At 47.7% G+C, this 120,926-nt stretch overlaps 2 protein-coding genes and 1 pseudogene across 4 annotated transcripts; all 3 read left to right on the forward strand.

Annotated features, from left to right (window-relative positions):
* The first annotated feature begins 14,682 nt into the window (after positions 1-14,682).
* Positions 14,683-85,200, forward strand: GRB2 (growth factor receptor bound protein 2). The gene is made up of 6 exons (XM_047757631.1): positions 14,683-14,885; positions 22,039-22,254; positions 72,639-72,736; positions 78,935-79,057; positions 82,214-82,382; positions 83,119-85,200. The coding sequence occupies exons 2-6, from the start codon at positions 22,177-22,179 to the stop codon at positions 83,302-83,304; spliced, it is 654 nt and encodes a 217-aa protein (XP_047613587.1). The 5' UTR covers positions 14,683-14,885; positions 22,039-22,176; the 3' UTR covers positions 83,305-85,200.
* A 9,883-nt stretch (positions 85,201-95,083) lies between these two features.
* LOC125115000 (40S ribosomal protein S3a-like) lies at positions 95,084-95,998 on the forward strand (annotated as a pseudogene).
* Positions 95,999-107,646: 11,648 nt separating this feature from the next.
* SLC25A19 (solute carrier family 25 member 19) lies at positions 107,647-119,759 on the forward strand. Of its 3 annotated transcripts, XM_047757623.1 has the most exons (8): positions 107,648-107,727; positions 108,199-108,251; positions 110,150-110,319; positions 110,700-110,855; positions 113,147-113,317; positions 114,874-115,057; positions 116,570-116,700; positions 118,958-119,759. In XM_047757623.1, exons 3-8 carry the CDS (start codon positions 110,188-110,190, stop codon positions 119,138-119,140), a joined length of 957 nt encoding a protein of 318 aa, XP_047613579.1. In that variant the 5' UTR covers positions 107,648-107,727; positions 108,199-108,251; positions 110,150-110,187; the 3' UTR covers positions 119,141-119,759. The 3 variants fall into 3 exon arrangements, with proteins under 3 accessions (XP_047613578.1, XP_047613580.1, XP_047613579.1); XM_047757622.1 differs by lacking the exon at positions 118,958-119,759 and having other exon boundaries at positions 107,647-107,727; positions 116,570-117,134; XM_047757624.1 differs by lacking the exons at positions 110,700-110,855; positions 118,958-119,759 and having other exon boundaries at positions 107,647-107,727; positions 116,570-117,134.
* Positions 119,760-120,926: the final 1,167 nt, after the last annotated feature.

The raw sequence follows: 120,926 nt of genomic DNA on the forward strand, positions 1-120,926 counted from the left end.
GGTTCAATCCCCAGCCTGGCACAGTCAGTTAAAGATCTGGCATTGCTGCAGCTGCAGCTTAAATTGCAAAAGTGGTTCAGCTCTGATCCCTGGCCTGGGAATTCTATAGGCTGCGGAGGCGGCCAAAAAAGAAAAAAAAAATCATCATATTTGTTTTGAAATAGGTTATCCATGCACATAAATCATTCAAAAGCAACAAAGAGGGATGGAAAATAGGCCTCTCTCCCATCTCTGTCCCTTACTTCCCAAGCCTCCCTCCCTGAGGCAACTAATGTACCACTTTCCTTAGGATGCTCCCAGAAATCTTTTGTTTCATTTTGTTTTTAGGGCCACATTTGCAACATACGGAAGTTCCCAGGCCAGGGGTCAAATTGGAGCTGCAGCTGCCAGCCTACACCACAGCCACAGCAACGCCAGATCCAAGCCACGTCTGTGACCTACCCCACAGCTCACAGCAACGCCAGATCCTTAACCCACTGATCAGGGCCAGGGATCGAATCTACATCCTCGTGGATACTAGTCAGGCTCTTAACCTACTGAGCCACAGCGGGAACTCTCACCCGGAAATTTTCAGTATCGCAAAAATTACTTCGGAGGGACATGAGTTTTGAAGGGCCAAAGAGTCTGAGAGTGAAGACAGCTGCCTGTGTGGTCGTGTTGGACCCCGAGTATAGGGAATATTTTGAAAGCATATTTAGTTCTCTGCAGCCTGAGCCAGACTGAGTGAAGCCTTTCTAGCTATAATAAGACACACGGGCTCAGAAAAGCAATGTGATTCAGAAGCAGGAGTCACAGCCCCCGAAGCAGAGCCCCTTATGTTTGGCGGCCGATGTCAGGGCAGGGCCCAGCCACACTGTGAGATCTGGACCCTGGACGGTGGCTTCATTCCCGACATTCCCCATGTGCCAAGCCCTCATTGCCGACATTCCCCTGGGGCTTAGGTCCTCTGCTCTCCTCCTGGACAGGGACACTCGGGGTCACATAGTTTTGCCTTCAGCTGCTGGAGGGGCCGGAGGACACATTCGATGAGGCAATGATCAGAAGCCAAGCAAGATAAGCAAGGATCCATCCTGCATTCTCCTCCTGGCCTGCTGGAGTCCAGTTTCTATTCCGTGAAATGCACAGATCTTATATTTATCCAGGATCCACTGGGTAAATTTAAACCCGCTCAAGTCCCAAAATGCACCTGTTTATTAGATAAACAGGGCTATTTGTTGCCATACTGTTAATAGAATAACTGTGGTATAGATGGAGCCAAGAGAGCTCACCCACTAGCCTCCAATCTTCTGTCGAACAAACGGGTATTGAATCACTCAACCGAATGAGATTCTGTGACCTTGATTACATGTTCCAGAGCTTAAGTCTATGTCAAAAAGTTCCCACTTGGGGAGTTCCCGTCGTGGCACCGCAGAAATGAATCCAACTAGGAACCGTGAGGTTGCGGGTTCAATCCCTGGCCCTGCTCAGTGGATTAAGGATCTGGCGTGGCCATGAGCTGTGGTGTCGGTCGAAGATGCAGCTTGGATCCTGCATTGCTGTGGCTGTGGCCCAGGCCAGCAGCTGCAGCTCCCATGAGACCCCTAGCCTGGGAACCTCCATATGCCGCGGGTGCGGCCCTAAAAAGACAAAAAAGATTCCCACTTGAATGTGACCTGAATTCACTATGCTGGAATTTGGTGTCCAGTCATTAAAGAAAACAGCAGTGATCATTCGCCATGTGTTTGAAGACCATGTGCTTGAGACATTTATTAGCCTTTGTCCCTTTCACGCTAAAGGAAAGTTCTTTCCTCTTCCAGGTACGCTCACTTTTCCACCTCAGTCAGGCCTGTGACTGTGTGCTCTCCTTTCAAGGCTTCCAAACCAGGCCACGGCTTTCCCTGTGCAGAATGCCAGGAAGGACTCCCGACATAGTATCTTTTACCCCATTTCTCACTTGCCTTGCGTCCTCCAAGCCTGTGGGGCTGCTTGCCCGGTTCCTCTTCCATCTGCGTGTAAATAAGCTCAGCTATACAAAGCAGAAGATTTTCCCCATCTGACATTCCTAACTCTCTGAGTGAGTGAATAATGACTCTCCCTTCTGGTCTGTAGGCAGTAATGGCATTTATATTGATCTGAGCTCCTGGTGATGCTTGTAGCGATTTAATTTTCCTAAAGCCAAACGCTCACGTTAATTGGGGAGAAGATGGAGATTTGATTTCTTGGGCGGAGCCAAAGAGTCAGGAATGGAGCTGATTCCTAGACCCAGAAAGGCTGCCAGCAAGACGGTGAAGCAAGTTGCTTTATTATTTTGGAGCTCGGAGCAGGGCAGAGATGGCGTTAGTAAACTTCTCGGGTTTTAGTGGCTCGGTGAAGTCTCATAAAACAGTCAGCTGGACAAAAAAGAAAAAGGGGGAGAAGGGGGAGGGGAGGAGGGAGGGGGGAGAAGGGGAGGGGAGGGGAGGGGAGGGGAGGGGAGGGAGGGGAGAAGGGGGAGGAAGAGGAAAAGCAAAAAGCATTAGAATTGATTTACAAGCAATCCTATCCTATTTTCAAACAAAATGAGCCTCAAGACAGCAGGCAAACTACTTTACCGACTATTTTTCACCACCTCCTACTGTTCTTATGGCTAAGGACCCTGAAGCTTAGTTAAATGATATAAACTGTGCCAAGCGCCTCCTAAAACCTAGTTGGAACTCAAGACAAGTTCATTCTCTTCCTAATTGTCTTTACATCAACAAGAAGTGTTAAGAGTCTTGGAGCTGACGTTTCTGCTAGCTGCCAATTAAACCCTCAGCTATACTGTCATATAAAACACAGGCAGTAAATGGCATCTGGAGCTACTGCCCAGGGAGGATTGTCCCCGGTGACAGTCTGGGTTAGGCTGTCTGGCCACCTTGGGAGGGGCCTGGGGATGCCATTGAATCCCCGCAACCTGTCTAGTTTCTCTGGGTCCTGACAATTATCTCAGCGTCATGGTCCAGACGCCATAATAACAGTAATAATACTAACATTTTGAGGACCTTATTTAAACACACTCCATGCATTATTTCACGGAGGCTCTTAAGACAAAATGTTCAGACACTGCGGATGCTTGCCAGAAGGGAGGACACCAAAAATCTGGGCACTGAGCTATCTAAATCTGAAAAACCGGAGAACGAGAGAATAAATTCCATAACGCTCTGCCCTTGGGTCATAAAACCAAAGGAAGAGACGAAAAAAGTCTCACCCAAGAAGGCAGGGAAAAGGCGGCTTTGGGATTTATTCGAGAAATGAGCAAATATTACTTCTGTTCTCCAGTAACCATGAAGGACTGGAACTTGTGGTTAAGGATTTAGGGGTTAGGGAGAGTCTGAGGGAAGGGTAGTCTTATTCCTTCCTGATCTCTGTTTTGGTTCCAGGGAATTAAGGTTTCCATTGCATAGGGTGCAACTAGATATTTCCTCCACGCTTTTGCTGGGACCTGGCAAAGAGTGTTTCCTGGCACTCAGGAGCCGCGAGTCGGGACAGCAGTGAGGTCGAATCCATTTTTGGAGCCAGACACCAGCATTCCTTTACAGTGAGGGCTGCAACCTCAAGGTAGCGCTTCGCTAGAGTGACCTCTAGTGGTAACCACGGGGAGTTGCCCAGTCTTCCAGCCAACGGAAGCATCGCCCTTGAGATGCTGGCCTCCTTGTGACAACAGAAGCCTCCTGGTTCTTCCCCTCACTAATTGCCCTGCGGTGAGTGATGACAAGTAGGGCTGACAACACGAGCAAGTGGAATAACTTGCTAATTAAAACCGTGAAATACGGAGTTGCTGTCGTGGCTCAGTGGAAACGAATTGGACTAGTTAGTATTCCCCGAGGATACGGCTTCCCTCCCTGGCCTCGCTCAGTGGGTTAAGTGATGTGGCGTTGCCATGAGCTGTGGTGTAGGTTGCAGATGGGGCTCGGATCTGGCGTTGTTGCTGTGGCTGTGGTGTAGGCTGGCAGCTGTAGCTCTGATTGGACCCCTAGCCTGGGAACCTCCGTATGCCGCAGGTACAGCCCTAAAAAGACAAAAAACAAAAACCAAAACTGAGATGTTATGACTAAGAAACATTTTCGCAGCAGTTTTAGAATGCATTATCTTACTTTGTTTCATTTGCACGACCCTGTTTGGAGATGTATTATTTTCGCAGATGAGGAAATCAAGTCACAAAGAGGTGCTACCACACATCAGAGATTACGGTCCCTGAGCAGAAAGGCCAGGTAGGACCGGAACCACCTCTCTAAGCCTTAAATCCTGTTTATTTCACTGTGTCTCCTGGGCCAGTCCTCCGATCCGATCCGGCGGTCGAGTTTCATTTCTGGCTCTCTCTCACCTCTCACTCTCAATCCATCAGCAAGAGGCCACCACGAGTCTCCAGGATCCATTGCTGCAACCTGAGGTTTCTCCCTGCAGGGAAGAGCGAAGCTCTGTCCATCCCCGCAGCCCTCTGTCCGCCTCCAACACATCATCCAAGCCCAAGCTCACTTGGATGGTCGAAACGGGCTTCTGAAATGGTTATTAAATATTTATTTGTTGACTGATTGCCTGTCCACCTCTCCCCGCAGGATTGTAAGCTCCGTCCGTGGGAGCAAGAAACGTGTCCGTTTATTTTGTTGTTTTATTTTATTTTTTGGTCTTTTCTAGGGCTGCACCCACCCATATGGAGGTTCCCAGGTAGGGGTCGAATCGGAGCTGTAGCTGGCAGCCTACACCACAGCCATAGCAACGCGGGGTCCGAGCCGCATCTGTGACCTACACCACAGCTCACGGCAACACCGGATCCTTAACCCACTGAGGGAGGCCAGGGATCAAACCCGAAACCTCATGGTTCCTAGTCGGGTTCCTTCCCCCCGCGCCACGACAGGAACTCCCAGAACACGTTTCATCTTCCCAAGTGAAACTCCGTCCCCAGTGTATAATTGTGGGGAGATAATCCCATCTCCCCACAATTGCCAGTAACCACTATTCAATATTTTAAAATATTTGTATTTGTGTATTCACTATATTTTTTTCCTCCCCTAGCAGACTCTAATGATGGTCAGAATGGAGAACGGTGGACAAGAGGTCCAGTCCCCCATCCAGCCTTTCAGCTCCTTGGCCCCCCCTCCTGATTTCCAATGGTCTCTTCCTCCCCCCCCCCCCACCCCCACCCCTCCAGTGACGCCTTTCCAAGGTCAGACCCTGTCTGTCATCACTGCCAGGCGGGGGCTTGCCACCTCCATTTCCAGCATCCCACTGTCTAAGTCTCATCCTCCATATCCCCAACCCCTTCTTCCCTCCCCAGCAAGCCTTGAGCTCCCAGGAAGCTTTAATTCATTAACCCTACAGCTTTTACACACACACACACACACAAACACACACACACACACACACATTTCTCCTTTGCTTTTTTTTTAATGATTAAATAAACATGACATAAACTTTACTGTCTTAACAATTTATTTATTTATTTATTACAGTTGGCTTTAACTCTTTTTTTTTTTTTTTTTGGCTACCCCACAGCATATGGCCAGGGATCCAATCCCAGCAGGCAGCTGCTGCAACGCCCAACCCTGGATCCTTAACCCACTGTACCGGGCTGGGGATTGAACCTGCGACCCAGAGCTGCAGAGATACCGCCGATCCCATTGTATCACAGCAGGAATTCCAGTTTTAACCATTTTTAAGTGAGCCATTCAGTGCACAACCATCACCACCATCTCTTTCCAGAACTCTTTCATCTTCCCCAACTCAAACTTGGTGTCCAACACTCACTGGCCCCACCTTTTGTTCAGCCCCGCCTGCAGTGGCCTGTGGAAGGTCCCAGGCCAGGGATCAAACCCCCAGCACAGCTGCAGCCCAAGTCACAGCAGCAAATATGCCAGATTCTTAACCCCCTGTGCTTCCATGTAAGTCCTTCCCCCTTTCCTCCAGTGCCTGGCCCTGTCACTTCCTCCAGTGCCTGGCATATACCCTTACCCTCAACACCCTGACCCCTCCCTGCTATGGGCGGTGTGCTCCTGGCCAAACTGGACTTTTCACCTGCCCTGCATCTGCAACCAGGCAGCTGCATGTAACTGGTTCTTTTTAATGGCTGAGTAATATTCCATTGAATATATGGACCATTTCTCCTCCTCCTCCTTCTTCTCCCTCTTCCTTTTGCTGCTCCCGAGGCATACAGAGGTTCCAGGGCCAGAGACTGAACACTTGCCACAGCGGCAGCCTGAACTGCAGGAGTGGCACTGGTTCCTTAACCTGCTGCATCACCAGGGGCTTCCTGTACCACATCTTCTTTATCCATTCTTCTGCCGATGGGGCGCACCCTTAGTTTGTTTCCACATCTTGGCTATTGAGAATAGTGCTGCTATAAACATAGAGGTGCATGTACCTTTATGTGTCTGTCTGTCTGTCTGTCTGCAGTGTGCAGCAGCTCAATGTGGGATCTCAGTTCCCAGACCAGGGATGGAACCCAGGCTGCAGTGGTGAAACATGGAATCCTAACAAAGCCCACCAGGGAACTCCCATGTTTTTCGTTTGTTTGTTTGTTTTGCCTTTTTTTATGGCCACATATGGAGGTTCCGAGGCTAGGGGTCGAATCGGAGCTGTAGCTGCCGGCCTACGCCAAAGCCACAGCAACACCAGATCCGAGCCACATCTGCGACCTACACCACAGCTCACGGCAACGCCAGATCCTGAACTCACTGAGCGAGGCCAAGGATCGAACCTGCAACCTCATGGTTCCTAGTCGGGTTCGTTAACCACTGAGCCATGACGGGAACTCCAAATAAATGTTTTAAAAGGAGAAATGTTAAGGGAGAAGAAGAGAGTCTCAAAAATAGAGTCTTCTATTTATTTATTTATTTATTTATTTATTTATTTATTTATTTATTTATTTATTTATTGTCTTTTTAGGGCTGCACCTGTGGCATATGGAAGTTCCCAGGCTAGGGATCAAATCAGAGCTACAGCTGCCAGCCTACACCACGGCCACAGCAACGCGGGATCCAAGCCGCATCTGCAACCTACACCACAGCTCCAGGCAACACTGGATCCCTCGCCTGATTAGCAACGGAACCTGCATCCTCATGGATACTAGTCAGGTTTGTTTGCACTGCGCCACAATGGGAACTTCTCATATTTAATTAATTAACATTTATTTATTTCTGCACCTGCAACATGCGGAAGTTTCCTGGCCAGGGATTAAAACTGCGTCCCCACATCAGCATCCTGAGCCACTGCAGTGACAACACCAGATCCTTAACCCTTTGAGCCAGCAGGGAACTCCCTTATTTTAAAAAATGTATAATAAAAGCAATATTGGAGAAACTTCCTAGTATTAAAATTGCTAATGCTTCTTTTTTGTAGGCGTAGGAACAGTAGGGAAATTGCCACTCTTTGGCTATGTCACTTACAATTTAGCTCAGGCCCAAATGGACTTGACTTCATCTCCCTAATGAACAGAATGTATTCTAATGAAAGAGCCACATGGAAACTGAAACAGAAGGCACAGAGAAGGGCCAGCCTCCTCTGAACTTGACTCTGGCATTGCTACAGAAAGCTGTCTGGATCAGAGTCCATTTGCTTATCTGAGCCTTTATGTTTTATTTACAATGTGGTGCTGAGACATGCCACCTGTCCGGACCCTGACCACACCAACGGGCCTTACTGGCATTTCTCAGCCGCAGGAAGCTTAAGAGGCAGGGGAATGCACCGGGGAATGAGACCCAAGTTTTCTCCTGCCCACAGCAACTCACATTCTGCTTCCTGTCATCTAGGACACATTAGGAAGATTCCAGAATCCCTGAGACTCAATCGTTCAGTGAGCCTCGCCTCTCAAAATCTGTCCAAAGATAATCAGCCTAAAATTGCAGCTGCTTGTTTAAAATGCACATTTCCGGGCTCTTCCCCGACCGCATGAGCTGAATATCTCTGAGTCGCTTGAGCTTGCATTTGAAACAGGTCCTCAGGCCATCCTCTGGTATATTAAAATGTGAGAACTGCTACATGAGAGAATTGTTGGCCCTTTTCTCCATTTTATTTATTTTTTCTCCATTTTAAAAACTTGCTATTTGGTCTACAGGAGCCTCCCTTTGGTTCTACTTATTAGAATGCTAGCTCCTCTTCAACGCAACTCAGATACCACCTCCTCCACGAAGCCTTCCTGGACTCCCCATCCCTGAGTTCTCTCCTTCTCTCCTGCACTTCCTTCCTTCACTCTGAGTCCCATTGCTCCTAAAGCATCTCTCATGCTGCACCACATTATTTGGAGTCAGGCTTTTTCACGACTGTCGTTTATAACGTTCTTGGGGGAGTTCCCGTCATGGCGCAGTGGTTAACGAATCCGACTAGAAACCATGAGGTTGAGGGTTCGGTCCCTGCCCTTGCTCAGTGGGTTAAGGATCCGGTGTTGCCGTGAGCTGTGGTGTAGGTTGCAGACGCGGCTTGGATCCCGAGTTGCTGTGGCTCTGGCGTAGGCCAGTGGCTACAGCTCCGATTCGACCCCTAGCCTGGGAACCTCCATATGCCGCGGGAGCGGCCCAAGAAATAGCAACAACAACAACAACAACAACAAAAGACAAAAAAAAGACAAAAAAAAATAAATAAATATTACGTTCTTAGGGACACTGACTTATAAAAATTCATTTTTCTACCTATCCACCGAGGTCCTTTGTTTCCAATCTTGCACTCAGTGTTCAATAAAACTTAGTGGAATAAATGACTATTGTTTGATGAAATGGATTTGAGAAATGACCTAAGGGAAAGGAAGAGTGAGGGATGAGCGTGTGGAAAGGAGTTGGATATGAAATAAACTACCAAATTATATCTGGTTATTTTCCTATGACTGTCAGTGCATAAGAAACATGGAGGAGTTCCCGCTGTGGCTCAGCGGAAGCAAATCCGACTAGGAATCATGAGGTTGCAGGTTCGATCCCTGGCCTCAATCAGTGGGTTAAGGATCCAGTGTTGCCGTGAGCTGTGGTGTAGGTCGCAGATGCGGCTCGGACCCTGCATTGCTGTGGCTGTGGTGTAGACCAGCAGCTACAGCTCTGATTAGACCCCTAGCCTGGGAAACTTCATATGCCATGGGTGTGGCCCTAAAAAGCAAAAAAAAAGGGGGGGGATGCTGCATTGCTGTGAGCTGTGGTGTCAGCCGGCACCCACAGCTCTGATTCACCCTGTAGCCTGGGAACTTCCATATGCCGCAGGTGTGGTCCCCCAAAAAAAGAAAAGAAAAAAGAAAAGTGGAAGGTGGGAGTTCCCACGGGGGTGTAGGGGGTTAGGAGTCTAATGTTGTCTCTGAGGCTGTGTAGGTTCAATCCTCCAGCCATCACAGTGGGTGAAGGATCTGGCGTTGCTGCATCTGTGGTGTAGGTCAAAGCTGCAGCTCAGATTCAACCCCTGGCCTGGGCACTCCATGCACCGTGGGTGTAGCCAAAAAGAAAGAAAGAAAAGTGGAGGGTGATCAGTATTTTCGGAAAAGATAGGACATTTTGGCATCAATGGCTCTTGGTGACAGCTGAGGAAGGAACAGGAACTAGAGCTCCCCATTCAACATACGTCTTGGTTCCTCTTTTCTCTTTCCTTCCTCTTCCCTTCTTTCCCTCCTCCCGTTCCTCTTTGCAGGCCTTCTCATCTACTCTTTCTCTCTCTTATTTTCACCTATCTTCTTGCCAGCTCTCACTCTCCTCCTACAATGCCTTAAGCCAGCCTGTCATTTGGGTGCGAGAAACATTAATTACCAGGCATCCAGCTGGGCGTGATGAGCCAAGAAAGCATGGTCCCTCTCCAGGAGGAATGCGTGGTCCAAAGGGGAGAAGGACAAGTGGGGGAGATGACTCACATATGGCCTTAGGTTGTCAACGGGCTGTCTGGTTCTTTCCCACTAAAGAGAAGCTCGGAAAAGTGGGCTGGGGAAAGGTGCCCTGAAAGATGGTCTTTCAAGGGTCAGTCAACGCCAGAGCAATACCCGGTTCTTACCAGCAGGCGGCAGCACCACAGCTCACAGAAAGCAAAGAGAGACTCTTTTTCCGACGACTAAAAACAACTGCAAACCCCAACCGAACAGAGATGTTTTGGTGATTAATATCTGCATTCCAAAGTGACTGATGTGGCCAATTTGTAATTAGCACGTTTTGCTACAGTTACAGCAGCTTTTCATGCCAGGGTGTGGCTGTGACTTCACAATTTGCCTCTTGCTCCGATTTCTTTTTGCTTTTTAACACATTCTAAATATTACTGTCTCTAGAGTGGATTGTTTTCTCTGCCTGGAATGATCTTGGGCAGCATTCTTTCAAGTTTCGGAGTCTGTGTCTGCATAAAGGAGTTCTGTTTTGTTTTCTTTTTACGGAAGAGACCGTGTAACAAATGTTGAAGTTGGGGTTTTTTTTCTTCTTTTTTTTAGGGCCGCACTCTCAGCATACGGAAGTTCCCAGGCTAGGGGTCATCCTGGAGCTGGAGCTGCTGGGCTATACCACGGCCACAGCAACGCGGGATTCGAGCCGCATCTGTGACCTACACCACAGCTCACAGCTGGATCCCTGACCCACTGAGCAAGGCCAGGGCTCGAACCCAAATCCTCTTGCATACTAGTCGGGTTTGTTAACTGCTGAGCCAGGATGGGAACTCCAGAAGTTGGGCTTTTTAAAAGTTATCCACAATTGCTTTATTTCAACATAATTATGAGTACTCTAAAATGCTCCCTTCCAGGAGCTCTGGGGATGGCTCAGCGGTAACGAACCTGACTAGTATCCATGAGGACATGCGTTCCATCCCTGGCCCTGCTCAGTGGGTTAAGGGTCCGGCATCGGCATGAGTTGTGGTGTAGATCGCAGACGTGTCAGATCTCACATTGCTGTGGCTGTGGTGTAGGTCAGCAGCTGCAGCTCCGATTCCCCCTAGCCTGGGAACTTCCATATGCGGTGGGTTCAGCCCTAAAAAGGAAAAAAACAAAACAAAACAAAACCTGTTCCCTTCCAAATCTGGTCCATAGGCATATATTTTTCGATAGATGTTTTACCATTTTCAAAAGGAAGCACATAATTTTGTTTTCTCGTCTCTTAGGTATCCAGTCTCCTAGATCTCATCCACTTCCGTAGCTTCAAATATCATATTGCACAGAAAGGCAGCCGCATCTTTATCTCTAATCAGCCTCAGGGATTCATCCATCCACCCATCCATGAATTCACTTCATGCACTGTGCTGGGGGCTGGGAATACAGATGTGGGAAGGTGTGGTGCTGTTTGTCTGGGAGTTTGCCGAGGATTTGGGGGGCGGGGGGTGTAGGAGAGAAGGGAAGGAACCATTACGCTGCAGTGAGAATGGAGACGCAGTGGGAATTTTGGGGAAGAAACCCTGAAACTGACTGGGGGCTCCTAAAGAAAGGGAAGAAGAAACTGAGCAGAGGAAACTGCATGTGCCAAGATATGGACACTCAACAGATCATGGGACCTTCCGGAAACCACAGTGGTTTGGTATTGGTGGAGTGTGTCTTGGCTGGAGACTGAGAGAATGGGGTTGGCAGGCAGGGGCCAGATCCATAAGGGTCTTGCACAGGTCTTAGAATATCACCTTTTTTTTTTTTCCCTTTTGGCCTCGCCTGTGGCACCCAGAAATTCCTGAGCCAGGGATCGAACCAGTGCCACAGCAATAATCAGAGCCACGGCAGGGATAAAGCTGGACCCTTACCCCACGGAGCCACCAGGGAACTCCTAGGACATTATCTTGCAGATGGTAAACAGCTTGGCTCCGGTTGATTCTCCACTCTGCAGCTAGAGTGAGAAAGTATTTTGAAGATGAAAAGCTGACCACCATCCACCCCTGCTTCAATATCCCACAGAATCAAGTCCCTAGGTTGTTTTTTTTTGGGGGGGGGAGTTGTTTTTGCCTTGTTTTTTTTTTGTTTTTTTTTTTTCTCTGCACAGCATATGGAAATACCTGGGCCAGGGATTCAAATCTGAGTTGCAGCTGCAACTTATGTTTTCTTCCAGCTGTGGCAATGCTGGATCCTTAACCCACTGTACCAAAGGGGGACCCCTGATGTCTCTAGTTTTTTAGCAATGCTGAAAATACCCTGCGTGCCCCTCTCTGAAGGCTTCACCCACATATCACATTCTTCTTCATCCCAGATGAAAATGGCTTCCTGGAGTTCCTCTCATGGCCTGGCCTTTGCATATGCTGTACCCTCTCCCCTTTTCCTCTCAGATTAACCAAGTTCTCAGGTTAAACCTCCCCCAGTCTTCCCTGGTGCTGGACCAGGTCAGGTCCCCTGCTGTATGCTCCCAAAGCTGCCAGTCCCAAGAGCGTTATAGTCTCAGAGGTATGTCTTCTCCTATAGGCTGCAAGCTCTGTGACAAAACAGATGTTCAGCTAATGTTAGGGAGCAAAAGAATGGATGCATTGAGCTTTCAGACAGTCCGGGATTTTTCTACCTTCATGTCTCCTGGAATGATAAACTCTCTATATTTCCCAAACTGGGGCACCATCATCTTATGTGCCCCTTCCCTGTACATGCCCCCTAACCCCCTTCCCAGTCACCTCCTCCTCTTACTAGCAAATTTCTTTGTTGTTCTCCCCACTCAAAACAGAGAACTGCAACTTTCCCTTCACTTCCTCCTCCTCTCTGCCCAGCAGCTCAGTCCTTCCCTTTCATTTCTTTCTTTTTTTTTTTTTTTCTGGCCACCATTCTAGAACAAAGAATCCGAGTGGGGAAAAAATATATAGGTTATAGAGCAAGGCAGGTCTAGGTTCAAATCTCAGATCTAGGGGTTCCCTGGTGGCTCAGCAGGTTGAGGATCCAGCATGGCCACCACTGTATCTTGGAGTCATTGCTGTGACATGGGTTGGATTCCTGGCCCTGAAAAATCTATATGCTGTAGACGCGGCTAAAAAAAAAAAAAAAAAAAATCTCAGATCGAATGTACTGGGGTTTCCTTGGGTAGCTTCCTAACCGCTTTAAGCCTCAGTTTCCCAGTCTGTAAAATGGAGAGTATCCAGTGTAAAAACACCATGATATCAGCATACATCACGTGGTAGATAGATGGTCCTCTTGTTCTTTTCACCTCATGTCAGACAGCTCCTGCTCAAAACCCTCCAGAGGCTGTCATTTGTCAGCAAAGCCTCAGCCGCACATCTTGGCCTTGCCTCTCATTACTCCGCTCCCTGGATCCTAAACTCTGGCTGATCTGGAAGACCAGCGATTCCAACACTCCTCCTCCCTGTTTCCAGGTTATAGTTCAAATGCCAAGTCCTCCCTGATTGCCTGAGCTCCAGGTAACTGGCCCCCTCCTTTGCAGGCCCTACATGTCATTCAGTGACCCTTAGGGCCAACTCTTCTGTCTTGCAGACCAGACAACTCTCCTCTAGAAGACAAAATGCTGAAAACAGAGGCTCTGTCCAGTTCATTTATCACCCTGCGTGCCACGCACGCAGCTGATGCTCGACAAATACTTGGTGAAAGAATAATTCATACTCTTTATTTCAATGGGCTTGTTTTCTTCAGGGAATCATGTTTTGTTTTGTTTTGTTTGTCTTTTTGGTTTTTCTAGGGCTGCTTCCGGCGCATATGGAGGTTCCCAGGCTAGGGGTCCAATCAGAGCTGTAGCTGCCGGCCTACGCCAGAGCCACAACAATGCGGGATCCGAGCCGCGTCTGCGACCTACACCACAGCTCACGGCAACGCCAGATCCCCAACCCACTGAGCAAGGCCAGGGATCGAACCCGCAGCCTCATGGTTCCTAGTCAGATTCGTTAACCACTGTGCCAGGACGGGAACTCCCATGTTTCTTAATTTTTATGTCTAGCTCTTTTGGTGGCTTCCGGAATTCACATCACCGTCAGATGCTCTGTTCTCTCCTTTGATTGGGACTGAAAAATAAGAGTTACTCCTCCAAGCCTCATCTTCTGCCACTACCAGGTAACTCACCCCGCCTCATACAGGAATCAAACTACTTCGCGTTGCAGGGAACACGATGCCCACGCCTCCGTTCCCTCGTACGTGCGTGCTGTTCCCTTTGCCTGGAATGTCCTTGCAATGGCTTCTCTGGCAAACTCCTACTCATCCTCCAAGACAGCTCAGATACCGCCACAGCGTTCTCTGAGAACGCTTTTCTGAGATGGGAGGAGCGGCGACCCCTCGCCTCTCCTCAGCCTTCTCCGTACTTATGGTATTATTTGTTTACTGTTCTTCCCCTCCTATAGGTCTTGAATTCGTTTCTGTTCAGAAAGGGCCCGGATTTCTGTTCTTAGTTGGACCCTCTATACTTGACGCAGTGCTTAGAATGTACTAGGCACTTGGTTCAATCGATGAGCGAACGAATATGTTCATTCACCTAACGCAGCAGAGTTTGTTTGGACCAGATTCTCAAATATTTCCAGACCTGATCCTCTATTTGGCTTGCTTCACGTGGGAGGGAGATTCCCTCCGACCCCCGCCAAACTGGGTTGGTGGAAGGGGAAAACGAAGTGATTAGGGTGTGCATAAAAGTCCTTTCTTTCGGAGGTGTGTTGTAATTGACCCGCTCTGGCACCGAAAGGGTTACGGCGACCCAGGGGTGGAGCCCTATCGGTGCCACCTGCTGCGGGGCGGCCTGGCGCCTGCGCTCTGGCCCGCAGCTGATCTACCTGCGGGGGGCCTGGCGGAGGAGGAGCGCTTGCGCTCTGGGCCTTTTCCGCCGGGGGAAGTCTCGCGGGGGCGGGGCGGGGCGGGGCCGCACAGGGAAGTTCTCGCGGGACCCCGACCAGGAGCGGAAGCGAGGCGGCTGTGCTGCTTCAGCTACCGGACCGCGGCGGCGGCGACGAAGACTGTGGCGGTGACGGCGGCGAGAATAGGCGCTGCCCTCAGGGAGCAGCAGAGGAGTCTGCGGCCGCTCGCACCGCTGCAGAGGGGCCGGCCGGGCGTGGAGCGGAGCAGCTGCGCCACGGTGAGTGTGGCTGGCGGCGACGGCGCTGCTCGCGTGCTGCTTCCTCCCCGCTTCGTCGCGGGAGTCGGCCCCGGGGGACCGGGCCCAGGGTACCGTGGGCTGCCGGGCCTGGGGGTCGGGAGTGCGAGGCTCCGGGCGGGGAGCGGAGCGCCCGGGCTCCGGGCTCCATGTTTCCCCTTTTGGGGCGCTTCCTTCCCGGGGACCGTCCTCTCAGTACCCTTGGCTTGGAACAGAGCCCTGGACGAGAGGCTGGGGGCTCCTGATTAAATTTCATGCTTTCTTCGTGAAGGTTTGCACAGGGGGGACCCGGAGAAGCCCGAGAACACAGGGTCTGTGAGTCAGTGTGACTTGGCCCGGGAGGCGGGGGATTCGAGGCGGGTTGCAAATATGGTGATTGATGCTCCTTCGACCTATACGGCCACCACGTCACCATCTCCTGGTGTTTGGGGGCCGAATTTTGGGAGGAAACCCACCAACCCTATTAATACTGTGAGCGAGGACATTTGTTACCGGAGCTAGTAGAAATACCTTTACTTTTATTGTGCCTTTTTTTTTTTTGACTGCTCTCCTAAAAACATTTGTTAAGAAAAGTAAGCAGCAGTTAATTGGAGTGCTCCGAAGAAAGATTTCCGTGATCGAGGGCAGAGAATCGCTGACTTCATTTGCAGCTCTCTCCGTATATAGGATTGTAAAGCCATGCGAGTTAACAGCTCATTTAGGGAGTTCACCTAGGCTGGCTTCAGATGCAGCAAAAGTATACTTTGCAGAAGAGCCGAAGTGCCCTCGCGGGTTCTGTCTTTTGCTACTCTTGAGTCTCAGAAGAGAGTGGAAAAGAAAGGCGCACTAGAGAAATTCGCTTTAGTCTTCTGGGTTTTCTAGTCCCTCTGTTCACTTTGCACTGTTTGCACAGTTGCTGCCTTTCTACTTCTCCCTTGTCCTCTGCGGCCACGAAATGCTTACTCCGTATAATGCAAGTCACTTGCCCCCTCCCCCCCTTTTAGTCTAATCTACTTCCCCTTCCTCCTTATTGTCCCTTTTGGCATAATTTTTTGAGGTTTCTGCTCTTTCGCCCGTTCGTTTTTCTCCCTCATTTAAAGATTCCGTTTCTCTCCCGGAAAGATGATGCCCTCTTCCCTGCTTTATCCTTTGCTATGAAGCGTCCACTGTGTTTCTTCAGTCAGCCAGAAGGGTTGCTAGAGAGCTGTGAGACTTAAGGTCTCCCCCTGGGAGCTGGGAGGCTCAAAGGATTGAGATCAGCCGTAACCAATACTGCACTAATACTGCACTAGATCACAAGTGTAGCTTGCTGGTGTTTTTGTGTTTTAGTTGTTTTTTTTTTTTCACTTTTAGATCGCATTTTTGTGCCCGCTCAGGCTTTTCTATGTCTCTTTTATGTTAGTAAGGAAGATTGGGTCAATTTGGGGCTCATATGCCTTCTTTTTGGCTTTTAGCGGGGGTGGAGACTGTTAAAAAATGAAAACCAACCATAGACACCTATATTACAATCAAGAGAGCTTGAACCATTTAAGGGAATAGAATTTATTTAGACTACTGATGAATTAATTAAAGCTTGCCTGTTGGAGTAGTACTAACTTATTCTTTCCCAGGCTTTTAAAGATCAGGTGTCTCTTCCTGCATCTCTTATAAGCAGCCTTCTTTGTTATTGTTGCTGGGCTTGAGGGGGGAAGGCGGTTGACAGAAAGAAATAACTATGTTCTGTTGGCCTTTCCTTTGTTTAAAATGTTCTGAATCCCCCACATTTAAAAAGGTTAATTCTTGTAATCAGCTTTGTTTGTTACTAAAAGCAAGCACTCAAATGCTTAAGGCAGTTTACTTCCTCAGCAAGTGTGTTCAGATTTGAGGGATTACTAGGTTTTTCAAAACAACTAATTGATGGTACTTAGAGATTTTTCTCCGAAATTCTTGTTATCATGTTGCACATTGTGTAGCAACAGTTCTAATGGTTACTTAGAACAAAAAAGTAATAGATTTTGGAGAAATGAAGTAATAACAGAATAGAGACCCACTATGGTCTCCTGAGAGAAATTAATAGTTACTCGCTTAATTCAGAAGACATTTCTGGCACTCCTGAATGGCTATTGAGAGCCTTTGGTTTTTTTGTGTGTGTGTGTGTCAAAGTTGGCTTTTTCATAGTTGTGCCAAGTGGACAGGCGTTATTTTCAATTTATGCAAAGACATTATGCATCATCTGAGATGTAAACTTTAAAATCTGGTAAAGACACCTTTACAGTACAGCATGACTTTTTAAATTTAGCATGCATAAGAATTACCTATGAATCTTAACTTAAAATTAGGTTCTGGAGTTCCCGTCGTGGCTCAGTGGTTAACAAACCCACCTAGGATCCACGAGGACGAGGGTTCCATCCCTGGCCTCGCTCAGTGGGTTAAGGATCCAGTGTTGCCGTGAGCTGTGGTGTAGGTTGCAGATGCGGCCCCATCCTACATGGCTGTGGCTGTGGTATAGGCCAGCGGCTTCAGCTTCAATTCTACCCCTAGCCTGGGAACTGCCATATGCCACAGGTGCAGCCCTAAAAAGACAAAAGACCAAAAAAAGAAAAAAAAAATTAGGTTCTGGGCCTAAGGCCACTGTGCTGCAGAACTTCAGAAGGCGCCTCATAGTGAATCAGTCCCTGAAAGAGGTGATTTTGATATAGCTGGTCCAAGGACCAAAACTGTTGTTACAGAATGCATCCATAAATTGAGATGGTGGTGTGGCTTTAAATTCCTCAGCGTAAAATTACACTTTCAGTGTACACAGAGTAAATTTTTAAAAGCCTAATAGAATAAGTGGCTGTAGATATGATTAGTTGTTATATGTGTGAATATTTGAGCATTGTTAGGACTTGGTGTGGAGCTATTTAATTTGAAAGTTTTTACTTAATAGGGCTGTTAACTTGCCTGCCAGAGAGTTCTTCGGAGTATGTATGTAGATGGAAGTTCTGGATTATTGTGAGAACACGGGGGCCGATATTTGAGAAGGGGCTGGTGGTGCCGGTAAACTCCTCTTAGCACTCTGTGCCGGGGACTCGGCTAAGGCCTTTTACAGGTGCTGACTCTCTTAATTAGTAAAATGACCTAATAAGGTGCAGATGCCCTTATTTTCCCCATTTCCCAGCTGAAGGATACTAAGCATTAGGAAATATAAGTTATTTCTCTACTGTTGCCCACTCAGTAAATGGTAAAGGGACAGTTGAGTCCAGGTCTAATTCCAGAGCATCAGTAAGATTTTGGTTTTTGTTTTTTCTAACTACAAAAGCAGTTCATGCTTATAGTAAGGACAATGAAAATACAATCGAGATGTATGGTAGGAAAGTAAAAATATTCTATGATCTCATTTCCAGAGATAATTATTGTTAACCTTTTGAATTTTTTTTTTGTAGCACGCAATATATATTATTTTGCTTTATATACTTATATAGAAAGATATTTCTTACGCTCATGGAAATAGGTTAGAGATGTAGTATTTTGCACATGGTATTTGTGTCACTGTTTCAAGTGAGGTGAATCTTGGAAGTGGAATGGCTTGCCCAAGGGTATGTACTTTAAATATTTCAGCAGATACTACAAAATTACTCGCCAAAAGCTTGGCCTAATTAACTCCCTGCTAGAGTATGGGTTCTGTGATGGTTTTATTATTGTAATCCAGTATCAAGCATATTGTTAGACATATAGTAGCTGCTTATAATGTTAAATTGAGAAACATTGGATCGAGTAAAGAATCTGTTAGTTCAGTGTATTACAGAAACTGGATGTTATAAATCTTTTTTAAACATTGACCTTTGGTAGATGAAAGAAGTCTCGTTGTTTTAATTTGTTCTTTGTAATATTAATATTTAATAATGAGAACATCTGATAAGTTTTAAGTAGGGTCACATTTTAACTAATTTTGAGTGACTTAATGTCAGGCTCTGTCCAAAGCACTTCACATGTATCTATTCTATAGACTACCAATTTTAATGCTCAGTGAATCTTATAAAGTAGGTGATACTATCCCCATTTTACAGATGAGAAAACTGGGGCTTTTTAAAAAGGCTAGCCCAAACTTATAGGTGGTAAGCAGCAAGGTCATTACTTGAACCCAGGATCAAACCATGCAGACTTAACATTCAGCAAAGTCTGAGTGTTATACTATACTGCCCCAGTAAAGTGTCATGTATTTTATTTTTTGTGAATTTTGGGGAGAGTTGAATGGAAGAAAATTAAATTCTACAAACACGTTTAGGAGACTGTAGTTTAGGATACTGTGTGTATTACTTCAAATGAACCATTCAAGCTGCACTTACCATTAAAATTCACTGCTTGTGATGGGCTGCAGGATATGTGCTGGTAATAGTTCAGACATGCTCTCATCACACTTCAGTGTAAGGTGTACTTCCAGCCCATTTTCTTGGGAAGCCCACAGCAACATCTACTCTGTTAAAATCATTATACATTGTATCCACTTTCAGGTTTCTTTCTGTTTTAAGTAAGTAGTCTGGTGTTATGTGCTAGAATTTTTTTCTGTCTTTAATGAAACACACCCATCTGAATTTATTTAGCCCGTTTGCTTTTCTGTGGATAGCCTAATAAGCTGACTTCTGGTTTTCTCTGTGAGATGCTAATTTTCGTTTGGCACAGCCACAGAAGTATTGACTGGTTCGTTTTCAAGTCTATCAAGCTACGTCTTAAAAAGCAATAGTACTTAAAACATGATTTTCGTCAGTTTAAGTTTTCTGAAATGTTGAAAACGGTCTTGGCTTTTATGCCTTGGCTTTTCAGTCATACCGCAGTTGTCTGGAATCCTGCATGACAGGAGTTTATACCCCGTTATTGCATGGTACCTTGGCAGTGACAGTGGTCTGGGTTTCTGTCTGATTTGCGTTTCTAAAAATGAAACTCCTTAATTTGGGGGGATCTGCTCAGTTATCCACCTTCCCATCATTGATACATAGTCCCAACAATCAGACCAGTGAAAATAGATGGTCAGGTCAAGGTATGAAGAATATCGATAGGCCTGTGACAGAGATTTTGGAGCAGCTGTAAGAAATTTAAAATAGGTACACATTGGAAAGTAGGCAAAAAAAAAGGAGAAACAGTTATTACCGCTGGGGAAAATTGAAGGATTATACTGGAAAGAGGGTTGGGTGTCATACGTTATTTACATCAGGAGTGAACAATATTTCGGAATGTAATACTACGGCTTAAACCGGAATGTGTGATGTTACTGGGAGGAGGCAAGGGGATTGGCAGGAGCGGAACAGTTAGGTCCTCGTCTTTCACGTGATGGATGATGGCTGAAATAAATTAAGAAACAGCAGTGAAAGCATATTATTTAGGAATATTGTGAGTAAGTGTGAAGAGAAAGCTGAAAACAAAATTGAGGGTGATTGCTTGTGGGCTTTGGGGTAGAGAACTGCTCTTTTTCATAAGCCTTTTAATCCTCTGACTTTTAAAGTTATGTCTATGGATTCATTTGATTAAAAAAAAAAGTAGCTGTGGTGAGTATTAAGTAAAAGGTGTTTAAGGACACACAAAAATAAATACTATGAGGCAAATCTTTGTATTTTTTTGTTTGCTGGGACTCCTTTTCCTTAGAGCCAGCACAATATATAGGATATCCTAGGTATGGCCTGATGGAATAAACATTGGTTTAGTTTATTAGTTTCCCTGCAATAGAATGTTTGGTTTTCAGAATTTGACTGAAGGACCTTTTATTAACGGGTGATCTCTTTCCTTCTTAGTGATACTCATTTCCCTCTAATCTTAATATTCCCAGCTGGTTTACTCCTTAGTCCATTTGCAGCTATGCTTCCTTAATGCCCCAGTTGTTAACTTTAGAACAAAAGCGTAATAATCACTCCTGCCCCTCAAGTGAGTTCTCTGCTAGGTGGTAATTATCCGAGAAAGGTGTCACTATAAATAATCCGTCCCCATTCTGCCAGTGTCAGTGGTGTTTTCTGCTCTTATTTAGCCTGTATGAAAACAGTGACTTGACCAAACCAGGATGGGGCTTCGCTTTCCTTTAGTTATGCAAAGGTCTGTGTTGTGTTCCGTGGTCCCGGCTCTAGACTCCTTGCTTCCACAGTGGCTGTACTGCCCAGGTTCACGCTCACCCGGTGCACTACCTAAGGGGTATTCTAGAATCTTTGCCTGCAGAATGCATTTGGGATCAGTTTAGTACTTCCCTGGCTCTGGGAAAAGCAGCTGTTCTCAGGCTAACTGTGAGAGGCTTCTGTTTGGCCTTCTGGCACCATCCCCCAGGCCTGATATCTGGCCTCTCCGATTGTGAAAAAAAAGAGATTCCTTTCAAGTGTAGATTAGGACTTCAGCTTTGCTCCTTCGTCTAGTTAGGACTAGTGCAGAGGCTACTTCTGAAATACTGAGCCTTGGACACCTATTTCAAGGACTCTTGGGAACCCCAAAGCCTCAGGGGTCTTCAAGGGAGGGGGAGCCTTATGCAGAAGCAGGTCCCCACCTTCAGAAGGCTCTGAGCTGGATCTCCTTTCTCCGGTCCCCCGAGCCTGCCGATCACAGCTGGGAAGTGGCGGGGGAGAGCTGCCTGTGCTGAGAGCAGCAAACTGAATGAGAAAGTAGTTCCTTGGACCACTTTCTCCCGATTTCCTGGGAACAGACCAAGGTTGCGTTTCTGAGAGACCCGTTAAAGCCGCTCAGGACCGCAGCCCACATCGCTGGCCCTGGACTGGGGATGGGGGGCCCAGCGTTTGCAAACACCCAGGAAAGCTGGCCGGGGGAGAGGCCCAATTCCCTGCGAAGAGCAGGGCCGCTCCCGGGGCGAGCCCCTTCCCGCAGAGCCAGGGCGGTGCAGAGCCTCCGGGACCGCGCTTGGTGCCGGAGGGGCGTGCGGGCCAGGGAGCCGAGGCGGCGGCTCCGGCCCTCCCAGCGGCGGCGGTGGCGGCGGCGGCGAGAGGAAGTGCGCGCCGGCGGAGCTGGAGCCGGCGGCCGCCATTGGCCGGCGGGCCTGTCAGTCGCCCGGGGGCTGCGGCTGCCGAGAGGAAGAAGGAGCCCCGGCTCCTGCCTGGAAGGGAGGGAGGAGGGCCCGCCGGGGGGCGTGGGGGCTGGGACGGCAGGCCGCTGGCAGGGCGGGGCTGCCTTCGATCGGCCACTTCTCTCAGGCATTGCTCTTCTGATTCAGGGTGGCATTGTGTGTCCCGGAGAGCAGGAGCGAGTCCCCGAAGAGCGGCGAGGCTGCCCAGAGCCCTGGGTATCTCCTTCGGCAGGGAAGACTGCCTTCCCCCTGCTTCAGGCTGCTGAGCCCTGAGCCCCGCTCAGAATGGAAGCCATCGCCAAGTATGACTTCAAAGCCACCGCAGACGACGAGCTGAGCTTCAAAAGGGGGGACATCCTCAAGGTAAGGGGTGATGCCCGGCAAACGCCCAGACAGCCTCTCCTCTGCTGACCTGCCTGCTTTTGCCCTGATAACACACAAAGAAGCTGTGCTCCTTCTTTTTTCATTGCCCCTCTTCACACTTAGCGTCCTGTGTGATTCGGATAAGCTAGATGGCTGAATAGAATAGCAAATATGACTTCAGAGGGTTGGTGTGCTGTCTGGTCTCTAACTGCCTTTGTGTGAAAGCCTCAAGTATTTCCAGTTGCTTTGTTGATACTGGTAATTCACGTCAAGTCAAGGCAGTGTGATTATAGTGAGGAAGCGTATGAGAAGATTGGTTTACCTTGTGGAGTTTTATTAAAAAATGAGAGGAGTTCTTCAAAGGAGCTAAACTTGAAATATTTATGTAAGAACACTCAATTAGTCTGATTTTACGTCGTCAGATTTTTCCATTCTGGAATGTGATCCTGGTAAGTTAGAAATTAATTTCCCCTGGTTTAGTGAGGTGGTTAGAAGTGTATGCCAAAACTCATTAGAGAATCTCTGTGTATTTTTATTCTTTGCGAAACAGCTAATGGAGTTCTGAATAACAAGGTTCAACTTGCTGTTGTACAAGTCAGATTTTGATTTTCTTAAACTTGAGGAGCAGTTACCCTGTATTAAACTCTAATTGCACAAAAGAAACCTGCTGACGGTTTAAAAATAAGCTTCCCTACAGTTTGCAGCTCATGTTGAGCCCCCCTATTTACATGAGATTCGCTTTCCACCTGGCACATGTTAATGATGTTGCTTACCCAATTGACTGGAGCAGCTTGCCCTTTTGGGTATGTAATTTCTTTTTACAAGGGTGTGTGTTATCGAATAGCATATCAACTTTGAGAAAAACCCCAGTTTAGTGTTTGAAGTTTAATATTTGAGTCTTCACTGTGTCTCAAGTTTTGACTTTTTTCCTCTGAACCTCAGTCTGATGGTTGGAATTTGCCATCCATTTGTTACCAGCCTTGAATGAAATTAAGATTTTATAGAGGAAGAAAGTGGAAATAGAGAAATACAACTCTTTATAAAAGGACTAGTGATTTTTGTTTTTAAGGTTTGCACACCTGTGGATAGTTGCTATTTTGCTGTTTGCCTGAAGTGTAGAGTGCCGCTCTGAAGTTAGCTGCACAGTGGTTTTCTTAGTGTTAGAAATGTATAGACGGTGATAAAGAGCCCTTTAGGGAGCAGGAAACTGTTGTCTTCAAAGCTGTTTTTGTGATGCCAAGCTTTTTGATGGTATTCTCAAAGTCAGCACTAAATTAATTGTCAGAAGGCAGACGGAACCAGCTATAGGTTTTATAGTGAAATACATCTTTTTTTTTTTTTTTTGTCTTTTTAGGGCCACACCCACGGCTTATGGAATTCCCAGACTAGGGGTTGAATCGGAGCTGCAGGTACCGGCCACAGCCAAGCCAGATCCGAGTCACGTCTGCGACCTACACCTCAGCTCATGGCAACATGCGATCCTTAACCCACTGAGTGAGGCCAGGGATCGAACCCATCTCCTCATGGATACTAGTCTGGTTCATTACCACTGAGCCACAGACGGGACCTTTGAAATACGTCTTCTATTTCTCTAGCCAGAGAACAGCAAGCATAACTTTGACTCCTAAATTACTCTTTATCATTGGTGTACAGAGGAGGTAATTTGATGTTTTCTTAGGTGATTATTATTTTCAGCAAATAACCTACTCCTAATATCATAGTAAAATCGGCTACTCAAAAAAAGAAGAAAAAAATTGGCTACTCAAGTAGCTGCATTTGTCACCTGTACAAAATTGCTTTGAGGCCAAGCTTGGGGTTTGGTTGGTTCATTGGTTGGTTTGGTTTGTTTACTTAAACACAAATTAGATATCCCCATTAAGCTTACCCTAGAAACTTGACACTTTAGCCTGGAAGTTCATATTTTTTGTCTAAGTCTATCCACTTGCGCTTTTATTTTTTATAGCCACTCCCTGGGACGTATGGAAGTTCCTGGGCCAGGGATTGACTCTGAGTCACAACTCCTTTAACCCACTTTGCCGGGCCAGGGATCGAACCCTAGCCGATGCAGATTCATAATCCAGTGCACACACCACAGCCACAGCAGGACCTCCTCAGTTGTGCATTTAGCGCTAAAGCAATAAATCAAAAGAAAATTGTGAATTTGGGGTCTATTTTTAAGAATTTTTCGACAAGTGCATTCCCTATTTACTACATTATAGTCTTGGATCCTGGACATGTCATCAGTTCTCCAGCTTAAAGTGATAAAGTTCTCGGACAAGCCTGACGTCCTCCTTTCCATCCTACGACTAGGGAAGATGACAGTGTTTAACATTCCCCCGGAGATTTTTATGATGGGAGAGAAAGTGAGTCAGGGCGCTCACATTTGCTTTCAGATTTTCTCTGGGGAGAGAGAAAAATACATATGTTTTGTTCTTCCCAGTTGGGTAGATAACTGGCATATGAAGTCATAATGCCCTTATTGCTTTTGAATGGTGGCCGGTTAGCTGTCTGTTAGTAATCTTGTGGCTTTACTCCAAAAAGAGAGTGACGATACAGTAGCTTGTCTCATAATTCTGTGAAACAGCTAAATGAAGAGACGGGACATTGCTTGTCCTAAGAGCTACTAGTTTTTTCTTTTTTAAAAAAGAAAGGGAAAAGAAAAACAGCGTTTTCTTCTTGAATTTGATCTGATAACTCTTTTAGGACGTTGGTTATGAGCCAAAACACATTTAGAAGAGGCTGGAAGGCCTTGACCAGTTTCCCTTGATTGAAGTTGGGGTTGTATTTGCCCCATTGATAAAGGGGACGTGTGCACACAGGTATGGAATACATTTTATTTGGAGACAATGAAATCGGAAGGGGCCTAGCCCTCTGCCTAGAGTTCAGAAGGGTTACAGCCCCTCATGGTCTTGGAGTTTCCTGGGTAGCTTTTGGTGAATGTTGACGCCTGACTCCAGCCAATCACTGCCTTACTCTTTATCCACATGTTGAGTTGTGCTGCTCTCAGAGGAGAGAGCAAGTTAAAAACATCCTACTGGATGCCTCAAATAGAACTCAGTGCTTCAATATATCTGCCTTTGTTAATTTCCCTCTAATACAAATAAAAGCTTGTATTTTTCGTGGGGAGGGGTGGGGCACTGGGGCATAGAAATGGAGGAAATTGCTCTTCTGTTGCAGTTTCAGGCCTTACCTGGCTGAAAGGAACCTAAATTTCCTGACATAGGGCAGCCTTGAGGTAGCCCCAGGGGCCCTCCACTGAACCAGACCCCTGAATACTCTGCCCTAGAGCACACACAACGCCAGAGCTTACCTAAGGCTTGCACCTGCCACGGGCTGCATAGGAATTAAGAGACTTTTGAGCTGTCAAACCTGTGCTTACTGCATTCTAGAGCTTCTCTGCAGGCACACCTTCAACTCCAGAAGAGAACCAACTCATCTCAGTATCTTCATCTCTGCCTGGCACTCACTTCCTTTTCAAGTTTCCTAAACGGCTCTTGAACTAGGTCTTGGGTTCAGTGCTGTTGACCCTGTCTCACCGTCACATTTACAGAGCGTCTCCTTGAGCCACATCCTGGAATAAGCTGCTCTGTGAGTTGGGGAAGAAATGGAAGATGTCTCCCTTCAGGAATCTGAAATCAAATAAGAGAAATGACATCAATATGTGAAGCAGTATGTGGCAGTATGCAAAATTAGAGGGATTTTAGAACAGGAAAAGACCTTTAAAATCTCTCAACTTAGACTTGATTATTTACAGGTGAGGAAATGGTGGCCCGTCGAGACGAATGACCTAAGATCACAGCTATGCGTGCTTAGTGCTGAACTGGTGTTTCACAGAATGCTAAAGTTGTGGGGCACAGTGGAACTGCCAGAGTAATTTAGCAGGGAAGAGACTGGTACGTGCTGAAGTCGGAGAAAGCAGTGGGGAAGAAGTGAGGCTGGGACTGAGCTTGTGATGCCTGGGACGGGGCTGGGTGAAGAGAAGCGGGGTCGGGGTCGTGCTTGTGTTTGAGAGAGGAGCGCCAGAATAAGGTTAGGGACTGGGACTGGGGCGGGAATAAGGTGGAGCCGGATAAGGAAAACCCAGGAGGAGTTTGGTCTTGTCTTTAAGGAGCCTCTGAAGGTTATGAGCTGATGAGGAAAGTGTCCTGCTGGTATGATGGATCACAGGGAGGAAGCCTGGAGGCTCCGCCGGCGGGTCTGTCGCAGTGTTCAGGTTGTGAGATAAGTGCCCGCATAGGAGCTGAAGAGAGGCTTGAAGGACAGGGGAGCTTTGAGGGACGCTGAAAGGAAAAATAATGGGATTTCTGCCTGTCAGCAGGGGGCTTTTGAGTGAGTCTCCTGTGTAACTGAGAAGAGAAGCCTATTGAGTATGCGCGCCTGAGAGCCAGGAATCTGAGCTAGGATGGGGTTGGTTTGAGTTTTCACAGCAGCTCTAAGTCCTGCAGTTCAGCACTTCAGTCTCATTTCGGGTGTTTGAACTATCAAACCTCAAAAATAAGAGGTGGTGTGGGTTTTTTTTTCCTTCACTATGGTAAAGTACTAGTGTCAGTATGCTTTTTGAAGTATTTCTTTGCCTGTTGGTAAGACTTTTTACCAATCTTGACTAAACTCAGACTGTTTAATCTTGGAGAAGGAGGGCAGTTGGAGTTCTCTTACAACAAATAATTTATTTGCCTTTCATTGTATTCACCACCTCCCCCCGCCCCCCCATCTGAATACATTATTTCCAAACAGGTGCTAAGAACCAACTTACATCTCTATACAAGACCCCTTTTGGGGTGGGGGGTGCGGCAGTGGCTAGGTGAAGACCAGCCATCCCTGTTTGGAGAAAGAAATGAGTAAGGAAATGCAGTGTTCCTTGGGGGTCTTCAGTTTTCACCTCTCTGAGCCACTAAGTCATCATTAAATAGCCGCTGTTTATGGAGCATTTTATATATGCCACAAAGTTAGATGATTTCTAACTGGGGCACTGAAAGGTTGGCATTATTAGCCCCGTCTTATGGGTGCAGAAGTTAAGTCACGGGCTCAGGTTCACACATCTAGTGACTGGCAAAGCTGGGCTCTGATCTTCCGTCTGGCTGCAGTGCCCCCTACGAAACGGTAACGCCTCTGTTAACTATCCGGTGGCAGCAAACCAGAGATGATAGGTCATCAGCAGTCCTGATTTGCTCACGTGTGGCCCTGCTTCTGTATCGTGACTTACTGGACATCCTCTCTAAAGTAAGCGGAGGTTCATAACGAGAGAAAAGGTCACTTTGCCCATCAGATGGGCAAAGGTGATGAAGATTGACCCCACTTTCTGTTGGCCGGGATGTGGGGAAGTGGATCCTGTCACGTCCTGCCAGTGGAGGTTTGTACCAATGCCTTGGTCTTCCTGAACAGTGGCTTGGTAACGTGTATTTAAAGGAACCGGCAAGTCCACTTTAAGGGCTTCGGTTTAAGAAAATTCAGAAGTTTGTAAAAATGTAGACATGGGTGTTTATTTCAGTGAATTTCTGCATTTAAGAAATATCATTTTTAATATACATTTCAGAGATATTAAAAGGTCTTAAAAAGAGGGCTCTTTGAATCCATGGAATTACCATATTAGGAAAAAATTCCCTGGTAGCCCAGCAGGTTAGGGATTCAGTGTTGTCACGGCTGTGGCCCTGGTTACTGTTGTGGCAAGTGTGTTCTCAATTCCTGTAACTTCTGCATGCCGTGGGCATGGCCAGAAAAAGAAAAAACCCAGCCAAACAAACAGAACCCTAAGTAGCCCATCATTAGGAGCCGCATAAACAGATTCTGGTGCCTGTGGCTGGAGCAGTGTGAGGATGTTCAGGCTGGGGGTTCCCGTGGTGACTCCGCGGTAAGGAACCCAACTAGTGTCCATGAGGAGAGGACTTGAGTTCAGTCCCTGGCCCTGCTCACTGGGTTGGGGATGTGGTGTTGCCTTGAGCTGTGGGGTAGGTCACAGACGTGGCTTGCATCTGGGGTTGCGGTGGCTGTGGTGTAGGCCGGCAGCTATAGCTCTGACTTGACCCCTAGCCTGGGAACCTCCATGTGTCGTGGGTTTGACCCTAAAAAGACCTGAAAAAAAAGAGAAAGATGTTAAGGTTGATGTAAAGCTGCATCGACTCAGAATAACACCTGCACTTGCTCGGGCGTGTGCTTATAGATCCTTTTTTTTTTTTTTTTTTGTCTTTTTGCCTTTTCTAGGCCGCACCCAAGGCATATGGAGGTTCCCAGGCTAGGGGTCTAATCAGAGCCACAGCAATGAGCTGAGTCTGCAACCTCCACCACAGTTTATGGCAACGCTGGATCCTTAACCCACTGAGCAAGGCCAGGGATCAAACCTGCAACCTCAGCGTTCCTAGTCGGATTGGTTAGCCACTGAGCCACGACGGGAGCTCTATAGATCCTCTTTTAAAAAGTAAAAATGTATCTAATAGATTGAGTTTTTAGTTATGTCCTTGCACAAAGCTAAATATTTTACTGGGATTTTCTTTTAATCCTCACAATAATCCTATTAAGACAGATTCTCTTATCCCCAATTTAATGATCTGGAACCTGAGGCTTATGTTAAGTAACTTGCTCAAGTTCGCATTCAAATCCAGGCTGGTTAAGTCGAGATTCCACATTCTTAACCACTACTCTGTGGGGCTTTTTGTACCCAAATGAAGTCAAACTCTAAAGAGAGCGCGAGCCCATTCAGGGAATATGCTGTTTCTATTTGCTTATTAAAAACATGGAGTTCTTTCTGAAAGTTCCTCTCCAAGGACTGGATTTCATATGATTCCTCTTTTTGTGCCTTTTTAAAAATTTATCAGTTTTATTAAATTGATAGTGTTATTCAAATAGTAAGTAGTTAACATTTTGTGTCTTTTTACCTTAATGGATATTCTGGGAGGTTAAAGTGCTCTGGTCATGGGTTGGTTGGTGTTTTGTTTTTTAATGACTGAGGTTTAACCTGCTTTTAAATCTTTAGGCTAAAAGTTCACTGTCCCTATGCTCAATATCATAAAACTTTGTTTTTTAAAAGGGACTCCAAGTGCCTTTTGGAGGAAAACTTTGGTCCCTTTGGCAGATACATCCTGTTTCACCTGGTGGATGTGGAATGAGAGACTCCTGGGATGTCGTGGGAAAGAACGCCTGCCCCAAGGCTAGACCCACGTCCTGCCACCGGCAGATGGGCCTTGTGGTCTTGGGACGCTTACCCCGAGCTTTGGTTCTCCTAGGGCCCAAGTGGGAACAGCGACACCTCCCTTCTTAGCGTCACAGCGAGGCTTGTGAGGAGCGGTGTATTCCTGTGCTTGAAGCAGTGCTGGGCGTGGAGTAAATTCCCTGCCGCTGCCAGGGGTTTTGTTAATGTTACTCAGATGCACGGCCTTGATGAGAAGATGTCCGGCCAGCTGCTGGCTCAGGTAACCGTTAAGTCACAGGACTCCACAGAAACCTGGCTGGGTCTTGTCCTGAGATTACCTCAAACTCAGAGCTGTTCAGACTTTGCCTTAGAGTTTAGCCGAAAGCACGCTGTTGATGGACAAGTAGTTTCTCCTTTCTTAAAGGTCTTTGATCTCTCTCGGATTAAACCTGAAAGCAGAGCGTTGGGCACCTGCACAGCCTTCTCTTGGGGACCTCCCTCTTGTGTATTTCTTGGGCCGAACAGACTTTGGGATTGTGCTGTTGGCTGACTCTTAAGAGATGAGAGAAGAAACGGCCTTGGGAAAAAGTCATTATTGTATTCACTATCAGGGTATTAAGGAGTCTTGCATGATTATGAGTGACCTCTCTCTGGTCTCAGTACCCAGAGTTGGTGTATTTTCTCCTTAAGGAATGTTTTTAAATCTCAAGGATACTGTAATGCTGCGATGTGTTTCCTTCTGTATCTCGTGCGAAAGCTTAGAGCCTACTTTGGTCCCATTTCTAGCAGTAGCTCTTACACTTTCTGTCCTAATATTATTTATCAAAACAGGTACTAATTAGGAGTGGTAAATAGTGAAAGTTTTTTTTTTCTCACCTTAACAATGGCTTTAATTTTTAACTAATTAATTTATTCTTTAGTTTAACAGCAGACTTAAAATCTAGGTTTAGCAAAATGGCAAAGCCTTTTGCAATGCTTTGCTTTTGAAAAATACAAAAACCCTCGGTTCAGTTTTAAAGTGAGAGGAAATGCATTTTGGAGCAATGTAGACTTGAAACAGTCGACTTTACAGAGGATTAGAAAGGAGTGTATGTTTTCCTTAGAATATTGATCATTGTATGTCTTCTTTGTGTCATTATCATAGATTTGTTATTTTCCTAGATAAATATGTATGGTTTGAGATGGTTTGCTAGAGGAAAAAGAATATATTTACAACATTTTATTGTCACTATTTCCTCTTTTTTCTTTTCCTTTCTTTTTTTTTTGGCCACACTCATGACATGTGGAAGTTACAGGGCCAGGGATTGAACCCACACCACAGCAACAGCCCGCATCACAGCAGTGACAATCCAGATCCTTAATCCACTGAGCCACCAGGGAACTCCAGTATTTCTGTTTTTCCTTAACATTTAAGATTAACATATATTAATGGGGGGAAAAAAAGATAGGAAATTCAAAATCCTGCCTTAACCCTCCTCCAGTATTTTTGCTAAGCCTAGATCTCTTCTAGGCTTTTTCATTATACAAACATTTTATAGTGCTGTAATTATGATGGGACTTAAAATACAACATGTGTTATCATTTCCCCATATTTGTTTTACCTATTATTTTTAGTGGTTTAAGGTTTGGGGTTTTTTGTTTTTGTTTTGTTTTGTCTTTTTAGGGCTGCACCTGAGGCATATGGAAGTTCCCAGGCTAGAGGTCACATCGGAGCTCTAGCTGCCAGCCTACGCCACAGCCACGCCAGATCCCAGCTGTGTCTGCAACCTCCACCACAGCTCACGGCAATGCTAGATCCTTAACCCACTGAGCGAGGCTAGGGATCGAACATGCACCCTCACGGATACTAGTCAGATTCATTTCCACTGAGCCACAATGGGAATTCCTACTTCAGTGTTTTTTAAAGTTTAGTATTTTTAAAGCTAATTGTTCTATAGTTGACTTAGTTATTTCCCTTTTGCTGGCTATTTAGCTTGGTTTTATTAATTTAGTTCATAATCTCACAGGAGGCTTTTGATATATATGATGCTCTGTTGTCCAGAGGATTGAACAGATCACCTACTTGAGGTCAGTTGAATGAGAATAGCCCATAATCTTGGCCAGAAGAGTAAGAATAGTGCATCTGCCCTTGGCTTCATTCTCTGTCCTTTAACCACAGGACGGTATTTCACACTTTGATGGTGTTTTTTAGGACCGTGGAACCAGATTTGAGAAATGATCAAATCTTTTCATTCGGCATCTAAGATGCTTGGCACATAGTTTTTCTGAAGCATTTTTTTTTTGTGCTGTTCCTTCAAGGTGATTAATTTGCTTTTTTATAGTTGTGTCAGGTAAACAGGTAATTTTGATAGCCGAGAAATTCGATGTGTATTCATAGATATAGTTTTAATTCAGTTTTACTTCTCTGGCTAAATGAATCCCTTCTAGAGGGAGATCGTCCATCCTCACTCATGTTTGGAAAAACATGGGAAGCCAGACAAACCAGGCTTTGTTTAGTTGATGCTGCAAATGTTTAGCTTTAGAGCCAGGAGGCTCTGCTGAGAGCTTTTGAGAAAAAAGTAGACTGACTTATTGAAACATCTTCATGCACTTAAATGTACTGTGATATAAAGAAAAAAGAAAACTGTCACGTTGGTTTTTTCTGGATGCTGGTTTTATGGAGAACTGTCACTTTCTACAGCATGCGTAGCTGTAAGGGAAAATTGTACAGGCATGTACTAGTTTCATAATCAGAAGAGCAATAAAATACAAGAACACTATAATGTCAGTTGACAGGTCAACAAACCTTCTAGGGTCTGTTTTGCTTTCTTAAAAGGACAAAAAAAAATATCGCAGTGTACAGCTTCATGGAGTAAATCGGGTTTCATATGAAGGCTTTTCTTGGTGCAGATAACACCAGCATCTCCACATTATGTAGGGCGTTATCTAGGGCTATTATGTAGGCTTTACGTAGTGTATACAGTGATAAACTAGAAGCATGTTCGGCCCTTTTCCTTATGAACAGACAAGATCAGCCCTAAAACTGGTCATGCTGCCCAAATTTCTAGTTATATCTAGCTTATCTTTTCCCTGCACCTGATAGGACAGTGATGTCGCGTGCAGTCTCACTTAGTAATTCTGACTTATTAGGTCAGTCTCCAAACTGGATTAAAATTAGTAGTGCAGCCAGATTGCAGGTTTTCAGAGGTTTAATTATCCATTTCTCCTTCCTTGTCCTCTGTCCATTTTTAGCTCTAGCTAAGTTTACATTGTATTTATCAACTTCTATACAAAAAAATGTTTGGTTTTGAAAACTAAAACTAAGAGACAAAGCTTTGAAGTTGTTAGTGGGTTTTAGTAACCTATCGTGCATTGGAAAAATCTGGTGTCTTCATTTTACTCTTTTAAGAGTTATTCAGTGGAAAAGCGTAAAAGGAAATTAGGCCAGAATCACTCCTGTCACTCGGAAAGTAAGTAAACAAATAAATGTTGAACTCATTAGAAAATGTAAAAGGCAAACACTTTTCCTAGAGGAAATTACTATTCTGTTTTTCTCTAACCTTTCAGGAAAAAAAAAAAAAAAAACCATTTAAAAGAATACAGCCATAGTTACTTTTACTATTCTTTCTGGGTATGATGAGAAACACAGTGAAACCGTATTCAGAATTACAGTATGAAAGTAAGCAGGTATTTCATCTTTGGAAGGAAGGACGGGGTTTCTGTTTAAATGAACTGTACCTCTTTAGAAAGAAGCAGTAGCTTGAAGGGTTTCTTTGCCAGGCTATTGAGAGAAGACGATAATGATGAAGACTTTCTCAAAGTCACATGTGAAAGCTGAGTTGGAGCAGGTCTCGAACCGTGAAAGCTGAGTTGGAGCAGGTCTCGAACCGTGAAAGCTGAGTTCGAGCAGGTCTCGAACCGTGAAAGCTGAGTTGGAGCAGGTCTCGAACCTGAAATCGGTAGCATTTTCTCAAACGTTGTACTGGTGTTGTCCACATCAGGTGTCCAGTTGAATTTGTGACTAATGGCCTCACTTAGTGCTGGAAGTAGAAACTTGTAGCCCTACTGGGAGACAAATAACTTTATTGGTCTCCTAAATTTACGTTACTGGTGAGAAAGAACCAGTGCTTTAAGTTTTCGTTGACTTGGAAAGTCATGCCCTTTGTGTTCAGATGCCCTTTATCTGCCTTCTTGGAGTACCTAATATAACTACACCCTTCTGAAGAGCTGTTGCCCTTAAAGACTGTAGAAGTTAACTTTCCCTTTTAGCTGTTTGTTGGTATTGTGTATCAGAATGTTAGCTTTCTGCATGTTCTTACCCTCACTCCTCTCCTTTCCTGTTAGATAGTGAAGGTTTTACAAAAGACGTCTGCTTCTCATTTGCATATTCTCAGACTTCCTGGTGAAAAATAACCAATGACCTGCTTTTTGGAGGTTTGGGTTTTCTTAAGACTACTTATGCAGTATCTTGATAAATCACAGCAATAGAGTATCTTCCAGGTTAAGGGTACTATGCTTAGAGCAGAGTGTTCACGATGTAGATAATATTTAGTAATACATAGTTTTAAGAGCTGTGCTAGGTGTGCACTGGGTGTTCTGAATGAAAACAGACTTAGTAAGACAGGAGTATTGAAAAGTGTTCTGAGCTAATTTAGAAGCACTCATGACTGCTTTGTCCATCCAGATATGCTTGACTTACTAAGGACTGCTGTTTCTAACATTAGCAGAGCTTGCTCTCAAACACTAAGGGGCTGTTGGAGTTGTCCTAGAACACTTAAACTTGGAAGGTTAATTGCCTTTCAGTGTATGTGGCAGTTTCAGAAGTAGATGCGAGCCATAGTGATAACAACATGGCACATGCAAGCGCTTCAGTGATGCTGACTTCTTTCACGTTTTATAAAAAACTTTAGATAAGTACCATCAATCTCAGATTTTATGCCCATGACACCACCACCCCACCTTTTAAGGAAATATTTTATGGAAATGGATTTCTATGACACATTTGTATATAGAGCATACTGAATAGGGTTTTTAAGTGGGGCTACTTTATTTTTTTTTAAGATTTTTTATTGTTTTCCATGATAGCTGGTTTACCATGTTCCATCAGTTTTCTGCAGTGTAGCAAGGTCACCCAGTCACACATACATATATACATTCTTTTTTTCTCAAATTATCATGCTCCATCATAAGTGACTAGATATAGTTCCCAGTGCTACACAGCAGGATAAGTGGAGCTACTTTAAGCTATAACATCCCAAGTATTGAAAATAACATGGGAGTTCCCGTTGTGGCACAGCAGAAACGAACCCGACTAGGAACCATGAGGTTTTGGGTTCAATTCCTGGCCTCCCTCAGTGGGTTAAGGATCCGGCATTGCCGTGAGCTGTGGCGTAGGTCACAGATGTAGCTCAGATCTGGCGTTGCTGTGTCAGTGGTGTAGGCTGGTGGCGACAGCACCAATTAGACCCCTAGCCTGGGAACCTCCATATGCCGCAGGGTGCAGCCCTAAAACAACAACAACAAAGAAAATAGCATGAAGTTTATACAGTGTTTTAGTAACTTCAGGAATGGAAAGGATTAAATTTTTATTCATCACCAAAATATGAATTATATTTAATGAGTTTGCGTGTAGTCCAGAGTGGTATATAACTGAAATCTGCTGTCTAGATGTTGGTGTCTAAAGTTTAAAAGGTCCGTGGTTGGGAGTTCCCATTATGGCTCAGCAGTAACAAACCTGACTAGCATCAAGGAGGATGCGGGTTCCATCTCCCGGGGGATGTTGCCGTGAGCTGTGGTGTAGGTCACAGACATGGCTGGGATCCCATGTTGCTGTGGCTCTGGCGTAGGCCAGCAGCTGCAGCTCCCATTTGACCCCGGCCTAGGAACTTTCATATGCAGCAGATGTGGCCCCAAAAAGAAAAAGAAAAAAGTCTATGGTCAAAGGAGTAGAAAATGGAATACCTTTTCAGGAAGCCTTTGGAAGAAAATTGCTTGAGTAAATAAAGAAGCTCAAGATTCTCCTTCGTACGCCTGGAGACATTTACTCAGTTACACAGTTATATTGTTGTTGATATCAAATACAAGTGTGAAAGCCCCCAATTCAGTGCTGTGTTTATGGGAAGCTTAGACTAAGACTAAGGTCAGTGATGCTTGTGCTGTCAGCCAGGGTCCTGCAACAGGATCCTCTTGTTAAGACAAAAGTAAAACTGTTGCAACATTTTTACTGGATGTAGTTTTTTGTTTTGTTTTGTTTTTTTCTTTTTTTCTTCTTATGGCCACACCTACAGCATATAGAAGTTCACAGGCTAGGGGTCAAATCAGAGCTTCAACTAAGGCCTATGCCACAGCCACCATGGCAACACTGGATCTGAGCTGTATCTGCAAGCTATGCCACAGCTTGCAGCAAAGCCAGATCTACTGAGCAGGGCCAGGAATGGAACCCACATCCTCATGGAGACTGTCAGGTTCTTAACCCACTGAGTCACAATGGGAACTCCTTAACATAGTTTTTTTTTTAGATTTTTAGAATATTTTTAGATTTACTCAAAAAATTGCAGAGATAGGAGTTCCCGTCGTGGCGCAGTGGTTAACGAATCCGACTAGGAACCATGAGGTTGCGGGTTCGATCCCTGCCCTTGCTCAGTGGGATGACGATCCGGCGTTGCCGTGAGCTGTGGTGTAGGTCGCAGACAAGGCTCGGATCCTGCGTTGCTGTGGCTCTGGCGTAGGCCAGTGGCTACAGCTCCGATTCGACCCCTAGCCTGGGAACCTCCATATGCCACGGGAGCGGCCCAAAGAAATAGCAAAAAGACAAAAAAAAAAATTGCAGAGATAGCTCAGAAGGATCCCATATATCTCACATTCAGTTTCTCATGATTAACATTTTAGTATAGTATATTTTTAAAATTAGAAAACCAAAATTAATACTTTATTAATAAGGTCCATACATTATTCAAATTTCCTTAGTTTTTTCCTAACACTCCTTTTTCTGTTCTGAGAGCCCATCCAGGATGCCACATTGTTCCGTTGTCTCTTCATAGGCTCATTTTGGCTGTGTCAGCTGAATACAGATTTTATATTTTCATTTTGTTCTTTTGACTCTTTGATAAGTCCGTATCTAATAAAGAATTGTTATAAAGAGAGCTTATAAATTGGTGTTTATGGGGGAGATGTTATTTATTCAAGTAATCATGTAGTACCTATTGACATTCTGAGGTCGAACCACGAGAGGGTTTGGCTCCCATATGCTGGATATTTACCACATTCTTCAGCACAGCACTGTATCCACTAGCCTTACACGACTGTTTAAGTGAGACAATCAGTTCTTCACTTGTGTTGGCCATGTTTCAGGATCTTAGTAGCTCCATGTTGCTAGTGGCCAGCCACCCTGTGGGACAGAGCAGATACGGGACATTTGCGTCGCTGTAGAAGAGGTTTTTGGACAGCTCTGCTGGCGAGTGTCACCACCCAAATAAGTGTTTTTGTGTTCAAAGTATTTGGGGTTTCACTTTGAAATGCCAGGAATCGTGTCTTCCCTCTCGTTGTAAACCTTTGGTGGTTACCCTGGTCTTTGGAGGTGAGGCCCTTGGGCAGGACTGGGACGGGAGTGGGAAGCAGGGTACCGCCGTGGTAGAAGGTGGCTAGGATTTCCTCTTTTGCAGATTCTTCCCTGTGTGCGCGCCTCCCTTTCCTTGTGAACCTCCGACTTCCCAAACCCCTTCCTCTACGCACAGCACCGTTCCTGCCCGCAGCTCGTGCAGAGGCAGCTGCTGGAGCCTGTTGGCCTGCGGTGATGTGTCCATACTAGTGGAAATGGAAGGGCGGGCAGAGAGCTCGTAGAAGGGCTCCACTGGGGTGACCTGTAACATGTTGTCGCGTCCAGAGCTGCCTCTTCTAATTTGGGTGCCTTGTGTCATTGGATGTGTAATGTGGTCTTGAGCTAAATGTGCAGACAGCAGCATCTGAGGCACATCCAGAGAGCAGAGGCAGCATTTCTTTGAATTCAGCAAAACCATAATTATTGTGTTTTCTTTTCAGAACTCTGTTTTACATAAATATCCTAAAGCAAAGTCTTACTTTTATCATAGAGTCATTTTATTTCTTTGTGTTAAACTGCACCACAGTTTTGCACAATTATATATATATATCCTCATCCAGAAGGCCCTACCGTGTTTCGTGAGTGAACATCATGTGCCAGTCATGTCAAATAATGGGTCAGTTAATCGTCGTGACTATATTTAAACAACACTTGGTCAATTTTCAGTTGGTTGCATAGTTCCCCTGAACACTGAGCTCGTCCGCATCTTGCAGTCTTCAGACCTGCTCTTCTTTTGTCTAGAATAACCTTGGCCACCTCTCCTTCTTCGCTCAGGACTCCGAGCAAGCCCGAGCTCCAGAAGTCTTTCTCGGTGCTCTTCCCTCCCTCCGGTGCCCCAACACTGCCCCGTAACACATTGTGCACCTCTGGCGGTGGCATGTTTGTGTCTCCCAGGTCTCAGGTTCCTGTATCTCGTGTCTTACACTGTACCTAGCAACGTGGTCCTTGAGTCTGTTGGAACATAAGAAGCTTTGAAACCCACGCAAGGTTTATTCCACGCGGTGTCTATCAAGTCTGTAGCTGATATTGTCTTTGCTACTCGGTATTGCCCTGTCACAGGTCAGGCTTGGTTCTTATGTTGCCTCAGCTGTTTTTGCATTTATTTAGGTGACATAAGCCAGAAATAGGAACTCTGGAATTTCCATCGCCAGTTTTTATTCCCTTATTTTGCCACCACCTTAGTTAGGTTTCTCAGCTACTTTTCCTTCGACTCTCTATACAGTATAATTACACTTTACTGTGCATGTGATCTAAAGAATGCTCAGTTTTATTTTTGTTACTGTCCAAAAAACACTCTCCCAGCTTCCACCAGTTTGTTTTTGGACATTTAGTCCATTTATAGTCTTAGTAGCATTTTATTCCAGCAGATGGTCCATATATATAAGAAATATCGCTATGGAAGGAGATTCTAAATCATTTTGGCTTTCTCTCCTGAGTTGGTTCTTTATTCTTTAAGTGTATAAGAAAAATGAGAAAAAAATTACAGGAGTAGTTTGAAGGAACTCTGATAATTTGTTCCGATTTGCATGGTTCACACAGCTCCTAGCCTTAGAGAACGTGCCAAAGAAAGCTAAGCAGGGGCTGGATTTGGGGAAGAGGAGTCTTATCAGATATCCTCTCGAGTGTACTTTTCTGCTGAAAGTGAGGTGGATTGGGCTTGAGGGAAGAATTTCTTCTTGTTTTTCAAGCTTTGCCAGAACATTTTGCTTACAAACAACTGGAGGAACTCTTCCTGGTGTCCCTGTATTTCCAGGGATGCTTTCTGACCTCCTGTTAGCCCCACAGCTAGGGCTGGCGGCGTGCTTTGTGGTGCCAGATGTAGCCGAAGCCAACCTGGAGCGGGTCCAACCCGAACAAGATCCCGAAGTCAGAGTGAGCAGGGTGCACATGCCCTTGGTCAGAGCCTGGCACGTCTTCCCAAAAAGTTAATGCAGGCAGATCTGACAGGCCGGTGAAAACGTGTTCAGAGACTGACATTTCAGTTCTTCCAGGCTTTGAGTTGGTGTCCGTCAGCAAGGCACTAAAAACCCCTTTTAAAGTTGCTCATAGGAGCCAGCTCTTGGAATGCATGCGTCCTGGTGATAAGCCCTGGATCTTGATGTTAGAAAAGCGATGAATTTGCTTCTCTAGTAGGACCTGGCTCAGTTTTCACTCCGTCAGTCAGTCTACGCCTCAGCTTTAAGTATTCGTTAATTTTAAGTGTTTGTGCCTCTTCACTGGTAATATGGTGGTTCGTGTTTTGAGTAAATAATGCTCTCCTTAAAGCAAATGTGTGCGTCTTGTTTTGAGTTGTTTTTCTAGTCATGGTAGGTGCACTGGAGGGTCAGGGAGTTCATAAACGCCGTCGCTGTCTTGACTGGTGCCATTCTTAAACAGGCTGGTTGCTAGATATGTAGCAAGACAGAATCAGTCTTTGGACACCAGCCCAAACCAGCCCACAGTTCCTGTCCCAAGAGTCTTATATTGTGACTCGCCAGCTGAGCTCAGAAGAAGCGAAGGAATGAACTTGTGTTTTTCTCAATATCAGGTTGATTAGCATCTCTCAACTGAGTGAAGCAACATGTGGTCGTTTATGCCATCTTTTGGCCCTGGCCTTATAGTGTCAAGAAACCTTCAGTTTTGCTAGAATTTTAAGCTGCTACCCCTTGTTCCAGCTTAAAATCATTTAAATAAGATAAATGGTTTTGATATGTCCTATATTTCTAAGGAATTTCTAGTGGTCCCTTGGTATAAAATAGAAAATTGGAGTTCCCTTGGTGGCTCTGGGGGTTATGGATCTAGCACTGTCACTGCTGTGGCTCAGGTCCCTGCCGCAGCACGGATTTGATCCCTTGCCTGAGAACTTCTGCATGCCACAGACATTCAGAAAATGCAGAAAATCGTAATTTAATAAATACATTTCTAAGCTTCTCCTTTTTTTGGGCACACCCATGGCATGAGGAAGTTCCCTGAGCTGCAGTGGTGACAAAGCCGGGGCCTTACCACATTGTGCCATAGCGGGAACTCCCAGATTCTCTTTTTATATACCATATTTAGGTCAGCCTGCAAGCTTTTAAGTGTGTGCCAAGGAGACAGTTTGAGTCTACTAGGGACTTAACAAGAGTCGAGCTGGTGAGGCACTGCATACGTAGCTGTGAAACAGTGGGTAGAGAAGACAGTTATAAGGAAGTATGTCTTCTGGTTAAATGCCGATTTAGAGGGTATATAGCAAGACGGAATCAGATGTAGTGATTGTGGACTGTAAGTAATTTGGGACTCGGGGTACTGGGAAATGGTAGCTACCGCCTGAGTAATCAAAGCCTTCAAGGCAGGAGGAAACCTGAGAATAGGGACGGCCTGCAACGGGGGATGCCTCACCGAAGCGCAGCTTCACCGGGGCCAGGAGAACCAGCTCCCTACTGAGCTCAGTCTTGGGAGCCAGGCGGGCTTTGTACCAGGTCCTCGCCTCTTTAATCTTCTCAACAGCTCAGTAAAGAACTTTTTCAAATGTGTTAACAGACAGGTTGAGTAACTTGGGTAAAACTGCACAGCCAATTGGTGGGAGAACAGACTCTTGAGCATAATTTGATCTGGTTCACATTTTGAATTTGGGCTGATCAGAAGGTAGGCATTTGTGTTGATGAAACAGCAACATTTTCTACCAGGTCCTGGAGCAGTGAGTTTCCCCAGCTGGTCTTTTAGAAAGATTGCTTTGAATGGCAGCAGATTAAAGTAGAGCAAGATTAGAAGCAGGATAGAGCGTAGGGATGAAGCGCCCAGGCTGGAGCCAGACCGTCTGGGTTCAGACTTCAGCTATGCTCTTTGCCCTGGTCGTGATGCTGGGCAAGTTTTTAGACGTCTTTGTGCTAGAATTTCCTCATTGGAAAAATGGGGATAGTAATAGTGGTTACCTCATCAGATTGTTGTGAGGATTAAATTATTTGAATCATGGAAGCAGTTAAAACTGCAAGTGGGGAGTTCCCGTCGTGGCGCAGTGGTTAACGAATCCGACTAGGAACCATGAGGTTGCGGGTTCGATCCCTGCCCTTGCTCAGTGGGTTAACAATCCGGCGTTGCTGTGAGCTGTGGTGTAGGTTGCAGACGCGGCTCAGATCCAGCGTTGCTGTAGCCCTGGTGTAGGCCAGCGGCTTCAGCTCCGATTAGACCCCTAGCCTGGGAACTTCCATATGCCGAGGGTGCGGCCCAAGAAATGGCAAAAAGACAAAAAAAAAAAAAAAAAAACCTGCAAGTGTATATAGTTAGTTACTATCAAATAGAGGAAGCAGTTTGTTGCAGGCAAGGAGCTGAAATAAGTTAGTGGGAATGGCGACGAGCCCACATCTAGAGGGTGTTACAGGGCAGGAAATCACAGGACCCAGCAGCAGATGCAGTTGAGCTGAAGGGTTCTGAGGCTTTGAGATGGAGAGACTACTGGTATCATTAACAGGATGGGAAAGCTGGGAATTATCTAATTGGGGGATATAAGAGGTTGAACACTAAACCATAGGAAGAGGTTGGACTGAAAATACTGTGGACAGTGTAGACTCTACCCTCTGCGGACTAAGCAGTGGCAGGACTCACCGCCCTCTCGTGAGGGAGCGTCTTTCTGCATCTTCCACAGCAAGAGGCAGCCTTGATGTTGAGGAACACGAGTCACTCCTGCGACCTGCTGCTCTGAGCAGTTGCCGTGTCACTAGCGCTCCTAAAACAGAGTAGCAGATGGGGGTATGATGACCTTTTGCGGCAAATGCTACATTCCATTGCCGTGGTTTTTCTAAATTGGTTGCAGAACAACTTTTAATTTTGTTTGTGGCTGAGAGTAAGAATCGTGTGGCCCTGTTCATTTAGAAAAACTCCAGTGAGAATTGTCACATCTCAATTATAAGACCCTAAAGGACCGAAACCTTGTGTTAATTTTATCTCATCGTCGTTGGCTCCGTTATGCTACTGTGCTCTCTAGGGTAGGCCTAGGGAAAGCTTCCTGACTAGGTTAAAAGGATTTCAGGTCCAACAGCTGATTCATATAAACAGAAGGATGAAAACACAGGCACTCTTCCTCCAAGTCCTGAGGAGGGACCGTTAACAGTGCTGTTAGTTGTCAAGGAGAAGTTGTGTTTGCCTCTGTTTCAGCAGAGCACTGTCCTTGTCAGATTCCTGAATGCGTGTCATACACTCAAAATGTGACCAGAAATAAGTCCCTCCACTTGTGCTGACTGGTATATATCATGAGCTCTTTTATTTGGGAATCTTTGGCTTATGGGTGGTCTGTTTAGTTATGTTTCAAGAACTGCTTGTTGAATCCTGGCACAATGGTTCTTAACCTATTTAAGGGGTCACACCCTTTGAAACACTATTGAAAGCTATTTGTCATCTTCTAATGTATATAAATAATCCAGATTAAGAAGCTCAGCTTGGAGTTCCCGTCGTGGCGCAGTGGTTAAGGAAGCAGGAAGCCAACTAGGAACCATGAGGTTGCGGGTTCGGTCCCTGTCCTTGTTCAGCGGGTTAACGATCCGGCGTTGCCGTGAGCTGTGGTGTAGGTTGCAGACGCGGCTCGGATCCCGCGTTGCTGTGGCTCTGGCGTAGGCTGGCAGCTACAGTTCCGATTCGACCCCTAGCCTGGGAACCTCCATATGCCACGGCAGTGGCCCAAGAAATGGCAAAAAGACAAAAAAAAAAGAACTTCAGCTCGATTTTATAATGGAATATGCTAGGTATTGAGGCGAATCAACACAAAGGTAAAACTTCCTTTCCTCCAAGAATTTCATATTTGGAACATAACACTGAGACGGTTATGTTTAAATGTATTAGGTGTCCAGGATTGTAGCATTTTTATAGGTGTTCAGTGGATGAGGTGGTTATTGTAGTGCTGCTAGCTGTTGAAGGCATCAAGCATTCAGAGAAGAAGTTGTTGGGGCTTGTGGGGAGGAGGGAAGAGAAGCACTGATCCTTAATGGCTGGGATTTGGCTGGGTAGAAGAAGGGGAAGAGTGGCGTCTCAGGTGCAGGCTTCACAGGGGGTTGAAGCGTAAATGGAATGTGAGTTTCAAAAACAGTGATCAGCCTGGCAGTCTTTTTTTTTTTTTCCCCTTGGCCTCGCCTTTGGGATGCAGAAGTTCCCAGGCCAGGGATCAGACCCTTGTTGCCACTGTAGTGACAAGGCCAGATCCTTAACCTGCTGCACCACAGGGGAACGTCCCAAGATGAGATATGGTTTGGTCAGGTCTCAGCTCAGTATTTCCATGAGTTTTTCGTAGCTGTACTCTCCTCGCATGTCCCCTTTGTTCTGAGGCTGGTTCTCTTGGTGATCGTATGCCTATCCCCAGAGACCTTGACCAGAAGACATCTCTCAGTAACCTCAGAGGGAGAGAGAAGTGTGCCCTTCCCACCTTCAGCAAATGCCCTGAGTTTGGGTTGATTGGTTCAGGTAACAGGCTAAGCTGGCCGGTGTGGGTTAGGGGAGAGAGACTTGCCCTGGGAGATTTGGTTGGGGGTCAGTCCCAGCCCAGCTTCATGGCTGCTGTACAGAGGCAGAATAGAGGTTGAGGACCCACCCATCCTATTATAACCTCTTAGTAAATAACATTTGTAGCAGCGGCAGGGCCTCTGGTTATATGAATGGTCCATAATTTAACCATTTCACTACGCTTGACATTTCAGAATGCTTCTTCTCTCCCCACCACTATGGTAGCTGATGCTTAGGTGAACATCTTATTATGTTTAGAGATGTTTTAAAGAGGAGTAAGATGTAAGACTTGATAAGACGCAACTGTGAAAGGAGGACTCATTGTGAAAGTGGTTATTTGTGTAGACAGCTGCAGCGGGTTGGATGGTAGGAGGACTTGGGAGGACAGTTGGTTTGGGTCTTGATGTGTTAAGTGAGACCCATTCCTTGGGTGGTTCTAGTCATCTCTTTGGTGCCCTTGAGCAACCCCTAGTACCCACGGGTTATGAATTGCTCCCAGTTAGGTTCTTTTATTTTATCTTTCAAAAACTCTGAATGTACCCATAGTGTTTTTTTTTTTTTTCCTCCCCGTTTGCTCACATTTTCTATTTGCCACCATGCATTCGCCATTATGCTCTGATTTGAACTTTTTCACCTTGGTATAGATGGCACCAGATGTTTCTTTCAAGTGAAACCTGTCAGTCACGGCTAGGACAGTTGTAAAGGCAACATCTTGCCAGAATAGCCTGTCCCTGCTGCCCTCTTCTAGTTTTACTATTTTAGCTTCTATTAAAAATGCATAACTGACTTACTCTAAGTAAAAGGGCAGCTTAATCTCCTGTACTATTGCTTACAACAAAGCAGAATTCATTGAAGTAGGATTTAGAATTTCTTTGATATAAGATTCCTTACAGGAAGAGTTAAATGATTCTGATTTAGAGGTTTTTGGGTTTTGTTTTGTTTTGAGACAGCTGAAAGGAGATGTGGTGTAAGATGAGCCATTAGCTTCTGTCCCCTCCGTGGACTTCTTCCCAGTTTAAATGGAAGCGTCTGGGTGGCAGCAGATGGATCTGCTATAGGATTGGTATTCGACACCTGCCCGCTTATGAAGCTCACACATTCTCAGTATCACAATCATTTGATACTAGAACTGCCAGAGAATGTCCTAAAAATAAAGATGGCCAGGAGCAGAGGAGGGGCTTACTGAGATTATTTTCATCTTTTTCCTCATGGTCTGCCATTAGAAGTGTGGGTATGAGGTTCACAACTACCAAATGAAAAGAATTTATGTATCTGCAGACGGCCCTGCCTTCCAAAAAAATGGGAGGCGATATTCTATTGAAAGAGTGACCCGAATCAATAAGTAGTTGGTAGATTCTTTTTCCTTTGTGGACCTCACAAAACTTTTCTGGTTAGCTGGCTTTTTCTTTTCTGAGTAGTATGGAAAGATTAGGTTGAGTACCAGATACTTGTGTGTGAGCCAGTGTAGAGTAATATTATTCTGAGCTCATTGTCCATAGCAGTCTTAACCCAAAATAACTGTATCAAATAACTCTATCGCTTCAGCTGCAGGGAGTATGAAACCCTAATAGAAAGCTAGCTAGATAATTAATTCTGTAACGTTTTGGACAGAAATAGTGAGGAGAGCACTCTTGGGGAGAACTGGGAAGGGCTATAAAACAGCATACACCCCGGATACGGACTCTGGGATTGGTCAGGCCCGAGTTCCAGTCCTACCTCGTCCAGTAACAAGCTGTAACTCCTTGGGCAGGTCATCTAGCCTCTTGGAGGTTTTGTTTGTTTTATGTCTTTTTAGGGCCGTACCTGAAGCATATAGAAGTTTGCAGGCTGGGGTTGAATCAGAGCTGCAGCTGCCGGCCTATACCGCAGCCACAGCACCACCAGATCTGAGCCTCGTCCATGACCTGTGGCACAGCTTGTGGCAATGCTGGATCCTTAGCCCACTGCGCGAGGCCAGGGATCAAACCAGAATCCTCATGGATACTAGTCAGGTTCTTAACCTGCTGAGCCACAATGGGAACTCCCTATCTAGCCTCTTTGAATGGACCTCAGATTTCTCATCTGCAGAGGTGAGCTAACTACCCACCTTATGGAGTTGTGAGGATGGCCTAACAAGTCATGAATTCTGGCCATGATAAATGCTTAATAAATGTGAGCTGTGTTAATTATTTATTAAAGGAGAGATGAACGCATTCACCAAACAGGCATTGAATGTCTCCTTTATACAGGCACGTGATAAAACCAGACACTGTTTTGTGAGGGACCTGGGCACACACCTCGTGTGGTTGTGCAGTTAGTCCCCGTTCACCGGTAGAGGTGTGCACAAGGTACGGGCCTAGAAAGGAGAGTGGTGGTGATGGAGTGCACAGAGGGTGGACCTTTCAGCTTTGAAGAGCGAAGTAAGGCTAGGTGAGCAGGGAGATCCCGGTGCGGCTCATTGGAAATGAGCCCGACTAGTATCCATGAGGACTCGGGTTCACTCCCTGGCCTCACTCGGTGGGTTAAGGATCGGCGTTGCCGTGAGCTCTGGTGTAGGTCGCAGACTCAGCTTGGATCTGGCGTGGCTGTGGCTGTGGCTGTGGCGTAGGTAGGCCGGCGGCTACAGCTCCAATTCGACCCCTAGCCTGGGAACCTCCATATGCGGGTGCGGCCCTAAAAAGACAAAAAAATAAATAAATAAAGTTGGGAAGTAGTTAAAGGATGTTAAGCATGGAAATATCAGTTGTGGTTTTGTTTGTTCGTTCATTTGTTTGTTTGTTTTTTGGCCTCACCCTTGGCGTGCAGAAGTTCTCAGGTGAGGAATTGAACCTGCACCACAGTGGTGACAAGCCAGATAATTAACCTCCTAAACCATGAGGGAACTTCCAACACTAGTTGCAGTTTAAGAAAGAAATTGTTGCAGCAGAGTGGTAAAGAAAGGTCAGTTAGGATATCGTGCTACATAGAGATGAAATGACATCGATTTATATGATAGAAGGAACTAAACTTGGGGGGTGGATAAGGGAGAGGTCTGACTAAGGCAGCTTGGCGGCTGTGGGTCCTATTAACTGAGAAAGATAGTATGGGAGATAAAGTATTTTTTGTAACATCCTGAGTTCCATTTGGTTGTGATTAAATTTGAGGCACTAGTGAGACATCCGGGAAAAGAGATGCGGCTGTTGAAGAGGTGATTGGGGCTGGAGAGATTTGCGAGTTTCCAAGTCAAGTATAGGCAGTAATGGAAGTTTACGTAGAGGGAGCTTTTTTCTAAATGAAAATGTATTGTTAGAACAGTACCGAAAAGAGAACCTAGAGGAAGGTCAGGTCTCTGAAGAGGAACCATCAGTGAGCAAGGCCTTCCGTGGACGCTTTCCTCCTCTCTCTGAAAATGAAAGAGGCCATTGGAAAACTTGACCAGGAATATCTTAAGTTGACTTTTTAGTATGCAGTCAGTATATTGACTTTCTGGTACACACGTTAGCCACGTCTTTGTGTTTTTTGACTAATTTGCTCTTAGGGCAAGCTTACCAAAAAATTCAGAGTTGAGGAGTTCCCGTCGTGGCTCAGTGGAAATGAATCTGACTAGCATGCACGAGGATACAGGCTCGATCCCTGGCCTCACTTAGTAGGATAAGGATCTGGCGTTGCCATGAGCTGTGGTGTAAGTCACAGCCTCGGCTCGGCTTGGATGTCGAGTTGTGGCTGTGGTATAGGCCAGTGGCTCCAGCTCCAATTAGACCCCTAGCCTGGGAACCTCCATATGCCTCGGTTGTGGCCCTAAAAAAAAACAAACAAAAATCAGAGTTGTGATTTCATAAGAATAAAACATTTTGCAAGTATAGTTTTCTTTGCCTTTGTGTTTTTGGTTTCCTGAAACAGTGATCAAATAGTATATCTGTCATGGCCCTCTAGGTAATCCACATAGTTTTCCAGAGTGGAAAAGGTATTCCAGAGAGAAATTTTAAAAGCAGAAGGTGCTTTTATGATTGAAAATGGTAATATCCCCTGTAGCTGGTTTTAGAAGTCAGGAAGTAGAAGACCTGGCCTTCTCTGAGTGGTGGGTGGCTACTGGCCTATATGCTGACCAAAAAAGATAATTTGGGTGTTCAAAACTTTTGGGGAAGCATCTCTTGATTGTTAACTTTAGAAACCAGAGGATCTTTGTGATGGAAAATAATCTCCCTTTCCCCCCAAAACAGACAGAGACATACCCTTTGTGGAATGGATTATGAAGTAGGGTGCCCAGAACAGACTTGCCCTGACACCTTTATTTTTGCTTCTGTTTCCTTCAACTACCCAAGTCAAACAATTCTAATTTTTTTTCCTATTCTGTTGACTTTTCTTCCTTCCTTTACTTTTAAAATGAGAAAGCCCTCAGCTTTTAACTGTAGTACTTTATTTGACTTTCAGTGTCTGTCACATTAGTAATTGGCTGATCTTGGCTGGAGGTGGGGGGCTGTTCTGCCCTTTTGAGGACTGGCCCACACACCATTGTACTGAAGTACCCACACAGGAGCAGAGCCAAACTGGCTGGATTTTGAATGCAAAAGCATGATACAGTGGGCGGGAGCATATATATAGTTTTAGAATTTTTAAAGACAAGACAAAGCCCATGTACCTCAATAGGGCCAATGGAGTTAATGTTACAAAAGATAGAACTTTTGTTTCTGTTTTTCTTTTCCTACAACCAGCAATTTGAAATACTAAGAACAAGAGTTTTCTCGTGGTGGGTTGAGGATCTTGTCACTGCATCGGCTTGGGTTGCCGCCGTGGTGTGGGATTGCCTGGGAACTCACTTCTGCATTGCCAAGGGTGCAGCCCAAAAAAAAAGAAAAAGAGGAAATACTAAGAACAAGAATAAAGTGATAGTTATTCAACACCTGTACCTATTGCTTACTGATGAAAATCAACACATTAAAAAATACCTGCTGGCTCCCAAATTGTTAATACTTCCTGACTTACGTGTGTCTTGAGTAGTTTAGTGGAGTAAATGAGCTGGATCTTACATCCTCAGACGAAGGTGAGTTTTCCCTCAAGGAGAGAAATTTGGTGGTTGGAGGGTGAAAAAAATCTTACTCTTTTTATGCATATAGCGCCTAAGCAGATATTAGTGTATCTGTGGAATCAAAATTTCATGGTGGGGCAGGAGGTTTTGTTTTTGTTTTTGTTTTTGCTTTTTTTTCCCAAAGACAGCAATTCAACTCCTAGCCTGGGAACTTCCATATGCTGCAGGTCCAGCCCTAAAATTAAAAATAATTAAAAAATTTAAAAAGACAGAAATACTGAGCCCTTTGATTCCAGTACCTGCCGAGCCCTGAGTCTGTGTATCTGAAGATGTTAGTGCACCCTCTTTATTTTTCTCATCTCTGAACTGGCCTAAGGTTGATAAACTAATCCTAGGGGCCTCAGGAATGCTTAGGGTTTTTTGGTAATTTTTTGGTTTTTTATTTTGTTTTTTTTTTTTTTGCTTTTTAAGGCTGAACTTGTGGCATATAGAAGTTCCAGGCTAGGGGTTGAATCAGTGCTGCAGCTGGCAGTCTACACCACGGCCACTTAGGATTCGAGCCGTGCACCACAGCTCATAGCAATGCCAGATCCTTTAACCCACCAAGCAAAGTCAGGGATCAAACCCACAGCCTCATGTATACTAGTGGGGTTCATTACTGTTGAGCCACAAGGGGAACTCCTAACATTTTTTTAATTATATTGAAGTATTTACAGTGTTGTGTTTCTGCTGTAAAGTGACTCTGTTATACATATATAAATAAATATATATTTTTTCATATTTTCCATTACATTTTATCAAAGGACATTGAATATGGTTCCCTGTGCTATTCATTAGGGCCTTGTCGTTGAGGATATTTGTAGGATTATGGCAAAACATGATTCTAACACTTATCAAGTGTATATATGTATATACACACGTAGACGTATGTGTGTGTGTATGCACATATGTAATGCTTCAGAAATACTTGTATATAGTTCTCCTATGTCGGGGAACTTTGAGCTTGTTTTGTTTTATTTTTTATTTTTTTTTAATTTTTATTTTTTTGTCTTTGCTATTTCTTTGGGCCGCTCCCGTGGCATATGGAGGTTCCCAGTCTAGGGGTCGAATCGGAGCTGTAGCCACCGGCCTACGCCAGAGCCACAGCAACGCAGGATCCGAGCCACGTCTGCAACCTACACCGCAGCTCACGGCAACTCCGGATCGTTAACCCACTGAGCAAGGGCAGGGACCGAACCCGCAACCTCATGGTTCCTAGTCGGATTCGTTAACCACTGCGCCACGACGGGAACTCCTGAGCTTGTTTTAAACGTCTGAAAATAAGCTGAGAGAAATACTTCAAGTGGGACAGGCTGAATCCTAAAATATTTGCAACATTATAATTTACGATATTAATTTAATAATCTGTATCAGTGGAGATGCTCAGTTAGTAACAGGCAGTTAATGAGCATAATATATTTTGCCCGTGGACTGGTGGTGTTTTCAGAGATGTTAAAACCTACTAACCTGGGAGGTGTATTTTCCCCTTCGGTGGGGAGTTTTTATTGTCCTCCATGCCTGCTCCCCGCCCCACCACAAACCGTGATGTTTAGGGTGGGGTTCCTCAAACTCTTTGGAATACCCCCTCGTACCTTCATTCAGGATGGTTGGTATTTTGCAGATAGATACATGAGAGAGAGTGTGACGGTGTATCCTGGTAAATTGAGCACTTGGTAAAGAAATAACAGCGTTTGTGATGCCAATTTTAAAGAGCCAAGTGTTTGGGCCTATTTTTCTTAGGATTTCTCTGTCCCTACCCAAGGCATAGTGGATTGTCTTGACCTATTTTTATGTCCTTATGCTGCCTGTAGGGAAAAAACACTTATTTGTATCTTTGCCAGTCTGTAGTTTTCTTTTTCTTTTCCTCTCTTTTCCAGGCAGATTAGCAGAATGTTTTTTAGAATAAGACAGACCTGAATTTGTTGTGGTTTTTTTTTTTTGTCTTTTCTAGGGCTGCACCTGCGGCATATGGAGGTTCCCAGGCTAGGGTCTAATTGGAGCTACAGCTGCCGGCCTACACCACAGCCACAGCAACTCCAGATCCAAGCCACGTGTGCAACCTATACCACAGCTCACAGCAACGCTGGATCCTTAACCCACCAAGCGAGGCCAGGGATCGAACCCGCAGCCTCATGGTTCCTACTCGGATTCGTTAACCACTGAGCCATGTTGGGAACTCCAAGACAGACCTGAATTTGAATTGAATTACAGTTTTGCTTTTTATTAACTGTGTAATCATCTATAAAATGAAAATACCCTCTCTGAGAAAGGTTGTCCTTAATATACATATTAAGGTCACATAGGGAGTTCCTGTCGTGGTGCAGTGGAAATGAATCCCACTAGGAACCGTGAGGTTGTGGGTTTGATCCCTGGCCTCGCTCAGTGGGTTAGGCAGTCTGGCATTGCTGTGCCTCTGGTGTAGGCCGGCAGCTACAGCTGTGATTGGACCCCTGGCCTGGGACTCTCCATGTGCCGCAGGTGTGGCCCTAAAAAGCAAAAAAAAAAAATAAAAGAGAGAGATAAAGGTCACATAACAGGTACACAATACATGGTGCCTTTTTAAGTTCTAGCTTTTTTTTTTTTTTTTTTTGGCCTTGCCCTTGGCATGCAGAACTTTCCAGGCCAGGGATCGAATCAGAGCCATAGCAGTGACAATACCAATTCCTTTACCCACTGAGCCACCAGGGAACTCCTGCATTCTAACTTTTATAAAGAACCTTTCATTACAGGGCTCCAGCCCAGCACTCTTATTTTACAGGGGATTTATATGAGGCCTAGACAAGCCAAGAGACCAGGCAGGGTTAGAGGGAGGACAGTGCTGATGCCCCTGGGTCTCGTGTTCTTTTCACTACACTCCACTTTGCTTTTGTGTCGCATCATTCCATGTGATAATGGTGGTAATTTGCTTTCCTCTAAGAACCAATGCTGACTTTGACCTAAATTCCATGAGTGGAGATTACATTTGTGTAAATTCTTGAGGATAGTTCTATGGAAGCCTTCTAAAATAGGATAATTATCATGCCCACATTTGTGACTTCATTTACTAGGTTTTATAATAGGAAAACGGATTGGAAAATCTCCTAAAATCCCATCTGGTCCTTTGATTTTTATGTGTGAAGGACTTAAAATTACCAGGAATTTTTCCAAAAAACTTAAAACTGGTCCCTGTTGTCCAGAATTGTCTTTCTAAGATGTGTGTGTGTGTGTGTGTGTGTGTGTGTGAGTGAAAGAGAGAGTGTGTGTAAGAAAGACACACACTAAGTGCTTTAAATCTGTTGAGACCATATTTTTGAGATTTGAGCTGCTGAAGCACTTGCTTATTATGAATAAAAAGAAAACCAGGCATAAAAATTCATTATGTAATAATCACATTTCCTCATTTACATTTGGGAGATAGTTTATCATTTCTTTTAAGAGAGAACTAGAATGTTTTTTTGTGACATACTGTTTCTCCAACAAAGGTTTTGGGGTTTTTGCAAGACAGATCAGGCTGTAAAAACACCAAATGTCCTTGAGGGATACCAGGGTTAATAGATGAGGCACGTGCCCTCAAATAGCTGTCTGGTAGAAAAGCCAAGTGATCACAACATATTGAGACTAGTATGGTGATAGAACTGTGGTAATAATGCAAAGATCAGTGGTAGCAGAGAGGAAGTGATCTTTCCTCTGTGTGCGTGTGTGTGTGTGTGTGTGTGTGTGTGTGTTGAAGGATTTATTGGAAGTACTTATTGCAGGGAGCCAAGCAAGGAGACTGGGACAAGAGCCCAACTCCGGAAGTGGTCCTTACGTCTTCAGTTTGCCATCTTGGCCAGAGGAAACACATATACCAAGTCTGAAAATCATAAAACATCTTGACAGTTAGGAAGCAACTTGCAGTAGCTTTAGTATTTTTTGGAATTTGGAATTCAAGGAAGGAAAAAGCAGAAACACCGAAGAGTCAGACAGGGGCTGGGTAGTGGAGAGCTTCCTGTTGAGTGCTGCGGATCTGGGCCCCGTGACTGATGAGGTTTGCCGTATAGTCAGAGGTAAGCGCCATCATCTCTGTCCTTTCAGTTCCAGTTAGTTATTAGATTCACCGTCCCCACAGATAAGTGTACAGGAGAAAAACAGGTAGGAAAATATTTCAACTAAAACTGTGGTTATTAGGCCTAAGATGCTTTGCATTTTACCTAAATTGTTTAAAAAGAAATCCTTATATTTAACATTTGTTTAGAGTTTTAAAGACCTAATGCATTTTCCTAAGCCTCTCCTAAGAAGTATGGGCTTGTGTGGTTTGTTTTGGATTGTTTGTTGTTTCAATCCCAGGTTAAGTTGCCTTATAGCCTCTCTCCATCACTCATCTACGGGCATCCTCGTTCCCCACTCCCTCCAACGTTTATTGCGCGTTCGCTGTATTACACAACACAAGGAACAGTAAACAAGGCCTGTAATTTCAAAGAGAGGCCACAATGCCATAGAATTTGTTACCAACAGAGGTAGAACTATCATTGAGAATAATAGGCAGTAACATTTCTGCTAAGTTTTCTCAAAAAAAAAAGCTGGTGACATTGGAGATGGCCCTCAGCTACTCTTCCTAAGGATGCCTGCAACTGGATCGCTGTGCCGAGTCTCTGCGGTCAGGCCTCACCGTGCACTTCAGTGGACTTCCCAGTCTGCTTTTGTGTTAACTACGTACTAACTGTGAATGCGCAACCAAGGAACGCCAGAGGTTAGAAGAATGGGAAACCAGTGAAGGATTTTAAGCAGAATGACAGTCTAGCTTTTTCAAAAAATAAATACAGTTTACTTTTCAGAACTGTTTTAGATGTATAGCAACGTACAGAATGTTCAAGTATGCTCACACCAGATTCCCCCATTAGCATCTTACCTTAGTATGATGCTGATAATAGCTTTTTATAATTAGTGGACCAATATGGATACATTATTGTTACCTAAAACGTCCATATTTTTTTAAAATCCAGTTTCCTTAACTTTTCCCTCCTGTCCTTTTTCTGTTTGGGATCCCACCTAGAATACCACGTTATCCTTAGTTGTCATGTTTGCTTAGACTCCTTCTGGCTATGAGTGATCTGGCTTAGATTTTAATGATGTTATTCTGGTTTGCAGAATTGAGAACATTCTAAAGAGGACACAGTGAAAGCAGCGAGGCCAGCTGGGAAGTCACTATCTGATAATTCAAGCGAGAGATAATGGCAGCTTGGACTAGAGTTAAAGCAGTGGAATTGAGAGAAGTGTTTTGTTTAAGATATGTAAAAGTCATTCAAGTATATGGGAAAATCAGGGGATTGAGTGTAGACAAAGAAAGAAAAATGGGTTCAGGGATGGAGCCCTTGGGGCCCTTTAAAAGTTAACGAAATAAAAAGAAACTAGCAAAGGAGAGCGAACAAGAGCCACCAGTTAGATAGGAAGAAAACTAGGAAGTGTTCTGTCCCAGAAGCCAAGAAAGTGTTTCAAGGCCAAGGAAATGATCACTCTATTATGCGCTTCTCATAGGCCAAGTCAGATAAGGGCAGGAAATTGACCTTTAGTTTCAGCAACAGATCGCTACAAAGTCTGAATAACTTCAGTGGAGTTGTAAGAGCAAAACCGAGCTTGAAGTGGGGTCAGAGAGAATGGGCGGCACAGGGGAAAGAGCATGAGGAAACTTGCTGGGGGTGGCGGTGGTTATTTTACACCAGGAGAAAACATGGCAAACTAATATTTGACTATAGTTAATGTGTATGCAGGAATTCCCGGGTGGTGGCTCGAGTCACTGCAGTGGTGCAGGTTCAATCCCTGGCCTAGGGTCTTCCATGTGTCAAGGGGGTGGCCAAAAAATGTGTGTGTGTGCGCGCACGCTGAAGTATTTGGCAGAAAGAGGACTGATGGCTGCAACTTTGAGATGTGTCAGAAAAATAAAATGGATTAATGGAAGGTTGTATAGTTGGATATATTTAAATATATATGTAAAGTACATATCGTTAATGGCATAGTTTAGGTTGTAGGTCAATGTGTGTTTGTTGTAAAATTCTTTTTAACTTCGCTCCACTTGAAAGCTTTCTTTGAAAGCTCTCGTAATAAAATGTTGGGGCTGGAGGAGGGAACAGGAGGAAAGAAATTGGAGACAAGGAATGTAGATGGCTGCTGTGAGGAGTCGGGCTGTAAAGGCAGCAGAATCAAAAGAAGTCTGTTTTCATCCCAATCTCAGAGTTGAGAGAAATAGCAGCATTTTTACCTACTGATAGGAAAGATCCAGTAGAAACAGAAAAAATTGATGCAGAAGAAAGGAAGGAAAACCATTGCACTAGTGTCCTCGAGCGGGCAGGAGAGATGGGAGCTAGCCCATTTTTATTTTGTTAGGAGCATGGACAAAAGTAATAGAAGGTAGATGATACTGATATAGGCCTAAGCAGTCATATATGTGTGGTGGGAACTTTGAAAGGTCTCTTCTGTTTGCTTCTGGCTCCACCCACCCCCACCCCACCCCCGGCGAAATAGAAATTAGATCAGCTGCTGAGAAGGATAGTGAAGGAGCTGTTGCGGCCCAAGGAGATATAGTAAGAGCTCACTTGAGGTCTTTCATAAGGTCGAGTAATTAATATTTAAAGTTTCAGAGAGTTCCTGTTGTGGCACAGCAGAAACGAATCCAACTAGGAACCATGAGGTTGCGGGTTCAATCCCTGGCCTTGCTCAGCGGGTCAAGGATCCAGCATTGCCATGAGCTGTGGTGTAGGTCGCAGATGTGGCTCGTATCCTGCGTTGCTGTGGCTCTGGCGTGGGCCAGCGGCTACAGCATGTGTGTGTGTCTATGAGTCTGTGTGTGTATTTCAAGTTTGAGAAGGAGAACAGTGCAAATGAAAGGAAAGGCACTATCAGATTTTTTTAAAAGGAATAAGGTAACCTCTTGTAGCTGATAATAGGAGCTTTTGGATGGAGAGGGCCCACCACGTGTACCTGGCAAGATAAACAGAAACAGATCCACCACACTCAGGTCATTGGTCAGCTTCAGAATGACAAGAAAGAAAAGGTTCTAAGAGCACCTAGAAAAAAGAAACACATCTCTATAAAGAAATAATAGATGGCCAACAGACTTTGCATGAATAACTCCAAAACCCAGAAACAGTGTCTTCCAAATTCTGAGGAAAAATCCTGTTCAGCCTAGAGTTGTGTTGAATTGTACACCTCACTGAGCTGGCACTGAAGTGTGGGTAAAGAATCAAGGCCGTTTCAGACATGCCAGGACTGAAAACGCTGGCTTCCAAGCACCCTTTCTTGGGAAAGTGTCAGTGGTGCATTAGAGTCAAAACCAAGAATGAGGAAGACTCGAAATCTAGGAGGTCCATGCATCCAACCAGGGAAGTATTGGAGGAAAAAAATCCCAGAATGATAGACCTATTGGAGAGAAAAATGGGTATGCCAGATATTTTTTAACACTATCATTCTTGAAAAGCAGTAATAATTCAAAATATATTAAAGCCAGAAAAAAAATGGGGGGGGGTTGTTGGCAGCACACACGGCACGCATAAGTTCCCAGGCCAGGGATTGAACCCACGCCATAGCAGTGACAATGCCAGATCCTTAACCATTAGGCCACTAGAGAATTCCCCAGAAAAATTATTTTAAGGCCATTAGAACTCTGGGGAAAGCAGAAGACCATCAAATAAAGGGAGTATAAATTTTAAAACCAGTTTAACTGTATCTCCCAGAGCTGCGAACTATGACCTTAACAATGAAAATTCACCTGTAGAGGAGTTCCTGTTGTGGTTCAGTGGTAACAAACCTGACTGGTATCTGTGAGGACTTGGGTTCGATCCCTGGCCTCGCAGTGGGTTAAGGGTCCGGCGTTGCCATGAGCTCTGGTGTAGGCCCACAGCTGCAGCTCCGATTCCACCCCTAGCCTGGGAGCTTCCATATGCAGCAGGTGCAGCCCTAAAAAGACAGACAAAGGAAGGAAAGAAAGAAAATTACCCTGTAGAAAGTAAGGCATTTTGGTTCTGGGCAGTTCCGATGTGAGAGCGTAATCATTACAGATCCGTCGTGCAGAGCCAGCCACTCACAGCCTTCGCCTCACAGAGGGGGTTATACAGGCCTAATAACGCCATTCTGTGCCGGCCAGCAGTAGTCGTACCTCAGTTGATCATGGTCATTTTTGTAATTTGGGGAAGCTCTTCATCATTGTGGGCAAGAGAGTGGACCCCAAATTCCTGGTTTCCCTGTGCATTTCCAGGCAGCCCGGCTGTTGTTGGGTTAGTTCTGTGGCTGACCCAGAATTGCGGAGTGGCACACAAGTTTCCCACTTGAAATACTACGTGAAATCGGGAAGTTGTTCTTGCAGTCTGGAATTGAGGGTCTGACAAGCCCATGGTTTGCATTCACACATCCTATTATTTAGTCCCCTTCGTCCCTCTTGTCTCTGCAGGTTGTGACATTTCTGTAGGACGAAAGTGCTGATTTTCTACATAGAACAGTGTGTAGGTGCTTAGAGATAAAACTAATAGGCGGAGCAAGGCTGGGCTTGTCTGCTTTTGATGGCACAAGCGGAGAACAGAGCCGCGTGGTCGTTCTCCGGTGGCCCCCCGCTCCCCAGCCCTCCCAGGGCTCCTGCTCTCGGAGTGGTGCAGCTGCCTGAAGGAGCCCTGGGAGCTGGATGATGCCTAGACAGGCCTCCCTCCCAACAGTGCAAGGAAGGGTAGTTAGTTTAGACTGTCACCAAGAGTATTTATCTCCAGTTCCGTTAGCGGTGCCTGGAAAAAGTTGTCTTATCCTGAATTCTGATGTCTGTTTTGTTTATGTTTAAAGTGTCCATATTTGAGGTCACTTTTGGAAGCAGAGTGAGCATCTGCCAGAGTACACGAGTAAATTGAGTATTTTTATAGATTCTAAAGTTTGTACATTATATTTACTTGGATTGATTGTATGAAAAAGTCGTATCAGGAGTTCCTGTCGTGGCTCAGCGGAAACGAATCCGACTAGGAACCATGAGGTTGTGGGTTCGACCCCTGGCCTCACTCAGTGGGTTAAGGATCCGGCGTTGCCGTGAGCTGTGGTGTAGGTTGCAGACACAGTTCGGATCTGGTGTTGCTGTGGTGTAGGCCGGCAGCTATAACTCTGATTAGACCCCTAGCCTGGTAACCTCCACATGCCGTGGGTACAGCCCTAAAAGGACAAAAAGACAACAACAACAAAAAAGTAATGTCAGTTTTTTGTAGATTTTAATTGTATAGCAATTAAAATACCACCTCAACGCAATTGAAGGATTATCCCTTTTATACATTTTATTTTTGGTGAAACATAACCTTTGTCTAAGTTTTAAAGTATGTCACCTGGAGAAGCCTAAGCTATGACTTGAAATTTGATATCCTACCTGTGCTGCACTGTGTTCCCTGTTCCTGCAGCAGAGGGTGGGGGGTAAAATAATGCATGTGAGTTTTTTAATGTTCATTTTAGAGACTTTTCCAAACAATCCAATCCTCTCACCCCATCTCTTCTGGCCTGGCTTATGGCAGTAGCCCCTCAATTAAGCGGTCTTCCTGCTGCCGCTTCTGTCCCTCAGGTCTCTGTGCCACACGAAAACCAGAATCATCACCTGAAAGAGCGGGTTCAGCCTGTGGTTTCCCAGAATCCTCATTCCCCCCTTCAGAGCCCTGCGAGGTCTGGCGCAGTTGGTTCTCTTCCGCTCTAACTTCTGGTGGCTCTGCTTTTCACACACTTCCCTTGGGTTTGGCATTTCGGTCCCAGATGTGCTAACCCCCTTCCCACCCGAGCACCTCCATTCCCGCTCTTCCCTCTGCTTGGACAGTGTCTCTTCACGCTCATTTCTGTCCTCCATCCCTTCCCCTGATCCTCTCTCGCTGAGACCTACTCACACTTAGGGATTGCAGTTGAAATGTCCCTGCCCAGGTGAGCTTTCCCTGACCCCTGTCGCTGTGCAGGATTTGATTGTGTCTCCTCAAGGTGCACCCTCATCCAGAGCACTCTGAACCTTTCGTCATAGAACTTTACACCTGAAGTTATAATTACCCTACTTCCCCTACTGTCAGCTCCTTGCAAGTAAGGATTACTTCCTTATTGTGGCACCCCCAGCACGCAGCACAGACTCTGACTCTAAACAGACACTCATACTCCTCTGCCTCCTGAGTCTTGCGATAGCAGGTCTTTGATTGTTGTACCAGGATAGAGTCGTAAGAATGGCGTTCCTGGGTTAATAGGTGTGAGCATTCAGATCTTTGACACCTGTGGCCAGGATGCTTTCAGCAAGGCTCATACACCTTGCTCTGCTCCCACCAGTACCGTCCCACCACTATCACTGCATATTAACTTGCTTTCATCTTTGCCAACGTGATCATCCAAAGAGGGGGGGAAGGCGAAGTCTATCAGATGTCTTAGTGACAGAAACAGGAGACTGAAACAGACCACTTGATCTAGTTATTCTAGGCATGCGCACATGATATCCTGTCCTTGCAGATTTCTGGGCTCTAAGACTCTTCCGCCTTGCTGGTGGCACTTGCGCAGAGTGGAGGAGACCGTGAGGAGGATAGCTTGTCTTACGTGTTGGGTGTTAGCTTCCAGTGGAGTAGCACTGCCACAGTGATTACCTGTGGGAGGAGACTCTGCTTGATTGAGCCACATCCAGCCATCTTCAGTGTCTGTAATTACCATTTGTCACTTAAACATAAGACAGCTTCATTGCAGGAGTGCCTGGCAGAGGATAGATAGCAAGCAAAGCATGACTTAACAGCCAGCAACTCCCTCTTTATTGAACCCCAATTAAAATATAAAGGAGAAGATGATGGAGTTCCCTGGTGACTCAGTGGGTTAGGGATCTGGTATTGTTGCCACTGTGGCACAGGTTGGATCCCTGGCCCCAGAACTTTCATATGCTGCAGGTGTGCCATAGGTAGATAGACAGGTAGGTAGATAGAAGAGGGCTTTGTTGCCATAATTTTGAAATACTCTGCATTGCTCTGCCTTTAGGTTCTTGCTCCATTCCTGGTTGGTTGAAGTTGCCCCTTTTCTAGTTCCTCCAGACTTGAATTTTCTATACCAACCAGGCAGCTCATTTGGAAACTGAATTCCATATTCAACTCACAATTAGCAGTTTCCCTTATCCTACTTTTTACTTATTCCCTCATTATTTGCATACAAAGTTCCCTTATCTATAAACACTTCTGAGGGTAAGGACTGTGTCTTCCCCACTAGCCCCCCTTTTAAAGTCCCATTGCAGGAGTTCCCTTGTGGCACAGCAGGTTAAGTATCTGGCCACTGCAGTAGCTGCTGTGGTGCAGGTTGAATCCATGGCCCAGGAACTTGCCCATGCCATGGACACAACCAAAAAAGAAAATTCCTTTGCAGCTAGCGCAATGCTCTCAGTCTAGTAGACAGTCAAACATTAATGAAAAGTGCATTTCAGGAGTTCCCGTCATGGGAGTTCCTGTTGTGGCGCAGTGGTTAACGAATCCGACCAGGAACCATGAGGTTGCGGGTTCGGTCCCTGCCCTTGCTCAGTGGGTTAACGATCCGGAGTTGCCGTGAGCTGCGGTGTAGGTTGCAGACGTGGCTCGGATCCCCCGTTGCTGTGGCTCTGGCCTAGACTGGTGGCTACAGTTCTGATTCGACTCCTAGCCTGGGAACCTCCATATGCCGCAGGAGCTGCCCAAGAAATAGCAAAAAAAAAAAAAAAGTTAGGAGTTCCCGTCATGGCATAGTGGTTAACGAATCCAACTGGGAACCATGAAGTTATGGGTTTGATCCCTGGCCTTGCTCAGTGGGTTAAGGATCCGGCGTGGCCATGAGCCGTGGTGTAGGTTGCAGACATGTTGCTGGGGCTCTGGCATAGGCCGGTGGCTACAGCTCTGATTCGACCCTTAGCCTGGGAACCTCCGTAAGCCGCGGGAAGCTGCCCTAGAAAAGGCAAAAAGACCCCCCCTCAAAAAAAAAGTGCATTTCAAAGAGGACAGCTACTGGGGTTACCATTGTGGCCCAGTGGGTTAAGGATCCGGTGTTGCTGCAAGCTGTGGTGTAGGTCACAGATGCAGCTTGGATCTGGTGGTGCTGTGGCTGTGGTGTAGGCCGGTAGCTGCAGCTCTGATTCAGCCCTTAGCCTGGGAACCTTCCATATGCTGAGGGTTGGCCCTAAAAAGAAAAACAACAACAACGAAGGACAGCTACTGTCAGTCATTAGCACAGCCTAGTTATGACCGGATTACAGATCCTGGGTTTTTATACCTTCACTACCTTTGTCAATACCCCATAATTATTTTAATAGTAAATGGAATTATTTGGTTGCTGAAGAATGTTAGACTCAAGGCTCTTTTATAAGTGTCCTTCTCCCAAGTTGTTGGTACAATTTGGTTATTTCCTGTGATCTGTTTGTCCCATAACAAATGTCACTTTATATAATGAAATACCTCCTTAATGAGTTCCAAAGGATGGATAGAACTGATTTGAGGGGAGTTTCAGCCAGGGTCCTTGTAGGAAACACAACACATTTAATTTGGCTAATTTGAGGGGGGGTGGGGGAAAGAGAGAGTGAATGTGTGTGTGTGTCTGTCTGTCTGTCTTTTTGGCAGCATATGGAAGTTCCCAGGCTAGGGATTGAATCAGAGCTGCAGCCGCCGGCCTACACCATAGCCACACCAGATCTGAGCCACATCTGCAGCCTACACCACAGCTCATGGCAACACCAGATCCTTAACCCACTGAGCGAAGCCAGGGGTCAAACCCAAATCTTCATGGATAGTAGTCAGATTCTTAACCCACTGAGCCATAGTGGGAACTCTAAGGAGACTTTATTAATGAGACTGTCTTACAAGATCTGGGCAAGGTTCCTCTAGAAACCACAGGGCATGGTGCATGCCCATAGCTAGTAACCGGTAACATCATGAGGCCTGCAGAAGACAGTGGGGCAAAGGAAGCGGAAGGCGTTACCAGGCCCTGGAGGAGGAACAGACTGAGTCAGGAGGGCTGAGGCCTGCAGTTACTGCTCTAAGGTTATCCGCAGAAACTCCCAGACAGGAAGCTGCCTTCCGTGGGCCTCCCCGCTGGGGAGCAAGAGAGCCTGTTGAAGAGCCTGCGGATGTGGTCCATACAGGTGGGGGGCGCAGAATGGTGGAGAAGAGTGCCAGCTGGATCGGGAGAGGCGGGTGGAAGCTGGCAGCACGGGAGTACCACCCATGTTTTACAATTAGCTTTTTACTCATGGTGGCTTTAAAAGAGGGAAATCTGCCCAGCAGCTCTGTATAGCTGCTTTTCTAAAGTGTTTTTCAAGAAAAAAATCAGTGGCCAAGAGGGAGCCCACTGAGCCACATCTACCCACCCAGCTCTTTTGCTTCCATCTCCAAAAAGTGTCTTGAATCTGCCTCCTTCCCTGTAGCCCACTTGCCCACCCCAGTCATCTTTCACCTGGGGGCTGTAGTTGTTCGGCCTGGTCTTCCCTGCCCTTCGTCTCACAGTGGGCCCTTGAAATGTTAGAAAAATGCAGAGCAGGACTCTCAGAAACTCTTCCCTGACTTCTGAGCATCATCCTCAGCTTAGCAATTTGAACTCCCTCATTTGCATTCTAGACCTGCCTGAACCACTCACAGAGATCCTTTGGGGGTGTCCCCTCAAATGTGACTCTCTGACCACATTACCCTGCCCTCCCAGCCTAGGGTCGTCCCTCTCTTTTCTGCTCCCTAACCCCCTATGCTTAACTCTGATCCTCTGATCCACATGTTCAGTTTCCTATTTACCTGTCTAATCGCCTACTTTGACCTCCACCCTGGGAATGGGGTGGGGACTCTACCCTGGTCCCTCCTGTCTGTCATGCGACTGCAAACTCCTAGATTAGCTCCTTCAGAAGTGGAAAATGGGAGTTCCTGCCGTGGTGCTATGGGTTGAGAATCCAGCTGCAGTGGCTTGGGTCGCTGTGGAGGTTCAGGTTAAACCTCTGGCCCAGCCCACTGGGTGGAAGGATCCAGCATCGCTGCAGCTGCAACGTAAGTTGCAGCTGTAGCTTGGATTCAGTCCCTGGCCCAGGAATTTCCATATGCCACGACTATGGCCATAAAATGAACGGGGGGGGCGGGGGGGGATGGAAAATGCCTTTGGAACTAGTTTGGCTTGTGTTTTTTGGTGTTTTTGTTTAGTTCAGAATGGTAGCATTCTAGGGGTAAAAACCACTGGCCTTGGGAGTTGCCATCATGGCTCAACAGTAATGAACCCGACTAGTACCCATGAGGACGCTCAGTGGGTTAGGGATCCGGTGTTGCTGTGGCTGTGGTTTAGGCTGGCAGCTGCAGCTCTTATATGACACCTAACCTGGAAACTTCATCTGCTGCCCTTGCAGCTCTAGAAAGACCAAAAACAAACAAAAAAAAGCACTGGCCTTGATCTTGGTCATAGATCCTTATGCAGCTGCCAGGGATTAGCTCAGCGACTGATGCCTTTTGCCTTTTATTTCTGTTATGTTCTGTGAGGTGGCTTTCGGGTGACAGGGTGACTGTAAATCAGTAGACCCTATTTGGCTCACATCTTGAATCAGTAAGGCCTGAGTGAAACTTAATAAATTTTTTTGTCGCTAATGGGGCGCTCCTGTTTTATTTTGTTGTGCTGAGGCAACGGGAAGTGAGGTGGAACTGATGATGTGAAATCAGGCAACCGCTGCTCCCTTGGCCTAGGAGGCTTTGTTTTTTATTTTGTTTGTTCGTTCTGAGGAGAGGGTTGTAGAATTTGACCTGTTACATGAATAGGGACAGTAGCTAAGTATATATATTGTTAAAGAATTAGGAGTTCCCGTCGTGGCGCAGTGGTTAACGGGTCCGACTAGGAACCATGAGGTTGCGGGTTCGGTCCCTGCCCTTGCTGAGTGGGTTAATGATCCGGCGTTGCCGTGAGCTGTGGTGTAGGTTGCAGACGCGGCTCGGATCCTGTGTTGCTGTGGCTCTGGTGTAGGCCGGTGGCTACAGCTCCGATTCGACTCCTAGCCTGGGAACCTCCATATGCTGCGGGAGCGGCCCAAGAAATAGCAACAACAACAACAACAACAACAAAAAAGACAAAAAAAAAAAAAAGAATTAGCCATAGTTTGTGGTTATTTGGGTTATTTCCTGTTCGGAGTTCTGATACCATTGATAAAGGTTTTACTTTTCAAGGTGAGGTGGCTTAACCAGGCTTTTAACGGCGGCCAGCTGTGGCCAAGGGCCCCGCCGGCCCTCCGTTTGCTCCGTAGCGAGCTGGGACATCCCCCGTGTTCCTTCCACTCAAAGTTCTGCACAGGCTGAGCAGAACTAAAGATGCAAAGAATGTAACCCAGCTCACACTTGGTCCAGGAAGGCTTCCTCTATCCCCTAAACTGGATTTAGGCCTTTCCCTTCGGTGTTTGGGAACTCAGATGTCTTCTGTTGAATTGACCCTGGCCGCCTCCTACCCGCGATTCCCCCTCTCCTGGCATCCATCACCCTGTGTTGCCACCAGCAGTTTATCAGACTCAGAACCTCCTGGGAAGGGTGTCCACGCTACCCTCAGCTCACCAGCTCGGGGCTTGGCCCTCTCGTGGCCTTGTGCTTGCCTGGTGCAGGCTACCTCATGACGCCTGAGGTTTTCCAATGGACAGAATTTTCTCTCTTGAGACTCCCTCACATTTGTCTCTGTCTGCCCCCCACCCCCAACTCCCCCAGTCCACTGCAGTTGGAATTCTGACAGTCTTGAGAACATTTCACTCTTCCATTGAGCCATCAACTGCACTAAAGTAATGTCTTCTGCAAGTCACACAACACAGAAGACAGTTATTCTGAATGGAAACTCTTGGTACCCCTTTGGTATAAAGAGTTTATTTTGGGGTACTGCCTGTGCATTTAGGTTTCATTGCCTACAGATTCATCTGGGTGGAGTAATAACTACATAAGTGTGAACGACCTTCCTGTTTTGTTAAAATGTCATGAGCTGGGGAGTCCCCGTCATGGCTCAGCGGTTAACGAACCCAACTAGGATCCGTGAGGACTTGGGTTCGATCCCTGGCCTCGCTCAGTGGGTTAAGGATCCGGCAGCTACAGCTCTGATTTGACCCCCTAGCCTGGGAACCTCCATATACCACAGGTGTGGCCCTGAAAACACGGAAGATTAAAAAAAAAAAAAAAAGTCATGAGCAGCTCTTCTGAAAGAAGTTGATCCAAGTGTCTAATTTATTTTTTGAATACTAAAATATTTCCCAGAGAAATAAAGATATTCTGTTTTGGTTATTCTTCGTATTCGTATAATTCTAATTATAGTAATAATTTGGTTCGTTTTCTTAATTGTTCATTTTCCTACATTATAAAGGAAGTCTACCACTTTAAGAAATGCATGAGTGGTCCTGAACTCTTAATCAATTGTGTGTCTGTGTGTGTGTGTGTGATAGAGAACACACACACGTTTCTCTCTACATGAACTTGGCTGCCATTCAGAAAAATTTTAAAGGTGAAGGTCTTCATACTGTCCTTTGTAAAAATTTTGCTGGAGGAGTTGTAGCTATAAAATTAACATGCTGCAAAAGTAAGTCACAAGCTGGACAAGCAGGCTGCACCAGGCATCTGGACATTCCAGGAAGTGCCCCTGCGCCGAGGGCTGCTGGTAGGGACCCTGCTGTCAACAGCTCCAGCTCTGCCCAGCCCGAATCAGTCACCCAGAGCGCACACCCTTTTGTTGCTTTCATGCTGAAGTTTCCCCTCCCTGCCTGACTACCCTACCCGTACAGTTTTTCATCTTGAGGAAAGTAGAAGCAGGTAGTGTTGCGGAAAAAATAGGGGGTGTACCCCCTTTTGAGGTACCCCACCTGGAAGTCTTTCGGCAGTGGTGCTTCAGTTACAGGAAGACTGCCCGATTGTATTACTTCCTTTATTTTGCCTCTCCTCCTGGGGGGCAGACTCACAACAGCCTTCTCTCTCAGGTCTGTGGGGGAGGTGATGGTTTTCACCAAGGAATTTGATGTTAGCGTGTAACGTGTAGTGTTCTCTCTGCTGTCCTTAGACCCCGCTGGCTCTGTGGTCCTACATCCGTTACTCAGAACAGAGGTTCCATATACACGTCGGTTCCTCAAAACATGTTAGGTGCCATTCTAGGAACCATGGAGAGAGGGAGTTCCTGTCGTGGCTCAACGGAAACGAATCCGACTAGTAACCCTGAGGATGTGGGTTCGATCCCTGGCCTCACTCGGTGCATCAAAGGATCTGGCGTTGCCGTGAGCTGTGGTTTAGGTCTCCGACACGACTCGGATCCTGAGTTGCTCTGGTTATGCCTGTGGCCGGCAGCTATAGCTCCAACTTGACTCCTAGCCTGGGAACCTCCACGTGCCTTGAGTGCAGCCCTAAAAAACCAAAGAAAGGAAGGGAGGGACAGAGCAGACAGACAGACCGACCCACCCACCCATGGAGAATGCCACTGAGAACTGCACGGAGCCAGCTTTAGGGTGCTTGCTGTTTGGTTAGGAGAGGACCAAAGCTTCCCGGCACACAGCACAAAGCAGTGGTTGCCAAGATTTGAATAGCTGGGAAAGAGGGAAAACGTGAGAGATTGTACCTCTCTCATTGTACACATTGTGCTTGTGTTTAGAGGTCGCTGAGTTGACTGGCTTGACTGAACCGAGGGGTTCATTTAGAGAGGTAGTGGGTGAGAAGGGCAGAAAGTAGATGATGGCAAATTATGAAAAGTGGAATGCCAGACCAAGAATCATTTGTTTTTGTTTGTTTGTTTTTTGTCTTTTTGTTTTTGTTTAGGGCCACACCCATGGCACATGGGGGTTCCCAGGCTAGGGGTCCAACCAGAGCTGCAGTCACCAGCCTGCGCCAGAACCACAGCCACATCTGCAACCTTCACCACAGCTCATGGCAGCCCTAGATCCTTAACCCACTGAGCGAGGCCAGGGATCGAACCCGCGTCCTCGTAGATGCTAGTCGGGCCACGATGGGAACTCCCCAAGGATCATTTGAATCTATAGAAGGCTACTGAAGATTTTTTTTAACAGAAAACGATGATATTTGAACTGACTCGGAGCACTAAATAGATTGAGGTCAAACTAGGTCAGCCTGGGAGTTTCCACCATAGTGCAGTTTGTTAAGAATCTGACTGCAGTGGCTCAGGTCATGGAGATGCAGGTTCCGTCCCCTGCCTGGTGCAGTGGGTTAAAGAATCCAGCCTTGGCATAGCTGCAGCGGGAGTTGCAGCTGTGGCTCAGATACTGTCTCTGGCCCAGGAACATCCATTTGCTGTGGGTAACACCATAAAAAAATAAAAATAAATAAAATAAAAATTAAAAAAAAAAAGTGGGTCTTGATCTCTGGATCCACCAGTGTTCCCCTTTCACTCTGATCCCGTTGGTAGCACCTGCTTAGGGAGGGTGGAGAGGTCACTCTTGAGCAACAGGAGGAAAAGGCACTGTTCTGGGGTATAAATGGTTAGTACTCAGATAGCACTATACATGTAATTAGTGATTTTTAACAGTGGAAAATTGGGGGCCTCAGGAATTCCCCCCCCCCTTTTTTTTCTTTTCCTTTTAAAACTGTTTAAAGGGCAAAACAGTATTGGTCAGAAGGTAAACTGGACCAACAAATGCCCTTTGAATTTCTTTCATTTGGTAAATAGAATCCTTAAAAGAAAAATAATGTAAAAAAAAAAAAAAGATTTAGGGCTCCTTGATCCCCCAAAAAATGAATCTTCTGGAAAGATAATTCAGAAGAACTAAAACCAGCATTTCCTGGCACAGAAATTATACTTTTGTTGAGGGAGGTTATCACTATAAGGTAAAATACCCCCTTGGTTTGATATCTTCACATAAGTACCTTTTTAAGTGAATTGGTTTCTGTACACCATTTAGTAAAACAGCACAATTTGATGTTTAGAGAGAATTTTATAAATCAGCCAAAATTGGAAGAGTTTTAAAACTTCATAGATATATTTCATCTCTTCTTGACTTTCCTGGTCATCCAGGACCCACTGCCTGTCAAGTGTCTCCACTGGGTCAGGAGGCGCTCGGTGTGTTGTGTCTTCCCTGAGTTGGGGTCGTTCAGCGTGGAGACGGGCCCGACCATGAGCCCTTGAGGACTGTTGCTCTCTGCGTGCTTGGATAAGCACCTTGAGGTTTCTGTGGGACCAGGTACCTTGATTATTAAACTGCCTCGAAGTTGGTCATCTCATCATTAAAATTCGGAATAACTCATCCGCAGTGTGGGTGTTTTTCACGATTTGGCACACACGGTAGAGCAAGCAGCGTAGCCAAGACGTTTTTCATGTTGGGCAAAAAACTGTAACAGATGGAGGTGGTGATCGTAAAGCCCTGATTTTAAAGTGTTAGGAATGAATCAGTGTAGTCGAGGCTGTGTCCAAATCCACACTGAGGGAGCCTGGGAAGCTGAAGAGCAGTCTCGTGTCGTCAGCTGGGTCCCCGGCAGCTGCAGAGAACTGATTGCACCTGGCTCCTCTCTCAGTCCGGTTACCCCAGCCAGGGCCCTGTAGAATTTCTCTTAGGGGTTAGTCTTTAAAAAGCCTCTGTGTGAGTGTGTCTTTTCCTTCCTTTTTCTAGGAACCTGAAGTAATGTGGTAGGGTCACCAGTAATTCTTTAAATTTGTCTTCACGTCGTGGCAGCGTTTCAGTGTTGCTCGTGTGGGATTGATTGATCTTCGAAGAGCTGGGGAAACTCACTGGCTTATGTAGAGTTTCCGTAACGCAGGGACCAGCTATAAGTGGTATTTTTGGTTTTTTATGTAGTGAAAGAGCTTAAATGTGTAATTGTTCCTATCTTATATGCATAATTGCTCTTATAAATTGCTTCACAACTGATAAAACTTTGAATATTTTTTCCCTGAAGAAAGGTTGGACCCCGTGCAAGCTATTAGAATTTGAGTGTATGGTGAATGCTTTGACAGGGACTCCTGTCCCAGAACTGCATGGCGTATTCTTTTTTTAAAAAAATTATGATTCTTTTTTTGGCTTATTTACAGATGCCTAGCTATGTTCAGGCAAGAAAATATCCCCATATTTCAAAATACAGCAATTTATAAACAAAATACTTACCTATCATTTTCCTGAAAGACCACCATTTTTCTGTAATTGCGTAGAAACTTAAGGGTCATTCTTGTCTCCCACTATTGGTATGAAAGGGACGGTGAAAGGAATTACCTATGTTAATCCTCGACCTCTGCATTTAAAATCTTTTTCGAAGTAGGCACAGAAGCCTTGTGCTCGTGTGTTTTCAGAATAAAACAAAAATCCCAGTTCTCTGTTAATATGTGTGGTCTTGGTGCCGTCCAAAGATACCTAATTTAGATAAAACTTGGCCGCGTTTGGCTCGGTCTGAGGCTGCTGGTGTGTAAGGAGAGTAACGGTCATGAAGTAAACGTGTCCACGCCAGCGGCTGGACCGTAGCTCTGTGCTCGTTGCCGCGCTGCTTATTCACTTCCTCATTTAACCCCTCGTAACCCTGGGGAGATGGGTATTATCACCACTTTATAGTTGGGGAAGCAAAATTTACAAAACGGTCCTGTGCCCAAGGTCACATAGCTCCCCGCTGGTGAAACTGGAATCTGACCCCATGTGTTTATTGGCCTCTTGAATCCCACCAGAGCAGGTCTGTCCTAAGAGGTCTGGGACCTGGCTATTTGGAAACCTTTAAATTGGTATCAGTAGCAATAAAAATTTGCATTTGCCCTTAGAATAGTCTCAGATTTGAGGGGGAGGGGCAGCAGTGAATAATGTTAACACTATATGGTGTAGAGGAGTAGATAGAACGTGGAATGCTCTTCCTTGTCCATAGGGAAGAAAGTTTTATTTCAGGGAATTAATTTTTTTTCGTAAGTGATGGTAAACTATCTCGGTGGGGGGTTCTGAAGCTTCCCTGTGTTATTTTCTGCTACTCTGTGTATCTTCAGGTGAAAAGTTTGTTCCAGAGGTGTGGGGCCCGGTGGGGGTTTCTTACATGTAAATTAGTTCATAGTATTACTGTGTTGTCTTGTCTTGACTGAAGTATTTTTTAGTTACAGTGTGGTGTACCAATGGAGAAGTCAGTGTATTCCTAAGTGTACAGTTCGAAGAATTTTCACAGTCTGAACACACCCAGCTTATGAGCACGCAGGTCAAGAGATGTAGTAACATTCTCGACAACTCAAAAGCACCTGTTGGGTCCCTTCCATCAACTGGAGTAGTTTTAATTCTCCGGTGTGAACCTCACATCATTCCTTATCTTGTAGGTTTCTTCCTGATTGAGGCTCTACCACTACTTTCAGTCTTTTTGCAACCAAAAAAGAGAAAAAGCTTCACTGAAACTTGTCTCTTCCTCCTTTCATAATCTCATCTCTTGATCATTCTGCTTCCGTTAAACCAGAGTGTTTCGATGGCTACACAGAGGTAACTCGAGGGAACATGGGGGTTGCAGGACATCAGGCAGCTGTGGGTAAGAGCCAAAAGCATTCCTTGGAATGTGCTCGATGGTCGAGCAACAAGAAGTAACGAATGAGCAAACGGTAGCTGCCCGTGTTTCGGGGAAGGGTCATAGGAGCAGTTTCCTCCTCCCCAGAACTGTGATCAGGCTTTTAAAATGTACTTGTGAAGATGTGCGCTTTCATCTATGACCACTGCAGACTCAGTACAGTGTCTGGAGGTGCAAACTCGTCCACATCTGGCCTGCTCCACCGTAGACTCGCTTATGTTCATTTGTGTCCTTTGCTGTTTTAAGCACTTGGATAAAACTTTGATTTTTGAATTTTAAATTGTGCCATCCTCGTTTCATCAGGGCTTGCATGTACATGTGGAAGTTGATGCAAAGTGGAGCAGTTGGTGGAAAGGCTTCGTCCCTACCTGCAGGTGGCCCAGGGTTCGCGAGCACTCGTTCTCCTGTGCTTTGTCTCCAGCAGAGCCAATCTTTCCTCAATTACCGAGTCAAGAGATTTAGAGGCATGTACAGCAACACCTTGGCTTTCTGGCAGAGCGGTATTTCCCTATCTTCTTGGGGAGAAAAGCATACTAAGCACCAAGTATCAATTTTCTTCTGCAGAAAACCATAGTTCTGAAGTGGTGCCAAATGTGAGAGTTGCCATGGAGTTTCTTTTATTGTCAGGGAACGTTTTTTTTTTTAGGGGTAGGTTTGTCTGTATCTTAGTGAAGGTGACAGGGAGAATGGGCAGTTCTGAGAACTCCTGGACTGTAGCACAGTTACCTTTCCTGCAAAGTTATTGTGAGAGTTGCCATGGAGTTTCTTTTATTGTCAGGGAACGTTTTTTTTTTTAGGGGTAGGTTTGTCTGTATCTTAGTGAAGGTGACAGGGAGAATGGGCAGTTCTGAGAACTCCTGGACTGTAGCACAGTTACCTTTCCTGCAAAGTTATTGGTCAACCTTTTCCAAGTGATTACCTTACTCTGTTTTGATGCCCAAATGAGCCAGAATCATCTCCTTTTCAACCTGACTCTCCTGTCTTTCAGAATTCTTTGCAACTCACCATTTCAGGAACTTTAAGACATTTTGGAGAACTCTTGTTCATAGGCCTACAGTTTTTATTATAACTAGAGGATAATGCTTTATAAGATAATTACTGGAACACAATTTTTTTCAAGCCTTTCTTTTTGGCAGCCAACAGAAGCCAGGCCTTCAGCTCCTTTGCTCTCGTGCTGTTGAGTTTTCTGTGATGCGAGTGGGTCAACCTTGGTGCTTAGGGACCAGCGTCCCAAGTTGCGTAGGGATTGTGTTAAGAGCCCTGTCCCTCTCAAACCTTCATCCTTGGTGTACGCTTTATAATTGTCTAGTGACCAAATAGCTTTTTAGGCTACAGTACAGTTCATTGTTTTTGAAATGCAGGTTTTAAAATTGTAAACTACTTTTCCTGTATTAGTTTGTGTCATCGCAGTAATTAATAAAATAAAGTATTTTTAAGGGAAAATGATGGAGGAAAGTTTTCATCCCAGAGGTTGATAGGATTTACCAGTAGCTGATTTTTTTCAGCTCTCCATCCACAGTTATTAGCCCTTGAGAGATTTGCTGTCTCATCTCGCACACGTACAGTCACCCCGACGCGGAGGGCCCGATGTTGGCCAGCATCACAAATGGGCACTGGCTTTGTAAAGCTCCTCAGGGCATAGCCTCCCTTCAGAAGTGAATTCACGGGCAGGCCTCATTAATGCGGCTTAGCTGTTGGTTGGTTATCCGTCAGCCTTACCTACCCTTTCTAAACCTGTATCCCACTTGGCGATGTCAGGACACCTCAGACACTGAAGAAGTCCGGGTTCTACTTTGGTTGGCAGGGAGTACAGCATTGTTCAGCATCATGAACAAATGATTTTGTAAAGCATTTTACCAACTTCCCTTTAGAATTTTGCTGCATAGTGTAGATTAACTACCACTGTACCAACCCATCAGCATTTTCCTGTCCTCACCATTTTGGAGTTGGGCTGACTTTTCTATTTTCTCTTTTAAGTTACTGACTTTTTTTTTGTTTTTTTTGTTTGTTTGTTTGTTTGTTTTTAATGCTGTATACCCTTTGCCTTCTGTTAGAAATCTGGAATTCAAAGAGTGGCTTTTATACTATCCTAGATCCTAGATCTGTTCTGCTTTTTTCTTTTTTGGCTATCCTAGGGATCAGATCCCAGCCCCAGTCAGGTCCTAAGCTGCAACCGTGGCAACATCAGGTCCTTAACCCACTGAGCTAGGCCAGGGATCGAACTTGTGTCCAGCACTCCCAAGACCACCATCCCATGCACCACAGCGGGAACTCCTGTTTTGCTCCTTTCAATACTCTGCAAATGACAGTATCACGGCCTAGCGTATCCGTATGACTTCGCCTTGGAGCGCACACCTGTTTGGGTTCTGAAAATCGGCATGGGATTCACCAGCTCGCAGCCTTGGGTCGTGGAGTCTCCTTTCTGACCTCTGCTCACTTGCAGCCACAGCTTCCTCACTCTCCCTTTCTTCTCCAGGGTGTGTTTGCCCTTTTTCAGAGTCTCCCTCAGAAACTCACCTTGTGCTTTCCCGTCCCTCTGCTTTCCTACTGAGGGTTTAATGCTCGATGGTTGGGAGCCTGAGCTCTCATTTGAAGAGACAGTTCCTTCTTATTTTTAAGTATCAGAATTGACATATGCTGGTTGTTTGAAATTCTGAGAAGTCTTGCATCCATGTAACTGATAATACTCCAAACAATACCTTTTACAAACAAGCCTAAAAGGCAGCATAATTGTCTTTGTGGCCATCCATTTAAGGTGAAGAGGAAATAATCGGTTTTTTTCCCCCTTGTGTTAATTTTTTTCAGGTTTTGAATGAAGAATGTGATCAGAACTGGTACAAAGCAGAGCTCAATGGGAAAGATGGCTTCATCCCCAAGAACTACATAGAAATGAAACCACATCCGTAAGTTGGGCTCTGCTGACCCTCCAGGGTCAGACCCGCCTGCTTGCTTCAAGTGTTTTTTAAAATTGAGATCATTGGGATGGATGCCGTACTTCTAATCTGTCTTCCCAGGGAATTAACAAAGCACATTGATGTTCCATGTTCATAGGAGTGTATACTGAGAGTATAATAGTCAATAACAGGTTTTAGATTATTAACTGTCAGTGATTTCAAATGATAAGACAAAAATTTTTCAGGTCCGTAATTCTTTTTCTATGAAATCTCTGGTGCCAGATATGTTTCATAATTATGTATTTTTTGGAATTTTTAAAAGTGTACTTATTCCGTGGTTTTCTATTGACATGCTTGATTTTCTTTTTTCTTTTCTTTTTTTTTTTTTTAGGGCTGCCCCTGTGGCATATGGAGGTTCCCAGGCTAGGGGTCACATTGGAGCTGTGGCCTCTGGCCTACACCACAGCGACAGCCACAGCCACGCCAGATCCAAGCTGAGTCTGCGACCTACACCACAGGTCACAGCAAGGCCAGGGATATCAAACCTGTGTCCTCATGGATGCTAGTCAGGTTCATTTCTGCTGAGCCACGACAGGAACTCCCTATGGGCCCTGTCTTACTAATCTTTGGATCCCCAGAGCGCAGTACTTGCCTCGTAGCTGGTTCTCCATAAATGTGTGCCCTAACCCTGCCCTGGCCCTTCGCGTCAGTGTTGCCCTGCAGAGAAGACAGAGTGCTCTCCTAGTCCCCGGTGCCGAGAGCAGTGGGGAAAAAATGTTTTTTAATTCCAGAACACGGTACGTTGGTCAGGGACATGGCAGTACCCCGAGAGCCCTTCAGACACCCTCACCCCCCCGGCCTGTTTCACTGTCCCTGCTCCTACTTCAAGAGCGGTCACCTTCTTGGAGTATGTCAGGGAGAGCAGAGGCTTTCAGTGCTCAGACTTGGATGCCGCCGAGACACAAATGGTAGATCCTCTCTACTTGTTTTATTTATTTGTTTATTTATTTTTGTCTTTCTGTCTTTTCTTGGGCCACACCCACGGCACATGGAGGTTCCAGGCTAGGGGTCGAATCAGAGCAGTTGCCGCCGGCCTACACCAGAGCCACAGCAACGCGGGATCTGAGCCACGTCTGCGACCTACACCACAGCTCACGGCAATGCCGGATCCTTAACCCACTGAGCGAAGCCAGGAATCGAACCTGCAACCTCATGGTTCCTAATCGGATTCGTTAACCACTGAGCCACAGTGGGAACTCCTCTCTCTACTTGTTTTAACAGAGTGTAAGTTAGACTTTTAGACGACTGCCCGCCCCACCTTGAGTAACCGCCCATTTGTCCCTCTTCCCTGCGGTCAGCTTCCGACGTGTCCCTGCCATCCCCTTCCCCGGGGCTAGAGCAGAGATCTTCACCGCACGCATCTCACACTGATCTTACCTCGTCCTACGCAGAACTTAATGCCCCAGAGCTTGGAAAGGCCTCGACAGCGATCTAGTTCATTCCTCTTTATCCTAAAAATTAAGAAAGCTTCCCAGTATTTTTATTTCAAAACCAGTAGTTTATGAGTATGGTTCTCATTATAAAAAGCCCAGAGGGTAGAAAACTGTAGAGCAGTGCGTCTCCCAGGGACACTTCCCTTGCGGAGGTAACTTTACCACCACTGACAATTAAATGTGGGCCCCATGCTACCTTATGAGCTGAATCTGTTCTAAAAATGTTGCTTGCCTTCTGTGAAATAAAACAAATGATCCAGAAGCTTCACCATGCCACTGTCTGCGGGTTCGCGCTTTGGTCAGTAAACTCTTAACACAGTTCTCATCGTGTGCCAGAGACTGTGCTAGGTGCCGGGAAGTTAGGGTTTGTAGTTAAATTACGGTATAATAAAATGTCTGTGTAGTTAATATGAAGTTCTTTGGAAGATCACATCCTGGAAGCCTTAGCCTGGAGAGAGGTTCGGTCACCCTGCAGTCTGGTAATGGGATGAAACCTGTAGAGACGTTTCTATAATGGGCGTTCCCCTCGTGGCACAGCCGAAACAAATCCAACTAGGACCATGAGGTTTCAGGTTCAATCCCTGGCCTCGCTTAGTAGGCTGAGGATCTGGCGTTGCTGTGAGCTGTGGTGTAGGTTGCAGATGCAGCTCAGATCCCACGTTGCTATGGCTGTGGTGTAGGCTGACAACTGTAGCTCTGGTTCAACCCCTAGCCTGGGAACCTCCACATGCCGCACGTGGGTACGGCCCTAAAAAGCAAAAAAAAAAAAAAAAAAGTTTCTATAATGAAGAATCTGTGAAGTCCTCACAGAAACTTCTTTTTACTTGAAGAACTAGGCACCTTATTATAATGTCTCAATAAATGTTTCATTGAATGATTTACAAGGAGAAAACCAGTCTCATTTGTAAAGTATGTATTTCTAGTGTTTGTTTGGAACTTGTACTGACTTGTATCTTTGTAACTATGAGTTTGAGCTCTGCTCTCCCCACCAAAAGGTGTTGGATTCCTTGAAGAATGTCTGTCTTCTGGTGTTAGACTCCCTTATCACTTGTTCCTTGCTTTTGCACATAGTAGCTCAGTAGGTAGTTTTGAAATTATATTCAGACCAAATTCCTGTACAAAGGCCTGGACCAATTTGTTCATGATAATAAACTCAGAAGTATTAAATCTTCGAAGGTATAGATGGAAGAGATTCCTGGGCCCCATCAGTGGATTGATTGATAATGTCCTGCATTTGAGGTCCCTGTAACTTTAGATGGGTGGGGATTATTAATATGCAGCCGTGCTCTGGTTACTAAACTCTAGACACAAGTAGCGATATCCAGGAAACTCCAAAAGATGAGCATGAGATGACTAGATTCCTGGAAGTGTACCAAGCACAGTTTTGCATTCTCGTGGCCTCTTAGTGTCCCTCTTTGCTTTGGGAGCCATGTGGGCTGTTCGTGGACAGCATCACGGAACGCACTCTGCAAGGAGGAGGAGCTGGGTGGTGGTTCCTGGGAGCGCATGGTGCATCCTGCCTCGGGCCCTGCATACAAGCCACATCATTTGTGCACATCCGTTCCTGTGATCCATCCTCAGAATAGATGGAGATTAGCTCAATCTTTTCTGTAAAGGGTCAGATAAATACTGTAAGCCTTGTGGGCCATGTGTGGTCTCTGTCACATCACATATTCTTGTTAGAATTTTTTTAAATAATCCTTTAAAATGTTTAAAAATAGTCTTAGATTGTGGACCATACAGAAACTGCCTAGATTTAGGCCTATGGCACTGGGTCCAATGATAACGAAACCTACTTGAGTGCCTTTTTGTTTTCATAGTTCCAGACTGAAAGGGAATTCAGCAGAGCATCAGACTGTAATTTGAATATTAAATGAAATGCCTGTGGCTCTGAAGCCTTGTTTTTCTCCATACTGTTTCAGGTGTCAGCCACGTTTCAAACCTGACTGTTGAATACATGGGAAGGGCCCCCTTCCTTGGGTGGTTGTAGTTTCTGACCTGACTGATGGATTAGCCTTTTAGGAAGATTCCCTCTCGGGCCTGCTTCCTCCCCTCTGTGGGGAACACGGGGCTAATAATTGATCAGGAAGCATCCAGTCCAGGCGCCCGGCTCCGTGGTGGTGTTCTCCACAGACTCTGGCTGAAAGGCAGGCAGTGCTCATCACGACAAGCTCTGAAAAAGGAAACCGTTTTGCCAGGAAAGCCCCTGACCTTGTGCCTGTGTGCTCGTTGGCCTGACAGGCCTGTTTCACGTGACGGGGCTGCCCTGGGCCTGGATGTCCAGGAGAACAGGGTCGCTGCTGGTTTCGTAGCTGCGGGAGAGCACGGCGTGCCAGACCCCCCCTTCCTCCCCTTTCTAGTTTTTCTTAGGGAGGAAGAGGGAAGTTTAAAATGGAGTGTGACCTCATGCAGCATCTGAGCTAACAGATTAGACGCAGACTCCAAAACGATTGTTGGCGTTCGAGTCGCAGCATGAGTTGTGTGTACTGGGGGTGGATCCAATATATGCTTTTCACATTCAGTGCTTCTCCATGGAAGCCTACGGGATGTGATAAAGAATTGAATTGGAAAATGAGCTGCCCACTCCCATTAGCTGTCTCCCTCCCTCGTTATTTTTCCTGTAGTATAAACCCATCTTTTAAAAAAAAAATGAATTAAAAAAAATTGACCACAGCCGTGTGGTTACACATAAATATCGCCATTAAAAGAAGTTCATTAAATTTATCAATAATATAAAATGCTAAGGAAACGTGAGGGGTGGTGTTAAATGTCCTGAGAGTGCCAGCTGTTCCTCACACAATGTCACACTCCTTATGTTGGGGGACATCCTTGAGGGGGAGAGGGGGTGTTTAGTGAAAATGGGAGCAGATACGAAAGAAGTCTTTATTAAATAAAATGGTCTCCTACTCATTTTCTGTTTTTCAGTATGGCTGCTTATAACAGGGGGTGTGTTTACTTTGTAAAAATTCCAGGTAGAGTGTTTTGCCTCACTGCGGGTGTTTGTTTGTTTGTTAATGGAAAATAAAAATGAGTGGCTTTTCAGCTGGGAAAGCAGTGCCACCAGCTCTGTATATCTGTGCCCCGTGAGGGAAGGTCTGAAAACACAGGCCTCTAACCGCCAGCACCGCTGCCCCGGGGAGCTTGAGGGAGGAGCCTTGCTTTTTATTTTTACTTCACGCACATCTACGCTATTTTAATTCATATTCATTACTTTTACCTTAAAAAGGGGAAACAGAAAGGAAAATGCCTATCTGGTGGGAAAATGGGGGGGGTGGGGGGCAGGAGGAAAGAATGTGGCTCCCAGCCAGATGCCTGCTGCGCGGGGGCCTCGTAAACCAAGCGCCCAGGGACCAAGACAGTGCTCACGCGGTCCCCATGCTGTGAGCTGTCCTTGCCTAGTCGGAGGGCATCCTGCCGTGCTAATCCGCACTTTCTCTGTGGGCACTGGAGGCCTTCTCCTCGAGTCATGTGTCAGGGCAGGAAGGCAGGTCAGTTGTACCAGCTCCTCCGCGCAGCTCGGCGTTATAGCACCCCAAATGCGAAAGACCCAAGGATGCAGATTTTAGGGCTGTTTTAGGTTATTGATGGCAACTCTGACTGTACCCTTCCTCGCAGCTCACGGCCTTCTGTTGGGATTTTAGTATAGTGTATTATTTCAGAGGCATCTTGTGGTGCAGTTGCTTGTAAGTAAGATGGATGTGTGGTAGGTTTAGAACCTTAGTTGATGCTTTGGTGCCTTTGCTTTTCTGGTTTGCAGATACACTGCCTGTTAGCTGCCCCGTAAGGAGTCTGATGAGGCCCATAGGTCTTTATTCGCTTATAAGTAGCGTTGTTGCTTTTTTAAAGTATTAGCTCGATAAAGACAGCGTGGCACAGAGCACTGAGTTTCCAGTCATCTCTCCCAGTTAGTTAGGGCTTCCCTGTGGAAAGGGAGGTGGCTGTGACGAGATTGCTGCTCCTCTTCCTCCTGGTCGGCCCCCGGGGCTCCCACACTTTCCCTGAGTTCACCTGCTTTCTCTCGTGACCAAACTGAATGAGCACTGGGAGCAGAAGAATCTATAACTTGCTCCAAATGAAAATTCGAAATTTGCAACTAGCTGCCTCTGCACAGGGTGAATTATGGCATTCCCGATGGCTCCTAAAAGCCAAACCCTGAGCGGTGGCGGCAGAGAGAGGCCCTGAGAGGAATGCAAACCGTAGCCACCCCCTGGGGCTCTTCACCACCAGGACCTTTCCCCTTTGTGCTGTTATAAGAAGTAGCCCTGCCTGCAGCTTCTGGGCCTTCCAGCTTCCCTGTCCCTGTCTCTCCATCCCATGTGGCAAGGCTGCCGCCTTATCAGATGGCTGCAGGAAGGGCCCATCTCCCCCTCTGTGGTTCATCCTGTGCTAAGTCAGTAGGCCTGGGCTTTCCCCGCTGCCTTGCTGATGAGTCAGGAGGGGCCCCAGTGGGCTTTGGCCCAGGAGGCCCATGTTCAGGTGTCTTTCTCTATAGAAAGAGTGGCCCACGATGGTGTCTTCTGAGTCACTCTGGAGAGTGGGGAAGCGAGAAGGCCTTTGAAGGGAGATGGTCCCTCTCTCAAGGCGTGGTCGGGACTGGCGGGGGAGAGGGGCCCCTCCTTTGGCGAGGAGTTCTCGGTTCCTCACATTTCGGAGACTGGATATCCCGTTTCTTTGTGGGGAAGCAGATGTTGACTGGTTTGCCTTCCTTCCTTAGGTGGTTTTTTGGCAAAATCCCCAGAGCCAAGGCAGAAGAAATGCTTAGCAAACAGCGGCACGATGGGGCCTTTCTCATCCGTGAGAGCGAGAGCGCTCCTGGGGATTTCTCCCTCTCTGTCAAGTAAGTACTTCCTGCTCTGGTCGCCTGGAAGCCTGTCTCCAGCTGATGGCAGTTGTGAAGCCAGAGGCCAGGCGTCTGACTACATGTACCAAAGGTGGCACACTGGTTAAGGTTTCGCTTTGGCAGTATTTTACACATCAGAAAATCTTACATTAAAATCCTAATTTCTGGTTCCTCTTAAGAATCTAGCAGCTCCAGCAATACTGGGTTTAGGACTCCCAAGAGGGAAGTCTTCAGTGGCTGAGCAGCGGCAGCACTTGAGGGAGCGCACACTTGCCTCTTTTCCCCAGTCCCCACCACTCTGCAATGCTCTCCACATACACCACTCTTTCCTCCTCCGAACATCCTGCCCTCTCTGGGCTTCCTGCAGCTCTGTAAGTGATCAGCTCCCTTGTGCCCCTTTAGCAGGTGTCTAGCTGAATCTGCCAGCATCATCCTAGGCCTCCCATTGACTTCAAACACAAGGGTTTCTTTCCCCAGTGGGGAATGTAACGTTGGAAGGGAGCTGTGTGCTGAGAATGGGGGGAGTACCGGGAGTTTTACCGTCTTGGGAATCACAGAGAATGCAAATTGGAACTTTGACGACACTAAACTAATCACTCCCCATCCGTGACAAAGATTTCGAAGTTGTCGTTTCCATACATTTTGATTCAGTCCATTTCTAGTTAATATCACAAGAAACCCTGACCTAGGAATCTTACAAATCACTTCATTGTTTATATGGCAGAGGTGATTAGATTAAAACTCAGCTCGCTTTAGTATGGATTTACATTATTTTTAAATGGAGGCTGTAAAATATTTTATTTTCCATTTACAGATGATATAAAGATTTTTCAGTCTCAAAAATAAACTGGGTGCGTTCCCGTCATGGCTCATCATTAACAAACCTGACTAGTATCCATGAAGACGTGAGTTTGATCCTTGGCCTCATTCAATGGGTTAAGGATCCAGCATTACTGTGGCTGTGGTGTAGGCCAGCAGCTGTAGCTCCGGTTTGACCTCTAGCCTGGGAACTTTGATACGCTGCAGGTGCAGCCCTAAAAAGCAAAAAAAAAAAAAAAAAATCAACTGAATACCTTGTTTCATTTTGGGACCAAATGAGTGGTTAAAGTGTAGGGGTTTTTTAATGTAGATTTAAGTTTAAATTTTTTGTGTCCTTTTTCTCAGTGAAGTTGTGGGAGGTGGTTTCAGGTGATATTTGCAGTATCTTACAGATAATGTTTCCAGTATAGCTAGGTCTAGTCCCAACATGAAAAAAATCAAGCTGGATCTGATTTTCAGTTTTCCTCTTTTAACAGTGGCTTTTTTTTTTTTTTTTTTAAGTAGACTTTGGTTTTTTAGAGCAGGTTTAAGTTCACAGAAAAATCACCTGGAAGGTACAGAGATTTCCCGAGTACCCCGACTCCCACTCACATGCATAGAAACAGTGGCTTTTTGATGTGCTTGATTAAACACATGCAAATGAGGATCTGGTGGGTGAAGAGCACCTTGAGGTGGAAAAGGCTTTATGCTTCTCATTAACTCTGGTTTCTTCGTCGGTTTTCCTTACACTTTATACTGACCTGAGTATAAATCCGGCCGAGGAAGACCAAGAATACAAGCCATTAACTGGTGATTGAATGATGGCCCCAAACCCTGAGGCAGCTGGTGTTCAGTTGTCTGATGACTAGTCCCTGCCCGTGCCCTGCGGTGCCCACTGGGCAGCTCCCAGACCATGTTCCATTTTATCACGTAAAACCTTTAAAGAGTTTGTTTTAGAAATTCGAAGCACATGTCCGAACCACCTTCCACACACAAGCATTCTTCCAGAGGAGCTTCGGGAATCCAGTCTCCCGTTTCAAGGCGTTGTGGGTCCGTGATGGAAAAGCTGCGGGAGTTAACAGCTCACCGTCAGGGACCCTGTAGCCCTTTCAGGAACCACCTGTGTTACACGGTGGGAGTGCCCTTCCACGGGCCAGAAGTGCCATTTGAATGCCCTTCTTCCTCATACGGCTTTTATCCTCGTCCATCTTTTTTCTCTTGAAATAGCAGTGCTGTTTCTAAGCGCTTCCTACTCGGTGGCTTCCTTAAAGCTCAGTGCTGCCACCTGCTGGGCTGTTTTTAAGACGCGTTAATGCTTTAAAACCCATGGCAGAAGAGAGTCCTCCGCTCGTTTTGCAGATGGTCGTAGAGTGCCTTGTGAGGAGCTGATGTGCTGGGCCGACAGCACGGTGTCTGTGGGCCAGCCCACTCAGCCAGGCTCGTGCTGGTTTTCTGGGCCAGCGTGAAAGGTGGCATTTACCGCTTTACCAGGTGGTAGAGGGGAGGGGGTAGGAGGTGCCTGGGCCTTTTTAGTGTCCCAGCATGTTTTGTTCTGAGATCTTTTCCCCGCAAGTAGACCTAAAATCCTTGAGCAGAAAACAGGACTTTTCGGAGTTCCCGTCGTGGCTCAGTGGAAACGAATCTGACTAGCATCTGTGAGGACACAGGTTCGATCCCTGGCCTCACTTACTGGGTTAAGGATCTGGTGTTGCTGTGAGCTGTGGTGTAGATCACAGATCCGTCTTGGATCCGGCATTGCGGTGGCTGTGGTGTAGGCCGGTGGCTATAGCTCAGTTTGACTTCTAGCCTGGGAACCTCCATGTGCTGCAGGTGCAGCCCTAAAAAGACAAAAAAAAAAACAAAGAGAGAGAGAGAGAAAAGAAAATATGGCTTTAAACCTTTCCTAGGTACAGGAAAATCGCTAGAAGTATGTCCCATCCCTTCTCACCTTATTTCCTGTCCTGTCTCTTGTAGTCTCTTTAAATATCATACAAGATTTTAGTCCTTTTTTCTTTTGGTACAGGGCAGGGAGAGGCTTCCACGGGTTAGGACATTTCTCTTTTTTATTTGCAAACTTCTTCAGAATTAGTCTGACAAGGTTTCTGTGTCTGGAGAGGTTTCTTCATGTTGACACTGGTCATTGTCGGCCGAAACGGAGGGGTCAGGGCGCTTGGTGACTGTCCTGCCTCTCCAGCCAGCCGATCAAGCTGTGCTGCAGCCCTGGGCCCTCAGGCTGTGCGGGGCGCGGCCAGAACATGAGTTCTCCCGGGATGACTCCTTGCTCGGCAGGTGGCCCCTGGCGGCCAGGACAGAGCCCTGGGACCTGTTCTCACATGTGTCCTCTGCCCTCCCCAGGTTTGGCAATGATGTGCAGCACTTCAAGGTGCTCCGGGATGGCGCCGGCAAGTACTTCCTCTGGGTGGTAAAGTTCAATTCTTTGAATGAGCTGGTAGATTATCACAGATCTACATCCGTCTCCAGAAACCAGCAGATATTCCTCCGGGACATAGAACAGGTGCCACAGGTGAGCTTCATAAGGGAGAGATGGGGGTCCCTTTTATCAATGAAGGGTGGCGCCTCAGGCCAGCAGGTGTTTTTTCAGAGGGTTTACCTCTGGGCCTTTTTTGCTCCTTATCCAAAATGTTATCCTTAATTCGTGTTAAAGATTTGAAGTTTGAAACAAAAAATAATAGTCTTGCCCCCTCCAGAGGCTGCTTCCCTGAAGCCTTGGGTCTCTAAGGTACGCTTGAACACACCCTCAGGTAGCCGTTCCCTGGCACTGAGCTGCGGGGAAGATCAGGCGTGTGACGGGCGGGGTCCCCTCAGTCCTGTGTTCGCTGTCCTGTGTTCTGGTGGGCACCACCGCACTTCATTCAAGCTCTTAGCCTCTGACCATAAAACCCGAAGGATTTTATAAGTGTTAAGGTGATAGGAAGTAAAACTTCTGCACCTCTGGGATTGTAAACGAAGCCCCGCTGGCTGTTTCTGAAGTTCTCTCCCCTTAAAGCTGGACTTGCTGCCCTCTGCTCGATGCCCTGCACAGCTGGCCGCCCTGGGTACATTCTCGTGTTGCTGTGGCTGAAAGAGTCCACCCACCTGGGGTCCACCAAGGCTCTGGAAGAACTGGTGGAGAGGGGAGGCGGAAGGAGGGGTTATTTCAGGTCATGTGGCAAGGCTGGCACACCTCGGGTTCCCGTCACCAGCGCGAGGGGCTGGCCGCCGTCGGGAATGCAATGTGTTTTCTCCCTGCCTCTCTGCAGCAACCGACATACGTCCAGGCCCTCTTTGACTTTGACCCCCAGGAGGATGGCGAGCTGGGCTTCCGTCGGGGAGACTTTATCCATGTCATGGATAACTCGGACCCCAACTGGTGGAAGGGGGCTTGCCACGGGCAGACCGGCATGTTTCCGCGCAATTACGTCACCCCTGTGAACCGGAACGTCTAAGAGTCAAGAGAAGATTATTTAAAGAAAGTGAAGAATTTTAAACACGTGCAAAAGAATTAAATCCATGAGCTGCCTCTAACAGCAGCCTGTGAGGGAGCTCGGAACCCCTGGCTGGGTCACCTGGTGACCCTCTCACTTTGGTTGGAACTCGGGGGGGGGTGGGCGGGGGCGTTGGATATAATGCCAAAACTTACCTATAAATTAAGAAAAGAGTTTTTATTACAAATTTTCACCGCTGCTCCTCCTCCTCCTTTGTCCTTTTTTTCATCCTTTTTCTCTTCTGTCCATCAGTGCATGACGTTCAATGCCGCATATAGTCCTAGCTGTTGCCAATAATAAAAGAAAAGAAACCACGTGGGCTGATATTTTCTCTATGCAAAATGTCTGTTTTAGCTGGAACAACAGAAAGAAGAACAGCCGCTTCCATGTCCCGCCTGTGCACTCGGACAGTGGGCGGGAGCCGGAGGCCCGTGCTGCTCAGTTTCTGCCCGGGGAGCGGGGGGAGCAGGGCCGGCCCCCTCCCAGCCCACCCCACGTGTGGGCGTGGACTAGGGTGGCGGAGGGGGTGGCACCTCTCGGGGCTTCCTGCGAGCCGGGCCCTAACCTGTGTCCCTTTCCACGTGGTTTTCCCTCCAAGTGGTGTTTTGAGCATGTTTTTCATAGTGCCTTTTGCCTTATTTCAAGGGTTGCTTATGAGTGGTGTTTTTTATTTGTTTTGTTTTAAAATAAGTTAAAGACAGTCAGCCAATTTGTCTCCTACTCTGTGTAAATATTTTTCCCCAGGGGGAGGGGAAGGCAGGGTAGAGACAGGAGACGCGGGAAGGTGTGGGCGTCCTGCCTGTGCGCAGCCGGAGTCTCGGAGGCTCAGCTTTAATTCTTGTGGCCCCGCAGGTTCAGGGAGCCGGAGCCCTGCCGTCTGGAGTCGCTGCCCGGGGTGCAGAGTGGCCGGGGCCCAGCCTCCCCACATCTGACCAGATCTGGCTGAAAGGGGCTCAGGGTCCCTGACCTTGTGCTCTCAGGTGTTGCCCGCCCCTCCTTGGCCCCAGACACCCCCCGACGCCAGCCTCTGGAGTCAGCAAGTTTCAAACGCAGGAAAGCCTGAGACGGCGAAGCCATATCCGGTTCTGCCATCCTCCTACGCTGGGAGGGAAAATGAGAGTTTTCCCGTGGTTTTTCTTGCTCTGAAAGCTAGGCTTTCACCCCCTTGTGTCCCCTCCCTGAGCTGCCCAGGTGAGCTCAGGGCAGCGCGCAAGGAGCAGTCGGGTGGTTTCTCCCGTCTCCGTTCACAGCAGGCTCTGCCCGCAGCCGCTCCACCCACGCCCCTGAAAAGGAAATGTCTCCGGGACGCAGGGACAGGTGGACGGGAAGCTCGCACGTCTGAGTCCGTGGCAAAGCTCTTTCTGTCGTCTCCTGTCGGCTTCTTGTCCCTCCTAGTGATGTGCCTGTAACTTCCTCTCCCCCCGCTCCGCCGCGTTCCCTTCCCACGACAAAAACGGGGCTGCTGGGTGTTGGCGACGGCCTTGGCTTCTCAGGCGGACGGTCAGCATCTCCCCTGGACTCTGGTTATGGGGACGGACTTGGCCCCAAGGGCTCGGAGGCCCAGGAGGCTGCTCCCCTGGACGGAGCGCCCGCCTCTTCCCGCCCCCTCCGCTCGCTGCTCCTTCCTCGCTGATGATAAAAGGAATCGCTGGCATTCTGCACCTGGACCATTTGATTGTTTTATTTTGGAATTGGTGTATATCATGAAGCCTTGCAGAACTAAGTTTTGTGTGTATATATTTAAAAGAAAATCAGTGTTTAAATAAAAAGACCTATGTACTTAATCCTTTAACTCCGCGGATAGCATTTGGTAGGTAGTGATTAACTGTGAATAATAAACATACAATGAATTCTTCACTCGGTATCTTTTCCTTTATTCCCTCTCGCCTTAAAGTAGAAACTTAAAAGGACTCTGTCAGGGAGTCAGGACACGTTCCGACTCTGCCTCACTCCTTGGGGGGGCGCATGGGGCTCGCTGGGCCCCTGGAGGGGTGACACCCACATCAGAGTTCACCAGAATCCCTGGGCTCCGGTTCCCAGGCCACACCCTGTGTTTCTGACAGAAGCCACAGGCCACGCTTTGGAAACTGGTCTGGACCCAGGGCTTGCGAGGACAAGGGCCTTGGCTGGCTCCGTTCTCGTGCCCTCCCTCCACCTAAATAAAGGACAGAGGGACACAAGGAGCTGAGTGGAAGCGGCTTGGGGTGGGACCGCGCCTGCTTCACCACCCACAGCACTGGCTGCACGGGGCCAACTAGGATGTGTTTAGAGCAAGGACACACACAATCCCACTTGTGTTCTTAATCCAGGTCTGTCTGGGGTTTTTTTTGTTTGTTTGTTTGTTTTTGTCTTTTTAGGGCCGAACCCACAGCATATGGAGGGTCCCAGGCTGGGGGTCCAATCAGAACTGTCGCTGCTGGCCTCCGCCACAGCCACAGCAACGCGGGATCCTTAACCCACTGAGTGAGGCCGGGGATCAGACCCACATCCTCATGAATGTTAGTCGGGTTCAATAACCACTGAGCCACGGCGGGAACTCCCTCCCGAGTGACTGCCCTGCTTGGACGGGAGGGGCTGCCCGTCTCCGCTGGGACGGCGAGAAGGAGCCTTACCGGCGCCGCCCTGCTGGAGGCTTTGGGGCTCGGCTCACCCAGGCTGGCTCCTCCAAAGCTGAGCAGAAGTTTCCAGAACAGGGCGGTCAAGGCAGTGACTGTCAGCCTCCCAGAGGCTTTTTGCTCCGTTTGACTCATGGCCTCAGAATAGCATCAGAAATAATGGGAAAAACGACTGCTTTTGCACAAGCACGTGGGTCACAAGTTCCTTGGCGACCGAATCCCCCTTCGCCCCTGGCTCTGTCATTGCTGGGGAGGCGTCTGGGTGGGAGCGCCTTTGGGGAGACTCCGCCGTGGGATCTGGGGGGACAGCTCAGCGGCCTTCGGCTGAAAGCGCAGGCCGGCGCGTGGCCGCGCGGCTCCCTCACAGCACGTGCCCTTGCGAGCAGCCCTCCTGACGTCTTCATCCTCGGTGACCTGGGAGTTTGGAATGGTCTCATCCTCGCTCATCCTCAAACCGGAGGAGGAGGAAGAAGGGGTGGGCACGGAGGCCTGCCTTCCCTCCACCCTTGTCCCCCCGACCTGCTCAGAGTAGCTGACCTTTAAGTCGGAACACTTTGCTTTTCCAAAGTGCCAGCGAGAGTGGAATTGTGTCTGCTCACATGGGAAATCCTTGTAACCCCTAAGACACTCGATTTGCATCTTACGCACATTCCCCAGATCTGATCTGAGCCCTCCTTTTCACAGAAGAGCAAGGAGAGGGTGCGTCCACGTCCTCGCAGACTGTTCCCCCTCACCCTCGGGCCGGGGCGGGATGGGGGGGTGGGGGACAGGCTCGCCCTCCAGGCTGCCCTCACTTCGAAAGAGCTGGAGAGGAGTTCTCTGGTGGCGCAGTGGGTTAAGGACCTGGCATTGCCACCGGGCGCAGGTTCGAACCTCCACATGCCAAAGAAAAGAAACCCAGAGTGTCCTGAGTGCGCGGACATTCAGCGCTGGTCCTGCTCTGCCCCCCCCGCCCCGCCCTGTGCTGGGGAACCAGAGAGCACCCAGCACCCCCTTTCAGGTTTACTGGGAGCGACTTTCGGGGCAAACTTCTCTTCTGGGGTGTGTGGTGTTCAGGCTGGAATTGTAGTTAGAGCCCATTCTGTCCACCCCCAGACCGTCAGCCACCCCTTTTCCTCCTACACAGCCAGCATCACTGCCCTGACTCATCCTGAAGCTGGAAATTACCCACTTCAGGCGTCTGTACCCGATGCCAGCGCCTTCCTGGGGGTGTGATTCTTGCACTGATGGGCAGAGAATTTCCAATGGGAAGTACAAAACAGCACAGTCGGTGGGGGGATGGAGGCCAAGGGGACTGAACCAGGTCTTGGGGGGGCGATTGTTTTGAATGGGACGCATGCAGCAGGCAGTGTGGTGTTGGCAGAGGAGGTGGGAAGGAGCACAGTGTCAGGAGACTGGTTAAGGAGCTCCCGTTGTGGCTCAGTAACCAGACTAGTATCCATGAGGACTCGGGTTCAATCCCTGGCTTCGCCCAGTGGGTTAAGGATCCAGCGTTGCCATGAGCTGTGGTGTATGTAGGTCACAGACATGGCTTGGATCCCGCGTTGTGGTGGCTGTGGTGTAGGCTGGCAGCTGCAGCTCCAATTCAACCCCTGGCCTGAGACTTGCATCAGAGCTGCAGCTGCCAGTCTACACCACGGCCACCGCAACTCGGGATCCAAGCCATGTCTTCGACCTACACCACAGCTCACAGCAACGTCGGATCCTCAACCCACTGAGCGAGGCCAGGGATCGAACCCACAATCTCATGGTTCCTAGTCGGATTTGTTAACCACCGCGCCACGATGGGAACTCCTAGAACATTTTAATCACTTCAGAAAGAAACTGTGCAGGGAGTTCCCCTCGTGGCGCAGCGGAAACGAATCCAAATAGCATCCATGATGATGCAGGTTCGATCCCTGACCTCACTCAGTGGGTTAAGGATCCGACGTTGCTGTGAGCTGTGGTGTAGGTCGAAGACATGCTCGGATCCCGAGTTGCTGTGGCCGTGGTGTAGACCGGCAGCTGCAGCTTTGATTTGACCCCTAGCCTGGGAACTTCCATATGTTGCAGGTGCAGCCCTAAAAAAGAAAAGCGTAGCCATTATCAGGTACTGGCCATTTTCCCCCAGGCCCTCCCAGCCCCTGACAGCCACCAATCTACTTTCTGTCTCTGGATTTGCCTCCTCTGGACATTTCCTATAAATGGGATCATATCACACGTGGCCTTTTGTGGCGGGCTTCTCTTGCTCAGTATTTCCAAGGCTCATCCCTGTGGTGGCAAGAATCGGTACCTCGCTCCTTCTACTGGCCAGATGATAACACTGCCTGGCATGGAGACACCGCATGGCGTTTATCCCTCGGGACAAGGATGGGCATTTGGCTTTGTCTCCACTCTTGGCTGCTGAGAACACTCCCCAGCAAGGCTGTAAGAGACGTCCCCTGAAGGATTTGAAGCAGAGGAGCAGACCGAGCCCTGTTTGGCTAGAACAGTGCAGAAAGGAGCCACGCTGCAGTTGTCCTGGTGAGCAAGGGGGGCGGCAGGGAGAGGAGAGAGGAGCTGGCTGATGTGAGCCACGCAGAGGAGGCCAGGTTGGCCAGACCTGGGGCCAAGAGAAAGGAGGGGTATTTCCATTGCAGTTTATCACAGGGTTTCGAACATGGTTCCCTGTCCTATGCAGTCGGACCTCGTTCAATCCGACGACCTAAGACTCTTGACCTGTTCACCTGAAACTCAGAAAGCGAATGTGAGCCAGGCACTCGGCTCGGGGTGGTGGGTGTGGAGGGGGCCCCAAAGCCCCCTGCCCTGGGTAAGAGCTCACCCACAGTCCCTTAGGGAAGCGGACAGAAGGCAGGGCCGAGCCCTGAGGACTGGACAGGAAAGAGGAGGAAGCAGCAAAAGAGAAGAGGAGGCCAGGGAGGCAGGAGGCAAATCAGGGCCGTGTTGGGGCGGCCGGGTGTCCAGGACGTGCCCCCCAGCCTCCGTCCTGTCTCTTCCCCAGCAGATCCCCGTTGTCCCCAAACTGTCCCACGTGTCTGCCTTCTCTCTTCTGCCGAGAGGCCTTCCCCAGCTGCCCGGTTGCTGGGAGGACAAAGGGCAGGCTCCTGACCCTCAGCCGTGCTGTGAGGTCAGAGAAAGGCAGCTTGGAGTCAGGAGACTCATGGCTTTATTTGGAGCCCTGTGACCTTGGGCAGGGCCCTTAACCTCTGATCCCTTCACCCATCTGCTTAAAACACAAGCCCAGAAGCTCTCGCTCTGGCAAGTGGGATCAGCAGACTCGCCGGAGCGCTGGGATGCAGCCGTGATCCCCCACCTAGCACAGCGGGTTAAGGATCTGGTGTTGCCACAGTAGCAGCAAAGGTTGCATCTGCAACTTGGATCTGGTCCCTGGTCCGGGAACTCCATATGCTGGGGGGGCGGCCAAAAAAGAAAAGAAAAGGGAAAAACCCAAGTTCATGTGGCTCGGTTGGCCTGAGGATCCAGCGGGAGGTCTTACAAGTTATTTAAGGCAATGAGACCAGTGCTGGTCACGACCCTGGCACTCAAGGCCTTTGACAGTCTGAGCCTGGTCCCATTCAACTCTTTGGCCTGGGCGTTCCTGTCATGGCTCAGTGGTTAACGACTCTGACTAGGAACCCTGAGGTTGCAGGTTCGATCCTTGGCCTTGCTCAGTGGGTTCAGGATCTGGCATTGCCGTGAGCTGTGGGGTCGTTTGCAGATGCGGCTCAGATCCCGAGTTGCTGTGGCTGTGGTGTAGGTCGGTGGCTACAGCTCCAATTCGACCCGTAGCCTGGGAACCTCCATATGACGCAGGAGCAGCCAAAGAAATGGCAAAAAGACAAAACAAACAAACAAAAAAAACCTCTTTGGCCTGCATGGTCAAGCCACTCAAGATGGCTATTCTCAGGAGTTCCCGTCGTGGCTCAGTGGTAACGAACCTGACTAGGATCCACCAGGATGTGGGTTCGATCTTGCTCAGTGAGTTAAGGATCTGTCGTTGCCATGAGCTGTCGTGCAGACGCAGCTCGGATCCTGTGTCGCTGTGACTGTGATGTAGGCTGGCGGCTACAGATCCAATTCGACCTTAGCCTGGGAACTTCCGTGTCCCGCATGTGCAGCCCCCCTCCCCCCAAAAAGATGGCTGTTCTCTTGCTCCCGGTGCATCCCCTGCTCCAGCACTGCCTGCTTCACCTGTACACGTGTGACTGACCTTCCTGCCTACTTGCCCCAGGCCCAGCTAGAGATTGTTCTCATTAAAGGGGTGGGAGGGGTGTGCCCTTCTGCTGGTTTCCCTGGCAACTAATGAGCAAACCTGCCACCAAGTCCCCCTATAACTGGGAACCTCCCCTGTGAACCCCCGGGAGCAAAGGCCACTGCCACCACCTCCTGCCTGTCCTCTGCTGTGCACGTGGGGTGTGGCTCCAGGACCTTGCTCCAGACGTGTAAGCTCCCCGACCCTTAAACTGTGGCTGTCTCTGTTGATGGGCTCTTTCTTTGGTTTTGAAACTGGGCCAGCCTAGGGGCTTGGGGGCCTGAAGGGTGCCGCCCGACCGTCTTTTTTTTTTTTATTAATGGCCACATGTGCAAATGGAAGTTCCTGGGCCAGGGATTAAATCTGAGCATAGGTGGCAGCTCCAGCAATGTTGGCGCCTTTAACCCACCGTGCCAGGCTGGGGATTGAACCCACACATCTACAGGGACCCAAGCCACTGGGGTCGGATTCTTAACCCACTGAGTGTGTCCGGCTTTCGCCAGCATCCGCCTTTCTCTCCGATCCAAGGCCAAGCTCGCTCTTGCCCTCTGCTTGTCTGCTAATCCCCAACCCAACATGGGAACTGACCTTACACACCCGCGTCCTCTGGGAAACCTTTCCTGACCAGCTCCCAGTGAACTCTGGCTCCACGGCAGTCCCCGAACCCCAAATGCAGGACGGCTCCTGGACCTGTCCTGGGACACCCCGTCCTGTTTCCACCAAGCCCCGTGCCCTGCCTCAGGGACCTCGTCCCCAGGGGTGGTTGAGCTTCTCTGCAGCCAGGAGCAAGGGTTAGGACCCACACTCTGGGGTGGCCTAGCGCAGGTCACCTCCTATGCTTTTGAGGGTTAGTAACCATATCACAACATCAGTAATATTCAGCAAGTTGCCTTTCGAAGCCAAAGGTCAAGAAACTGAGGTTGGAGTTCCCATTGTGGCTCAGCAAAAATGAATGTGAGTAGCATCCGTGAGGACGCAGGTTCAATCCCTGGCCTCGCTCAGTCGGTCAAGGATCTGGCATCGCCACGAGCTGTGGTATAGGTTGAAGATACGGTTCAGATCCTGAGTTGCTGTGACTGTGGCGTGGGTGCAGCCCCAAAAAGACCAAAAAAAAAAAAAAGAAAGAAACTGAGGTTGTTGGATAAACAAAGTTCTACTCTTACAGCACAGGGAACTTGAAACCAAGCAGGAGCCTGTGGGGCTGCTAGACACGCGAGCCTGTGCCCCCCCATGTTCTTGTTTTTAGGGAATAAGCTGCAGCCTCCATGACCTTCCAAACTGCAGGTTCAAACAGTTGCTCATTAGGGAAGGGAGGGGATGCAGAGATGGGGGGGGGGTGTCAAGAAACAATAGTGCAGCCTTGGCGCAGGGTCCTGGCCCCTCATCAAGGAAGATATGTAACATTATCTGAAGGAGTTCCCGTTGTGGCTCAGCAGCCACCAACCCCACTAGTATCCATGAGGATGTGGGTTCCATCCCCGGCCTCACTCGGTGGGTAAAGGATCCAGTGTTGCCATGAGCTGTGGTGTAGGTCGCAGATGTGGCTCCGATCTGACGTTGCTACGTCTGTGGCGGAGGCCAGTAGCTGTAGCTCCGACTCAACCCCTAGCCTGGGAACCTCCATATGCCTTGGGTGCGGCCCTAAAAAAAAAACCCCACCAAATATATATGAAAAAGAATGTAAATATATATATATATAACTGAATCCCTTGCTATACAGCAGAAATTAATGCAATACTGTAAATCACCTATACCTCAATAAATTTATTTATTTGTTTTGCTTTTTAGGGCCACACCCAGGCATATGGAGGTTCCCAGACTAGGGGTCCAATCAGAGCTATAGCCGCCGGCCTGCCCCACAGCCACAGCAACACAGGATCCTTCCCCACTGGGCAAGGCCAGGGATCGAACCCTCATCCTCATGGATACTAGTGGGGTTCATTACTGCTGAGCCACGATGAGAACTCTTAAAATAAATTTTTGAAAAATAAAACTTAGGAGTTCCCATCGTGGCGCAGTAGTTAACAAACCTCCATATGCCGCGGGAGCGGCCCAAGAAATAGCAAAAAGACCAAAAAAAAAAAAAAACTCAAATAAACCAATGGGACCTAATCAAACTGACAAGCTTTTGCACAGCAAAGGAAGCCAAAAAGAAAACAAAAAGTCAACTTACAGAATGGGAGAAAATAGTTTCAAATGATGCAATGGACAGGGGCTTAATCTCTAGAATATACAAGCAACTTATACAACTCAACAGCAAAAAAGCCAACCACCCAATGGAAAAATGGGCAAAAGACCTGAATAGACTGTTCTCCAAGGAAGTTATACAGATGGCCAACAAGCACATGAAAAAAATGCTCAGTATCCCTTATTATTGGAGAAATGCAAATCAAAACTACCATGAGATACCACCTCACTCCAGTCAGAATGGCCATCATTAATAAGTCCACAAATAACCAGTGCTGGAGGGGGTGTGGAGAAAAGGGGACCCTCCTGCATCGTTGGCAGGAATGTAAGCTGGTACAGCCACTACACAGAACAGTATGGAGGTACCTTAGAAATCTATACATTGAACTACCATATGACCCAGCAGTCCCACTCTTGGGCATATTTTATATCCAGACAAAACTTTCCTTAAAAAAGACACATACACCCACATGTTCATTGCAGCTCTACTCACAATAGCCAAGACATGGAAACAAGCCAAATGTCCATCGACAGACGATTGGATTAGGAAGATGTGGTATATATACACAATGGAGTACTACTCATCCATAAAAAATAACGACATAATGCCATTTACAGCAACATGGATGGAACTTGAGACTCCCATACTGAATGAAATAAGTCAGAAAGAGAAAGATAAATACCATATAATATATAAATACCTTATAACTGGAATCTAATATATGGCATAAATGAACTTTCCACAGAAAAGAAAATCATAGACTTGGAGAATAGACTTGTGGCTGCTGGGGAGGAGAGAGAGGGAGTGGGAGGGATCGGGAGCTTGGGGTTAACGGATGCAAACTATTGCTCTTGGAAGGGATTTACAATGAGATCCTGCTGTGTAGCACTGAGAACTATGTCTAGATACTTACATTGCAACACAACAACGGGAGGAAAAATTATGTATACACGTATGTCTAACTTGGTCCCCATGCTGTACAGCAGAAAAAAAAAATAAATTTTAAAAATTAAAAAATTAAAAATAAAACTTAGGGAATTCTCACTGGCATTGCAAAAGCTGTGACACAGGTCAAAGCTACAGCTGGGATTTGATCCCTGACCTGGAAACTCCCATATGCAGCAGGCACAGCCAAAAAAAGAAAGAAACTTAGGCTGATAAAAGAAACTGAGGATTGGGAGTTCCCATCATGGCGCAGTGGTTAAAGAATCCGACTGGGAACCATGAGGTTTTGGGTTCGATCCCTGGCCTTGTTCAGTGGGTTAAGGATCCCGTGTTGCCATGAGCTGTGGTGTAGGTCACAGACATGGCTTGGATCCTGCGTTGCTGTTGCTCTGGTGTAGGTCAGCAGCTACAGCTCCAATTAGACCCCTGGCCTTGGAACCTCCATATGCCGCAGGAGCGGCCCAAGAAATGACAAAAAGACAAAGAAAGAAAGAAAGAGAGAGAGAGAAAGAAAAGAAAGGAAGGAAGGAAGGAAGAAACTGAGGATTGCTCAGGACCGTGTGGGTTAATCAATGCCAGCTCCCACACCCGGTAATTCAACCTGAGTCCAGCCCACTCCTAGTCAACCCTATGCCCACACACAACTCTTGTTCTTATTGAGAGCAAAAGAATTCATCCTTTTCACTTTTTAATATTTAAATCTTGGATCCATTTAAAGCTTATCCTGGTGATGAGTGAGCACTTGGATTTTTTTAATTTCCGTGTGGCTACCCACTTGTTCAGTCAGTATTTATTAAAAGATCCATTGTCACAGTTCCCGTCGTGGCTCATTGGTTAACGAACCCGACTAGCATCCATGAGGACTTGGGTTCCATCCCTGGCTTCACTCAGTGGGATCAAGGATCTGGTGTTGCCGTGAGCTGTGGTGTAGGTCACAGATATGGCTCAGATCTGGCATTGCTGTGACTGTGGTGTAGGCCCTCGGCTACAGCTCCAATTCGACCCCTAGCCTGGGAACCTCCATGTGCTGAGGGTGTGGCGCTAAAAAGACAAAAAAATAAAATAAAAACTAAAAAAAATAAAAGATCCATGGTCAGCTCTCAGATTCAAGAGGATGCATTTTATACACTGAGGTTGCCTGTGGCAGGGACCTGTCTCGGCTTCTGTCCCTTCGCTCTGTCTGTCTGTCCAGGAGCCTGTGCTCCTTTGCCGGCTGATTCATGAGGCTTCACAGCAGGTCAAGACATCAGGTCAGGTTGTTCCTTCCCAACTGCCCTCCCTCCTCAGTGTGTCCTGGTCTTCTTGCTTGTTTGTTTTCAATGTAAACTTTAGAATCAGCATGTCTAGTTCCAGAAGAAAAAAAAAAATGCCTCTGGCTGTTTTTATCTGGAGGATGTTCAACTTATAAGCTACCTTCGGAAGAATGGGTATCTTTCCGAGGCTGAGCATGTCTTTCCAGTTTCACGTGGGAATGTTTCAAAGGTTTCCTCCTGGAGGTTTTGCATGTTTCTTGTTATGTTTATTCTCAGATATTGTATCTGATTTGTTGATATTTTATGTTTCTTGGTTTTTGGGGTTGGTTTGTTTCTTATTTTTTGCTTTTTTGTGGTTTTTTTAGGGCCGCACCTGTAGCATATGGAAGATCCCTGGCTAGGGGTCACATCAGAGCTACAGCTGCCAGCCCACGCCAGAGCCACAGCAACTTGGGATCCCAGCCACATCTACGACCTACACCACAGCTCATGGCAAGAACAAGGGCCTATGAAAGGCGGCAAAAAGGGAGCCAAGAAGAAAGTGGTTGACCCATTTTCTAAGAAAGATCGGTCCAATGGGAAAGCACCAGCTACGGTCAATATCAGAAATAATGGGAGTTCCCGTTGTGGCGCAGCAGAAATGAATCTGACTGGCATCCATGAGGATGCAGGTTCGATCCCTGGCCTCGCTCAGTGGGTTAAGGGTTCGGCATTGCTGTGGCTGTGGTGTACGCCGACACTTGCAGCTCCGATTCAACCCCTAGCCTGGGACCTTCCATATGCTGCCAGTGCGGCCCTAAAAAGGCAAAAAAAAAAAAAAAAAAAAGGAATTGGGAAAACACAAGTCATGAGAACTCAAGGAAACAAAATCACATCTGATGACCTCAAGGGTCGTGTGTCTGAGCCTTGCTGGTCTGCAGAATGATGACGTTGCATTTAGAAAATTCAAGCTGATCACTGAGGATGTTCGGGGCAAAAACTGCCCGACCGAGTTCCACGACTGACGCTCATGCTGATAACAAGGCTACCGGTGGTTATTTGCTTCGTCTATTCTGTGTGGGTTTTACTACAAAACGCCCCACGGTCCAGCACCATCAAGTCCGCCAAATCCAGAAGAAGATGATGGAAATCGTGACTCAGAGGTGCCAACAAAGGACTTGGAGGAGGCGGTCAATAAACCGATTCCTGACCGCACCGGAAAGGACGCAGAAGAGGCTCACCAGTCTGTGTATCCGCCCCGTGCCGTGCTGTCTTTGTTAGAAAAGCGAAAATGCTAAGGAGCCCCAGTTTGAATTAGGAAACCTCACGGAGCGACATGGCGAATGGAAGCAGTTCTGGAAAAGCGACTGGGGATGAGGAGGAGACAGGTGCTCGAGTCAAACGAGCTGATGGATCTGAGCCCCCAGTCCAAGAATCTGTTTAAAATTCATACCTTTAATGGTGACACATAAAAGATCTTACTTGTGATGTTTAAAAATAAATAAACAAATAAATAAATCTCATGTTTAAACCTTGCAACCAGGCATGGTCCGAGAACATTCTAGAACCGCCTGTACTGGTAGCAGGCAGACAAAATTAATTTACTGAGTAAATGGTTGAGGCTGAGAGATGGACGTGCTATCTTAGATGCGATGCTTACCTACTCCTACAATGAAGGCTGTATAAATCTGTTCAAAAATCTCCTTTTTTGGGTCTCTTTAGGGCCACATCTACAGTTCCCAGGCGAGTGGTTGAATCGGAGCTGCAGCTGCCACCTTACGCCACAGCCACAGCAATGCCAGATCCGAGCCATATCTGTGACCTACACCACAGCTCATGGCAATGCCGGATCCTTCCTTAACCGCTGAGCTAGGCCAGGGATCAAACCCACATCCTGATGGTTACTAGTCGGGTTCGTAACCACTGAGCTACAATGAGAACTCCTCAAAAATCTTATTTGAACAAAACTCAGAATATTTTGTTTTGGAGTTCCTTTGTAGCACAGTGGGTTCAGGATCCAGCGTTGTCACTGCTGTGGCTTAGGTCACTGCTGTGTCGGGGGTTCAATCCCTGCCTGGGAACTACCTCAAGCTGCAGGGTTCGGCCAGAAAAAAAAAAAAAAAAATGGTGGAGTTCCCATCAAGGTGCATCAGAAACGAATCCAACTAGGAACCATGAGGTTGCAGGTTCGATCCCTGGCCTCACTCAGTGGGTTAAGGATCCGGCGTTGCCGTGAGCTGTGGTGTGGGTTGCAGGCGAGGCTTGGATCTGGCATTGCTGTGGCTGTGGCATAGGCCGATGGCTACAGCCCCGATTCGACCCCTAGCCTGGGAACCTCCATATGCCGCAGGTGCAGCCCTAAAAGGACAAAAGACAAAAAAAAAAGGGTGAAAAATCTCTGGAGCTCTGCCGTGCGTCATTGTACAGCAATGCTTTGTACACGTAAAATTTTAAGACGGCTGCACTCACGCTAAGTATTCTAACCGCAACAAAACTTTAAAAGTTAAAAAGCTATCAAGAAAGCTTGATATCTAGAATTGCTGGTTCTGGAACCTTATGGAAGAAGGAAAGTGGGAAATACCCATGTGAAGAAAAAAATCTCTTTGCAAAGCTCTCCAAGGATTCCAGTGCAGGAGGAGCCCTGCTCTCGCCCATCCTCCGCCTTCGGTGGGTGGGATGGGAGAATGGACATCCAGAGGCAGTAGGAGGGTCTTGCCCAAACGCTTAGACTCTCACCTCTCAGGAACGGCCACTGTTTTCATCTCTGGCAAGGACCAGACCCTCGAGAATGTTGCCATCCCACTCTCCATCTGCATCTCTCGCCCTAAGTGTTAAAAATAAGGAGGCAAATGTGTATTTTAAAAATTACTAGGAGTTCCCATCATGGCGCAGTGGAAAAGAATCCAACTAGGAACCATGAGGTTGCAGGTTCGATCCCTGGCCCCGCTCAGTGGGTTAAGGATCTGGCGTTGCCGTGACCTGTGGCGTAGGTCGAAGACGTTGCTCAGATCCCAAGTTGCTGTGGCTGTGGTGTAGGCTGGCAGCTACAGCTCCGATTAGACCCCTAGCCTGGGAACTTCCATATGCCGAGGGTGAGGCCCTAAAAAGACACAAAATAAAAAAATTTTAATTAAAAAAATTTTTTTAATTAAAAATAAAATTACTAGTTGTTTTTCCTCCAAACCCTTCCTTCCTTTCCTGGCCTAATGATCCAGTCTGAACAAAAGGAAAAGATGGCTAAATAGCCCCCCCTTCCACCCACTGCTCTTAGACTCCCAAGGCAGCTGGAAGCAGTGAGAAGAGCTTGAAGTCAGCCTCGGTCCGCTTGGGCTGCTATAACAAAATAACACAGATCGAGGGAGTTCCTCTTGTGGCTCAGCGGAAACAAAGCGGACTAGCATCTATGAGGATGCAGGTTCGATCCCTGCCCTTGCGCAGTGGGTAAGGGATCTGGCGTTACTGTGAGTTCTGGTGTAGGTCACATATGCAGCTTGGATCCTGCATTGCTATGGCTCTGGCGTAGGCCGGCAGCTACAGGTCCAGTTGGACCCCTAGCTTGGGAATCTCCATATGCTGCAGGTAGAGCCCTAAAGAAACAAAAAACAAAAAAACCATAGCTTGTGGAGCCCAAGGTCATGGTGCAAGCAGATTCGGTTCTCAGTGAAGATGCTCCTGGCTTGAGATGGCTGCACCCTCACTGTGTCCTCACCAAGTGGAGAGAGAAAGAGAGACAGAGGCAAGAGACGGAAAGCGCTCTGGTAACAAAGGCGCTCCTGAGGGGAAACCCACCCTCGAGACCTCATCCAAAGGCCCCACCGCCTGCAAAGGCCGCGCCCCCAGCGCCCTCACATTGGGGGTGAGGGCTTCGACGTTTGAATTGAAGGGGTCCCCAACATTCAGTCCAGGACAAAGCTGGCCGTCCCAGCACCAGACTCTACTAGTTGCGCAACTTTGGGCAAATCACCCAAGGCCTCCGCGCTTGTTTCCTCATCGATATGATGGCAGTATCTTCCTCAGAGCATAGTTCTGGGAAGACGTGACTAACAGATCAAATATTAAGCACGATGCCAGGAGCTTGGTGCTTGCTCAATACGTGTGTTTCCCTTTGTCCGTGCATCTGTGGCCGAGAGGCTGGCTGGCTGCCACTTTCCACTCTTCTTCCCCTTCCTTCTTCTGTAGGAGAGGAATGTTCAGTTTTTAGCCTGTACCTGCTGATGCAGAGTCGAGACCATTTGTCTCAGCCACCTGAGCAATTAGGTGTGGCCGTGTGACTAGGTTCTGGCCAATAGGGTCCAGGTGAAAAGCTCCTGCGGCAGCTCCAGGAGCCCTCGCTCCTCCACCCTGATGCTGGAATCCCTCCTGCCCATGGGTCAGACAGCGAGGGCCACATCTTAGTGGGTGGCATGGTGAGCTGGGAAGAACCTGTACCTCTGGGAAGCCCGTGGAGACGGCTGCCAAACCCCCCCGACGGGACTCTGATGGGTTCAAGTCACCAGACGTTGAGGAATTTAAGGCACAATTACTGTGGGGCTCTGTCGCTTCTCCAGCAGCTGAATTTTGCCCTGCTGCCCTGTCGGGCAGGACTGTCTCCACGCGGCCAGTCTCCACATTTCCTGATATCTCTCCTCCAGGATTCAGGGAACCCCAGAAGGAGGTATATCCCAACCTTCCACCAAAGGCGGGCAAAGAAATGCTTCCAGGGAGTTCCCACTGTGGCTCAGCAGGTTACTAACCCTCCTAGTACCCATGAGGACACAGGTTCCATCCCTGGCCTCGCTCTGCGGGTTAAGATCTGGCGTTGCTGAGAGTTGCAGTGTAGGTCGCAGAGGTGGCTCGGATCTGGCGTGGCCGCGGCTGGGGTGTAGGTCTCAGCTGCAGCTCTGATTCAGCACTTAGCCTGGAATCTTCCATATGGTGCATGAGTGGCCCTAAAAAGGAAGGACAAAGGAAGGAGGGAAGAAAGGGAGAAATGCGTCCAAAAGACGCCCCCATGGTCTTTCTCTTTCCAGCCCTCCCACGTTGAATTCTCCCACCTTCTCTGGTCTCTAAGTAGCTTCAGGAGGTGTAGCGGATGTGGAAAAGGGAAGTCATTTCACCCTGAGACAGAGTGGGGTCCAGTTTCTTCCATCCCCACCCAAGATTTTTTTTTTTTCTTTTGGCTGTACCCATGGCATGTGGAAGTTCCCGGGCAAGGAATCGAACCTCACACCACAGCGATCCGAGCCACACAGCAGGGACAACACCGCATCCTTACCTTGCCTCCCCTCTGCTTTCACCGCAGCAGCTCAGGTTCAATCCCTGGTCTGGGAACTGAGAGCCCACATCACACCGCTGCATGCTGCGGCCACACACACACAACACACACACACAGCACACGGGTTCCTGCATGTTGAATTCTATAAGGAGCAAGCATGACCACAGGACCAAGGATTCGGGGCGTTATAGGAGAATAGCTGCCACGGAGGCTGGAGGGCTTCCAGCTCATGGATTTTTCTCTCTTACTGTTCGCCTGAGATCGGTGCCCTTCGGGTTCCTGTTATGGTTTCCAGCTTACCACGGCACCCTGTTCCACTCCAAGCACCGGGTGACCTAGTTGTGTTCTCAGAGAGTTGGATGAATAGAGCAGGATGAACACAGCAAAGGCCTGGATGTTTGGGGGCAGTTTTTTCCTTCTGTCACCGATTGGCCATCCCTCGTGTGGTCACACTACATTGGATGGTGCCCCCTTGATGGACCGCTAGACTATTTCCAGTCTGGGCTGCAATGAACATTTTATACAAATATTTTTTGGTAAGCGTGTTTTCATTTCTCTCGGATAAACATCTAGAAGTGGAACTGTTGGGTCACAGGCTGAGCGATGTTTAACTTCCACGGCTAATGGGCAAGGGCGATGTCGGCTGCTTGCCCCACAGCTCTGCTAACATGTGGAGGTGTCCGTCTTTTTTTATTTTTGTGTTTTGGCTGCATCTGAGGCAGGTGGGAGTTCCTGGGCCAGGGAGCAAACCTGTGCCGCTGCAGTGGCAACACTGGCTCCTTAACCCATGGTGCCCCAGGGGGAACTCTGCCTCATCAGGATACTAATTTGCAGTTTCTGGGTTTTTTTGTCTTTTCAGAGCCACACCTGAGGCCTATAGAAGTTCCCAGGGCAGTGGTCGAATCAGAGCTGTAGCTGCCTGCCTACACCACAGCCACAGCAACACCAGATCCTTAATTCCCTGAGCGAGGCTGGAGACTTAACTCCCACCCTCATGGATACGCGTCGGGTTCTTAACCGGCTGAGCCACAACAGGAAGTCCTGGTGAGTGGTTTTCCAATTGCTGGTTGCCCATTGGTATCTTTGTGAAACGCCTGTTCAAATCTCTTGCCTAATTTGTTTATTGGGTTGTTCATCTTTCTGTTGTCAACTTTACATCCAGATTTGAGGTTCCCAGAAGTCGTCACCCTTGAGTCTAGGTGGGTAGAGAAGCTGCAGAGGAAGAAGACAGGTGGGTGGTTGGCATGGGGCGTGATGCTAAACCTCTCCTTTGTGACAGCGCTGCACCCGCTCTCCCATGCACGCAGTGGTGGGTAAAGACCGGCTGCCTACAGACACAGCAGGAAATACCTTCTCAAGGAAATCAACTCTTGAAAGTCACTGGACAGTGAATCCTCTTTTTCTCTTCTTTTTTTCCCCTCTTCATTCGTTTACTGGTGTTTGAGTCATTTGCTGAGTAAATCTGAAAGGACGAAAAAAAGGAACTGCATCAGAAGTGTCTCTATCTTTGGCCCCTGTAGCCTGTCAGAACTTCTTCCAGAATTCTCCAACAGTTGTTGGTTCTTCATGATTTTCTCAAACTCATAGTCCCACAGTTTAAAAAAATAAGCGAAGGAGTAAACAAAAATAGTGGAAACTTATGTCCACGCAAAAACCTACACATATTTTTAGCAGCTTTATTGATAAAACATGGAAGCAACGACGACATCCTTCACTGAATGACCAAGCCGAGTGACACCCCGAGACAGAGGACAATCATCCAGAGCTAAAAAGAAAAGAGCTGTCAAGATATGTAAGTCATTTGAGGAGTTCCCGTTGTGGCTGAAGTGGAAATGAGGCCGACTAGGAACCCTGAGGTTGCGGGTTCCATCCCTGGCCTTGCTCCGTGGGTTAAGGATCTGGCGTTGCCGTGAGCTGTGGTGTAGGTCGAAGACGAGACTCAGATCCTGCGTTGCTGGGGCTGTGGTGTAGGCCAGCAGCTACAGCTCCAATTCGACCCCTAGCCTGGGAACTTCCATATGCCCCAGGTGCGGCCCTAAAACACACACACAAAAAAAGATATGTAAGTAATTTGAGTACGTATTACTAAGTGAAAGAAAGTCTTCAAGATGCAAAAAAAAGCCAACAACCCAATGGAAAAATGGGCAAAAGACCTGAATAGACATTTCTCCAAGGAAGATATTCAGATGGCCAACAAGCACATGAAAAAAAAAAGCTCAACATCCCTGATTATGAGAGAAATGCAAATCAAAACCACCATGAGATAGCACCTCACACCCGTCAGAGTGGCCGTCATTAATAAGTCCACAAATAACCAATGCTGGAGGGGCGTGGAGAAAAGGGAACCCTCCTGCACTGTTGGGGGGAATGTAAGCTGGTACAGCCACCATGGAGGTCGGTATGGAGGTACCTTAGACATCTATACATAGAACTACCATGTGACCCAGCCACCCCACTCTCGGGCACCTATCCGGACAAAACTTTCCTTGAAAAAGACACGTGCACCCGCATGTTCATGGCAGCTCTGTTCACAAAAGAAAGTCTCCAAGATGGAAGACACTCTGATTTGTTCATTGCTACATGCTCAGCTCTAAGAGTGTCTGGCCATAGAGGCCCTCGGTAAATATTTGACGGGGAAACATAATGCTGGGATAGAGGCCCTTCCTCTGAACCTCAGTCATAAGAAGGGAGAAAGAAACAAGGGCAGCCTGGGATGATCAGCTAAGCTGTGTATCCCCCATTCAGTGTCTCTCCAGTTGGAGACCACCAACCAAAATGCTTATTCCCAGGCCGTGGGCCAGATCTGCTTGGTCACGAAGTCTGTCCTCTTGGAGGCGGTCATCTGCCTCTTTCCATAAGCATCCCAGATGATGCTTGTTTAAGCTGCAGCGAAGAACCCTTCCCGAGGCTCACTACAAAGGCAGATTTTGTTTTAGATCTGTGGGGGCCCAGGGGCAGCAAGGACTGGGTTGGACCCCCTGTAGTCCCTCCCCTTTTTCTTTTCTTTTTTTTTGTCTTTTTTTCCACAGCACATGGAAGTTCCCAGGCTAGGGGTCAAATGGGAGCAGCAGCTGCGGGACTACACCACAGCCACAGCAACACCAGATCCTTAACCCACTGAGGGAGGCCAGGGATGGACCCCGCATCCTTATGGATACGAGTCAGGTTCCTTTCCACTGAGCCACGCACGAGGGGAGCTCCCAACCCCTTATTCTTCATAGCCAGCTGGAGAAACTGCAGTCCAGAGGAAAGAGTGCCCTGCCAAAGAGCCACAGCAAGTCACCCCCTGGCCCTCAGGACCCTTTCAGATGGCATGGCTGAGCACCCTCAGGCAGTAAGAGATTCTGCCTGATTTCTCTCTGATCAATAAGATCATTGGCTTAGACCGCTGATAAATACAAACTCTATTTGGTCAAGGCCAAGGAGGTATTTCCTCCCTCCTAGGAGGTGGGGAAAGTCCAAAAGAACCTTTACTAGTCTATTTAGGGCACATGGTGATGAGATCACAGGAGGACTCACTTCCCCAAGTTGACGGGAACCATTATTTTCTGGTTTCTCTTTTCACATGATTTGACTTACTTAGTATATTTAACTTAAAATGAAATAATCAGATGTCCAGTATGCAAACGCTAGAACCAGACCGTAAGCCCAAGAAAACTGGCACCTGCCACGAGTCTTATCGCATCTTGGCCACCAATTTGCCATCTCATCTCGGAGGACCTTTGGCATATCTCTTAGCCCCTCTGGCCTTGAGTCCTTCTAGTTCTCATGATCTGGGGTTTTCTAACTCACTCTACAACTACGCCTGTGGCCAAGAGTCCTGCTGGCTTATCTGTCGAATGACCGTTGGGAGGCTTTTGCTAAAATGTGGGCTCCTCCTAGTCCAGGAGAACAAAGTAGAACAAACATCTCAATAGCCAAAGAGATTATCTGCAGAGAGGTTAGTGGTCAGCCCACGAAACTGATGGAAAATGAAGATATAACATGGGTGGCTGGGGGCTCATGGGGGAAATAAGGCAATATGTACACAAGGGGACAGAGGACATGAGTGATAAACTGGGTCCACCCTGCGGACAGAGTGGGAGACACTTTTTTCAAGAAGAGCAGGAAGTCAAATTTCTGCACCAGGCTCCGCCTGCTGCGGCCACCTTAACATTTTAGTCCCCAGTGGTGAGTGAGTGTAGCACTTATGTTGAGGGGGAAAAAAGCAGAAGAGAAAATTTTGTGTGCCCAGGAACAAGTGATTTTCAACAAAGGTGTAAAAGGTAATTCAGCAAGAAAAAAAAAAAATAGACTTTTCTGGACTTCCCATTGTGGCTCAGCAGTAACGAACCCGCCCAGTATCCATGAGGATGTGGGTTTGATCCCTGGCCTCGCACAGTGGGTTAAGGGTCTGGCATTGACGCAAGCTGTGGTGTAGGTGGCAGGCATGGCTGGGATCTGGCGTAGCTGTGGCTGTGGTGTAGGCCGGCAGCTGCAGCTCCAACTCAACCCCTAGCCTGGGAACTTCCATATGCCGCGAATGCGGCCCTAGAAAGACCAAAAAAAAAAAAAAAAAGACTTTTCAACGAAAACAGTTTTCTAGGTATTGGAGTAAGGAAATATCCAAGCGGAGGGGGGGAAAGGGGGGGGGGGAGAGCAGAAGGAGATCATTCTGTGTCTCACAGCATACACTAAAATTAACCCCCAATGCATCAGAGACCTCGATGGAACACCTACAACTGTAACATTTCTATTGGAAAACACAGGAGAAAAATCTTTATGACCCTTAATTAGGCAAGAATTCTTAGGTATGATACCAAAAATATGATGCATAAAAGGAAAAATAATCAATAGATTAGACTTCATTAAAATTAAGAACTTAGGGGTTCACATCCCAAGGGGAAACAAATACGACCAGCATCCATGAGGACACAGGTTTGATCCCTGGCCTCGATCAGTGGGTGAAGGATCCCACGTTGCTGTGGCCGTGGTGTAGGCCAGCAGCTACAGCTCTGATTTGACCCTAAGCCTGGGAACCTCCATATGCCACAGGTGCGGCCCTAAAAGACAAAAAAGTTAAACAAAAAAAAAGTAAATAAATAAAATTAAGAACTTGGAGTTCCTGCTGTGGCACAGTGGGTTAAGAATCCAGACACAGTGGCTCAGGTCATGGGGGAGGCTCGGCTTGGATCCACAGATTGGCGCAGTGGGTTAAAGGATCTGGTGTTACTGCAGCCGCAGCATAGGTTGAAGCTTTGGCTCGGATTCAGTCCCTGACCTGGGAACTTCTGCATGCGGCGGATGGGGCCAACAAAAACGTAACATTTATAGGTCAATCAGAGAAATGTAAACACTAATTTGATATTTGATAATATTAGGAAGTTATTGTTTTGGGAGGTGGGTGACAGTTTTGTGGATGTATTTTTAAAAAGGGAACACTCAGGAGTTCCCGTCGTGGCACAGTGGTTAACGAATCCGACTAGGAACCATGAGGTTGCGGGTTCGGTCCCTGCCCTTGCTCAGTGGGTTAACGATCCGGCGTTGCCATGAGCTGTGGTGTAGGTCACAGACGCAGCTCGGATCCCGCGTTGCTGTGGCTCTGGCGTAGGCCGGTGGCTCCAGCTCTGATTCCACCCCTAGCCTGGGAACCTCCATATGCCGCAGGAGCGGCCCAAGAAATAGCAACAACAACAACAACAACAACAAAAGGGAACACCCCGCCTTTTTTTTTTTTTTTTTTTGAGTTGCAATGTTTATTTCAGGTTTATTTTTTTGTTTTTTGTTTGTTTGTTTGTTTGTTTCAGCCAGACAGCAGCGACCAGAACCGCAGCAGCGAGAACACAGGAATCTTGACCCGCTAGACCATCACTTGTCTTTTAAAGACAAGCTTCTAACACTTGTCTTTTAAAGATACATTTTGAGGTGTTCTCCCTGGTGGTGCAGCCAGTTAAGGATCCAGTATCATCACTGCTGTGGCTTAGGTTGCTACTGTGGCATAGGTTTGATCCCCAGGCCTGGGAGCTTAAAAATGCTGCAGGAGAGAATCCCCCCCCACCACCAAGAAAAAGATACATTTTGAGATGCTTACTGGTAAAAATCACATGATATCTGGCATTTACTTAAAAATAATGTTGGGGGTGATATAAGGGGGAAGAACAAATCTGTTTCCATATTGGATCTGTTTCTTCTACTTTATCCTTTGTATTCTAGTGCATTTGCTACAAGTTAATCACTACAGGGACGTTACCTCTAAGCTTAAATTATACAAGATCCCTGATCTCTGGGAACCCTGCCTCCCAGGTAATGAGAGTTAAGCTAAGATAGCTTTGTTGGAAGTTCCTGTTGTGACTCACTGGTAAGGAGCCCAACTAGTATCCATGAGGATGGGGGTTCGATCCTTGCTCGGTGGCTTAAGAATGCAGTGTTTCCAGGAGCTGTGGTCATGGGGGAGGCTTGGATCCTGAGCTGCTGTAGCTATGGCGTAGGCTGGCAGCTGTAGCTCTGAGTCGACCCCTAGCCTGGGAACTTCCATATGCCATGGGTGCGGCCCTAAAAAAGAAAAAATTGCTTTGTTCAGCTCCCAGGAAACCTCCTGACCAGGCCCATCTGTGTGACTGCTGGAAAGAAGAAATCAACACATCCCTTCTGAGGCTGACTGGAACCAGGAACTGTGTGACTCCCTCACCTTATAAAAGAAGCCGGAATTCTAACCCAGGCCAGACAGTTCTTTGGGACAAGAGTCCACCATCTTCTCAGTCTGCTGGCATTCTCAATAAAGTCATTATTCCTTGCCCCCATAACTCCTCTTTCATTTTTTTTTTTTAATTTTCCTCTTCCAATTTATTGGCTTGTCCTGCAGTGAGGCCAATAAATTGAGTCTGGACTCCGCACCAGTGGCACATAGCTGCTGGTATAGAGGAAATGAGACTGACCAAGGGTTGGTTAATTGTTGAAAGTCAGTAATGACTATATGGTGGCTCATTGAGCTGGTCTCTCTACTACTGCATATGCATGAAAAGATTTAAAATTGTGCAATAAAGGAGATCCTGCAGTGCCAAAAGGTGTTAAGAATCCAATGTTGCCACAGCTGAGATTTAGGTCACAGCTGAGGTTCGGATTCGATCCCTGGTCCGGGAACTTCCGTAGGCCACAGGACAAAAGAAAAAAAAAAATTAAAAATAGATATTGTGCGTCAAAATGATTGCACTAACGTAAAAAACAATTTATTTAAAAATCAGGAAGAAATACTGTCCTGCAAAACGCTGATGCTATTTGCGTAAGAAAGGTAGGATGAGTCATTTCCCCTTTATTTCTACATTTTCTGTAATATGTCTATGTATTTTTATTTTCCTAAGGGCAAACAAAACCTCTGTATTTTTGCCGTCCCCATCTTGGACTTAAAAACTCATCTATTCCCTCCTCCATGGCCTCCAGGCTTTGATTAAGCTTCCCGCCATCTTTTCCAAGTTTAGATTATCCGGATTCTGGAACTACGACGGTTTTGAGGAAAGGAGGTCAAGCCCAGAACGCCCTAAACTTCCGCCGGCCAGCGGGCTGATCTAAAGCGCGGGCCACACTGCACCGCGACCTCCAAGTGCGCAGTCTGGCTTGGGACCCGCCTCCTTCCAACGCGTGGGTTATATTTGCGCACGCGTGCGCCGAGGGACTACATCTCCCAGGAGGCTCTGCGCCTCGCGGGGTAAGGGGGCGGTGAAAACAACCTTGGTAGCGAAGGACTACATTACCCAGAGGTAACTTGAGAGGCGTTGGTCCAGGGGCGGCTTGCAACCATTGGTTCAGCGTCTGTCGGAAGCTGCGCGGTGATTGGTCCCGAAGCCCGTCGGTTCCTGCCAAGAGCAGTTAAATTTTGCTGTTAGCGTGCGTGAGGAGGGAGGGAGAGAAGAGCGCGGAGAGTCGTGCCGCGCCCTCTGAGCTGGGTGAGTGACCTTTACCTCCTCCCTCCTGGCACTTTTCTCGGGGACCTGCACCGTCGCTCCCCTGCTCCCCGGGAGGGGCCCACACGCGCAAGTACTCACGCGGGGGCCGGGACTGTACCCACACGTGTCACGTCTGACGTGAGAAGCATCTTCAGGGACGCAGGGAGCAAAATCCTGGACACGCCCCGGGCACTTCTACACGCGGGAGCCCACCTCGCGGGCGTCTTCTCTGACTCGGAGAGAAAAAACACGCTCAAAGGCACACGTGGACATCTGTGTCCACACGTGGGCACATCTGCAGAGACTCTCAGCTGAGCCCAGGGGCACACACGCTCACCGCGGGAGACCTGCATAGCTGCTGCAGTAGTAAAAGGGGGGTGGCTAAGGCAGACACCAGCGGCTCCCTATCTTCTGAATACTGAATTGTATCATACATGTAATCATATTTCATTTTTTATCTTGTCTCTTCAGATAAATATCAAGGCTTTTTGGTACAAGAAGGAAATTTTGAACCAGCAGAAAAAGTAAGGCCACTACTGAATTGTGATTTACAAGCCCTTTCACGTGTAAAAAAATTTTACCTTTCTTACAGAGCTTATCACACATGATATTTTGGATGTTCCTTCCAGAAATCTGGCTAGGCAGGGCCACCATCATTACCATTTTCCAGAAGAAAATGAAACCTGCTAGGGGTCCAATCGGAGATACACCACAGTCACAGCAACGCAGGATCTGAGCCGAGTCTGTGACCTACACCTCAGCTCAAAGCAATGGCAGATCCTTAACCCACTGAGCAAGGTCGGGGATTGAACCTTTGTCCTCATGGATGCTGGTCAGATTTGTCTCTGCTGAGCCATGAAGGGAACTCCCTTCTTTTTTTTTCTTATAAAGTAGTTTTCTATTTATTTATTTATTCTTAGGACCACACCCATAGCATATAGAGGTTCCCAGGCTAGAGGTCAAATTGGAACCGCAGCTGTGAATCTACACCACAGCTCACAGCAATGTGGGATCCTTAACCCACTGAGTGAGGCCAGGGATCGAACCCGCATCCTCATGGATCCTAGTAGGATTCTTAATCCACTGAGCCACAGCAAGAACTCCCTGAACTCAGGCTTCTTGATTTGAGGTGTAAGATTATGTCCAGCTGTACAGAGCGCCTACTTATAGAAATGCCCCCTTCTTGACAGCAGGGAACCAGCACTGCTCAGCGTGACCTTTGAGGTTGTGCAGAGAAGTTAGCGAGGAATGGGCACATTCCTGGCAAGGGTGGGGAGATTTCATACCATTAGACTTTTTTGGGGTGGCGAGGGGGGGCTATCCCTGCTGCGTATGGAGGTTCCAGGCTAGAGATTGAATTGGAGCTGCAGCTGCTGGCCTTCGCCTCAGCCACAGCAATGTCAGATCCGAGCTGCATCTTCGACCTACACCACAGCTCACGGCAACACCGGATCCTTTGACACACTGAGCAAGGCCAGGGATTGAACCTGCATCCCCATGGATACTAGCCAGATTCTTAACCCATTAAGCCACTATGGGAATTCCGCCACTAGACTTTAATAAGACATTGTTTTAAAGTACTGTGCTGATAGAGCCCCGTGGAAATGTCTGGTCAATTTCAAGGATGGATTGGAGTGCTACTTTGGTACTTTCAGAAATATTCGGGTTTGGGGCTGAGGGACTGGTACAGACAGAGTTCCAGGGAGAGTGAGTGGAGAAAAAGAAACAACAGTGGGGCGAAGGTGTCCCTGTGTGGGCCCTGACTTCCCTGTTACTAGAGGTGGTCAAAAAACTAGGTTATTCTGAGGTCCCTTCTGAAATTTTTTTTTGACCACGCCCAGAGCATTCAGAAGTTCCCAACCCAGGGATCAAACCTGTGCTATGGCAGCAACCTGAGCCACAGCAGTGACAACATCAGGTCGTTAAGTGCTAGGCCATCAGGGAACTCCTGACCTAGTCTTTTTTTTTTTTTTTTTTCCTTTTTAGGGCCATACCTGGGGTGTATGGAAGTTCCCAGGCTAGGGATCCAATCAGGGCCTATGCCACAGCCACAGCAACGTGGGGTCCAAGCCTCATCTGTGACTTGAACCACAGCTTGCAGCAACGCTAGATCCTTAACCCACTGAGTGAGGCCAGGGATCGAACCCATGTCCTCATGGATACTAGTCGGATTTGTTACTATTGAGCCACAATGGGAACTCCAAATGTCTGTTATGTAAATGTTGTAAAGAAGAGTAAAGCAGGATAAGCAGAGTAAAGGGATGGATAAGGGCGTTGCTCGCTGTGGGCTGTGGGCTGGTCGGGGGTGGGGGGCTTGCTCGCTGTGGGCTGGTCGGGCGTGGGGGGTTGCTCTGAGGAGTGATGGTTGAGCAGACACCCTAAGAACTTGCTCTGGTATTGACTCCGAGTCTCTTGCGTTTAGCTTGAAGCTGATGGACATTGTGTGGTCCAGGGGCAGGGATGGTGGGCTATGACCCCAGAGCAGATGGCAGGAATATCTCCAATCTCGAGGTGGCAGTGGCTGGATCTGTCTCTGGACTTGTCACTCGGGCGATGATCAGCCCCTTGGACGTCATCAAGATCCGTTTCCAGGTAACCTTCTCCCCCCTGTTCCGTGTAACGGGCTGCAGGACCAGTTCACTCTTTTTGGCCAAAGCAGTTCCTAGAGCTTGGGATTTTGTTAGGAAGAGGCCCTTTGTTACCTTCTCTGAAATTCTTTCTTTCCTTTTTCTTTTTTGGCTGCCCCACAGCATATGGAGTTCCTGGGCCAGGGATCAGATCTGAGCCACCGTCACAACCTGAGCTGCAGCCGCGGCAACGCTGGATCCTTAACCCGCTGTGCCGGGCCAGGGATCAGCCTGTGTCCCCGCGCTCCAGAGATGCCCCTGATCCCATCGCGCCACAGTGGGAACATCTGACATTCTTTCTTCTCACCCCACTGCAGTCCTGACTACTTCAGTTTTGATTCCCAGCTTCAGATTGAGCGCCTGTCTCGCAGTGACCCCAATGCAAAATACCACGGGATCCTACAGGCCGGGAGACAGATTTGGCAAGAGGAGGGCCCAACGGCGTTCTGGAAAGGACACATCCCAGCCCAGCTTCTCTCCATAGGCTATGGAGCTGTCCAAGTAGGTGGCAGGGGACCCAGCCAGGCCCCTGGGGTCACATTGAGCAATGGGGGAGCCCAGGATGATGATGGGACCTGCAGGGGCACTGCCCGAGGTAGGGCAGCAGGAGGCAGGCAGCACATTTCTCACTGATCTTGGCCAGAAAGCTACCTGACAAATGAAGAGAGAGTCACACTGAGCTCTGGCTCCCCCACTTTTGTCTCCCCACCCTGGGGACTTAACGACCCCTGAATATGAGGCGAGACAAGTCAGAGACTGTCTTGATGCCAGGCCCCTGGAGGGCTTGGCAAATGGCCGTGCAAATGCTCTTCCTTTTTCAAAATAGCGCTTTCACCTCTGTGCTTCCTTCGAGCTGCCCAGCAGCACTGTGAGGAAGGTGGAATAGGCATTTATATGAGTCACAGAGAGGTTAGGTGAGCTGCCCAAAGCCGCACAGCCTCTAGGTGGTGAGGCTGGGATTAGGATTTAGGCTTCTTTTCTTTTCTGGGGGGGCCTTACTGCATATGGAAGTTCCTGGGTTAGGAGTTGAATCTGAGCTGCAACTGCCAGTGTACATCACAGCCATGGCAATGCCAGATCTGAGCCGCATCTGCAACCTGCGCCACAGCTCATGGCAACACCGGATCCTTTTGGGGGCGGGCGCAAAGGAGAAAAAATAGCTTTATTGCTTTGCCAGGCAAAGGAGGGTCACAGCAGACTAATGCCTCAAAGACTGTGCCCCCCTTAGGAGAGACTGGGAGGTGGTTTGAGTTTGGGGAGTGAAAAATAGGACTGCAGATAAGGATCAGGGGAGAGGCAAGCTTGGTATTGTTTTCCAAGCTGGGGTTCAGGGGTCGGGTGGTCTTCTGTTGAGGTTCAGGTTCTTCATGTCTCTGTGCAGAAGGAATTTAGCAAGAGACAAAGTGGAAGGCAAGAAATCGATTTTTAAATTTTATTTTATTTTTTTGCTTTTTCAGGCTATGGCATATGGAGGTTCCCAGGCTAGGGGTCGAATCAGAGCTGCAGGTGCCAGCCTACACCACAGCCACAGCAACGCCAGATCCAAGCCTCGTCTGCAACCTACACCACAGCTCACGGCAACGCAGGATCCTTAACCCACTGAGTGAGGCCAGGGATCAAACCTGCAACCTCATGGTTCCTAGTCAGATTCCTTCCCGATGGGAACTCCCAAGAGATAGGTTTATTAAGATAGGACGCTTGTGAGAGATGCGAGTGGGCAGGCAGGCAAAGAGGTTCTGCCAACACCGCATCCGTAACCCACTGAGCGAGGAAAGTGATCAAATCTGCATCGTCATGGATACTAGTCAGGTTGGCTTCTGCCGAGCCACAAGGGAAACTCCTCCTCATGTATTTCCTTACCCTTTGAGTATTTGGCTCTGCTCCAAGTATAAGATGATATCTGAAGAGTTCCTGTAGTGGCGCAGTGGAAACAAATCTGACTAGGAACCAGGAGGTTGCAGGTTCCATCCCTGACCTTGCTCAGTGGGTTGAGGATCCCATGTTGCCATGGCTTTGTTGTAGGCCGGCAGCTGTAGCTCCCATTAGACCCCTAGCCTGGGAACCTCCATATGCCACAGGTGCAGCCCCAAAAAGCAAACAAAAAAGAAACACAAATAAAATGGTATCTGAGCTTTGCATAAAGTGATATGTTTATTGTATTGTCACTGTTCAAGAAATACCTCCTGGAGTTCCCGTCGTGGCGCAGTGGAAATGAATCTGACTAGGAACCATGAGGATGCAGGTTTGATCTCTGGCCTCCTCAGTGGGTTAAGGATCCAGCGTTGCCATGAGCTGTGGGGTAGGTCATAGATGCAGCTCGGATCCCCAGTTGCTGTGGCTGTGGCATAGGCCAGCATCTACAGGTCCAATTCGACCCCTAGCCTGGGAACCTCCATGTGCCTCAGGTGTGGCCCTAAAAAGACCAAAAAGAAAAAGTACCTCCTGGGAGTTCCCATTGTGACTTTGTAAGTTAAGAATCTGACTGGTGTCCTTGAGGATGCAGGTCTGGTCCCTGGCCTTGCTCAGTGGGTTAAGGATCCAGTAATGCTGAAAGCTATGGTGTAGGTCACAGACTGGCTCAGATCTGATGTTGCTGTGCCTGTGGTGCAGACCAGCAGCTGCAACTCCTATTCCACCCCTAGCCTGGGAACTTCCATATGCCATGGGTGCAGCACTAAAAAAAAAAAAGAAAAAGAAGAGTATTTCCTGGTCCTTAGGACTTGGCCCCACCTGAGTCATGGGGGGGTGCATTTAGGGGGCATCTGTCCATGACGTCACTCACTCTTGCACAGTTTTTGTCATTTGAGGTGCTGACCGAGCTGGTGCACAGGGCCAGTGTGCGAGATGCCCGCGACTTCTCTGTCCACTTCGTCTGCGGCGGCCTGTCTGCCTGCGTAGCCACCCTCACCGTGCACCCCGTGGATGTGCTGCGAACCCGCTATGCAGCTCAGGGTGAGCCTAGGGTGAGTGACTGGGCCAGAGAAGGGGCGCCTGAGGGGTGGAGGGTGTCCCGGGGCGGGGGCTCTTTCCTTAGATGGAACAGAGCTGAGGGAGCCTGGGGTTTTTCAGCCCATCTGTCAGCCCGTTCCTGTGCCCAACACCAGGCAGGGCGCTCACAGCCTCTCCGGGGAGACAGACCCTTCGGGGGAAGGCGGACAAATAGCAGACAGGGAGGGCATCTGGGAAGATGAGACCTGAGAGCCTCTGGCTGTACCACTGCGATGGTGGGTTGGGTTTCCACGAAGAACGCATTGGAGGAAGTGGATCACCGAGTCAGACCGGAGGAGGGACTAACCCTGAAATCGAGCCCACACCATAGTCTGTTTCCTGGACGTGTATACAAAAGAAGACCCTGGGATGTGGTTCCTGGGGAATGATGTTTTCCTTAAGAATTTGATCTGGGGAGTTCCCATTGTGGCTCAGTGGTTAATGAATCCGACTAGGAACCATGAGGTGGCAGGTTCTATCCCTGGCCTGGCTCAGTGGGTTAAGGATCCAGCGTTGCCGTGAGCTCTGTGGCGTAGGTTGCAGACGTGGCTCGGATCCCGCGTTGCTGTGGCTATGGTGTAGGCTGGCAGCTACAACTCCAATTAGACCCCTAGCCTGGGAATCTCCATATGCCTTGGAAGCAGCCCTAGAAAAGACAAAAAGACAAAAAAAAAAATTTCATCTGGGATAAGGTTAGAATAACTGGTTTCAGCTCTGCTGGGGTTTCAGCCTTTAGGAAAAGTCTATGAGAAGGAAAAGGGCAAGACAGTGTTAAGAAAAGGGAACAGGGAGTTCCCATGGTGGCTCAGAGGTTAACGGACCCGACTAGGAACCATGAGGTTGCGGGTTCAATCCCTGAGCTCCCTCAGTGGGTTAGGGATCTGGTGTTACCGTGAGCTGTGGTGTCGGTCGCAGATGTGGCTCAGACCTGGCGTTGCTGTGGCTGTGGTGTAGGCCGGCGGCTACAGCTCTGATTCAACCCCTCATTCAGCCCCAGCAACACAGGATCCGAGCCTCATCTGTGACCGACACCACAGCCCACGGCAACACCAGATCCTTAACCCCCCGAGCAAGGCCGGGGATGGAACCCACAACCTCATGGTTTCTAGTCGGATTAGTTTCCACTGCTCCATGGCGGGAACTCTGTCGTGTCCTTTTTTTAGATTCCACATGTGAGTGAGAGCGTTTGATGTGGGTGTCTCGCTGTCTGACTTAGCACAATCATTTCTCGGTCCATCCCTGTTGCTGTGCATACCGTTCTTCCTTTCCTTTGAATGGCTGAGTAATATTCCCCTGTGTGTGTAGGTACCACGTCTTCTTGATCCACTCCTCTGTCGACGGGCAGTTAGGTTGCTTCCACGTCTTGGCTGTCGCGAGTAGTGCTGCTGTGCACATGGGCGTCCGTGTGTCTTTTCGAGTCATGGTTTTCTCTGGACCCAGTGGCTGGTTTCTGGCGGAGGGGGAGTGTGCGTGGCGGGCTGTGTTCTCGGGCTAAAGCGACGTCGCTTACTCAAGTGGCACGTGTGGTCAGGTGTACAGAGCCCTGCGAGACGCCGTGGTGACCATGTACAGGACGGAAGGCCCCTCGGTCTTCTACAAAGGCCTGACCCCGACCCTGCTGGCCATCTTCCCCTACGCCGGCTTCCAGTTCGCCTTCTACAGCTCCTTGAAGCGCGTGGGCGAGTGGGCCATGCCCTCCGAGGACAAGACGGATGGTGAGCCCGCCCTCGCGGGGAGGGAATTGGGGCCTGTTCCTGAGCCCTAGCATCTCTTTCTTTCTTTTTTCCTTTTTTTTTGTTTTGTTTGGGTTTTTTTTTTTTGCTATTTCTTGGGCCGCTCCTGCGGCATATGGAGGGTTCCCAGGCTAGGGGTTGAATCAGAGCCATAGCCACCGGCCTACACCAGAGCCACAGCAACGCTGGATCCGAGCCGCATCTGCAACCTACACCACAGCTCACGACAACGCTGGATCCTTAACCCACTGAGCAAGGGCAGGGACCGAACCCGCGACCTCATGGTTCCTAGTCGGATTTGTTAACCACTGTGCCACGATGGGAACTCCCTTTTTTCCTTTTTTCAAAAATTATTAGAGTTGATTTATAATATCTCTTTCTGAGTCAGGTAGGAAATACAGTTTTCCTGGAGAAGCTAAGACACCACAGATCTCTGAGCTCCCCCTGCTCTGTCTGTAGTCAACAAAACAAACAAATCCTGAGTTCCCATCGTGGCCTAGCAGTTAACGAACCTGACTAGTATCCACGAGGACACGGGTTCGATTCCTAGCCTTGTTCAGTGGGTTAAAGATCCAGTGTTGCCATGAGCTGTGGTGTAGTTTGCAGATGTGGCTTGGCTCTGGCGTTGCTGGTTGCTGTGGCTCTGGTGTAGGCCTGCGGCTACAGCTCCGATTGGACCCCTAGCCTGGGAACCTCCATATGCCGCGGGTTTGGCCCTGAAAAGCAGCAAAAGAAAAAAAAGACAAAACAAATCCATTCGTTCAGATGACTTTATTTCTTCCAATTCCTGCCACACCCATCGGTGGCATGCAGCTTTTGGTCCTGGGTTTTGTGTCAAAGGCCCCACTTGCAAACAGCCCATCTTGCTTGTGGGTTGGGTTGGGTTGGGTTTGGGGAGGGCAGGGGTGGGGGCAGTTCTGTTCCCTCTCAATCCAGGAGCTGAGTCACATGGCAGAGCCCTAAAAGCCCTTATTGCCTCCAGCTGGGCCATTACTGCTAAAGGCTTGCACCCCTTCTGCCACCAGCCTGTCCAGTCTGCAGTCTGTTCTCACTGTTGTTGTTGTTGTTTTTTTTTTTTGTCTTTTTAGGGCCACACCTACAGCATATGGAGGTTCCCAGGCTAGGGGTCTGATTGGAGCTGTAGCTGCCGGACTACGCCACAGCCATAGCCACTCCAGATCCATGCCAAGTGTGCAACATACACCACAGCTCACGGCAACGCCAATCCTTAACCCACTGAGCGAGGCGCGGGATCGAACCCATGTCCTCATGGATGCTAGTCGGATTCCTTTCTGCTGAGCCACAACGAGAACTCCCGTTCTCATTCTTGCCGAAAGTAGCCGAGTCTGGTTCTCCCACTCCTGGATTAAATTCTTCTGAGGTTGAGATTGCCTGTGGGTTTTGTTTCATGGTGGAGGATTAGATCCCGGAACCTTGACGTTTACCTAGATTTCGTTTCTCTCATTTCCCGCCTCAATCACTTCTCTGGTTCAGGAAACTTCAAAAACCTGCTTTGTGGCAGTGGAGCTGGAGTCATTAGCAAGACCCTGACGTATCCCCTGGACCTCTTCAAGAAACGGCTGCAGGTCAGAGGGTTTGAGCAGGCCCGAGCCTCCTTTGGCCAGGTGAGCAGTCCCCCTGCAGACAGGGCTGGTCCTTGCCGCTTGCTGGGCACGGGAAGGAACCAGGGTCAGCTCCTGCCCCCCCGGCCCTCTTGCCTCCACCCTGTGCCCGGGGACCCCGGGGCACATGGAAGCCACAGGCAAGACCCTGCGTGTACTGGGCGCTGTGCAGAGATGCTGGAGGGGGCACAGTGTTTGCGTCTAAACAGTGTTTAGTTCAGTTTGGGACCAAGTGTTTACTGACAGAAGAAAGGGCCCAAGATATTAAAGAACAGAGAAAAGGAGGCTCACAGTGGGGCCCAGGGTGCTTTGCTTTTGCTTTTAGTAGGAGTTTCTGGAAAGGGGTGAGTTAAGTTTGATCAACCAAATTCTGTTTTAAATGCCCTAGAGAAGTTCCCGTTGTGGCTCAGCGGTAACAAATCTGACTAGTATCCATGAGGACATGGTTCGATCCTTGGCCTCACTCAGAGGGTTAAGGATCTGATGTTGCCTTGAGCTGTGGTGTAGGTCGCACACTCGGCGTGGATCTGGCGTGGCTGTGGCTGTGGTGTAGGCCGGCAGCAACAGCTCCAATTCGACCCCTGGCCTGGGAACCTCCATAGTGCGGCCCTGAAACCTAAATAAATACATGAATTACTTCTCTTGCCACTCAGAGAAGCCCTGTGGCAGGTACTCCCGTAATGTCAGTCGTCACTCCCGGTCCGCTCGTATTTTCACCAGTTGGGTTTTCCTCTGTTCCTTTCGTGCGGTAAGGGCTCCCAAGGGAGCAGATGGTAACGCGTGGGGAGGCAGGGGGCAAGGCTGGGTCATTTCCGGGCTTTTTCCTCTGGAACCTGGGACCCCGGAATGTCAAGGCATAAAGAAATGTGCCTGGCGATGGCAGAGGGGCAGGACCCCGCAGAGTAGGCAGCTCGGAGAGGAGGCAGCGCGTCTTCCTGGTGGGGACAAAGAAGTGGATTTGTAGTTGGAGACATTTTCTCTGTAGAAAACTTGAGGGAAGTGAGACAAAAAGATAGAAATCACAATGAAATCCAATACCACCCACCCAGAGAAGCCCTTTAGCTGTAGTTTTTTCTTTTCTTTTTTCTTCGTTCCTTTTTTCTTTTTCTTTTTTTTGCTTTTTTTTTTTTTTTGCTTTTTAGGGCCACACCCTCGGTATATGGAACCCGCCAGGCTAGAGGTTGAGTTTCGAATCGGAGCTGTAGCCACCAGCCTACACCACAGCCACAGCCACGCAGGATCTGAGCCACATCTGCGACCTATACCACAGCTCACGGCAACGACGGATTCTCAACCCGCTGAGTGAGGCCAGGGAGCGAACCCACAACCTCCTGGTTCCTAGTGGGGAATTCGTTTCCACTGCCCCAGCCACTGGTTTTCTCTGAGTGGCTTCGGTTTTGTTAGTCATTGTCTTTCTCTGACCTGCCTTCCTAAGCCCAACACCGCCAAGGTCCGATCCGCTGAGGTTTTTCTTCCTTTGTATAAATAGACGCAGGCACATTGTAACAGAAACGGGGTTACACACCAGGTTTTATCACCTTTTTTCCATTTACCAACTTGTCTTGAAGAGATGCTTTGAATTTGGGCAGGGAGAGCGGGTGAGAGCCCAGGACCGAGAGGGGAGGCCCTGCTCTCAACAGAGATTTCGCGCCAGCAGGCGTGGCTGAGGAGCGGTGGGGGATGAAGGCCGACTGGGGCCCAGGCCCAGGCCAGACGACGGAAGCCCTGGCCCCCAGGCTGCAGGGCTTCAGCTCGATTCTTTATCGCGTTGCTGTCATCCTCCTCGTCATCAGGAGTCCCTGAAGCTTCGGGAGGGGAGCAAGGCTTGAGCAGAGCTGTGCCTCGGGGACACGCGTCGAGCAGCAGTTTGCAGTCAGCTGGAGGTGGCCAGGCTGGAGGGGTGGCGCTGGTCAGGCTCAGAGCTAACGAGGGCCAGGTTCAGATCTGCTGCCCAGAGGAGACCGGAGGGACAGGGGCACGTCAGAGGCGCCTCTGGGCGGTGGGTCCAGAGCTCTCACTGGGTGCTTGAGAGTCCCTGGCCGTGGGAGCCTCCTGGGCAGGAAGCAGCTCTGTCCAGTGCTGATGTGCAGCCACTTCATCGGTTAAGGCTGCATTGGCCCAGTTGGAAGAGCAAGCATGAGGCTTATTCTGTCTTTTTTGCGTTCATTCCTGCCTCTGGCAAGTATTTCCGGGAGCTTGAGTGCCCCAGGCTCGAGAGAACCGAGTCCGTGTCCATGTCTCCATCGCTTTCTCTCCCCAGGTTCGAAGCTATAAGGGCCTCCTGGACTGCGCCAGGCAGGTGCTGCGAGAGGAGGGCGCCCAGGGCTTCTTCAAAGGCCTGTCCCCCAGCCTGCTGAAGGCCGCCCTCTCCACCGGCTTCGTGTTCTTCTGGTACGAGTTCTTCTGCAACCTCTTCCACCGCCTGAGGAAGGCGGACAGCTAGCCTGGACGGCAGGAAGGGTGGCCTGGGCCCTTGCCCAGAGACGACCTCCTGAGAGAAGACTCGATCCACAGTCTCGGGTTGTGCTGCGATCAGGTGCTGCCTGGTCCCTGCTCCAGGCCAGCTGTCCTGACCACAAAGAGCTGGGCAGGAGCCGTAACTCCACCAGCTCGGATGCCACCAGAAGGGCAGAGGCGTTTCTCCACGCGACAGCATTTTCCTCGGTTTGCGGGAACCTGACCCCGCCCGTCAGAAGCTGGAAGCTGCCGCCTGGCACAGACTCTAAGGGCAACAGCTGCCCTCCTGCGTGTCTTACCTTGTCTGCCCGGAGAACTCTCCCGGCTCTGGGCGGAGCCGCAGCCCCCGTGTGAGGCAGGGATCCAGCCCTTTCCAGGGTCTGGTCCCCACACTTGACTTCTCTCTCCCACCGACGCACTTAATAGACATCAAAGCTGGAAGCACGCTCCGTATCTTCCCTCCATCGCCCCATCCATCACATCCCTCACAAAGGAGGAGGGAAGGGAGCCCTGCTCTCCACTTCTAGTTTTTTTTTTTCCTTTTCTAATTTTACTTTTATTTATTCATTTTTTTGTTATTTTCCTCTTATTTTTTTTTTCCTACTTTCCTGAATTCTATTTTTCTCAGCATTTGCATCCCCCAGGCAGCTTTGCTTTTGCTCCTGGGTGAAGAATCCCAGCTGCATTGCTCCTTTTATAAACCCAGCCAGGCTCAAATCTTCATGTCTAGAAGGCTTCATTGGGCCTTCCTGTTGTGGCTCAGCAGGTTAAGAACTCAACTAGTATCCGTGAGGATGTGGGTTCGATCCCTAACCTCGCTCAGCGGGTTAAGGATCTGGCATTGCCATGAGCTGTGGTGTAGGTCACAGATGTGGCCAGGCTCTGGCGTTGCTGCGGCTGTGGTGTAGGCTGGCGGCTACAGCTCCCATTAGACCCCCAGCCTGGGAACTTCAATATGCTGTGGATGCTGTGGGAGTGGCCCTAAAAAAAGGTCATCATCACTTTCTCTCTCTGGGCAGGCCTGGCCCCAGCCCGTGGGCCTTGAGGGAAAGCAGATACTAAGCAGCCCTGCAGACAGTGGGGGGATGTGCTACGGGGAGGGGGGTGTGGGTAAAGGCAGCACCCCTTTTCCCTGGTCTACCGGGGATCATCCCTCTTTCACTGGGGGGCTGGGTCAGCTCTCCTGGGTGGGTGGGAGCCTACAGCTGAGCCACTGGGCAGCCGCTGCCCGCTCAGGGTCCAGCAAGGCGGCGTGTGCGTCCTCTGTAATCCCAGAAGGAAGGGGTTGGAGCAGGCGGCCTGGTGCGAGCACAGCTGGTGCCCTGGAGTCTTCAGGGCACAGGGGTTTGAGAGGTGAAGGAAATCTACAGAACATAACCACCACCTCCCCCCCAGGTCTCCTCACGCCCAGGCCCCCAGGGGAGCTCGGCCTGAGGGGTTGGCCCTGCAGAGGGAGCCCCATGCTGGCCTCACCTTGGCTCTAGCTCCAGCCTTCTTCCTAGCATGTGGTCTTGGGTGCTGTCACGGCTCTCAGTCCCTCTGGATCCTGGGCTCCTGCACACCGTTACTGCTTCATCTCTGGTCTGGGGTTTTGTGATGTGTCCGGGACCCAGAATCCTGAAGCTGCCCTGCTCTTGGCAGCTGTGGCTGGGGGGCCCCCACACCCACAGGGGTTTTGGCAGTCAAGGCTTGGGGCTACAGGGAGGCAGCTGCCTGAATGTATTTTTTATGAAATTCCATTGAAGTAAACTTGATTCTGAGATTCTGCTGAG

The sequence above is a fragment of the Phacochoerus africanus genome, chromosome 14 (assembly GCF_016906955.1).
Source record: "Phacochoerus africanus isolate WHEZ1 chromosome 14, ROS_Pafr_v1, whole genome shotgun sequence".
NCBI classification, from domain to species: domain Eukaryota; kingdom Metazoa; phylum Chordata; class Mammalia; order Artiodactyla; family Suidae; genus Phacochoerus; species Phacochoerus africanus.

Bases quoted from the DNA above. Each gene is read 5' to 3' on its own strand.
- GRB2 (XM_047757631.1), top strand. From the start codon at position 22,177: ATGGAAGCCATCGCCAAGTATGACTTCAAAGCCACCGCAGACGACGAG. The intron at 22,255-72,638 runs GTAAGGGGTGAT...AATTTTTTTCAG, and splicing joins AAAGGGGGGACATCCTCAAG to GTTTTGAATGAAGAATGTGA. The intron at 72,737-78,934 runs GTAAGTTGGGCT...TTCCTTCCTTAG, and splicing joins ATAGAAATGAAACCACATCC to GTGGTTTTTTGGCAAAATCC.
- SLC25A19 (XM_047757622.1), top strand. From the start codon at position 110,188: ATGGTGGGCTATGACCCCAGAGCAGATGGCAGGAATATCTCCAATCTC. The intron at 110,856-113,146 runs GTAGGTGGCAGG...ACTCTTGCACAG, and splicing joins TAGGCTATGGAGCTGTCCAA to TTTTTGTCATTTGAGGTGCT. The intron at 113,318-114,873 runs GTGAGTGACTGG...ACGTGTGGTCAG, and splicing joins CAGCTCAGGGTGAGCCTAGG to GTGTACAGAGCCCTGCGAGA.